This window comes from Cricetulus griseus, chromosome 2 (assembly GCF_003668045.3).
Source record: "Cricetulus griseus strain 17A/GY chromosome 2, alternate assembly CriGri-PICRH-1.0, whole genome shotgun sequence".
Classification (NCBI taxonomy): Eukaryota; Metazoa; Chordata; class Mammalia; order Rodentia; family Cricetidae; genus Cricetulus; species Cricetulus griseus.
Window position 1 is genome coordinate 240,268,007 of NC_048595.1, and position 144,179 is coordinate 240,412,185.

General features: G+C 36.7%; 1 pseudogene; it reads right to left on the reverse strand.

The window, feature by feature from the left end:
- Nucleotides 1-18,718: 18,718 nt before the first annotated feature.
- LOC107977335 lies at nt 18,719-81,566 on the reverse strand (annotated as a pseudogene).
- Nucleotides 81,567-144,179: the final 62,613 nt, after the last annotated feature.

Below are 144,179 nucleotides of genomic sequence, written 5' to 3' on the forward strand. Positions count from 1 at the left end.
TTTAAGATATGTGTGTATTAGACTGACTTACATATAATTTTTCTTTTCTCCCCATTTACTAGCTAGGGAAAAGAGAAGCAATGAACATGGACAAGCAAATATGTGGAGAGTTGGATACGCAGTTCTATGGGCACATGCTAAGGATTCATTTAGCTTGATTATAAGATAGGTTTACTTTTAGATTGAGAAACATTATCCATACTAATTGCCAGAATGACTAGACTAGTTTTCACTCCTTCCAAGTAGCGGTGTGTTCCCTCATCTCTGTAGCCCCTCAATGATTATTTCCATTGCTTTGTTGATCTTTGCCATTCTGATTGGGATAACATGAAGTATCCAAATTGTTTTTATTTGTATTTTTATACTGACCAAGATGATGCACATGTTTGAGTTTTTTCTTAGAATTTTTTTCTTGAGAATTCTCATTTTATTTCATCAACACATTTTTGAAGGGTCATTGTTTATGAGACCCTGTTTTCTGAGTTCACTCTCTTGGTTATATTCACTCTTTCCTTAGCCTGAAATATTATTTCCTGTATTTTATTTCAGTTTTGTTTGTTGGGTATAAATTTCTATACTCTTTATATTATGTGATATTTTTCTTTTATCTTCAACTAGAGTACTAAGTCTTGCTAGTTATTTTTGTCTGGTTTGGTTATTGTAGTCTTTTAAGACTTAAGATCCATTGTTCTAAACTCTTATATTTCGTTGTTTTTATTAAGAAATCAGCTGTTATCCTGATAGATTTTCCGTTATACATAACTCATATTTTGTCCTGTTGAAGTTTCCTATACATTTCTTACCTCTGTATACCTAGTGATTAAACTATGATATGCTGTGGGAATTTTTTATCCTGGCCTTGTCTTTTTGGTGTTCTGTAGACTTCCTGCATCCACAGATGTTAAGTCTTTCAGCAAAATGGAGAAATTTTCCTTTATGATATTTTTAAAGATTCTGCTCCATTGACCTGGAATTCTTCTCCTTCATCTATTCCTAGAATTCAAAGGTTTGGATATGTCATGAGATCCTAGATTTCCTGTATGTTCCTTTCCTATGATTTTTCTTTCAAGTTTTATACTATTTGCCTGTTTCATCTAGTTCTTCTAAGCTATTTTTGGGGCCTTTTGCTTGTTTTGTTCTATTTGTAAGGTTTCCTGTGAATTTTGTTATTGTATTATTGAGTATTTCAACTTCCTTCTTTATTGAGTCACTTTTAATGTCTCTAAATCTTTATTGAATTCCATATTAAATTCAAAATCTGGATTGTTTTTCCCATTCCTATCACCCTTATATCTGTTTTTTTTTTGGCATCAATCACATATTTATTCTCTTTAAAGTCTTGCCTTTGTTAAATTTCATTGAGCTATTTCTTTGTCTTCTTTAATTTTTTGCTGATGGAAGCCCTTACCTGTTGGGAGGAGAGGATGAGGAGTGGGCTGGAGGGATGTAAGGAGGGGCAGGAGGAGGGATGGAAAGGAGGAATTTGGTTGGAATGTAAAATTAATTTTAAGAATTAATTTGCTAAAAAATTAATTCTTTGAAATTTACATTATTTAAATCTGTGTGTAAAGAGTCATATAAATATTTCTAATTTGTAAATATTTATAAAGGACTCTAGGCCTTGGTGAGTTGTTAGAGATACTGCCTTGATTTTTCTTATTATTTGTTTTTACTGCTGCTATATAGACATGTGTTTTTCATGTCTCATATAGACACAGAATTATGAGGAAGAAGAAAAGATGTGAAGGTTTTTTTTGCCTAGAGTTTTAAGAATGGTTTAGGTAATATGAGGCCTGGTGAACCGAGGAAGCTGTGCTGGTAGGGTACTTGGTATGTATTCTGTTCCATGGCAGGAGTATGGGAAAATGTTGATGTTAAAGAGTATATATATATATATACTCTCTTTTAATATATATATATATATGGAATATGTTTTATTGAAGTATATCTAGAATTACATTCATTATACTGAATGATCATTATCACAATCTTATAAAATAAGGTGCTAAATATTTGTTTTCATGATTGTATAAAACATTTCTTATTTTTATTTTATCATTTCACTATTATTTCTGTGCAACCTTTAACAAATTTACTTACATTTGCAATCTGAAAGTTAAACATGTATTTTTACATTAATTTACTATCTACTGTGCAAAATTAGTAATAATTGATAACCAATTTTATAGTGTGTTAAACTGCTCATATAAATTATGCAACATTGGGTGTGGCTCATGAGTTTTATTGAAGCTGTTTGATTAACATTTATTTTCTATCAAGATATCATCTATCAACTTATCTAACATCTATCATCTAATCACTTATTTATTTATTTATTTATTTAATATTGTCTATGGGCTTTTTGTCTGCATGTATGTATGTATAACATGCATGTAGTTGCCATGGAGGTGAGAAAAGGGTATCATATCACCTGGGACTGGAGTTGCAGACAGTTGGGGCTTATAGTGCTGCAGAGGAGAACCTTACATGGGTTCCCTGGAAGAGTAACCCATACTTTTTACTGCTAAATCAACAGTCCAGGCTCTAAATATATGGACAAAGTGAAAGTATTTCACTCTCTAGAAGCTTCAAATGTTCACATTTCCTAAACATTTTGTTGAAGTTGATTTCTGGTAGAAAGAAGTAGAGGATTTTACTGTGGTTGATTTTCTAAGTATATTTTCCTGCTGCAGTGCTGCTCAATCCCACAAATTGGCAAAATGCAGCCTTGTCAATTGCCACTATTATGTCTGTATTTCCTTTGAACTATGTTTTCAGTTTTGAAAACATAGTTCAAAGTTTCAGTGCTTTAGTTATTTTTCTCTAGTGCATATTCTATTATTACACAAAAATTTAGTATCTTCCTCCTTGGTCATCTATCATATTTCTTTGTCTACATGCACGTAATTTTTTTTTGTCAAATTACCAACTCAACACAAGCTTGGGTCATCTACCAAGAACTTATTTTTTTGTAATTTATGTTTTATTTAAATTAGAAACAAGCTTATTTACGTGTGAATCTCAGTTCCCTCTCCCTCTAATCCTCCCCTGCCCCATTGATTTCCCTACCCAAACCCTTTCTGATCCAGAGGAAGGGTGATGCCTTCCATGGGGGAGGTCTTCCAAGTATGTCATATAATATGAAGCAGTCCCTAGACCCTCCCCTGTGTGTCTAGGCTGAGAGAGAATCCCTCTAAGTGGAGAGGGCTCCGAAAGTTCATTTGAGTACATAAATACTGATCCACTACCAGTGACTTCCATAGATTGTCCATATCCAAACTGACTTCATAGGAACAGTCCTATGCTGGTTTTACAGGTATCAGTCTGGGGTCCATGAGCAATGCCTTGTTCAGGTCAGCTGTTTCTGTGGATTTCACCAGTATGCTATTGACCCATTTGCTCATCACTTCTCTGTCTCTGCAACTGGATTCCAGAGGTCAGGTCAGGGTTTACCTGTGGATGTCTATGTCTGCTTCCATCAGCTACTGGGTGAAGGCACTAGGATGGTATATAAGGTATATCAATCTCATTATCAGAGAAGGGTATTTAAGGTCACCTCTCCATTATTGCTTAGATTGTTACTTGGGGTCAAACTTGTAGATCTCTGGACAATTCTTTAGTTTCAGAATACTCTGTAAACCTAAATGACTCCCTCTAGGATGGTATCCCTTTTCTTGTTCTCCTCCATTTCTCCCCTAACTAGATCTTCCTGCTCTCTCATATACTCCTCTCCCCTTACCTTCTCCCCTTCTCTTTCTTTTAACTCCCTCTACCCTCCCTCCACGATCCCCATTAGCTTAGGCGATGTTGTCCCTTCCCCCTTCTCCAGGGAACTATGTGTGACTCTGAGGGTTCTCCTTGTTTCCTAGGTTTTTTGTCAGTGTAGATTGTAGGCTGGCAATCCTCTGTTCCATGTCTAAAATCCATGTATGAGTGAGTACATACCATTTTTGTCTTTTGCAACTGGGTTACCTCACTCAGGATGGCTTCTTCTAGTTCCATCCATTTGCCTGTGAATTTCAAGATTCCATTGTTTTTTTGTGTTTGTTTGTTTGTTTTTCCCAGATGAGTAGTATTCTATCATGTAAATGTACCAAAATTCTGCCCTCCATTCTTCAGTTGAGGGGCATTTAGGTTGCTTCCAGTGCCTGTGTATTACAAATAATGCTGCTATAAACATGGTTGAACAGATATCCTTGTTGTATGAATGTTCATCTTTTGGGTATATGCTTAAGAATGGAATTGCTGCATATTGTGGAATATTGAATCACATTTTTCTGAGGAACTGCCACACTGATTTACAAAGTGGCTGTACTAGTTGGCACTCCCACTAGCAGTGAAGAAGTTATCCCCTCTTTCCACATCCTCTCCAGCATAAACTGTCATTGGTGTTTGTGACTTTAGCCATTCTGTCAGGTGTAAGATGATATCTCAGCATTCTTTTGATTGGCAATTCTCTGATGGCTAAGGATGTTGAACACTTTCTTATGTGTCTTTCAGCCATTTTAGATTCCTCTATTGAGAATTGAATATTTAGTTCTGTATCCTCACTTTTCAGTTGTAATAATTGGTGTTTTGAAGAATAGCATGAGTTCTTTGTGTATTTTGGAAATCAGCCCTCTGTCAGATGTGGGCTTGGTGAATATACTTTCCTCTGTCTGTGGGCTGCCATTTTTGTCTTCTTGCCAGTGTCATTCATTTGCCTTACAGAAGCTTCTCAGTTTCAGGAGGTCCCATTTACTAATTGTCAATCTCAGTGTCTGTAATGTTCAGGAAGTGATCTTCTGTACCAATTCATTCAACGGTACCACCTACCTTCTCTTCTAAGAGATTCAATGTGGCTGGATTAGTCTTTGATCCATTTGGACTTCAGTTTTATGCATGGTGATAGATATGGATCTATCTGCAGTCTTCTAAATGCCAGCATCAAGTTATGCCAACACAATTTGTTGAAGATATTTTCTTTTTTCCATTGTATAATTTTAGCTTCTTTGTCAAAAATCAGTTGTGGATAAAATTTTTATCTATCTTCTTGATTTTTTTTGAAGAACCAACTCTTCATTATATTGATTCTTTGTATTGTTTTCATAGTTTCTACTTTATTGATTTCAGGCCTCAATTTGATTATTTCCTGGCACATACTCCTGCAAGGTGCATTGGCTTCATTGTGTTCTAGAACTTTCAGTTGTGCTGTTAATCCTCTAATGTGACTATTCATGTGGGCACTTAGTGCTATGAATTTCCTCTTTGCACTGCTTTCAAAGTGTCCCATAAGTTTGGGTATGTTGTGACCTAATTCTCATTGACTTCTAGGAAATCATTAATTATTTTTTTATTTCTTCCTCTAACAAGGGATTGTGAAATTAGATATTATTCAATTTCCATGAGTTTCTGGGTTTTCTGCAATTTGTGTTGTTGAATTCTAACTTAAAACCATTATGGTCTGATAAGATACAGGGGTTTATTCCCTATTTTGTACCTGTTCAGGTTTGCTATGCTGCTGAGTATGTGGTCAACTTTAGAGAAGGTTCCATGTGGCGCTGAGAAGAATGTACATCTTTTGTGTTTGGATGGAATGTACTATAGATGTCTGTTAAACTCAATTGTGCCATAGCTTCTTTTAGTTCCTTTGTTTCTTTGTTAAGTTTCTGTCTGGTATTTCTGTCTAGTGTTGAGATTGGAGTGTTGAAGTCTCCCACTATAAGTGTTTGAGGTTTTATGTGTGATTTGAGTTTTAGTAATGTTTCTTTTACAAACATGGATGCCTTTGTCTTTGAGGCATAGATGTTCAGAATTGAGACTTCATCTTGATGGATTTTTCCTGTGATGAGTAGGAAATGACTTTCTTCATCTCTTTTGATTTATTTTAGTTTAAAGTTGAATTTATTAGATATTAGGATTGCAACCCATGCTTGTTTCTGGGTCCATTTGATTTGAAAATATTTTTTCAACCCTTTACTCTGAGGTACCTACTTTATTTGAAGTTGAGGTGTGTTTCTTGTATGCAACAGAAGGATGGATTCTGTCTTCATATCCATTCTACTAGCCTGTTTCTTTTTATAGCTGAGTTAAGACCATTGCTATTGAGGGATATTAATGATCATTGATTGTTAATTCTTGTTTGTTTTGTATTTGGTGGTGGTCTTGAAATTGTGTGTGAATTTCCACACCATTTTTCTTTTGGCTGTTGGTGAAGGGGGATTATCTATTTCCTATGATTTTCTGGTTGTAGTTAACTAACCTGGGTTGGAGTATTCCTTCCAGAATTTTCTATAAGGCTGGATTAGTGGTTATGTATTGTTTAAATATGGTTTTGTCATGGATTATCTTGTTTTCTCCATCTATATTGACTGCAAGTTTTTCTGGGTATAGTAGTTTGGGCTGGCATCACTGGTCTCTTGTTATAGGTAGAATATCTATCCAGGACCTTCTGGCTTTCAGAGTTTCCATGGAAAAGTCAGATGTAATTCTGATTGGTTTGCCCTTATATATTACTTGACCTTTTTCTTTGCTGCTCTTAATATTCTTTCTTTATTCTGTATGTTTGGTGTTTTGTTTATTATGTTTCCATGATACGTTTTTTGTGGTCTACTCTATTTGCCAAGACTGTATCTTAACTAGAAAATGCCTCCATCAGAGTGAAATTAGCAAGTCCTATATCATTTGCTTGATTACTGATTGATTCAGGAGGATCCATAGTCCTGTGGGCAGTACTGTTTCTGAACAAGTAGTTCTGGGATATATCAGAATGCTGTTGGAACATGAGCCTTCAAAATCACAAACACTCTTCTTTCATGACTTCTTCAGGTTCTGATTGCAAGTTCCCAGACTGAGATGCTGCTCTGGCTTCATTCTGTGATCAGCTCTAACCTGTAAAATGTAAGAGACCCTCTCCTGTTCAAGGTACTTAGTCATGGTCTTTATCACAGAAATAAAATTTAACTAAACCAATAAATTCCACCATTTATTCTGATAGGGAGATTAGCCTTATGCTGGTCTACACTCTGTACACATCTCTATTATACTCATTGTGACAAATTTAGAAGAATTTTAGGGTAAACTACTACTTCACAATATAGTGAAAATTCCTGGAAAGAAGTGAATGAATTGTTATCATATACCGTTCTTCTTCTACTACTGCTGTTCAGTCAAAGTAAGCCAAGAATTTAGATTGTAAGGCCTGAATATCCCTCACCCCCATGAACTAAAATGGAAGTCTGAAGAATACATAAACATAGAAAACCAAAATGCTAAAAGCAGAGTCCACCCCTGGAGACATATCAGCAACTCTATGTCAGTTTCCTTGCTGCACAGTATGAAAACATACATAGATGCCAATGCATATATCTGAAACCAGAGTTACATATTGTATTGTCTGTTAAGGGTTGGATTCCCAAGGTAACTGATATGAAAAATAATAGAAATATGACATAAAGGGATAATATTTGCCAATGTTTCCAAAAAACAAGTGAAAAGGAAACAAAGCTCTATATCCTATGTCTGAAGCATGAGTGATACTTGGCAACTCTATAGGCAACAAACATCAAGACTTCTACACCAGCATTGCAAAGACAATACAGCCTAAATCTTGTATGTCTTTTATGTTTGCATAATTATTCAAAGTGTACCACCCTCTGGGTCATTGATTTTCAATAAGTTTCCTTTCATGACAGTTGGCATATGTTGTCCCTGTGACACAAGTGATTTTCACTTCACAAATCCATTTCAAAAATTCACTCAACTCTTTAATCTTACAGCATAATTTATGGAAATAGAATTTGGATTCATATAAATATAAACCTTTAAAAGCACGTAACATTTATATTTTACCTATAATTTTAAAAAGCATAATAGAGCAGAATTTTTTGTACTTACTAAACAATGTCAAAAAGATTATTAAATGTTTTAAAAGCAAAACTGCAATTGCAATACTCATAACAAAAAGTACCAGAAAATAAAAATCCCAAAACACCTTTCTACCTCAGTGCCACATTTTCAATTGTCTAAAAACATTGGGAAATCATTCCACTGTGGCAATGTCATTGACAGTACAGAGAAGGTAGTACTGACAATTGATTGTCATGCTACAGTGTGTTCTTTCGTTAGCTACAAAACACATAAAATCAACACAGGACATAATATTCAATGAGTGCATGCTATAGTTTCTTGGAATCTATACCCACATGTTAGTATTAATTATACATATACATAAATAAATTCCCATACTCTACTGAAATAGGCTCTACATTCACTGAAGAAACTGTTTAAGAGAGTTAAATGTTTCCTCTTTTAAATTAAGATCCACTTGTACACTTGGGACTATGGAATTGCCATCTCAACATTCATCAGGAAGAACTTTGAGAACAAGAGAAGTGTGTGTGTGTGTGTGTGTGTGTGTGTGTGTGTGTGTGTTGTTGTTGTTGTTGTTGTTGTTGTTGTTGTTGTTATTGTTGTTGGTTGATCTTGTTGTTTTTGAGACACTATATGTTCAAGGCTGGCACCACATCCATTAAATTGCCTGAACAATAATATGAGGATGATGGGAAGCTTACAAAACTTACTTCAGTACTCTGTTCTACCAAGAAAGGCCATAGTTTTCTGGATGAAAATATATAAAATCTTGGAGAATCTTCTGATATCATACATTCAGAGGACATTTCCTGAGATAATGAAGAAGGTATTGAAACAATATTTTCAGCATGTATTCATTGTGTATAGTGATGAGTTCCATAAAGAACATTTATTTCAAATATATCACATGCTCCACAATGTTCACTTTTCACACAATTCTTTTCCTTCCTCCTTCCCTATTCTGGATCCTATCTACCCTCCTTTCTTCCCTCAGTCTCTTTTCTGTTATTATACCCTACTGCTTTTTCATATCCATATTTATTATCTGAATCCAAAAGTGGGGAAAGACATGAAATATATTTTCTTTCAGGGTATCACATTTTTGTTTTCTTAATATGATCTTCAATAGTTGCATCCAATTTCCTATTAAGAAATAATTTATTAAAGTTTTGTAGTTTTGTTGTTGTTAAGACATGATCTCATGCTGTAGCCTGGCTGGCTGAAGTTCACTACATCAGAAAACCTGGCCAAAAACTTACTGAAATCTGTCTCTCCTTCCCAAATGCCAGAATTAAATACAGATAAAGTTCCACTGTGTGTATACATCAGTTTTTTAAATCCATTAATCTCTTAATGAACACCTAACTAGATTTCCTGACTTGCATCACATGAATAGTATAGCTATAACCATATATGTGTATCCTTGTGATGTATGTCCCTCAAGTACATATTCAAAAATGTATAGTTAGATCATATAATCAAAGTACATTTAATTTTTGAAGAATCTATAAACGTTACATTTCCAACATTAACATATTGGTTATATGGTTCTATGGTGGTTTGGTTATATGGTTCTGTGGAATATGGTTCTATGGTTATAAGGGTTCTATGGTGGTTTGAATAAGAATGACCCCCATAGGTTCATTTATTTGATGGTTTTGTCTTCAGGGATTGACAATATTGGAAAAGGATTAGGAGGATTGGACTTGTTACAGGAAGCGTGTCACGGGGAGAAGATTTTGACATTTCAAAAGCCCATGCTATGCTAAGACTGTCTCTCTTCCTTTCCCTCCTACCTCTCTCTCCTCTCCTCTCATGTCTCTCTGTTTGTCTATCAGGATGTAGCTCACAGCTTATGTCTGGTGCTATGATCCCTGTTTTAATGATAGTCGATTAAGCATCTGAAACTGTAAGAAAGCTCCCAGTTAAATGCTTTTTTCCTTAAAAGTTGCCTTGGCCATTATGTCACTCACAGCAATAAAACAGTGACTAAGGCAGGTGATAATTTACCTACATCTTTGTCACTTTTTCCCCATTTGTATCTCTGTGTGTGTGTGTTTGTGTGTGTGTGTGTGTGTGTGTGTGTGTGTGTGTGTGCATTACTATGTTGTTCTGTGAGTCACCTTGAACTTAATTTCAGAAAGCATATTTAATAACTCTTCTACCTTATTTTTGAACCATCATTTTTCTTTCTTATTATTAACATTAGCTTAATTTTATCTTCAATTTTCTTGTACTTTTGACAAGTGATTATGTCTTTTTTAACATTTTATTATTTTTAACTACTCATATTTACATATGCATTCCCCATTCCCTAGACCCCTTCTCCTCCCATGTTCTCCACCCAACCCACCCGGGACTCCTCTCCAGGGATAGTGAGGCACTCTACCAAGGACATTCAAAGTCTGTCATATTATTTGAGGAAGGCCTAAACCATTCTTGCTGGGCTGCAATAGTATTTTTTCATAGGGAATCGGCTCCCAAAGTCCATTTGTGCTCTAAGTATAAAGACTGGCTCTGTTGTCAGAGGAGCCATATACTGTCTTGGGCTCCAAGCTGATACCCACATTCAGAGGGTTTTATTTGATCCAATGCTGTTTCCCCAGCTTTATGACTAGGGTCACCATTCTATCAGTAGGTCAGGTCCACTCCTTCTGCAGGTCTCTCCATCCTGGTCTTGGCTCCTTTGCTCAACCCTCCTCCCTCTCCACAATTGAATTCCAGTAGTATGATTCAGTGCTTAGCTATGGGTGTCTGTTTTTGCTTTGAACTGCAACTGAATGAAGAATATCCTTCCTCTTCCTGCCCCCAGGCTACAATTTGGTCAGGGGTATTGTCTCCATCCCCTTCTTCAAGGGACTATGCAATCTTCTCTTGGGGTCCTCCTTCTTTCCTAGCTCCTCTGGCAGTGTGGAATGTAGACTAGTGATCCTGTGTCCTGTGTCTAAAAATAAAAAATGAGTAAATACATATCATGTTTATCTTTTTGTGATTGGGTTACCTCACTGAGGATGGTTTCTTATAGTTCCATCCATTTGACTGTGAATTTTAAGATTCCACTGTTTTTTGTTTTGTTTTGTTTTTGCTGAGCAGTACTCTATTGTGTAAATATACCACATTTTCTCTATCCATTCTGCAGTTGAGGGGCATCTAGTTTGTTTCTGGGTTCTGGCTATTACAAATAACGCTGCTATGAACATAGTTGAACGTACGTCCTTATTGTATGAGTGTGCATTCTTTAGGTATATGCCCAAGGGATTGCTGGATCTTGAGGTAGATTGATTCCTTTCCTGAGAAACTGCCATACTGATTTTCAATGTGGCTGTATAAGTTTCTACTCCCACCAGCAATGGAGGAGAGTTATTCTTTCTCCACATCCTCTCCAGCATAGATTGGCACTGGTGTTATTGATTTTAGCCATTCTGACTAAAATCCAGAATGGTATCCCAGAGTGGTTTTGAGTTGCATTTCCCTGATGACTAAGGATGTTGAGCACTTTCTCAAGTGTCTTTCAGCCATTTTGGATTCTTCTTTTGAGAATTCTCCATTTAGTTCTGCACTGCATCTTTTAATTGCATTGTTTGGTGTTTTGCTGGCTAGCTTCTTGAGTTCTTTGTATATTTTGGAAATCAGCAGTCTATCAGATGTGGGTTTGGTGAATATCTTTTCCCATTCTGTGGGCTAGTGTTTTGTCTTGCTGACTGTGTCCTTTGTGTTACAGAAGCTTGTCAGTTTCAGGAAGTCCCATTAATTAATTGTAGACCTCAATGTTTGAGCTAATGGAATTATGTTCAGAAAGTAGTCTCCTGTACCAATTTGTTCAAGGGTGCCACCTACCTTATTTTCTAGGAGGTTCAGTGTGGCTGAATTTATGTTGAGGTCTTTGATCCATTTAGATTTAAGTTTAGAGCACAGCGATAGATAAGGATCAATCTGCAAACTTCTACAAGTCTGAATCCAGTTATGCCAGCACCATTTGTTGAAGGTGCTTTCTTTTTTCCATTGAATAAATTTAGCTTCTTTGTCAAAAATTATGTGTTCATAGGTGTGTAAGTTAATATCAGGGTTTTCAATTCAATTCCATTTGTCAATCTGTCTATTTTGGGGCCAATACTAAGCTGTTTTCAAGACTATGGCTCTATAATAGAGCTTGAAGTCAGGGATGGTTGATGCCTCCAGATGTTCTTTTATTGTACAGGGTTGTTTAGGCTATCCTATGTTTTTTGTTTTTCCATATGAATTTGAGCACTGTGCTTTCAAGATCTGTGAAGAATTGTGTTTGGATTTTGATGGGAATTCCATTGAATCTGTAGATTGCTTTTAGCAAGATTGACATTTTTACTCTTTTGATCCAATGTATCCAAGAGCATGGGAGATCTTTCCATTTTCTGGTATCTTCTTTAATGTCTTTCTTTAAAGACTCAAAGTTCTTACTGAACATGTCTTTCATACATTCCATGTATATGATTTTGGTATTATTCTGGATCTACGGTGCTGTGGTTTAACCTGCTTGGACACTCCTTCATGGAGGGGTGAGAAGATGCAACACAAATGACTCAGCCACTGGGAGTCAGTGAGTAGCAGAGCATGTTGCAGACTCCTGTGTTAAGGAAGTTAGATCTGCCTTTATTCCCCTCCCAAGGTAACATTGACCCAGAGGTAGCTGACTCTGCTGCATTGTTCTTTCCACATTGGTGTCTCTGGTCAGGTGTCTCATATTCAGCAGTCTCTGGGCATAAAGGCAGGCTTGGCTCATAGAGGAAGTGCTTGCCTCCCATGCTCATACAGGTTGGCAAGCACACTTGTGGCTTGATTAGGCTGACAGCAGTTTCTCCCGCACTATAGTAGTCTTTTAGGAAGTCTTTCCGTACCTGTGTCTTCATTATTTCTCCCGTGTGTCGATCTAGGTTTTCATGTCTTCATCAAAAACTTTGATGAAGCTTTACTATCTTTAATGTACCCATAAAATTTTTTCAACACAATGTGTTGAGAAGAAAGGGTCTTGTCTCTGTTGTAATCTCTATTGTAACTAATTTGGCTAAAGATATTTGGGTCTATTTCTTAGCTTTCTTAGCTTTTGGTTCTGTTTCATTCGCTATATGTTTACTTCATACCAGTACCTTAATTTTTCAATGCATTTTGGTTATACAGAGGAAATCAGGTAGCATATGTCTCCTACATAACTTTTCTTTGTAAAATGCTTTTGTGTTTTCTTGGTTTTGGTAATTTGAGACAATTTTGTGAGTTGTTTTTAATTCTGTGGAAAATGTAATTCACATTTTGATAAGAATTTCATTAAATCTAAAGATTTCTTTGGACATTATGACATTTTGATGATATTGATTCTTGTACATGTTTTGGCTTTCATTGCTTCATATTTATCATACATTTGATATGAAATTTGCTTAAATTAACTTGTAATTTTGTTAGGTATTGAAATGGGACGTGAACTCTTTCTTTTGAGGCTAATGTTGCAGTGCATACATTAATTTTTTTCATGGTTATTTTGTGTACTGCAAATATGCTGAATTGATTATTTGTTACGGCAAGTATTAGTGGAGTCTCAAATTTATTTACAAAGCAATGCATCTACAAACTTTGTAAACCTAACTTTTTCTTTTCAGATTTTGTTATTTTGGCTGTGCCTCTCTGTTCAGACCAGGACACAGTAGACTCTGGTAAATAGAACTTTCAATTTCAAAGATCATCTTCTTGATTCAGTTCTTTAAGGAACACATTCAATTTTACCCTGTGACCCTTACATTAAAAATATCTGATATATATATATATATATATATATATATATATATATAATGGTGTTGTTAAACATATTTTGAAGTTTGTGGAAGCTTTTAAAATATTTTTCTATATCTCTTGAAAATACCATGCATTTCCTTTTTCTCCATTGTGTTAATGTGATCTCTCATGGTTATCTTATAGGGCTGTATAATCTCTGCAATGTTGGATTAACCCAACAAGGTTATCTCTCAGATAACATCCTTACTTGGCAGTTGTATTTCATTTGTTTGTGTATTGTTGACAACATTTGCACAGAGATTGATCAGGCATGGAGACCTTATTATTTAATATATGCTAGTATGTTTGCATAATCATATTAAGAATGCATTCATCCAATTAGTTTAGCATGATCACATTTTATTTATTTGCTGAATGTTTAAGAATTAATATTCATACTTATTTAAATATTGAGTAGAGTCCAAAAGCCATTCATCATCAGGTCCTCTATGTGAGAGCTGGTTTTCTACAACAGATTTAATATTTTTACATTTTTGTTCATTTATTGAAATTATGTCTCACTTCATATTCCAATGTAAAGAGATCCAATTCATCTAGAAATTTAATGTTTACAAACTGTTTTCCATTTTGTTTGGTTCTCATTTTTAGAAGAATTTTAATGTATTGTGTTTTCTGATGCTAATTATCATGGCTACTGTTTTACTCATGATTTCACTGGTATAAGACCTGAGTAGTGTTCCCATAAAATTTTGTTTAGTTTTGTTTACTCATTAATGGGATAGCTCATTTCCATTGGCATTTTCTGTTGTTTACTAGTCCCTAGTTTATGTCTCTTTTGTTTTTATCAGTTTTTTCTAGATGCTATTAATGGACTGGATACAAGTTTTAATGATCCTTTGACATATAATGTTTTACTAATTTATATTTTAGTTTTTTAAATGCTGCAGATATATTTGTTATACTATTAGCTTTGCATTTTAGAATCAATATAAGTGAAGAAATATGTATTAATATATAACTTTTGTCATGCATAATAAGTGGTTTTACAGTTTAATTTTTGTACATATATAATTTTACTTTGCTCATATTCACACTCTATATCATAGCATATCTCTGTGTCTATTTCTTACTGGGCCTTTCTTTTCTCTTATAATCCTCACTTCTACCTTTCATGTTACATATGTGCACATATATATGTATTCATATATGCATATCTATATGTATGATTTAGAGTCCATATATAAGAAGAAACATACAATATTTACCTATTTGAATATGGCTTATTTTTAAGTCTCACCTACTTCCTTTGAAATGACATGATTCTATTTTTTGAGAGAGAGAGAGAGAGAGAGAGAGAGAGAGAGAGAGAAAGAGAGAGAATGTATGTATGTATGTATGTATAAGTGTATATACATATATAGTATATTAAAATAGCATTAAATGATGTGTTTTGTGTTAACAGGAGTTATAGGATTTTTCTGTACTTGTACTGTGAAAAGATAACGTAAGATACATTTGTATATCATTTATACATTTGTTTACTAAAGAGAAACACTAAAGACTTTATATAGTCAAACTGCTTGCCAAATATAACTACAGAGCTAAAAGTGTCAGTGAATGCTGCTTTCTTTGGCAATTCAAAATAAAGGTTGACAAAGCATTTGGTACAAATTAATCTATCATTTCATGAGTTTTAAAACTTTCATGGATATCCTGCTAGTATAGTACAAGTCTATATTCTCTGGACGCCATTGACACTAGATTCCATTTAAAAGCTTCCAAAAAATATGTTGGTGTCTTGTTTTGACTTTTATAATTTTTGGTGCAATCATTTTGGTGGTCTTTTAAGAAACAGAAATCAGTGATTCTATAATGCCAGAGAATTTGTAGTAGCAAAATATGCATTTTATCATTCTGGTGATAGAGTAACAAAGGTAACAACAAAGATGAGAGCGAAGCATACAATTATTTTGTAAATAAAATATGGAAATTTTTGAGATAAATAGGAAATAGAAAAAAGATAAGTAAGTAGTTATGGAATATATTGGAATGCAAAATATTTCTGTAATGGGAAGTAGATATGGAGACTAGCCACAGAAATCAAGTTGGGTATATAGGCATGCAATTAATTCTCATATAAAAATAAGCTATGTTTTCAAGGTTGTATGATAGGTTCTCTTCTCCACAAGAAAAGATAAGCATACACCAACATATTAAGTTCTGGACAGTTGGCCTGAGCCATACTTACCCTGTGCATGTGAATAAATGTAGTCTCTGTCAAATTCAATATTCTATATCGTCTTTTCCTCCAGACCTGGGACATATAATTTGCAATAATCAGAAGGATATTATTTATACACCTAAGAATAGTTTCATTTATATACCTAACTTAAGTATCTCTGGTCTACAAAATGTACAATCTAACATGTTTCTCCTGTGCTTCTGTGTAATTTTGACTTTTTTTTCTGTGAAGTCAAATCAAGGAGACAAAACCTCATTTGACACAATTGAAATCACAAATAATAGTACATAATGGGGATTTTTTAAAACATATATGCAGGTTAATGTTAATTTTGTAATTGATAGAAGCTGATCACCTGCATGATAAATCCTAGGCTCAGTCATAAAGCAGCATCCAGCCTCTGGGAATGCCTGTGTGATTATGAAGGTTATGGAAACTGAGGCAATAAGACATATCATAAAAGTAAGTCTTCCCTGAGTAGGAGAAGGTGAGCTGAGCACAGCATTAGTTCTTTCTGTTTCCCTCCTGCTGCTGTGGTTTCCCCACCAAGGTAGACCGCACCCTTGAAGTTGCTCCCATAAAGTGACTTTTGTTGCTGTATGTTTATCATAGTAACTGAAAAGTGACTAAGAAAACATCCAAGAGATTTGCTACTTACTAGAACTGCTTTTCAAACTATAGATATTTAAAAGTGACTGATGTGGTATGAACTGATACAAGAAAATACAAGAAAAATAAGTATTTCAGAATAAGATGGAAAATATGTGTATGGACATGTAATTTCAAAATACCATTAAATTTTATCATTTAAAATTATCTCATATTTTTATCAGTTTATCAGTTTCCAAAGGCTTCTTTCTATTGGAGTCCTTTAGTTAAATGGTCACCAAGACTTGACAAAAATATGTTCTGGTGCAAAACACAGTTTGAGCAGCATTAAGTTCAACAATAAGGGTATGGAAAGAGGGCTCAGTGATTAAGTGTTTGTGGTACTTCCAAAGGACTGTGACTGTAGTAGTTCCCAAAAACCAAATTAGGCAGGTTACAACAGTTTGAGAATCCAGCATCAAATTATTTGGCATCCAGTGTGGCCTCTATGGGCATAACACACACACACACACACACACACACGCACACACACACACACACACACACACAGAGAGAGAGAGAGAGAGAGAGAGAGAGAGAGAGAGAGAGAGAGAGAGAGAGGCACAAGGAGAGGGAGAAAGAAAGAAAGAAAGAAATTTCTTAAATTACCAAGCCTTATTGAAAGTTAAACAACAGAGTATCTCCTGAGGTTAAAACATTCATATTCCAAAAGAAGAAATGAAGGGAATAACAGCCATGACCTCTAGTAGTTCATAAAGCAAATCTACAGTGTCATTATTCTAAACACATATTTCTAGGCAGCACAAGATAGATATGAAGCAAATAAAGCTCCAGTTGTAAGTTTGTCTATTTATACCCAGGTAGAAATAAAGGAGTGGTGGATAACAGGAATAGGAGAGTTTGAAATACAAAAGTGGAATTTCTGAGTCTAAGAATATCCTTGAATTTCCTGTTTTATTTCAAATTTAGAATGGTTCCTTACCTAAATTACTGCCTGCTCCATTGTTCAAAGTGAACTTATTTGGTTACTATTATAATGCTGTCTTCTATCAAATATATTCTCTGTTCCCTTTCCAAAGTCTAGACCCTTTTACTTTTCTCAGATGCAAATATTTATGATCATTCACTCAACAGAGTACACCATCTTTATTTTTAACTTGTATTTTGTGGAGAAAGATGACCTGGTATGTGATTAGTGATTGACATTCTTTAATCTAATATTAAAATTTTAGAGCTGGTTGATTTTTGACATCTCCACCCACATTTGTAGAAAAGAGTCTTCAGAATTTTTAAATGATAAGTGAAGTTTAATATCGAAGCAAGGAATTTGAATTTTTGACAGATTTAATGATTTTGACAGTACCTAATTCAGAAGGAGTTTCACAGATCTCTGGGGACCAGAGGAGGGGAAAAGAAAAAGAATATCATCCAGTGATGGGAGGAATACTGGAAATAGAAAACATGACATTTGAGTGACTTTTTAACCCCATCACCATTTGGAACTTTTGAAACCACTGTCATAAAGAGGGGCCCTGTGCAGGAGAGTGTTGTGCAGCCACCTAACAGTTCAGGCAGCTGTATTACATGGAGATAAGCCTACCCTTTGATTCCATGTCCTTCATGGTAGCACATAGAGCATCTGGGCAACAGTCCTTAAGGAAAAAAAATGAAGCAAATACAATGAAAAGAAAAAAACATTGACAGCAAGTTTATTACAAGTAAACATTTCCATATATAAAAAATACACAGTAAGTAGATTTATGCATATAAAAATTCATTGTTTCCTAGAGTCTAGTATCAAAACAAACAACTAGTGTTGTTTTTGTTAAGGAGAATAGTTACTCCAAAATGAAAATTAAACAAAAATAATAGAGTATTAATGGAATAATGATTAACGGTAACCAATAGTCCAGTCATGTTTTCTAAGAGAAGGTCCTATGCTAAAACTTTACATACTTTATCGTGTAGATGCTATTTAGTTGTTTATTTTAAGCATCAAAATGTCAGAGATTTGGGTCACTGGCAGGGTATCTTGTCAATAACTGTTAGAGATTTGAGTTCAGACTCATATGATAACTTTTCATTTAGTTCCTTGGTTTCGTTTTCTTTCTTCTTCTTTTTTGTACTACAAGTCATTTTTACTTAAACCAACAAAAACATTATTAGCCATTCATGATCTGAATTTTGGTATATGAATTAAATAATGGTAGATATTAAAAATCATGAAACATTTGTTTTGTAATAAATAAGGCAGCAGAATTACTCACTATTAGCCTTTTTAAGATAAGCTATTAGGCCTTTTCCCTCTCCCTTCTTCTTAATGCCAGCAAAGATCATTTTTGTTTCAGTGATGTCCTTTTTGGGATTCTCAAATACTTCATCAGGGTCTCCTCTCCCTATATGATGTCTTTGTTCTTGTTGGCATCTCTGTATGAGAATCCAGATGCCTGACATGTCTTCCTCCCAAACAGACCATGGAGATTTGGTCTAGTCTTAGGCTGGCCTCCCTTTTCCACAGTGTGGCACGGGGCACACTTCTGAACAAAAATCTTCTTGCCTTTACCAACATTGCCAATTTTTAATTCACTCCTAGGAGATCAACACCACAATCACTGTGACCCAAAGATAAACATCCAGCTCTCCAGATACTTGGTTTTTAACATTGACACTTTCATATGAACTGCAGTACCCTTTCCTTCCACTAACAAACAAGCTGGAGTATATTTCACAAGGTTGTAACTTGCATATACAGCTTTTATTTTTAAGTTTATTTTTATTTTGGGTGTGTCATTTCTTATATGTATGTACATAGAACTATGTATGTTCTTAGTGCTACCATAAGCCAACAATGTTGTCAGATTAGAAATGGAGTTGCAGATATTTGTGAAAAAATCTTTTTAACAGCAGCAAGTGCTCATAACTGTGGTTATGGCTCTGTGTGGGTGAATTAGGGTGCGTGATGTTCATGTGGTTGGACACATTATATATAGAGGCTATAGCCCAATGTCTATTATGTTCTTTGATTGGCCTCTGTAAATTATTTACTTTGAGAATCAACATTAAACTTCTGAAGAACAAGAACAAAAGAAATGTTCCAGTGACCATTATCTCTCAGGTTGACATGTCCTAGAAACACCCCAAAATTTTTTCAATTCTCATTATTTATCTCTGGAGAGACTAGAGCTCAGTATTCAGGCAGGATCTCTAATTCATAGAGATCCACCTGCTACTGTCTCTTAGATTCTGTGGCTAATGGTTTGTGATAACATGCCTAGATAACTTTAATAATTCATGTAACCTTTGTTTGAGACTGGGTCTCTCAGTGACCTAAAGCTCACCCCTTTTCCTGTGATAGCTGACAAATGAACTTAAGATATCTGTCTCTAATCACTCAGTTCTTCAGTTGCAGAGGCATGCTACCAGATTGACTTTTTCAGTGCAGGCTGGGAATCCAAGCTTAGATGCCTGTATTTGCATAACATTCATTTTACAACTGAGCCTTCTGCCAAGTCTTGTGGCTATGATCCCTTAATTTGGTGAAATTCAGTTGTCTCTAGCAGCCCATCATTTCCTACATTTTATAAGTGGCTGAAATTAAATTCTCTTCTGCATTTTCAATATATATGTGTAAAAGGTTATATATTTCATTGTCAGTACCCTTGCCTGGATGTTTAAAAAACTATCACCAACCCCCCAAAAATGTCTTGTAATTCATGTACATCTAAACCCTACCTTAGTAGCATTTATAGAGACAAAGAAATGTTGAAGATGTATTATAAAAAAGTCATTTTGTATATGAGACAATATAAAAATAATATTAGCCTAATACTTGTGACAAAAACCAATAATTCCATTATCTTGTGAAAATGGAAAAAATTCTTATGTGCAATGACATAAAGTATTTCTCCAATTGAAACATTTCCTCTAGCAGAGGCTCATGAGAATTAAGATATAAGCAAGTTTCTCATGGTTTTAAAATGTGAAAGCTACATAATTCACCTGTGCTGCAGGAAGAGGCTGACTAGCAAGAGATTTCTTACTAGTTAGCACAAAATTTCATCCCTAACCAAAAATCTAGGATTGCAATTATTACCTGATGTGGTAAGGAAAGTCAGTCCCTCGAAAACAGTGACACTAGAAATATCAAACACACTTTATAGCAGGACCCATGCTCAGGCTCAGAAATTGCTGACTAACACAAAATGGACTCCATATTTATGTATAAACTCTCTCTCTCTCTCTCTCTCTCTCTCTCTCTCTCTCTCTCTCTCTCTCTCTCTCTCTCTCCTTTTCTCGTGTGTGTATGTGTGTCTCCTCTCCTTGTCTCATGTATGTGTGTTTGTTTGGTGTGGAGTTTTTTATTGTTTTGATTTTTCTTTGGGGATTTTGTTTATATTCTCAAAGAGAAAAAGAAAGCATGATGTTAGAATAGTTGCAAGGCATCCAGGTAGGGAGAGCAGGGGATGATATAAATATGAAGGAAAAAAGAGGATAACATTCAAAATCAATGAAATATCTACTTGCAATTCTTTGTGTTACATCCAGTTTGTTGATTATTGGAAAAGATCATTCATAACATTAATAAATTAACTAATAGCATGATAAATGGGATCTAAATAACATCTTAAATAATAAAATAAATCATTGACATAAATAAATCTTGTTTCCATTTTGCAGTCTTTCAGCTCTTATTAATGGATGAAATAAGCACTTTTAAATTAGCCATTCAAACAATACTACAGAAAACACCACATATGCTGTCCAAAAGAAAATTATAGTATACAGTATTTAACACAATAGAAATTAATTAGGATAACAATTTGGAAATTTTTCTTAAAATTATATTTATATGTCACTGTAGGTAGAAGGAATAAAAGTACAACTTGTTTAACAATATTTAAAATTTAATAAAAATACTTTTCATTTACATATGTTGATCCATCTTGAAAGTAGATAACACTCTATTGTCAGCTAATCTCAGACTTCTGAATTCAAGTGATGGTCCTGCCTTAGCTTCCCATACATGTGAGAAAATAGGTGTGTGCCACCCTGCCCAGCTTCATTTTATTGTTATTTGAACAAATTTCAAGTTCATCAACTTCTTGTCATAAATAATAGTTTCCTTAGTTCAATTATGATAACTATGACAAAATCGATGACTGAAATAGAAAGGCAAAGGAAATATGTATAGCCTCATGAAATTTCCAAGTTAAGTCTTATACTATATTTTCCTTAGCAGAAGACTGGTAATTGAGTTGAGAAAGATAATGAATTTTGCTGTCCTGAAAAAATTCACAATTTTACAGTGGCTATTGCTGTCTCAGTAAATGAAGGGTGGCACCCTTCACATAAAGTTACTCTACTTATATGACACATTAGATGAAATGTGCTCTCTGCAACACTAAGGATTTTTCATTTGTAATTTCTTCAAAAATACTTTTTTGTGATTGAAGAAAATGGAAAAAAAGTTATTTTAACAATATCATATGTACTGGATAATAAGTTTTAGTAAGTTTACAATATCAATTAAGTCTTCAGTTTCTTTCATTTGGTACAAATTAAAATTAATTATTGATGGCAAAATTTTCTATTTTCCAAATATGTTTTATTTCAAGACACTGTGGAACTGTTAATATGTATATCAAATTGTCTACCGCATATTGTAGTTGCTGGTTTACACAAAAACTCAGTGATTTTGTTTGATTCTTTGTTGTTTTTCATAAATATTTATGTATAATATCATTTTCCTTGTAAACAGGATTTCTCCTGCCCAAAGGGAGTAAAAACAATTTGTGTGTTAATTTTATCTTGCTGGTTTTGTTCAGCTTCAGTGGTTGTTTATATAAAGAAGAGATTAGATAAAGGGGAATACAAGCAGACCCTGGTACTAAGGTAAAGAATTTTAATTAGCCACGATAATTTTACAGCAGTTCAGGTATATTCCACCCCTTGCTTGTAGAACAAACCAGTTGCTAAGTGGTTGCTGTCAGTAGAACACCAATATTTATTTGTTTATATTCTGCTGCCCCCTACAGAATAATCGAGGCATTCTTGAGTTTGCAGTGTCTCGTCAACTTCTAGATGAAGGAACTCATTTGTTCTTGGAACTCTGATATGAAAAATCCTCAGCAGTAATCACTCAACATACCTGACTACCTTATATGAAGATTACTACCCTATATGAAGATTAAAATCTGGAAAAGGGTGAGTCAGTGCTATTAGTTGTGCATCTACTGTTGACCCCACAAGGCTCTAAGGTACAGCTCCAAACTCATAGTCACATAGATAGCCTCAATTAAATTCCGTTGGTCACCAAACAAAATAAATAGAATGTCACAAAGAGATTTGTATAAAAGGTCAAGCAGAGGTGAGTTACGAGAGTAATCAGCGTGCATGTAATAATTGTCCAAGAACACATTTAATTAAGAAAACATAATAATCTTTAAATGGAAATTATTAATAGAAAAGATATTAATGTTTAAAATTTTCAAATTGTAACTTCATTGTATTATTATGGAATATTATAGTATGCCTTCTCTAGTCTTTGATGAAATAATCACGTTTTGTTTTTCTTTGCTTTGTTTTCTTTTCTGAGTACAAGGACAAAAATTGGCAGTAAGAGAGACATACATTCAGTATTCTTTCCAATCTATATTCAGAAAAACTAAAGATTGATCGCTAATTCTTAAAAGATAATTCTTTCCATGAAAATTGTGCTCTTAGTTTATCAAAATTTATTTCTCTAGGCTACTATATGAAGTAATAGAATAATGTCGATTTGTTTTCAAATGAGCAATTTAGGTAAATTAAGGAGAACTAGTTTATAACTCCAAAGTGATAATTCAGTATGTTGTATCTTCCTGTAACACACACACATATAACTTTCATTTTCTTCATATTATCTTTTTGTCAGTTGAACACAGTCATAAAGATAAAAGACGTATTAGCCAGCAGCAGAGTCAGCAGCTACTCACAAATGAAGATCCCCATCATTGAATAACAGCAACTGTTAATGGTGAGTTCTTAAACCACAGTCTTCCTCATTTTCTGAATATTATTGTCACCACAAGTTCTTCTGAAATCCTTTCTTAAAATGATGACACAATAGCACATTTGGAATACCATCTTTTGTTTGTAAAGACATGGATGAGCAAGGCAATTCAGGTAAGAGAGATTGTTACCAAGTCTGGCGGCGACATGAGTTCCACTTCTGAACCCTGTGGCAGAGAAACAATTTATCACAGATGTTCTAAACTTTCACCACATGCACTATGGCATGCCCATACCCTCATCTCATATAAAGTAATAAAGGAATGAGTGGAAGAATGAATGAAAACAAGAGACTTTTATTATGATAAGCGTTTGTCATTTCCCTTTTTACTTAATATATACAAGCAAATTTGAGGTTTTCTTGAACATCTAAAATACTGTATACTACTGAAGGTAGCAGCAAGCCTGTTGATGGCCCCACACCTCATGAATATGGACAGCACTAATGGGACTCAAGGGATCTAGTCATAATAACAAAAAGAAATGAAGACACTAAATCAGGAGGAAGATGGGCTGAGAGGTACCTGGGGGATTTGGAAGGTGATAATTGGAAGTAGGTGTGAGAAAACTATGCTGTACACATGTACAAAATTGATAACAATATGTTATATTTTAAAAGTGTGAGATAGTATACTTTAAGTGTTCTCAAAACAAAAATGATGAATATGTGTGACATAACATCTTAATTGGTTTAATTTAGCCATGCCATTGTGAACATACTGTATTCTGTATCATAATTGTGCATGACTTTATTTATGAGCTACATAAATGAATGGAAAAGAAGAAATTTTAAAGTATTACATTTTAAATTTTATTCATGCTCTTAGAAAAAAGAAGTATGTATTCTACCTAAAAACAAAGTGAGACTTAAATTTGAGACTATAAGAAAAAAAAAGCCTAAAGATGAAAAGTATCTGCCACTTGGATGAGCCACTGACTGCATTTTACACCTCTATCTGGGAAATAGATTTACTTGTTTAGGGACAAACACATCCAAAGTTTCCTTAACTGTGACTTTTTATCTTCTATGTACATCAAGACTGCATGTTTACAGAACCACAAAACATCGTTTTATCTTCTAATGCAGGGTTATCAGTGCTGAAAGCCTGGCAAGAAAATTGGTCCCCTCTATCTTAATTTGAAATGATATTTGCTTTTTAGAAAGAGGAGAAAAGAGTGTAAGAAATGAATCTTACATAAGCCACACTAAAAAAAGGAGAAAGTTTTTAATGAAATATTTCAGTTCTAAGATCTTTATAAGTTAAAATATACTTCATAGTGAATAAAAAATATATTTTGCTAAACTATTACATAATTTCCAATAAATATTTTGTTTTACTAAAATAATTCTATTTGTTTGTAAATGTATGTATTGTTCAAAAAATTATAATCTCAATTATATCAGAAATTTTATCCATAACAATTTATGTTTTTGTTTAATTACAATCTTGGAACAGAATCCTAAATAAAATTATTCATATTTCTAAAAATAAGCTAGCAAAGTCACATCTATATTAAAACTGAACATTGTTTAAAAATGTTTGCGTAAATATTTTATACTACAATTTCACAAAACTAAACATTTATTTGTAAGTAATTCTTACCATTAGCATAACCACAATTCATAAAACAAAAAGAGTCAAAGAAACAGTATTATTTAAGTTTTGTGAAATTAAGAGATATTTTATTTTTATTTTTAATTATGCCCATGCAGTGTAAAAGGGAGTGGGTTATGTGCATGGGTGTGGTGCCTGCAAAGACAAGAAAGGAGCATTGGGTAATATTTAGGTAAGTTATAGGTCATTTTTGCTTCCCAATAATTTTCTGCACGAGTAGTGCACTCTCATGACCACTCATCTATTTCTACACACTGAAATAGTATTTTTGCTTAATTGTTCTATATTGGATCTTTTCCAAGAAAGAGTATAAGCATAGGAGTTAATTCTTAGGTAACAATAAAATATTCATAAGATCATACTTATCAATATAAATAATTATATCATTGAAATCAGTAAAAACTATTTATTCGTTATTGATATATCTTCTTTTCTTTTCCTTTTTTGGAGACAGGATATAGATTTTTATAGGAAGCCACTTTTGTGTTTGAAACTTCCTGGCTTCTATCTCCTATGTGTTTAGAGTACAGGCATGTACCTGTCTGGAACATTGGAAATACAGTGATGAAGTAATTTTTAAATAACTTTACATGACACTTTCATTAAACTCCAAGTGTTTCTTATCCCCCTTAAAACTGTAACTTTCTGTGTGTGGCAACTGTTTGAATTTTATTTCACTGGGTTAAATTTGTCTGCTTATAAATATTATACAAGTACCAATATATATTTTGGGCTTCTTTTGGGTTGATATATTTTGACATTTACATAGGTTATAGCTGTGTGACATGTACACATTATTTTTGACAACTGTATAATTTATGATATTATGTATAATTTATGATTATGTGAATATTATAATGAATGTCTCTGTTGTTCTTTGCATGAACATTGAAAGTATGTCTGTCATTTTTATAAATTTTACAGCAATCATGTACACATCTGTATATACATATATACATATATAATATATATATACATATATATATCTTCGTTTTTTCTTGTGATTGAAAATGCAGCATCAGTTGCTAGACTTATATCATAGCCATGATTTTTTAAAATATTTGTTTTTAAAGTGGATGGTGATGATTATATCAGTTGCTCTACTTGAAAATCTAATTAAGTGTCTTCTAACTAATCCTATGTGTCTAAAATGGGTCTTTTTGTCAGAGGCAGCAGCTGATATTTTTCACTGGTATTTCCAGTGAAGTTTTTTCCCACAAGCATGATTACTAACCTTAAAAACCATTTTGTATGTTTTTTTTTTCCTGCTGTTTGAAATGCTTGCCATTTCAAATACTTTGCTTGTCTTATTGTAATGATTTCTGGAAAACCACTGAGCACTCTTCTTGCATTGTCCTCCTCAGGCACAATGACTATTTTCTTCCACAGCACAGCTTTTCTAATTTAAAATCTTCATGATCAAAAATTTGTAATTTGTGAAGGAAATTATACAAAACTTCAAAGTTGTAACATTAAGTAATTAAATCTTTAAAATACTTCAGATCTCTTAAAGAAATAATTGCCTAATAGTGAAAATAGTCTGTTGTGTTTTCCTAATGTTCATATTTCAGTTCTAACATTAGCTGTATGGTGGGTCACCGTTAGTGTGAAATGTGTGATCTGGAAATTAATGTTGACTTCACTCACACATTGTTTTTCAGTTGTTGCCACACCAACTGAGAAAATATTCTTTTGTCTATCTTGAGTTGTCCTTTTCTCTAGTGACCACTTATGTAAAAATTCTTTCATAAGGTTTTTAATGGTGCCTGTATCTTTTTAATTTTAAAATTAATTTCACAATAACCTTTTCAAGTCTTTAAAAGAGTCCATCCAATTTTCCAATGTGTTATGTTAAATCAGTAAAATAAACGTTTAGAGAGTTCATTTTTAGCAATACACAAAAATAGATTATTTAAATTACTTTAATTTATAAATGATTTTATGCTTTGCAGTTCAAGAATTTTACCTTACTATATTTAGTCTTTGTATTTTAAAAATTCATTTTGAAATTTATTTCCCTCTTTTGTCTTTATTGGCATATGGAAATTGCATGTATAAACCAATCAACTTTCTGACTTTTTTCTCACTATGTGTAAGTATTCTGTATATAAGGGTACTCACCTATGTCAGCATATTTGTGAGTGTGTATGGATCAGAGTTTGTGATGAAAGGTTCCCCTTGATTGTTTGTTACTTTATTGATGAAAGTCTCTTCTTGACCTGGACACTTGCTCTTTGGACTGGCATGGCTAGCCATCTTGCAGGGTTACATGCTATGTCTGTCTGCTGACTGCTGGGATACAGGAAGGTCACATGGTTTTGGGAATTCTTGGAATAAGAGCCTTAGTCCTCATCACGTGTGGCAAGCATTTTATCCACTGTGCTGCATCTCACCCCTGATTTTAAAGCTTCTGCTGCCACAATGAACTATATGAAATTGATCCAATATAAAAGAGAAACAGCTCACACAATGGTGATCTCAGCACTGGGGATCACAAGGCTTTAATTCTAGGATTTGAGAATCAAAGGGTCTCATGAAGAAATTCTTCTCTATGAGGATTCATGAAGCTAGCTGACTCACCCTTTCAGTCTGAGGAGTAAGCTAGTGGCTGGCATTTTTGCTTTTCTGATTTTCAGATTGAAGCTTGAACTCCAATTTCAATATCTTGGTTTTTATTTTTGAGTTACACTTGGTCCCCAGTTGGAGGAAATGTTTGGGTAGGAAGTGTGTCACTGGAGGAGGACGTTGAGGTTTCAAAAGACACATGGTTTTTCCTCTGTTCACTCTTTGCTTCCTAATTGTAGATCAAGATTGTGAGTCCTCAGCTACTGTTCTAGCCTTGGCTGCCTGCTACAATTTTCTGTGCCATGATGGTCATGGACTCACCCTCTAAAACTGTAAGAGTCAAATAAACTCTTCTATACCTTGCTTTGGTTTTGTTTTCATCACAACAATAGAAACATAACTAAAATAATTATATATATAATTAAATAATTTGAAACATGATGATTTAATAGGTTTTTAATATTTAGCATTCACTGTGTTTTTTCCTTTTATTTTGACTAGTGATTGTCTTTTTAAATTTTTTAATTAAGTGGTTGTTTTTGTTCTGATGCTTTGAATGTTTTTTTCATTCTTTTTTAACCTTTCGAGAGGATTATTTATTTATTTATTTGCTTATTTACTTACTTAACATTCCAACTTCCCTCCTCTTTTACCAGTACCTCCCGAAACTTCTCTACTTCCCATTGGCTCCTTTCCCTATTTCACTCTTGCTCCACTTATATTCAGAAAAGTACAGGCTTCAGAAAAAGTTTAACAACATATAGTTTATCGAACTGCAGTAAGACTAAGTACATCCCCTGGTATTAATGCTGGCCAATGTTACCCAGTATGAGAAATAGGGTTCCAAAACCCAGTAATGAAATCCAAGATATCCCCTCCTCCCACTGTTAGGAGTTTCACAAGCAGACCAAACTATACAACTGCAACATATCTGCAGAGGCACTAGGCCAGTTCCATGCAAGGTTCCTGGTTTAGGGTTCGGTATCTATAAGAGTCTATGAGTCAAGATAAGTTGATTCTGTGGGGTTTCTTATGATGTCCTTGACTCCTCTGTTTCCTATTGTTAGGGTTCAAGAATCCTGGAAAAACCCACCACAAAATACTGGTTTTGAGCCAGCAAAAATTTTATTTAGGAAAACTGGTATCAGGGAATTTGCAGTTTGGGCTGTGAACTGCTTCACTGAGGCTGGTGGAGCAGCAGTTTTAAAAGGGAAAACACAAAAAGGCAGTTCCAGATTCCCATGCAATCATAATGTAGTATAGGAGGAAGGCAGTTGGAGACTTTCCATTGTGGTACACTTTTAGCCTGACAGGGAATTGTATGGTTTGGTGACTCAGACTCCATTCTGGGTCACTCATTCCGAAGAAGATTGAACATAGGTGGTTTGGCCTTATTCTAAAATGGGGTTGACACCTGTATAGGTTTGGGAGTTGAAGCCTATTCTCAGAAAATTCTGGGTAAAAGCTCTGAGTATAACAAACTGGAAAAAAGCTAGATTTTCTACTGTGAACTAGGATTCAACACTGCAATCCTTCCCCCCTCTTGTCAGCAGAATTACTGGAGCTCAGCCTCGTGGTTATCTGTAGGTCTCTACGTCTGTTTCCATTTTCGGGATTGAAAACTCGCATGATGGCATTTGGTCTAAGCACAAATCTATGAGTATAGCACAGTATCATTAGACATAATTAAATTCATATTTTTCTCCAGTCCTGTTTGGTTCTTTTCTAGGTCTCTGGACTATGTTACCTATGTGTCCTGGCACTCCAGGTAGTGTCAGGGGTAGGCTCACTCTCATGGTATGGGTCTCAGGCTAAACCAATCATTTTGGCCACGCCCGCAGTCTATGCACCACCTTTACTCCGGCACATCCCATAGGCAGGACAAACTGTAAGTGAAGGGTATTTGGCTGGGTTGGAGTCCCAATCCTTCCATTAGAAGTTGTACCTGGTCACAGGAGGTGGTAATTCCAGCTATATGTACCCTATTGCTATCAGTCTTAGATGAGGTCATCCTTGTAGATTCCTGGGAATTTCCGTTTGGACGAGATGGAAACCTGATCCCAAAATGACCGCCTTTCTTATCATCTTATTTAATAGTCTCTCCCTGCCCTGCCTGATCCCTCATGTCCCAAACACTACACGTAATTAGTCCACCCATGAAATGTCTTCTTTCACCCTTCCCAGGGACATTCCAGTGTCCCACCTTGATCCCTTCTTGTTAGCTAGGATTTCTGGGTCTGTGATTCATAGCATGGTTGTCCATTACAGTTAATGCACTCTTATAAATGAATATATACCATGTTTGTCTTTCCGAGTCTGGGTTACCTTACTTGGGATGATTTTTGTCTAGTTCAATCTATCTGCCAAAGAATTCCATGATGCCTTTTATTTTAATAGTTGAGGATTCCATTGTCTTTATTCGTCCTTCACTTGATGGACATCTGGGTTGTTTTCAGTTTCCGACTATTATGAATAAAGCTGCTATGAACACAGTTGAGCTAGTGTCCCAGAATTATGATTGAGCATTCTTTGGGTATAGCCCCGGAGTGATATAGCTACCTCTTGAAGTAGTTCACATCCCAATTTTCTGAGAAACTTCCATGTTGGTTTCAAGAGTGTCTGGAAAAGTTTGCATTCCCACCAACAATAAAGGAGTGCTCACCTTGCTCCACATACTCCCCAGAATGAGCTGTCATTTGTGTTTTTAATTTTGGCCATTCTAATAGGTAGAAGATGGAATCTCAGAGTCCTTTTGATCTGCATTTCCTGAGTGGCTAAGGATGTTGAACATTTCTTTAAATGTTTCTATGCCTTTTGAAACTCTGCCATTGAGAATTCTCTGTTTATATGTGTTACCTGTTCCCCAATTTTTAAATTGAGTATTTTTTCTCTTTTTTGTGGTTTGCTTTTTGTCTTTGCTTTTGTTTCTTTAATAACTAGTTTATTGAGGTTTTTATGTAATTTTGAAATCAGCATTGTGTCAGATGTGGTGTTGGTGATGATCTTTTCCCATTGTGTAGGCTACCTTTTTTTGTATGGATAGTGGGTTGTTTTTTTTGTTTTTGTTTTTGTTTTTTGCATTACAGAAGCTTTTGGGTTTTCAATAAGTACCACTTACTAATTGTCAATCTTAGTGCCTGATTTAATTTTGGTAAGAGGTTATCTATCAAAAATTCATCCATTTCATTTGGATTTCCAGTTTTGTGGTGTGCAGGGTTTGAAAAATGTCCTAATGATTCTTTGGATTAAATCAGTGTATGTTGTTCTGTCCTCCTTTACATTTCTAGTTTTTTTGATTTGGATACTTTTCTGCCTTTTATATATTTTGAATAAGGATTTGTCTATCCTGTTGATTTTCTCAAAGAACTAACACTTTGCTTCATTGCTTCTTTGTATTGTTCTCTTTGTTTCTGTCTTAGCAATTACAGCACCCCAGTTTGACTATTTACTGCTGTCCATTCCTATTGGGGTTGGTGCCTTTTTTTTTCTAGATCTTTCAGATGTGCTGTTAAGTCACTAGTATGAAATCTCTCCAAATGAAAGCACTTAGTGCTATGAACTTTCTTTCATAGCACCACTTTCCTTTGCTCTATAAGTTTGGGTATTTTATACAATTTTCTTTGAATTCTAGAAAGTTTTCAATAACTTTATGTCTTTCTTGACCCATGGTAATTCAGTTCAGTTTCCATTAGTTTGTAGTTTTTCTGTAGTTTCTATTCTTTGAACCCAGCTTTAATTCAAGATATACTGATAAGATACAGGTGATTATTTCAATAGTTTGTATATTTGTTTAGAATTACTTTGTGACCAAATATATGGTCAATTTTGGAGAAAGTTCCAATGAGTTGCTGAGAAGAAGGTATATTATTTTGTGTTTGGGTGAAATGCTCTGTAGATATCTGTTAGGTTAATTTGAGTCATAACACCTCTTAGTTGAATTATTTCTCTGTTGGTTTTCTGTCTGGACAATCTGTCCATTAGTGAGATTGGGTGTTGAAGTCTCTCACTATTAATGCTTCATTTTGATGTATAATGTAAGCTTTTGTGGTATTTTATTTTACAAATGTGGGTGCCCTTGTATTTGGGACATAGTCATTTAGAATTGAGACATTATCTTGGTGGACTTTCCTTTGATGAGTATGAAATGTACATGTCCATCTCTTTTGATTAATAATAACTTGTAGTTCATTTTGCTCAATATTAACATAGCTACATCAGCTTGTTTTTTAGGTCCTTGTTTGTTTGTTTTGGTGATGTTACTTGTTTGTTGGTTTTATGTTTTTTGTTTTTAAAAATCTTTATGCTACCCTTCACTCAGAGGTAATGACTATCATGACTATCATTGATGTTGAGGTATCTTTCTTGTATGAAGTAGAAGGACAAATAATGTTTTCATGTCCATTCTGTTGGCCTGTTTCTTTTTGGGGTGAGCTGAGGACATTAATTTTGAAGTTAAAATCACCAATGACAAATAAAATAAAATAAAATTACCAATGATGGTTAGTTCTTTTTATATTTCCTTGCTGGTAGTAGAGTGTGTGTTTCCCTTCTTTGGGTTTTGCAGGTGTGAGATTATCTATTGCCTGTATTTTCATGAATGTAGTTAACTTTCTTCATCTGGAGTTTTCCTTCTAGTACATTGTGTAGTGTAGAATGTACTGATCCTGTCTACACAAGCTCTCACCAAACCTCAGACTGTAACCTCTCCTCACTGTGACTGGAGAATGAATGGCTCTCCCTGACTACTTTCTCCTGTCTTTTATACTCCTCTGGTGCTTGGATTAAAGGTGTGAGCTATAATTCTCTTTTAGACTGATTCAATCTTGTATAGATCCGGGTAGCCTTATATTCACCGAGATTCTTCTCCTTCTAAATCCCGAGACCAAGGAGTAACAGCAGGTACTACCACCTCCTAGCTTCTGGTTGCTGGGATTAAAAATGTGTATTACCACTGCCTGATTCCTATAGCTTGAGGTTGACTTTGCTTTTCTGAATGCTTGGGCTAGCTTTAATAAATCATAAAAAAATATATCACTATACTGCTAGGGCTGGATTTGTACATATTTAAATGTGGCAATCACAAAATATCTTGTTTTGTTCATATATGGTGTTTGGAAGTTTTCCCGGATATAATCATCTTGGCAGGAACCTAGGGTGTCTTAGAAACTTCAGAACATCTATCCAGTCTCTTCTGGATTTTAGAGTTTCCAGTGAGAAGTCAGCTATCATTCTGATAGGTCTGCCTTTATATGTTACTAGGCCTTTTCCCCCTGCAGCTTTTAATATTCTTTCTTTCTTCTGTATGTTTAGTGTTTTGATTATTATATAGCCTGGTATATTCTTTTCTGATCTAATCTATTTGGTGTTCTGTAAGATTCTTGTACCTTTATGGGTATGCACTTCTTTACTTTGGAAAATTTTTCGTCTATGATTTTCTTGAATATATTTTCTGGCTCTTTCAGCTGGGATTCTTCTCCTTCTATTGCTATTATTCATAGGTTAATTTAAGATGTAAGAGCTTGTTAGTAAAAAGTATAAGCTATTGTCTGGGAAATTATAATCATATTTATATTCATATATATTATAAATAAATTTATATATTTATAAATTTACATGTATAATTTATAAATTTATATATAATTATATTATAATTATAAATTATAATTAATATTTATATGTTAGTAGGCCTTTTCCCCCTGCAGCTTTTAATATTCTTTCTTCTGTATGTTTAGTGTTTTTATTATTATTATTATTATTATTATTATTATTATTATTGATAATTTGAAATTATAATTATAATTAATATACAATATAATTAATAATAAATAATATAATTATTTATAATTAATATTAAGCTACTGTGTGGCTATTTGGGAGCTGGCTGATGGTCCTGTCAAAAAAAAATTCCACCTACAGAGTTTTTCGTTTTTTCTGTAAGAATCTTATATATCTGTATGGAGTTATTTTTAAGGTTGTTTCCTTGTGATTCAGCTACCTTGGATTGAGTTCTGCTAGAGCCATAATGCCCTGTGTGCTTTGATTATATTTTTACACTGGTATTTGGGCATCTGTTTTGGGGCTGATTATAAGTCTAGGACCTGATTTCTGAGTTTGTCTTTGTTGGATGGGCTTGTTGTTCCTTGGTTTCTCTTTCCTTTTGGTCTTCCAGTCTTTGTGGTTTAAATTTCCAGTGGCTGATGGGACTTCTGATCATGCAGCAAGTCTCTGTCCAAACTGGGAGCTGGCATTCTGCTTGTTAATTTGGCATTTGATACATCAATGAGTTCTCTGTCCTTCTGAGTTGTGAGGAGTGTTTTTTTGACTGCTGTGTTCTGCATCTGTACTGTCTGGTACTGTCTGGTATGCTGTCCCAGAGCTGTTTGAATCTACTCCTCAGATTGGTGCAGTGAGCACCTGAGCAGTCGGAGATGGAGGCAGAGCACACCAGTAGCAGTACTGCTGATGAAGTGGGAGGGGGAATTTGTTATTTTCAATTTCATGTCGTTGAGCTTTTGATCTATTCTTTTAAAATATACATGGTTAAAATTTCATCCTCCCTGGTGAGCAGAAAGGGGTTGGGATAGAGGGTTGGTGGGGGGCATGGGAGGAGGCAAGGAAGAGGGAATTGAGATTGACATGAAAAAGAAGCTTGTTTCTAATTTAAATAAAAAATTTATTATCTAGCCAGAAAATGTATGATGTGTATTCTGCCATTTTTGTCATATTGCAATTTATTAAAATTGATTGCTAACCCTAACCTTAACCCTATCCATAACCCTAACCCTAACCCTAACCCTAACATTAACCCTAACCCTAAAAGCTGTTGCTACTATTGATGCATAACATACTGCCATTATTGATATACATATATATATGTATGTATGTCAATATATCAGTTGAAGTTTTGGAAACTTTAGCTGTGCTGTCAACTTTGGAAAAAAGTATCCCAGTTTACTGTGTTCACTTGGCATTGTACAAAAATTAATAGCCATATTGTTCTAGAAATGTTGAAGTTAATTTTTTTCCATTTGTACAGGGGTAATGCACTGTGTTAAATAAAAAAAATTGATTGATGTTTTTTCATCTATGGGATTATTTTTACATGTTCAAAACTATGTTGCCATTTTTATTACTTTTCAAACATTGTAAAATTATTTGGTAAGATAAACTTATCTCATCTTATAATGGGAGTCTGGTAGCTAGCAAGAACTGACCCTTCTGTGGACTCTGGCATTATTTCAGGTCTGGAGTGGAGCTTCACATTTTGTGCACACTCTGGTGTACATATTACTTTTCCATTTCTGCACTGGAGGTTTCTGGTGGGCCATACCAACTCTCCCTAATCTTTGCATCCTGTCCCTGCTTATACCTTTGGTTTCAGGGTATTTCCATATAGATAGCTCTGCAGGGGTCTTCCATTCAGCATATTACATGGACAATCCCAGTCTGACAGTCAGACATTGACTCTAAGCTTGAGGTCACAGACATTGTCAATTCTTGTGAGATCCATATATTTTTCTCTAAGGGGTGTGTTCCTAATAAAAGGCCAAAAGAATTTATGACTCATCTTCTACCTTTCCTTTCACACAGGAATATAGAGCAAGCTGTTTTTCGGTGCTTTGGATGTATACTGGTAGAAGACAGAGTGCCCAGTATAGCTCCATTTTCATAAGTCAAGGTGGAAGTCTCGCTTGTTTATTAAATGTAGTGAAATAATAAAACATGACACTATTACATCAAATAAAAGGCATTTAGTGAGTGTAAATCAGTGGTTATAATTGGGGCATAGCCAATCTTGAAAAAGCAGAAGTTTAATCATAAACAGCAATTAACTTAATTTGCCTTTATAATAAGATGGCTTTTATGTCTAATGTGGAGGTAGGGTGATTCTTCAGTGCTTGTTTACACTGCAGAATAATGATTACAATCGAAATAACACTTTAAAAATTAGGGGTATTATTTAAATATCTAACTGAATTCTAATAGCCTTCTGTTTCAACTTTGAGCATTAAGCTTTAATATTTGTGATATAAAGGTGAAGGGACCAGCTCCCCATTTCGGCAGCCATAATAACCTAATGCATGCTTGCTAGAACTTGCCTTGGTCACTAGGAGGTCACATGCCTGCCTCTTGGCAAGGAACCAATCAGAAGTTAGCTGGTGGTGCTATGCTTTATGGCTCTGGGTGTGCTTTATGGAAAAGTGCACAGCAATGACATGCAGAGCATAGCAACTGCCCTGGGAGGGCCTATGGACCATTAACAACCAGTTGGCCAATCAACACAGGGCAAGTCCTCCAAGCCTGGAGGCACACTAATCCTGATCCTGTGCATACCCCTAGACACTCCCCTTATGCTCCCCTATAAGACCTCAGTCCTGTGGCTTTTCAGAGTCTTTCCCCAGCCATTAGCCATGGTGGGTGTATGAAATGCTTGAGCTAACATGGGGTTAGCTAGTTAAACAACTGTAATAAAGCCTCGTGCAGTTTGCATCAAGTTTTAGCCTCTGTCTGATGATTGGGGTTTCTGCGGTCCTGGGCCAAGATCCTGGGGACCTGGGTCTCCATGGGTGTTTCATTTGGGGAATCGTCCTGGATTTGTGACCACCCCTCACCTGAGTGGAGTCGATCTTGGAGGTAAGCAGGTACCCTATTCTGTCTCGTCTACTATCTGCCTGCTCTATTCTGTAAAAGCTCTTTCGGTTTTTGGGTTGCAGTTGTCCTGGCAGTAATGAGACTGCCTGGACTGTGATTGGCAAATGTGCCCAGAGGATCAATGACTGCTGCCCCCCCAGGGGGGGGGAGGACACCCCACAGGAGGATTGGAGGCCCAAGGATGCTTGGAACCTCCTCAGTTAGCGGCAATTGTAGCCGCCTGGCTCTTCATCGACCTGGTGCCATTGCCTTATTAGCAGCCATGGACAGATTGGGTTAGCATCTGTTCTTTTCTGTCTATTTTGTCTCTGTGTGCTTTTATCGTGGCTGGTTTTCAGTTCAGGATCCACCACGACATCCCCTTTCATTGAGTATCGTGGCACCACACAAGGAAACTTTCTTTTTTTCTGTCTTTGTTTCTTTACGGTTTCTGTGAAGCCTAGAGGATTGAAACTGGCTGTGTGACTAGACAGTTAAACAGGATTTTATCTGATATGTTGCAATCCATACCCTGCCTTCCTGCTTTTCGGTGCTGGCTTGGCAGATCCAGAACTGTATGATTCTGTGTCAGTTTTGTGTTTTCATGTTTGCTGTTTTTGTTAAATGTGTAAATGTAAAGGTTCTAAGTTGGGTACACTATCGAAATCTATAAGGGAACCCAGGGGTGTTGCCTAATATTTAAGGAGAGACTTGGTTGCGGACCAAATTGGTCCCCATGAGGCTAACCATGTGAAATTCTGAATAGGACCCTAGTCTGTGTTACTGTGCTGTCTGTCCAAGTTTCACATTTGTGCTGTGTGTTTGTTCAGGCTGGCATTGTAAGATCCCCAGAAAGCTTAGGCCTCCAGGGTCTCAGCCCAGGACTTCGGTCACCCCAATCACAGGGCAGATTCAAAAGCTTGATGCAAACAGCATGAGGTTTTATTGTTTAACAACCTAACCCCATGTTAGCTCGGGTCTTTCATCCAGCCACCATGGAGGATGGCTACAAAAGACAGCTTCAACCAGCTGCATAGAGATCTTGTAGGGCAGGGTAAGGGGAGTGTCTAGGGGTACACACAGGCTCAGGATTGGTGTGCCTCCAGGCTTGGAGGGCTTGCCCTGTGTTGATTGGCCAATTGGTTGTTAAGGCCCATAGGTCCTCCCAGGGTGGGTGCTATGCTCTGCTGTGCATTTGTCTGTAAAGCACACCCAGAGCCGTAAATCATAGCACCACCAGCTAACTTCTGATTGGTTCCTTGCCACGAGGCAGGCATCTGACTTTCTAATGACTAGGACAAGGTCATGGCAAGCACATGTTACTGACATGGGTGCCAAAATGGGGACCTGGTCCCTTCAGCATCTCTCCGTCCTACTGCCCATGCACATGGCATGCTTGGGTCATGGGTGTTTTCTTGCTGCCTTGAGCACATGGCATGCGGGGCAGGAGTTCCTCTGCCATGTGCCATGGGTTAGGGTATGCTGATGCGGCAGCGGGTTCCCTGTCTCTGAGCACATGGTGAGGTTACTGTGCTGAACTCCAACCACTGCTGTGGCCATCCTGCTTCAGGTCCTAGCATGCGGCAGGAGCTATCCTGCGCTGAGCACGTGGCTTTTAGGCCACCATTTTCCCAGCCTTCTCTGTGTTCCATCTATGTGGTGTGCAGAATGTTGGAACAAGGAAACCTCAGGGGTCTCTTCCCCACTCCTGCATTGGTAGAGGGTCTGGGATTACCAGCAGCACCCCTCCCCCAGGTCTATTCCCTGAGCACATGGAGCTGGGGCAGGTGAACCATCTGGCCTGATCCGGACAGTCTAAATAAACAGCCTTAAAGTTATTAAAAACTACAAGAAGGACTTTGGTAAGAGTTTTTATGTAGACTGAGAAATGAGAGAAAATATAGGAGACTAAAGTAATAAAGAGGGAAAGGGAAAGAGAAATTTGTCCAAATAAGAATGTCTCAGGGAATCAGAGAAACGAACTGAAGGTATATAGAAAGTTATAGAGGGTCAAAGAAAGTCATAGAAGGTCAGAGGAAAGTTGTCAAAGGTCAGAGGAAAGGTTGTCAAAAGTCAGAGAAAAATGTAAAATATTTGCTATGGTTTCTCATGTCTACAAATAGTAAATTTTAAAAATTGGTAATATAAGCTAAAATTTTAACCATGTTAAGTTAATTCTGTTTAAAACGTTCTGTTAATTTCTCAAGTAAATTATGTATGCTTGTTTTAACTTGTTCTGTTTCACTGGGCAGTAGTGGCACACACCTTTAATCCCAGCACTCGGGAGGGAGAGCAGGCAGATCTCTGTGAGTTCGAGACCAGCCTGGTCTGCAAGAGCTAGTTCCAGAACAGCCTCCAAAGCCACAGAGAAACGCTGTCTCGAAAAACAAAAAACAAAAAACAAAAAACAAAAAACAAAAAAAAAAAACAAAACATAACAAAAAACAAAAACAAAACAAAACAAAAAAACAAAATAACAAAAAAAAACCAAATAACATGTTCTGTTTCCTCGCATTAACTAAGTTCTGTTACAAGCATACAGCTAAAACAAATGGTCGAGATTACCACCATTTTGCAGTCAGTCACATGGCAAGCTGGTCACATGGCTGGCTGTTAGCCATTTTGCTGAAGCTGAAAAAAGATACTTGGACCACCATCATGAAGAAAGTCAACCACATGGAAATTAGGAGGTACCATCTTATAAAAAAGTTTTTCAATTAAGAGTTAAAATGTTAATGCTTCTATATATTACAGAAAGACATCAATGTTTGTGCTTCTAAAATATTTTTGTTAATGTTTCAATTCAGAATCATTTTTTAAGCAACACCTGACAATGTAAAATTCTTGTTTAAGAAAAGCTGCAACCTATTATAAGATGTTAAAAATACATATTAATACAGTTTATGTTTTCAGAAGTTAAGCTTAAGCAAGCAACTAAAATGTGTACATGTAGCTACTATAAAGAATATAAGGTAACTCTATGCAGTTTTAAATTCAACTGTGCTAAGTTTCAAATATTTTACTAAGTTAAAACCTGTTACAGTCAGAGTAAAAATTAATTACAGAAACAAGGCTTTACCTAGCCACCTATGTCCTTAAGGCAAGTAACTAAAACAGACAGACAGACCTCTAATGCTTCAGAAAATTGCAGAATATGGCATTTAAAATGTCATTTTAAAAGTTTATAATATCAGACAGACTGCCAGATCCTGACTGTGACCCAAAGTTTCCAAAGAAGATTATGAGGCACCCCAGTTCCTGCACTTGGATGATGATGAAGCTGACCAGTGATGCAATACCTGCTGTCTGCCAGGACTTGGCCAAGACTGTGGACAAAACTGCTAGACACTGGAAAATTGATTGCACCTGCTTTGCCTAGACAAAACAACGTCAGTCTTTTCCATGTCTCTCTTCCACAGAGAGAAAAAACCTCTCACCTTATAGGCCTGGCAAAGATCGCTCTTCTTTGATACTTCTGCCCCCAATGCTAATGGAGTGACTTGGGTATGACTAACTCTATATTTAATGGCTCCTGTCACTTTTTAATAGATTCAGAAACTGTATAAAATTTACCCTTCTCAGATCTCTGAAAGTATTAATGGTTGTCAGCTTGGCAGCATCAGGCAGTCAGATCCACAAGACTATATAGTCAGCGTATTAGCTGATAAAGTAGTGACTACCTACTGTTCAGTTAGTTACAAGCTCAAGGTTTTTAGGATTATTTTGGTTGTCATCTAAGTATAAACTTAAAGGTCTTTTCATCAGGCCAAAGTCACCTCTGTCCAATCCATACCTGTCTCTCTGGACAGAAGAAAAATGTACATGCTTCTAGCCCAAATTTTTGTTAGGACTCAAAGTTATAAACATATTCCTGCTGTTTGAACATATATCCAGATATCTGATTTTTCTGCACTGTGGGCTTCAGTAAATAAATTTTAAATTCTGTTCCCAGTTTAAACGTGTATTACACAGGTTTCTGCTTCTGGCAGACACATCTGTGTATCAGTTGCTGACTACAGGCTGTTCCTAAGTAGACTTCAAGCCCTAGACATGCTGTGGATGTGAACCTGTCCAGCTGATGTCTCTTCTACAGAGTCTGCCAACCAGCTGCTTCCCCATTGCCTGTATTCCCTTTTTGCTTTTGACTAGAATTTCAGCCTTCTTGGATCCCCAACTGTATCCCAAAGTCAGCAGGAAGTAGCATGGGAAAGAATATGTCCCCCATTTTCCCTGGTTTAAATGCTAAGATAAAATAAACTCCCTTACATAGGGGATGCCAATATCACTCACTCCCTGATGGGGACACTGGAGAGACAGCAATTCCATGATTGGAATCTCCAAAAAAAGAAAATGTGGGAATGAAGGGACTAGCTCCCCATTTCGGCAGCCATAACAGCCTAGCACGTACTTGCCTGACCTTGCCTTGGTCTCTAGGCAGTCAGATGCCTGCCTCTTGGCAAGGAACCAATTAGAAGTTAGTTGGTGGTGCCATGCTTTATGGCTCTGGGTGTGCTTTATGGACAAGTGCATAGCAATGACATGCAGAACATAGCAACTGCCCTGGGAGGAGCTATGGGCCATTAACAACCAGCTGACCAATCAACACAGAGCAAGTCTTCCAAGCCTGGAGGCACACCAATCCTGAGCCTTGCCTACCCCTATATACTCCCCTTATGCTCCCCTATAAGATCTCAGTCCCATGGCTTCTCAGAGTCTTTCTCCAGTCATCAGCCATGGTGGGTGGATGAAAGGCCCGAGCTGACATGGAGTTAACTTGTTAAACAACTGCAATAAAGCCACATGCTGTTTGCATCAAGTTTTCACCTCTGCCTGGTGATTGGGGTTGCTGTGGTTCTGGGCCAAGATCCTGGGTGCCTGAGCCCCCTGGGGTCTTTCATTGGGAGCTAAGTTTCAGCCATCATTTATATTCAAAGGTATTATGACAGGCTAAGCATTGGTGGCAAATACCTTTAATCCCAGCACTCAGGAGGCAAAGGAAGGCAGATATCAATAAGTTTGAAGCAGCCTGGTCTACAGAACAAGTTCTAGGCCAGGCTCCAAAGCAATATAGAGAAACCCTGTCTTAAAAATACAAAGAAACATTCAAACAAATGAAACTATGACACTCACACATGCTCAACAATGAGATGCCAGACTGAGTATTTCCGTTATGTTGGTCTTGAAAATGATATCCTATCTTCCACATTGTGGGAACCATACCAGTAACAAACTTTTTTTTCAGATTGTATCAAAATCTTTCAATTTAGAACTTATTTTTAACTTCAAGAAATAGTGTCCTTGTTCTTTCGTATACCGTTACCAAATCTTGGGTCTTAACTAGGATTCACCTTCTACAACTTTCTTATTAATTCTTCTTTTGTCATCTTGTTTGTATATTGATTTTTGAAGAGTAACAAATTAATTAACAGGCAGAAAACACAATAATAAGTATGTGATGAAACTGCACTGATAAATTAATATATAAAAACTAACTAGGTAAGATGAATTAAAAGTTGTAATGGCTGGATGAGTAACTTGGTGAGTAACTTGGTATAGAATGTGAATGACAAGCAATTTGGATATGGTAGATTTTAAAAATAAATAAAAGAGAATAATAATTGAGACTGATTTATAAAAAATATGCAGTTATTAGATGGAAAATATAAAGTAAATGTTATTCTTTTTTGAATAATCTTGTGAGTACTAGTGAGTACTGTTTGATTCTCTTTATTATGGTATTAATCTTGGGGCTTAATTTCAGCATTTAAATATGTATTTAATGTGTAAATGAACTATCATGCAAAATGGACTTAATTTGTCTATTTGTTCTACAGCTTAATGCCATTCTTAGCCACTTTTAATTAAGAACATGAAATGACTCATTAACATTCAGCTCTCAAAATAAATGGCTAATTACACTGTGTTGACAAAAGTAACTTACTTCACACATTTCTAACAAGTCTTTTCAAAAGAGTCAAATATGGAATAAAGTATGCTTCAAAAAACTAATAAAGTATACTTCAAAAAACCTAATACATTTAGCAAATGAACATAACATGCCACTATATTTCAGAGTTCCAGATATACTGATCAGTCAGAAGTACACACTGTTCCCAACCCTTGGGGTTAAATGGTTCTAAAGAGTTGGTTTTCCATTTGTGCAACAGTAACTCACTCCTGTTTATCAGTATGCAAAGTGTCCAAATCACCTTTATTTTTAATACACTATTATGAGTCAAGCACTTCATACAATCTGCACTTTACATTTCAATTCTTTATATAAAAATGACCAACGAAAGCACTTACAGGTGGCCTTCAAATTACATAAAAAGTTAAAAGTGGAGGCAGCAATATCATTGAAAATGTTACGTATTTCATATTCATGGCTTATCCATGGACAAACCAAACCAAACCAAACAAAAAACAATTAAAATAAACATGACTTTCTGAGAATGTTGAGTAACTTGGAATTATTAAAATATTAAAAAATAATTTGCTTACATTATTATTGAACCTTCCATCATTTTTAACATTCTACAGCCTACTTTTACTCAAATTATCTGCATACCCTTCCTATGTTAGAAATCTGTTTGTAGGATCTCATCAGATGTTTCTTCATTCAGAAATAAAACACAAAAGCTGACACAAAATTGAGGAATGTGATTAGAAGCATACAGGGCACTAACAAAAATATAACACTAAATACGTGTACATCAATGACAATTTGGATGGAAATGAATTACTTGATGAATTTGACTACAGTCTGCAAAGTACAGCAGATTTTCTAGATGCAGAACCTATGTAGGAGTGATCTTAGTATTTCTCATTGAAATTCTAAATTCTCTTCTATACTAACTAAATAGCTGATTTAAAAAAAAAAACTTACTTAAACACAAACTCAAATAATAGCTTCAACCTTGTAGTCCATCATAATGTTTGACTTTTTAAATCAATTGTTTGGATGTTTTTATGTGAGGAAAGATGTCCACTTTCAGAATATATTATTAGAAATGGTAATTTCTGAATACTTTTAGAATTAAATTCTCTAAAATTGCTCATGCTGAATGACAATTCTCCCAAAATTCTATTTAAACAGTAAGTGATAACAGCAGAACTTCAGTAGCAGAAAGAGGTCTCATGAAATCTAATACTAAAGTGGGAGCAGATACTGTGAAAGTCAGTATTTCTGAGATTCTAGAATGAACTGAAGCTAACAATAGGTGTTGGCTGTTGAAAATGAATTAAACTTGTAAAATGGGGATTTTACAATTTAAACCTGGCCAACTTTTATTTCATTTTCCATGCTTGTGGTGGCTTCAAAGGACAGAAGCCTTGCAGGTAATCAAGGAAACTTGCTGGATTTACAACCTTTAAATTATTCCTGACCTGGAGTAGTGTCACCCTGAAAATATAATTCACAGTCTTATGGCCAATATTCACGATGCAGTTAATTCACTGAGTGTTGTACAGGTAAATGGGTAAAATGTCTCTCTCCAGAGGATTTTTCAAAAATCATCAGTGTACTTGTTTCTCACGATAGCCATTCGGTTGTGAAATTGAGTCATTCCAATAAAGATTTGGAAGAGTGGGAGAAAGGGGCATGGAGAATTCCGAATGATCCCTGAGAGTCTGAATGGCTTAAGAAATGTGGAGACTTGCAAGACTGTCTAAGGGCACTGATCTTTCATTGCAGGATGTGAGTCTCATGAGCAGAAAGTAAATGCTAGTCCAGACTTTTAATGCCCTAAATCCAGACAGCATAATCCACTGGAGAGAGAGCAGGCAAGGGTCTTAGACAATGAAGGCATCTAAGAAACTCTGACAATCACCATTAGAGAAGAAACTGGATAAACTTTCATGACTGTACCCTAACAAAATATAAATGCATAATGTGCAGAATCAGTAGAAAAAGCACATTGTCAAGCAAAGCTAACCTGAGGGGTAACAGATGCAAAGTCAGAAGTTAGATTCCAGAACTAGACATGAACAGACATTTTAACTCTAATGTTTCTTAACTTTTCACTAAGCCATAAGACCCTTGGGAACCACAATTTTATCATTCATATCTAAAGGAATAAAATAAATATACTATGAAAGAAAATAATTGCGAGGATGGTAGTATGTCCACCAAGGTAAAAACAGTTAAATTTTCCTCAACTGATGTTCCTCAAAATAAATATCTATGATATATTCTCAGTTGTTGCTGAAAAGAAAGTACAGCTTTATTCCTCACATGGGTCTCTAACCACTACAGAAAGTTAACAAAAGTTCAAGGGGAAGTTATCATAAGGACTATTAGTGCTTGATGAACCAGAAGGGGACACAAGTGTGATTAAATCAGATGGACAAACTTAATTTTTTCCAACTAGTGTCTACAGATATTTTCAATGATAATAAAAATAAAGCATAATCAATTCCAAAGTTGAAGAAATAGATGCATAAGAATGACAGAAGAACTGTTAGAGCAACAGGATAAGAGAGTTTGCTGTGAGATGGTGTCTTCTATATTTAACTGTGAAGCTAGGCATATGAAATCTCAAAATATGTTTAAAATCTCTAAAATGACCAAAACAATGACAATACTAGAAGACATGCTAGGATGGAGGTCAAAATTCTCATGAAATTCCACCCCATGTGAAGAGCCACAATTGTGACTTCTGAAAGGGGGAGAATAAGTCTTCCCATGGCTGATCCCCCTAGCTTCTTATCCAATACCAAATTTTCAGCCCTTACAGCATGCACATACAACCATGCTAAATGGACTCATCAGAATGTGAGTGTGTGTGTGTGTGTGTGTGTGTGTGTGTGTGTGTGAGAGAGAGAGAGAGAGAGAGAGAGAGAGAGAGAGAAACAATAATGATTAAAAAATGTACCATAAATTTGAGAGGAAGCATCATGGGGGGTTAAAAGAAGGAAAGAAGGGAGAAATGATATAAATACAGAAAATACATATAATATATAAAATATATAAAAGAATTTTTAGGTGAATCAGGACATATCTGTCTTGTTTTTTCAGGGTAATACTGTTTTGAGTTTATGAACATGAGAAAAATATCTTATACATGATTCTTTTTAATACACATAATGACCTACTTCAAAATGCAAAGAATTGAATATATGCACTAGCAACAATAAAATTAGAAACACATGAATGACACATAAGAGCAACAGAAGTGGGAAGGAAGGGATAACCATCACACCATATGTGAACTAACAAGGTCTATGAAGAAGGCTAAATGAAAAAAAAAACAATGATAGGAAACAAAACAAGTGTAGAAATACAGATGTAAATCAACATGATATTTACAAAAATATTTTTATTGTCAAATACCAAGTGAAATACATTGCACCTGTTGTTTTGATTTCCTGTGATAAACACTCTATCAGACTTCTAAAGGGAAAGAGTTCCAGTTATAATTGAGGAGGGACCTCACAGAGACATACTCAGGGTTTAGAAAAAAATGGGATCTTATTTGCAGCACTCAAAGGGCTTAAATACTGGAAAATAACTGTACCATAATAGCCCAATGGAAGGACAATAAATAGAATATTCAGAGAATGACACCAAAGGTACAGCTCAGTAACATACGACATGGTTAGTCTAGGCACACCCACACAGGAACATACACACAGGCACACACACACACACACACACACACACACACACACACACACACACACACACACGTTTGTACTCTAAGACCAGTTTTGACAAAAGCTTTGCCAGGGACTTATCATTTTGTATTTCTAATATTACTACATAAAATTTGAATATCACTTACATTTTTATAGCAAGCACATTTTAAACACTAAATTAATAAAAATTTATTCACATTTCCATTTTACTTGCATTTTAAAATCATTATATTGTTATATTTTTGGTTGTGAACTTAGCATTTATTGGTTGAGCCATATTTCCAGCCCGGCATATCATACACTTGATATTCTACAGTACACAATGATTTACCCATTCAGTCTTCCTGGTCTGCTCTTGTTCACACATTTTCTTAGATGTTGATGATTTTGACAAATTTGAGAAATAATGAAATGGTAAGTATATTTGAATTTATTTGTAGAGAAATGCCCATTTTTTCCAAGTTCACTGAAGCACATGTAATTTTGGAAGCAGAACAAGGACATGAGAATTTTCAACTTATCATTTCAGAAGTGCCCACAATACTGACTTGGCAATTGGCAAATTTACTACTTGCTAAGTTTATCAATTCTAAAATTACACTTTTGTTTTTTTTCCTTTTCATACTTGAAACTACTGTTAAAAGCCATAGTATATAACTAGACAGAATGACCAAGTAGGAAGTTCTGTTCCCCTTTTGCTGAGGTTAAACTACAAAAATAGCATTTTGTTTCTCTGAAATACAGGAATGTATTCCACTGTCTTATCCTATTTATCAGCTATATGATAACTTTGTTTTCCCATAGAATAACTTTTATTTTAAATATGTCACCTCTAGTTTGTGGGAAACTCATTATTCTCTTCTGTAGCTCATCTCTTTTAACAATATTTATAGAGGACTGGCACTGAGTACACAATAATTTTTTTAATTTTCCATTTTGATTACATGCTGTGACTTACACATATGGGAAAATGGAAATAAATGGAGAAAACCTATCATAACAACCAAAGTACATGAATAAGATTCTGTATGACATTGTTAGTTATCATTTTTTAAAGTGTAACAAATGTTTATTTCATGTCTGAATGGGTGGTCAGACACACCTCCTGTAGATGTTTTACTCGGTACTTTCAGATAGTCATAATTCCAATTCTCTGATATATTTACTCCAAAATACATAGAATGGTTTTCAGAAAGCTATTTCAGCATATACTTATGATATGTGACCTGAAATAAATTTTATTTAAATGAATATTATGACAGGTAATCTGTTGTAGAATATTAGTTTAAGATGTGTTACATTCATTTAGGCTATGAAATATTTGTTTAATGATGCAAATATGTGTTGCATTCTTTCATGTTGCATTTGTTGAATTCTATAAATTTGTGTTGTTACTTTGCCAATGTAAAACACCCAATTGGTCTAATAAAGAGATGAATGGCTAATACCTTGGCAGGAGAAAAAAAGACACAGGGCTGGCAGGCAGAGAGAATAAATACTAAGAGCAATCTAGGGAAAAGGGGAGGAGTGAGAAAAGAAGGAGTGGAGGATGTCAGGGGCCAGCCACCCAGCCCCACAGCTAGCCATGGAGTAAGAAGGAAAAAAGATATATAGAATAAAGAAAGGTAAAAGACCCAGAAGCAAAATGGAGTTAAAGAGAAATGGAATAATTTAAGATATAAAAGCTGGCTAGGAACAAGCCAAGTAAGGCCAGTCATTTATAAGAAAGAATAAGTCTCTGTGTATTTACTTGGTAACTGGGTAGGAAGCCCCCAAAGAGTAATGAAAAAAATCTGCAGTAATGAATTAACATCTATTTGAGTGTACTTGAAACTTTTACATAAAAATAAGACCATAATACTGAATCTTATATTCTTACTTCTTTTTGAAAGGAAATAAGAAAAACTTTCATTAGGTTTTAATTAGGTTTTAGTGTAGGAATAAATGTATAGTGTTTAGTGCTTAGTGTATAAAATAAGTGAGATGCCCTTTCAATAAAACATGCCTGAAAGTCATGAAATACATATTTATGTAGAGTGGAAAGACAGTAAGTTCTTGTAATTATACTGGGCTGTTTCAGAATCACAGCTAATAATGTTAAATTACAAAAGTGTCACCATACACAGAAAACTTAAAGCAGAACCATAAAATAAACTGACAACAGTTTATACATATCCACAATTAATGACTTCTTTCCCAGGTACCTCAAGTATCTCCTGAGCAATGGTAAGCAAACCTTATTCCAAGAAATTTATGTAATTTCCTATAAATAAATGGGTTTAGCTTAATCATCTTAAGCCTTTCATTAATGGCATCTTCTTCCCAGTAAGTTTCTCATAATTCTGACTTGATGAGCATGTATCTCCCCAACTGTGCCACCACACCAACCTCACAAAACACGTTACTCTAAGGACCTAGTACTTGAAAATTCAGGGTAAAGTATGTTCTATGGAAGTTCATTCTCTGCTTCTCTAGTGAGTGTTACTGAACCTTTGTGCTACATTCACTTTCCTCCAGAAAACCCTTTCTTTAACTTTGGGTCCAGAATATAAAGTAATATAAATTAACAAATTTGAAGTGAAATTTGATCCCCAAAATTTTATTGATTCTTCTGCGATAGGCTAAAATATATGATATTTGACATGCTGCCCTCATGATGTTTGAGAGCACATCAAACAAGAGACAGCAATGTGTTCTGTGCTGTCCACCTAAGCATTCCTTTTGAAAGGTGCCTTTTGTGGAAGGACAAAGTAGAGATATAAAGAAAGGAAAAGTTGGGTAAGCTATCCTTATTTCTGTCCAGATGGCTATAATGTTAGTGATCTTGTATCCATAAATATATTAGAAAATAGATATGAACATGGCATCAAATAATGTGAATCCTGTTGTGAACTGGGTGGGAACAAAACACAGCATTACAGGGAGTCATTGATCCACGGAAGCAGTGTCCCCCATTCCTTAATGTTGAGATCATCATTTTAGACCCTGTGGTTTAACTTTCAGTGAAGATTATGTGTAATGTGCAAAAAGCAAGAACAGGAGATAGCTGTGAGGAGGGACAAGATTAACAGAACTAGGAAGTCACTGCTCAAATAGAATAATTAGAACAGATTATAAAATAAATGGAGAAATATGTTTTCTAAGTTATCATACGAGATACAACTTCTGGGACTTTCAAGATATCTCAGTGAGTAAAGGAGATTTCTGCTCAGGCCTAGTGACCTGAACTTGACCTCAGGAATGCACAGAGAAAAGAATCAACTCCAGAAAAAATTGTCCTCTGAACTCCACACTGTTACGGTGTCACTTGTGCACACACACAACACCCACACACACCCACACACACACACACACACACACACACACACACACACAGAGAGAGAGAGAGAGAGAGAGAGAGAGAGAGAGAGAGAGAGAGAGATACCATCATATACACTAAAAGTAATTAATTAAATAAACTTTTTAAAAATGTATATTCTATCACCTCTATATTGTTAAATGCCACCAGGCTCTCCTTAGATTTTTATATATTTACTTAAATGTTTAAATGAACTTATGTATTTCCTCTGAGAGATGATGCTGAATATAGATTATGATTTATGTATCTATATCCCTCTGAGAAGAATATTTCAGTTTACATTTTGTTATAGTTTTTAATTGATGTTTTATAGTATGCTTTAAGATATTGTTTCCACATGTAGTCCAGTCTTCTGAGCCTTCAATCTCAGCTTCCTGAGTGCTGGGATCACAGATATGTACCATCATACCATGGTTTAGTGCTTTTCCATATTGATGTTATTTTCGTTTTGTTTTGTTTGAGATCATCCTTGGCAGCCCAGAATGGCTCACAATTGCCACATAGTCAAAGATAACCCTAACCCTGATCCTCTTGTCTCCACCTCCCAAGTTCCAGGAACACAGGTCTGCACCACCATACTAGGCTTCAAACTTTATCTTTAATGGTTTCTTTTTGCTTGTCTGATAATCTATTTTTTATGTCATTTTATTTATTTATGTGTAAAAGTGCCATTGAATGTGTGCTGAAGTCAGAGAGTCAACATTGTGAAGTCAAATCTGTCTAAGAGATGAAAGACAGGTCACCAAGTTTGTCAACAAATGCATTCATAGACTGAACCATCTCAGCAACTTTAGCCTGCATCATTATCGGCATCTATCCTTTGCATTGATTTGGTCTCAGATGAAGTGTAGTCTATTATGTAACTGTATTTTTTAGGACAGATATTGTAGAAAATACCACTGTTTAAACTAGACTGTTTAAAACATTCCAATTATTGATTTTTCTTGCCTTTTACACCTTTCACAAACCAAATGTAAATTGAATCCAAATTTTTTAAATAAAAAACTGTAGTCCAGGATCATGAAGTATGACTATTTCTGATGGTTTATCAAATCACTCAAGGGAAAAATCAAATAGGATGAAAATCTGTATCCAATAATTCGGTGTTGCCATTCAAATACTTTATTGGATTTTGATATTGTTAGCTAACAGCTGTTTGTGTTGACATTTTATTACATTTTTATGTGACTGTGACATGACAGGAATCGCTTTTCAGTTCATTTTTAAAATCAAAGGTCATATGAAAAATACAGAAATGATGTCTCTACAAAACATTAACATATTACTAAATAAAGTCTGTTTCTTTTCAATAATGATACTCTATAATTTTGTCATATTGAATACCTAAACTACATAAATGATAACTTCTACTTTTGGGGTGAATATGTTCATAGGAAGTATTTTATGCAATAAATAACAATATAGATATATATCAATATGTGTCAAGATAAATTACATCACAAATATCTATTCATATATGGGTACTCATAGTCCCCAGGTCCCAGGAAAGCTCATGTTGAGAACCATATGTGGAGGCAGCAATAATTATTCATGGTACTAGGTTCAAATATATGTTAAATATAATTTATTTTAGGGAGAAGTCACTTACACAAGAAGAATATGGCTGCTTCAGGCTCCTGCTCTAAGGATATGCACAGGATGCTCCTTGTGACACAACGAGACGCAAGAGAGAGCCACCTGCCCAGGCCCAGATCTAAACTCACTCCCCATCATGTCCTCACCTATGACCATGCCCAAACAGGCTTGATCAGTACTACAGGTCTGAGCAGGGTGAATATCTCACTACACATTTTAAGTAATGTATATATAAATATTTACTTTCACAAAAGAGTTTACATACAGTTTTCCTACAAGATATGAATATTTAGACATGTTACTATCTTCCTGGAAACTATTGATGATTAAAAATGTAGTTTATACTTTTGCTAATATTTACATTCTAATTTCCACCAAAATAACCATGCTTATAAGGAGGAAAACGGATTGGCAATGCACTGTGTAAAGGATGCTAACAACAAAAGTTAAAATAAAGCATTTAAAAATATATTTGAAATATAATTGACCTAGTTTTGTTTCTGTGTTGTGGTAAATAATCAAAACTAACTTGAGGGTGAAAGGATTTATTTGGCTTATAGTTTATAGTCCATCATAAAGGGAAGTCAAGGCAGGAACATGAAGGCAGGAACTGAAGCAGAGCCTAGAGACAAATGTTGCTTTCTGGCCTGCTTCCCTGCCGAATTCAGACACCTTCTTATCCAATTAAACATCAGTTCAGGGTTGGGACTGTATACAATGTATGGGACTTTCCAATACTAGTTGGACATCAAGAAAATGTCCTAAAGATATGCCCACATGTCAGTGACCATTCTTCAGTTAGGGTTTCCTCTTCCCAGGTAACTTTAACTTTTGTCAAATTGACAAAACAAACACACAAATTAATGCTATAAAGTTACTGGGGGGGTGATCAAGCTAATTTTTCTGATATTAAAATTCCTCAAGTTATTGCTCCTAGTATACTTTAGTTTTAGGTTTGTATGCTTTATTATATGGATCTTTCTTCCCATTATTACTCATACTTTCTAATCATATTTTAACATGCAGAATAAAATGATGTTCTTTTGGGAAGGGATATTGAACTATCAGTATCAAATTTTTCATGAGTATCAAGGAGCATTGTTCGTGTGTTCTGGTTTCAGTGCTCACCCACACAGACTGACAAAGAGATACAGGGATTTTAAAAAACAAACACACAAAAATCTATATTCAATGCAGTCAAATTGGGCTTATAAAAATCACTGCAGTAAGTTTAAACACTAACTTAACTGTTTCTCAAATACAGTAATTTAGGAACCAGTATTTATTTGACTTAGAGATCAGTGTGACTGGTTAAAGAAGGGATAGTTGTGTTTAGGATCCATCAAATTCCATTTAATTTTTTCAGAATTGTTAAGGTGAGAGTCATGGAAAGGAAAATCACTAAGGTAAGATATGGTGTGCATATGTGTAATCCCAATACCAAAGTCTGAGGCAGGCAGGTAGTAATTTCAAGGGCAGCCTGGGGCTAAATTGAAAGAAATAAAGATAATGGAATCAAAGCTATGAGCACTACTCAGGTAGTAGATGAAGCAAAATTTCCCCAAGGTAACTGATTGCCAATTGAGCATATTTTTTCCAAGATAAATATGGTGGTTAAAATTTCTCAAATAGAACTGTTAATTACTGTCTTGTCCATTCAACTTTTAACAAGATAAAAACCACAATTAAAATCTGATCTACCCTGGCATAAGAAGGGACTTTGGGAGCCCATACCACAAGGAGAGATGCTCTCTCAGCCTGGACACATGGGGTAGGGCCTAGGCCCTGCCCAGTATGATATCAAAGAATTTGGGGGAACCCATGGATGGCCTTACCCTCCCTGGGGAGCAGAGGGGAGATGAGGTAGGAGTTGAGGGGAGGGGAGGGCGAGGGAGAAGAGATTGACATGTGAAGCAAGCTTGTTTCTAATTTGAACTAATAAAAAATAATCTCTTGGAAAAAAATAAAATAAATCTTCTGATCTATTTGGTCACTTTCTTAATCCCAGCAATTTTGTAGAAGGAGCTGTGCATGTTCCCAGATCTCAGAATTTCACCCAATGACATCAGTTTAAAGAAAGCTGCTCCCTTCTAGGTACATAAGTCTAGTAAAATAAGTGTGTAAGGTATAATAAAGTGGTTGGTAGTAAGAATGCTGTATATAATCTATTTACTAGTTATATGCATGATCATAAAATCTCAGCCTTTAAAATGATAACATTATCTATCCTAAATTCAGTCTTTTGGTGACTATTGCCTTTCCAATCTTCAATTCGATGTATTTTTTCCCTTTACTATCCAGAACTATTTCTTTGTGAGCTCATAAAAGGGTAAAAGCCATAATAATTACACCTGCTCGTCAGCCGCTAGCTGAACAGAAACATGTCTTGCCTTTTCCTTTTGGCTGTATAGAAAGATTAAATGCACCGCATTTCTGTTGCACACCTCTGTCTAATTGTCTGTCTTCCATCTTTATATTACTTAATGTTTTTGTGGTGTAAAAATTGGCACACAAAAGCTCCTTCAGTAAATTACGTCCATAAAAATCTTTTGATGTATTTATTTAAATAATATGCAGTTTTATTTTTGGTTTTTGGTTTGGGTTTTTTTTTTTCTTTTGGGGGAGGGAATATTTGGCTTCTTTTTACATGATATCTGTCCATCTTTACCTTCAAGCACACACATTTTTAAGTTTTTCCACATGCAAACCTTTTGTCCCTTTCTGGCTGTTCGTCAAATGACTAACTCCACAGAATGCAATGCTACTGAAGCTGATTTCAAGGTCAGCAATGCCTTCGTGTTGAAAATAGCAATCTGCATTGTGATGGTCAGAGATATCAGAGATTAATTTTATCTTGACAGGTAAATACAACTATTACCTGAATGTTATCTATACGATTATGGGATACTCAGATGAAGGATCGGTATCTCCTCCATTTCCTGTGATCTCAACTAAAGCTGTAGTTGTGCTTCAGAAGAAAAATTACCACAGACAGTGTAAGAGAGCCATCACCTTTCAGTGGCAAGAATAGCAAAAGGGGAAAGTTATGATGCCAATCTACTATCCTCAGGGGCTGGTAAACAGTCCAGCCGCAACAGCAAAGGGCAAGTCTCAGGACTTGCTCTTCTGTCTCCCCTGGAGTGATTAGATGGTAATCAAAGAGTTTGTGGAAGCTTTCTTAGAAGCAGCTTGTGGTGGTTTCAGTGAGAATGGTCCTGAGTTTTTGGAACTATTTGGGAAGGATTAGGAGATGTGGCCTGTGTGAGATTCAAACACCCATGCCATTCCCAGATAGCTTTTGTCTCTGTCCCCTGTTTGTGGTTCAGATGTCATAACTCAGCTACTGCTCAAGTAACATGCCACCCTGCCAGTTGCATGCTTGTTGCCATGACAGTCATGTACTCTACTATACTCTGAACCCTGAGCTCCAGGTTAAATGCTTAATTTCATAAATTGCCTTGGTCATGATACATTGTCACAGTAGTAGGAAAGAATCTTAGACACTGTCTTTACCCACCATTCAGTCTCTTCAATTAAATCCCTTTAATAGGGCAAACTGTGTAACAGTGTAAATACTTTACAAGCTGAGAGGCTTACCAGGAAAAAAGAAACTGTAGCTAGGACAACCACCTGGGAAGGAATAGGGATGAAGTGTGTGCCTGGAAGCATTGAGAACTTACCCAGAGATAAGTTTTTATTTTTCCCAGAGCACTGTGTTTACTTTTATCGGGTAAATTTGCTATCTCAAAGTCAAATGCAAGCACTTTGTTTCTTACTCATTGGGATTCTCAACATCTATTTTAACCCTAAAATTATTTTAAACTTGCCTTTTGTTTTCCAAGAGCAATGTTATACACTTGTGGTTTTAAACATGTTTCTCTGACCCTTCATTTGTGAATTACATTTATTTTAGTGGAGGATTTTCCAGATTGTTACATGGCATCATTTCCCATGTTATTTAATTACATGATTATTATAATGAAATAATTAGTTATTTTCCATAATTAGAAAAGGTTCCATTGGGGTCTATTTTTCTACATATTAGGAACTGAAAAAGCATAGCTATATCCTAAGTATCCTCAAAGAGTCTCCACTTTATAAGAAACCAGAAAACAAGGAATCTTCCCACAAGCAAGGTATAATGTTCAATGGTAGATAGAAAACTCAAATTCACAGTTGGTTTTTATCTATGTGATAAAGTTTTTAGGGCCTTTTGCTAAATTGTATTCTATGGTTTATGATGGGCACATACGTTTTGGCGTGATTTCTCTTGTCCTTCCTCTTAGTATCCTACCCTTAGCATGTAAAGTGAAACCATTTATGGCTACAAATTTTCCATCAACTATTAACACAACCAAGTGTAAAGTTCCTCAAATAAACGATAAAATAAAAGTAACTTTAATTTTATTTGAAAAATCCATATATTCAAGCAAAAACTTTAAGCCAATATGCACAGAAATACAGAACAGGCATTCTGGTATAAATTATGAATAAGTACTTCATTTACCTAAATTTTCTTCTAACCTAATTTTAGTATTTTTAACATTTTACATATTTTATTTCATTTTAGGACACTTTTTTCTATTATTTTATTTAAATTAAAAAAGCCTGCTTCACTTATCAATCCCAGTTCCCTCTCCCCTCCTCCCCTGCCCCCCACTAACTCCCTATCCCACCCTCTTTCTGCTCACCAAGGAGGGCGGGGCCTTCCATGGTGGATCGAAAGTCTGTCATATCATTTGGAGCAGGGCCTAGACCTTCCTTGTGTCCTTCTATGTGGAATGGTTTCCCAGAGTCCATTCGTATACTAGGGATAAATGCTGATCTACTTCCCCATAGATTGCCCCCTCACTGGCACCCACATTCATGGGGTCTGGATCAGCCCTATGCTGGTTTCCCAGCTATCAGTCTGAGGACCATGAGTTCCCCCTTGTTCACGTCAGCTGTTTCTGTGGGTTTCACCAGGTTGGTCATGACCCTTTTTCTCATATCATTCCTCCTTCTCTGCAACTGTTTTATATTCACATAAATTTAGATAAAGGGCATAATTATTTCCCATGTATCTCGTGGTTCCCCTGAAGCCTTCCCAATTATCAACATGCCAAATCCAAATAGACACTCATTACTGTTTAATGAAACTACTTTAACACACCATTATCACTCAATGTCCATAGCTGCCCTTTGGGTTTACTTTTGGTAGTGTACATTCTCTGAGATGAACAAATTTACAATATCATGCACCTGTTATTCTAGCAACATGCACAGTGGCTTTGTCATCCAGAAATGCTACCAGGATTGTTTGCCTTTCTTGTAGTGTGAGGATATGGAACATGAGAAAGATTGGCTTGAGACCTTGGTAGAAGCTTTTTAAGAGTAGGCAGCTTGGGAGTTTAGAAATGTAGGCAGAGTGGTCTTTAAGTATGAGAGATCAGTGAGCAATGTGCAACAAGGGAAGAAGGGGTGGCATCCCATAGAGTAGGGTTGGAATAGAGAAAAAGGAAGAGGGAAAAAGAGTTTGTGGATGTTTGAGGAAAGGAAGACAAGAGATACAGGAGGGTAAAACCTTGAAAGGAACAAGTAAAGGGAGAATTCTGGAATTCTGGAAGGCAGGAGGACTGGTTTTACATTATGACAGTGGGTGAGGGAGAGGGGTTATCAAACAGAGAAGGAAGGACATCTCCTACCACTTTTCATATATGTCAAGTTACTTTTTATTACAGCTTAAGCTTTTATATTTTCAGACCTTACAAAAACTTTACACCTTAAATTATTTCTCGGACCTGTAAATGACTTTTTCAAGCTCATATATCTTTAGACATTAACATATTTTCTTGGACCATCATAACTTGTATCATTTTCTTTCCCTGACCTATGTAACTCACTTGTCTGTTTGTTACAACCTTTAGAAACATTAACTCTTGGGGATGAAGAGCTGGCTCAGTATTTAAGAATACTAGCTGGTCTTCCAGAGGTCCTGAGTTCAATTCCCAGTAACCACATGATGGATTACAACCATTTGTAATAAGATCTGGTGCCTTCTTCTGGTTTGAAGGCATACATGCACTCAGAAAACTGTATACATAATAAATAAATAAATCTTTAAAAAAAAAGAAACATTAAATCTTCATTAGTGTGAAGCCAGTTATCAAGGCCAACTATACATACAAAATAGACTAACCAACGTTCTCAAAGATCTATGAAGGATAAATTTGAATTGGAAGTATAATTTAAATGCTTTTTATCAATTAAATGGCAGAGACTTACTTTGAGAGTCATTGGAGAGTTTCTTGCGTCACTGAACATCAGTAGTTTGTCTTCAGATATTAAACAGAACCAAGGGCCCTAGGCTGGTAAGACTCAGGTCTGAATTCTTCCTGTAGAGGAAGAACTTTGGAAAATTGACCTTATTTTGATGAAGCAGGCACAGCAGTCAATCCAAAAGTGAACACAGTTTGTGAGGATTCCTGGGAGGCAGTGAGGCATTGGACAGTTTTGCCCAGTGGTTAGTATTACCACAGTACAAGTGGAGGAGTCAGTGCATTGTTCCATCTGTCTTCTTTGGAGACCTTGAATTTTTCTGTTGGGAAGGAGGATCTCTGTTTATTTTGGCAAGCTTTTGCTGAGTACTTTAAATGCCATATTCATCATGTCTCTGAAGAGATTGAGAACTATTATCTCTTACGTGAACTTGGACTAGACAAATTTTGTTGCTAGTTATTTGTTTCAATGATTTAACTTTGATATCATAGAGGAAGCCAAATAAAACTTATTTTTAACCAATTATGACTATAAGCATAGTTATGAACCTATTAAGAATATACTTATTTATGAGGTATCTGATAACTTGTATGTTTTAATTGTGTTTAACAGTTTATAGTAAGTTAATGCAGCCTTTATAGGATTAGGACTTATAGCTTTATCCCTGTTAAGCTTGAACTGAAGACTTAAATGGAGATCATTTAGCAAGGAAATAAACCATAGACCATAAATTTAATAAACTTTTGTTGTTAGATAATATACAGATTATCACAGTTTTTGTATGACTGAAGGCAGAGTCAGGACAGGAAAGGGTTAATGTAGGAACATGGCAGAGGCCAGCTCCTTGACAAAGGAAAGTGTTATCACAAAGCTGTAAATTGTATTAATATACTTGGTTATGAGCACTGGAGATTTTGGCTTTAGGAGGGGGAGGGAGGAGATACTGGAGGAGCACAGCTAGAGAAGGCAGCAGGAGGACCTCAGGGGAGGAATGACTGGTTGTTAAACCATGTTAGAAAGACTGGTGTGCTCATAACATCAGCATTGACTTCTTCCTGCTAGGCCATTCTGGACTGGTGTGGGAGTAAGTGGAGGTATGCAGGCAGCCGGGCAGAGAGAAGAAAGTGGGCCACAGTAATGTCACTGGAGCTCAGAAGGGCTGGAAGGAAGAAGAGGTCTTCAGAGCCTGTGGGCAGCTGGGATTGTAGTAGATACTGAATTTCAGTTCTGAGGGAAGTGACATTAGATGCTATGAGGTCAGGAGGGCTCTGCAGCATCTAAGGATGGACTGAGTGAAGGAAGTGGGAGCCAAAAACATAGAAGCTAATCTTTCTGGCCTTGGTAAAATATAGGTGGATGGAAAACTGCAGAGGATGCTAGAGCGAGGAGACTATTTGGAAAGATGCTAAAGACAAGAATGAGGGGCTTTCACTGGCTGGGTCAAAGTGACAGTTCCAGTTTCCAAAGCAGAAGGGTCATGAGGAGGGGCTGAGAACTTGAGAGCAATGAGAATGTTGGATGCTGATCAGGAGGCATTTTGGGAGGGCTTGGAATGGATAAAGGAAGAAAGCCTGTGTGCAATAGTGAGTGAGCTTAGATTTGATGGCTGAGAATTGTAGGCATCTCATTCTGGAGGATACATTTCAAAAGTGAGATCATAGGAATGCAGGGGATGGAATCCATCATCGTTGGTGCTAGTGGTCCAAAGTCAAGATACCAGGAATTCCTATGAATCTGAAAGGGTGATAGAGGTCTCTGGGAGGAAGTGAATTGATACTCAGGCTCCATGAGCAAGAGAAAGATGCCAGTGGGTTCTAGGATGAATCTGGGACATGTTAATAGAGTTTTTTCAGAGGAGGAAAGGGAACCAGATTCTTCCAGAGCAACCTTCAATAGTTAAAGGGAGAAGGCCCCTACCAAACCAGACTGCACACTATGTGCATACCTAGCAACCATACAGTGGGAGTCCACCATAACCAGTGAAGGACATGGTGAGGTGCAGTCTCCCCAGTCCCACAAAACATCGTGGGGGCACCTGACACTCAACAACTGTCACCAGGGCACTATTTAGGACAACAAGGGTGGGGGACTTACCAATCAGCCAGTGTTGGAAGTGATGGAATTGGGCACCAGAAGGACTGGAATGTGTGAAAAGGGATTGGGGGATTGCTGGCCCATCAAAGTCATGACACTAATGAATGGAAAATTATCATCTCAGTACCCCCAAGAAGCAAGTTCTCAATGCAAAGGAGATTTATTTGCCTCAGAGAGACAGAAAGCAGGAATGCAGGATAAAGAAGGGACATAGAAGGAGAAGGGGAAGGGAAAAGGGGAGCGTAGGAAGGGGTATTTGTCCTGGAGAACAAAGGACTGCTTCTGGTTAGAAGGGAGACATGCACAGCCCATAGGTTAATGGCTGGTTATAAAGATAACATGGGAAACCCTTTGTGGGGATGAGGTGTATAATTTTAATTGAACATGTTAACTAGGTGAATGAAAATAGGCTTATGGTTGCTGGACTTCAATGCTTCAGTAGCTGGAGCTTGGTAGTCAGCCTCAGGAGGAGGAAGTGAACAATTAAGAGAATAGACCTTGGGAGACAGCTTCAGAGATGTGATCTAATGGTTTTAAGCAAAGCAGAGGGAATTAGGGAGAAGGGCAAGACCTGACATAACCATGTTTGCCAGGCCCAGCCTGGCTAGAATCCCTTCAGATACTCCACTGTTAACTATCTTCAACAGAAACTCTACAGTGTACAAAACCAGCTGCCAGAGGTTTTACTTTCCTGTTAAAAGTGATTAGATAAAGCATATGAACTTCATTTGGAATATGATAAGGAAATTGAAAATAATGAAATGAACTATTTTATATATTCTAATGGGTTTTAACATTTTCTCTTAATGAAAGATCTTAACTGTAAGACAACTTGATCCAATGCTATTAGAGCTCATTCTTACTCATTAACAGGCAGTGTAAGTGGCTCTCATGGCAGCATCCTTAGAAAGAGGAGGTAACCTGCAGTAGGCTTCCTTCTTCATCTTATTCCAGATACTATGAGCATTCCTAAATGACATTTACACACACTCGCTCATCTGATGACAGGCTTCTGTATTCAGCTTGGTTGGTAAATAGTTCAATCTATAGAAAAGAAATGAAGCCAACTGCATAATTTATTAGAACTCTAGAAATAACCAGTGTTGTCACAGCTGCATTTATATTCACTATCGTTTCAAAATTTTCATGACTACTTCAAGGTAAAGTAGTATTTTACATAAATACTCAGTTTTAAAGAAGATTTCAGACTACATAGTTTTTAATTGCAAAACATTATCTTGCCTTCTCCATAGCTGCATCATTGCTGCAAAATCATTACAGAGAATCACTGTGTGTATTTTTCAGTAAACACAAATTTGTTTTCTGGGTGTATGATGACTAATATTTCACATACCAGAAGCTTCAGATAAAACAGGAGTATTCTTCTAGGGTGTGCAAAAAGAAAAGCTTCTATAACATTCTTTGTGTAAAATCATTTCATTTCCCAAAAGCAAATTCAGCAATGACCTTACCAACTGTAGATTTAACTTGACATTCTATTTTCAGACATTTATCTATTTAAGTATTCACATGTGTGCATAATATATCTAATATTACCTTTTGAGGGGGTCCCTGCAGGTGTCATTCAAGGAAGTAAACCTCAAAAAAGATATAAGAATGAAAATATGTGCACATTGACTTTGTCAACCTAGATGATACTTCTGGGAGTCTAATGCCAGGTCGTTCATTGTCAATATATTTAAAACATAGTGCATCTAGAGAAAAGGTTTCCTAGCAACAATCAGTCCCAACAGTCCAATTCCAGGTGCACAATAAATCTTCAGGTGTGACTACATAGAGACTCTTTTACAAAGTTCTTTTACAAAGAACTCACAAAGGTGAGTTTTAATTTCGTCTCTGAGCATAGAGGTCAGCAGAACACAAACAACTTGTGATATCTACTCTAAGGATGGGTAACAGTCTAGGAAGGAAAATGGAATAATCATCCTCGTGAATTAGGATGAAGTCTGTCACTACATCCAAAGAAGGGTGAGGTCTGTCTCCCCGGCACAAATAGCAAAATGACTTCCAGGTTGCTAAGAAACTCTGCGCTCACCTGTCTGGATGGAATGCAGGTATTTGATTGTATCTACTCCCTTGAGGACACACCTGAGTGAGTAACATTCCTGGTTCTCTTAGTGTCTCATTTTGAGATCAAGGGTCTCTTTCCCACCAACAACCTTTGGAGGTTTTTGTAGTGAAAATTACTTTTCTGGTCTTGCACACATTAAAGACAGTGCTATGGATATGAGAAAAGAATTATTAGTAAACTAAATTGTATAGAATTAGATACAATAATACTTAGAAACAACTCAGCATTTCCTTACAGCAGAAGAAATCTAACTAGAACAGAAATGTAATAGATCCTGACTTTTTCAACTTTCTATTGCATTGGTAGCTATTATGGTAAACCAAATGAGATACATAACCACTCAATAAATGAATGATAATAGCTATATCAAATAAATAAATACAATGGTCTTCTGAAACACTTTTTAATAGAAAATCAAACATTAATTGTTTTTTTTTTCTTCTTCTCAAGTAGTTAATAAAATAAGCTGACACCAAAATGCAGCCCCAGACAAAACTTTCTCTTAGGACTTTTTTAGGAATTGCAGAGTAATACATTACAAATAGCAGGAAGGATTGTATACTGGCCAAAAGTGTCCTGGGGACTGGAACTCTGACTATGATGGACAAGTAGTGGAACAGCTGGTCAGAAGCTTTCTCGATCTGACCCTTACAGGTGGATGTGATATAGAAGTCCCTGAGCAAGGTGAACCGGCATGAATTCTAACAACAGGGATAGCAGTCAGGCTTTCCCATGTCACTGTCTCGTAGGCCCTTCCTGCTTCCTGCATGAGGAACCTAATTAGGAGTCACCTGGCAAAATACAAATGTATTTGGGGGTTTGAACTACCATCTTAGAAGAAATGTAAGATTGTTATTAAGTTTAATATACATTTTAAAAAAGTCACAGGAGGCTGAGCCACATTATTTCAAATATTGCAGGAAGTCCAGCCAAAGAATGTGGCAGATAAAGTTCACAGTTAGTGGCATGGCTTAAGTAAAACTGACAGGAACAGATGATGAGATGGACTTGCCATTAGCAAGAAAACATTTTTTATCATTGTGAAATGAACAAGAATTGTTAGATGGTAAACTCTGGCCCTAGAAAGCAAGGATATTGCAGAGTACTAAATGTGGGCTCCCCATATTGTTCTCACACATTGTCACAGACTCATTGATCCTACACTGATACACTGGTACAATGTGCTCAAAAGAGTATATTAAACATAACATATTTTTCTCAATTATTTTAATTTGCAGGTTGTTATATAATTACATTATATCTCCCTTCCATTTTTCTCTCTCCAAATCCTCCCACATACTTCTCATAGCTCTCTTTCAAATCCATGGCCCCTTTTCTCTAACTTGCAATGTGTGTGTCTGTATATGTGGACATACATATATATTCATATATATAAAAGGTTCAGTCATGCCATTTGAATATATATATATATATAATATATATATATATATAGATTGTAGGGGAAGCTGTAGCCACGCCTTCTTAGGGGCTGGCTACAGGTGTGCCTGACCAGGCTTGTGAGGGCATGGTCAGAGTGACGTAGTGGGACTGCGTTTCGGTTTCGGTTTCTCTTTGCTTCTTGCGGTACAGACTGCGACCACTGGCTGGCTGGTTCGCTCTGTAAGTAAGGCTTTTCCCTATTAAATACCCTTATATTTCTACCTGACTCCGTATTGGTAATTTCCCACTGTATCTGGTGTCAGAAGTGGGATATTGGAAACCTACACCCCATTTGGGACAGGCTGTGGGTTCCATCGGGCCTGCGGCCTAGGCCTGGAAAGCGCCCTCTCTCCACAGGCGTTCCCGGCTAGCAGCCGACCCGCTGCTGCTGAGCTGCTCAGAACCATCCACCCAGCTCGGAGACAGTTTCTAGCTGCCGAGAGGTGGGTAAGCCTCTGCTGACCCTGGCCGCTGCTGCGGGAAAGCCGCAGCCGCAAAGCCGTATGCTCTCTAAGATAAGTGCAGGCGCTTTTGTGACCTCTCTCCACCGCTGACCGACTGCTGCCAAATGCCTCAGAATAACTGAAGGCCTCTGCTACCTGCTGGTCAAATATATTTACTGCATCTGGAGTAGAAATCAGGTAAAATTATGGCGGAATATTTATCATTTGCTAAAATTGGTAATGTTTTTGCTTATTACGTGAATTCACTGTTTGAGGAGGATGCTAATTTGCCAATTACTGGCCTATATGCTGTAATGGCAGTTAGCTTGCTGGTACAAATAGTATTACTAGCCAGAGGACTCAGGAACAGGGACAGAAATAACCTCACCACCTGCTTGCAGGAAATAACAGCTTTATGCAATGAGGTTTTGGAAAACAGATTAGGTCAGACCACAATTGTGCAGCAAGTGGAACAGAAATTGGATGATAAGCTTGGCTCTGTGTCCAATACACTAAAGACAGAGCTGTCTGATGAGATGCAGTGTATTTATGATAAGATAAACACAGAGAGATCCTCCATGTCTGAGGCCTTAGAGGCTAGGCTGTCAGAAGACCATGACCAGCTAAAGAATATCTGTAGCCAGCTAGAAACTCAGATAGGCAATGTTACTCATCAACTAGATGCAACGGTGCAAAATACCCAGCATAGGGTTGAAGAATTGGACAATGCCATTCAATCAGTTATTGAAGCATCCAAGGTAGCAGATCAGAAATTTGAGTCTAGATTTGAATGTTTGGAAGATAATTTACAGTACAGGGCTGACAGATTACATAGGTCCATACGGTCGATTGCTGAGGACTAAAAATCAGCAAATCATGACCTGGAATCTAGACTCCAATACCTAGAAGGCAGTTTCCATGCCATCCAGATGCTGCCTAAGGATGATACTATTAAAGACCTAGAAAAACATGTAGATGAGCAGTTAGAGCAATTTACAGATTCACTAACATGCTTGAAATCTTTTATGATTAAGGAGATTGAAACTTTTCAAAAGGATATCATTGCTAGGCTTAAAGATCATTGGGATGCCTCAGAAGCAGAATCACTCCAATCCCAGGCACCTACTCCACCCAGGTATCGTGACTATTCTTCTAAGGTTGTTACTCGTACACCATTAGTGTACCCAGCTACCATGGTAGAAAAGCCAGCTTCTAAGAAACACCCTCATGGACAAATGGCTTATGAATGGCAACCTATACAGCTGAAGGATCTTAAGAATATTAAAGAATCAGTTGTCTCATATGGTCTCCATAGCCCATACATAAAACAGCTATTACATTCATGGGCAACCTTTAACAGGGTGACACCCACAGATTGGGAACGATTGGTAGCAGCTGTACTTGAGAATTCATGCCAAATCCAGTGGAAGGCAGTGGTAAGGGAAGAGGCAAATCTCCTTGAGCGTCAGGGCATAAAGGAAGGTTTTGAAGCCCCTCTAGATAAGCTTCTTGGTCAGGGTATTTATGCTGACCCACAGGTTCAGGCTGAATATGATGACGATATACTGTCTCTATGCAGGAAAGCAGCATTAAATGCCTGGGATAAGGTTCGTGAGCCAGGAGAACGCCTAGAAGCTTATACCAGAATAGAACAGGGACCTACAGAACAGTTCCAGGACTTCTTACAAAGGTTAACTAGGGCAGTAGAATTACAGGTAACAGATCCAGAAACAAGACAATCAATTATATATACAATAGCTTATGAAAATGCAAACCCTATATGCAAAAGAATACTTTTGCCTTTAAAGATCAGATCAGCTCCGCTAGAAGAATGGGTTTTGTATGCAGCCAACATTGACTATAATGTGCAAGATACTGGAGCTTGGGTAGGAGAAGCCATCTCCAAAGGTTTAAAATGGCAACAGAAAATTAAAAGTTCTAGAGGTGAGGATGTAAGGGCTTGGTAAGGAGAAGCACCTTACAGAGGTCAACATAGGTACCAAGAGGCTAGAGGTTACTACTACTATGAACCAGAACCTTGGGGAGGAAGAACCTTCCCCTGGAGACCATGAAGGCTCCAGGAACCTAGATGTTTCAACTGTGGTAAAATGGGACATACTAAGAGAAATTGTAGACAAATGAATTCTAACAATGCCTCATATGGAAGGCCACTGCCTTCTGGATTGTGTAGAAGATGTGGTAAGGACAGACACTGGACCAATGAATGTAGATCGACCAGGGACATACAAGGAAACCCCTTAAGGTCGGGAAACCCCGAAGGGGACCTCAAGAAGGCACCCACATCGAGAAAGGTCAGGTCATTCCCAATAGCAGTGGAAGACAATCTCTCACAGGAACAATAGATAGTTCTTTGCCTATTGTGAAAAAAGATATTGCTCTAGATGGTAGTTTGAATAGTGATGAAGAATCAAGTGTGAATGGACAAAATGAGAAACGCATATTTTGGCAAGCTTCTATTAATGATAAAAGGCCTCAGTTAAAAGTTAAAATTAATAATAAAGTTATTTCTGGCTTAGTGGACACTGGGGCAGATGTAACTATTATTACTCAAAAGTCTTGGCCTCAGAAATGGCCTCTTAGAGAGGCAAATGTACAATTTTTAGGAATTGGAACTCTATCTAGAGTTCGACAGAGTGTTAACTCAGTGGTCTGCATTGGACCGGAAGGACAGAAAGGGATACTGAAACCATACGTGGCAGATATAGCTATAAATCTCTGGGGTCGTGATCTCTTACAGCAATGGAATACTCAGATTAATATTCCTCCAGTGTCAGATACAAATTATGTACAATCTTTAGATAGTAGAAAAGATCTGGTAAGACGCTATGGAAAACGGTTACCAACCATCCATGCTGTACAGAAACTAGGTACAAATGATGGACCTTCAGAGGAGCCAAAGGCCCTGCCATTGAAGTGGCTTACAGATGAACCAGTTTGGGTAGGACAATGGCCTATGACCTCTGAGAAGCTAGAGGCTTTAGAAAAGTTAGTACAGGAACAGCTAGATGCTGGACATATAGAGGAATCTACCAGTCCTTGGAATTCTCCTGTATTTGTCATCAAAAAGAAGTCAGGTAAGTGGAGAATGCTGACAGACCTGAGAGCTATAAATAAGGTAATTCAAATAATGGGCTCTCTGCAACCTGGAATGCCATTACCTTCCTTAATATCTAAAGGATGGCCTATCATAGTCATTGATCTAAAAGACTTTTTTCACAATACTGTTACAGGAAAATGATAGAGAAAAATTTGCATTTACTGTACCAACTCTAAATAATTCACAGCTAGTTAGGAGATATCAGTGGAGGGTTTTGCCACAAGGAATGCTAAATAGCCCTACTTTGTGTCAACACTTTGTACAGCAACCTTTGGGAATAATTCGTAAGAAATTTTCACAATCTCTTGTTTATCATTACATGGATGATATTCTTTTATCAGATTCTAATAAGGAAACTTTGGAACGTATGTTTGAAATGGTGAAGGAAGTTCTGCCTCGTTGGGGATTACAGATTGCCCCAGAAAAGATACAAAGAGGAAATTCTATTAACTATTTAGGTTACAAGATAGACTTACAGAGAATCAGACCTCAAAAGGTACAAATTAGGAGAGATCGGTATCAAACTCTTAATTCTCTTCAGAAATTATTAGGGGAAATTTCTCAATTACAGACAATTATTGGTGTAGAAGGACATGACTTAAAGCATTTAAAAATGGCCCTTAAAGGTGATAAGGACCTAAACAGTCCTAGAATATTATCTGATGAGGCAGAAAAAGAGTTACAATGGGTAGAAAACAGAATATTGAATGCACATGTAGATCGGATAAACCTTAATTTAGACTGTATTCTGGTTATCTTGCCATCCAGAGAATACCCTTCTGGAATTCTGATGCAAAAGGAGTACACCATATTGGAATGGATATTTCTGCCACATAAACAGAATAAAAAGTTAAAGACATATATAGAAAAGATTTCTGATTTGATTTTAAAGGGTAAATTAAGACTTCTCAGCTGACTGGAAAAGATCCAGCAGAAATTATAGTACCTTTAACTAATGAAGAAATTTCTTCCTTATGGAAAGATAATGAATATTGGCAAATAGCTCTTACTGACTTTTTGGGAACAATTAGCAACAACTATCCCAAAACTGACAGAATTAAATTCATAAAAAAGACAGTCTGGATTCTTCCACGTATTGTAAGACAAACTCCCATTTCTGGAGTTCTTACCTTCTACACTGATGCCAACAAATCAGGTAAGGCAGGTTATAAAGCAGGTGAGGTAAGTAAAGTAGTTCAAAGTCCATATACATCTGTACAGAAGGCAGAATTATATGCAATTCTCATGGTACTTAAGGATTTTACAGAACCTCTTAATATAGTTACTGATTCCCAATATGCAGAGAGAGTCGTGTTACACATTGAGACTGCAGAATTTGTTCCTGATAATACAGAATTAACTTCTCTGTTTTTACAATTACAGAAAAACTATCAGAAACAGAAGTAATCCTATGTATATTACACATATCAGATACCATATGGGTCTGCCTGGCCCACTAGCACAAGACAATGATGAGATTGATCGCTTATTAATTGGAAGTATGCTAGAAGCCTCCGAATTTCATAAGAAACATCATGTAAATAGCAAAGGTTTGAAAAAGGACTTCTCCATCACTTGGCAACAAGCCAAGGAGATAGTGAAAAACTGTCCTACTTGTTCCTTTTATAATCAAACTCCATTGCCAGCAGGTTGTAATCCTAAGGGCATTCTGAGAAATGAAGTTTGGGAGATGCATGTCTTTCACTTTGCAGAGTTTGGAAATTTGAAATATGTGTATCATACTATAGACACATTCTCAGGGTTCCAATGGGCTACCGCTTTTAACTCTGAAAATGCTGATTCTGTTATTACACACCTGCTAGAGGTGATGGCAGTTATGGGTATACCTGCACAAATAAAAACTGACAATGCTCCAGCATATGTCTCTACAAAATTGGAACAATTTTTCAAATATAACATACAGCATGTTACTGGTATACCACACAATCCTACAGGACAAGCAGTGGTTGAGAGATCTAATAGAACACTTAAGGAGATGGTCAACAAACAGGCTTGGAAGACTAAACTCCCCAAACATAGGTGGCATAATGCTTTATTAACACTAAACTTTCTTAATGCCAATGAAACAGGACAATCAGCTGCAGAAAGACACTGGACTATGGAAAAAACTGCTGAACTCAATCAGCCAGTATACTTCAAAGATGTACTAACCTCTGAATGGAAACTAGGACATGTGTTACATAGGGGTAGGGGTTTTGATTGGTTTCTACAGGAGAAGAAAAAGTTTGGATACCATCAAAATTGATCAAGATTTGAGTGGAAAAGGAAAAACCTCTTGATGAGGAGAAATGACAGGTATTCTACTAAGATATATCTTATAAACTAAATAGAAACCCACCAAAGAAAAGGGAAGTGTTTTGCTTTTATCTTCACAGGAAAACTTATCTGCAGAAGGCAAAGGATACTCCATGGGTAGATACTTAAGAAGAAAAGGTAGCTATAATCATCAAACAAAAGGAACATGCCATATGGTAAACTTTACAGCTGTCTCTCAGAGAACTCTTATTTCTTTTTATTTCCTAGTCCCTATTCAATTAAACCAATGCTGGATTTAGAGGTGGATTTGGCTTTCCTCCTCTAAAATCCAAGCACGTTATTTAACTAAACTTTAGAGTTTCTGTATTGTATCAAGAAGCCAATTGATGTAATACAGAATAAAAGAAGAATTTGGGGACTGTCTTTGTCTTTTCTTGGATCTTTTTCTCAAGGTGTACACCCTTTCATAATTGTTATGCTCTCATGGTTGCATTCCCCAGCATGTGTACATACACAAGCAAACATTTCTCTGCTAACTGTTTATGTTTGAGTCCCACACAGCCAATGAAGACCTGCTGACAGCAATCCCTGGACACCCTGGAAAGAAAATGGGCCACACCTCCTCGACTGCACTGGATCCAACTTGCTCCATTTCAACTGACACTCCTGCCAGAGGTTCGGGTACTGACTTCAATCAAGTTGAGGATTTCAAGCGAGATCTTCAATCAAGCGAATCCCATCTAACATGGACTGGATACTAACATTTTCTTTCTACAGGACCCCACAAGGATGCCATCATCTCATTTTAGCAGGAAGAAACTTGGAGAATGCTACGTCCCTTTTCCCCATTGTTGTCATTTAGGATAGTGTATATACCTAGTTAGGGATAGCTTCCTATTGTTTATGGTTGGGATAGGAAAGAGGTGTTCAGGCTTGGAAACCTCTTTCAGATGACTTTAGGATTTAGTTTGATAGTTAGGATGTGACATAAGCAGATTGTTGTATCTTCTTATATTTCATCTTTATGATTATTAATTTTGGATACTTCACACCGTTCAGTTTTAATCCTCTTTTAGACTAAAAGGGGAATTGTAGGGGAACCTGTAGCCACGCCTGCTTAGGTGCTGGATCCATGTCTGCCGGACCTTTCCTGCGAGGGTGTGGTGATGTAGAGTAAGAGTTTGAGTTGGCTGAGTTTCGCTTTCAGTTTTCACCCATTTCGGCTTGTATACAGACTGATGCCACACTGGCTAGCTAGGTCACTCTGTAAGTAAGGCTTTTCCCTATTAAATACCCTTATATTTCTACTTGGCTCGGTATTGGTAATTTCCCACTTTAAATGTTGATTTAGAATACATTGAGAACAACCACCTGATGCAATGCCAATGTAGTTTGTTTTGATTTTTGTTCCCTGATGGCTAAGGAAGTTGAACATTTCTTTATGTACTTATCTGCCACTATGAATTTCCTCTATTGAGAATTTTCTGTTTATATCTGTACCTCATTTTTAATTTGATTATTTTTTTTTTAGTATCTAAATTCTTGGGTTCTTTGTATATTTTAGATGTTAGTTCATTGTCTGACTTAGAGTTTGTAAAATCTTTCCCCATTCTGTAGGCTGCTAGGCATAATAGAAATAGTGATGTCCAATGTCTCACAGAAACTTTTCAGTTCCATGAGGTCCCATTAATATTTATTGATCTCAGTACCTTTACTGTTGGTGTGCTGTTTGTTTATAGCTTCTGTGTGTGGATGTGATCCCTTATAAGGAAGAGAAGGGTTCTCTCTCACTCTGACTATAATGTAGCAGAACAGCCTTCATAGCTCCTCCCTGTGAAGAGTGTGGATTATGGAAATAGAAACTTCAGTCCCCCCTTACATGTTCTGTAGATGTTGAGTAATGGATAACTATGGTGCCCCACCCATACCTAACCAAAGAAAGGGTCATCAGGAAGAAAATTGTAGTACCTTTCTATACATATATCTCAAGATAAGCATCACTGGATGCAGTAGCAATTTCATTGAGGGCTACACACCAAGCATAGTGGATTCCCTGAAATTTGAGTGAATGAAATTTCATCGTGTTCCTCAGGTACATGATTGCCTCTTGCCTTTTGGGGCAGCCATGTGACAAAGTACCATGGAGCTGAATTTCAGGGAGCTCTCTCTCAAAGAGAATCCTCATGAAAGTAGCACCATTTTTCAACCATGCTGGTCTTCTCTAGGTTCTCACAGACTAGCCATTTTTGAGGCTCACATCTCTTTAGCATTTATTGGATTCTTTAATATTGAATAGGTGTAATTTAATTTGGAAAGTAGAGCTGAAAGGTTCAGGCATTATGCTGGCCTGCCCCTGTTACCTGGTGGAATCCACTCAGGCAATACCCTGGTCAGCCCAAGGTTCCATGGGAAAGAAGTCTGCACGAAGGTGCAGAGGACCCCTTTAAAAGATAGGCCCCTGCCCCTTTACTCTCTCTCTCTCTCTCTCTCTCTCTCTCTCTCTCTCTCTCTCCCTCTCTCTCCCCCTGTTTCTCTCTCTCTCTCTGTCTCCTGTCTCCTGTCTCTCTGTTTCCCCGCTCTGTCTCTCTATGGTGACTGGCCTTGGCGGTCAGCCATTACCCTGTTCCTCTTCTTAGTCTACCCATTCTACCGGCCCTTATAATAAACTTATAGTCAATATGTCTGTCTCAGCATTTCTCTTTTCTTCTTTTTAAACAAAACAATAACATTTTGGCGCCCGGACATGGAAAGGCTCTGCCCTTTATACCTTCTCCACGACCCGCTGGCGGGCGCATGTTAGGCAAGGGCAACCTTACAACCCACTTCCATCTCTGCTTTTCCTGGTAGTCCCTCCTGCCTGCAGCAGCCTGAGATGCCGGAACTCAACTTGCCCCTTTTCCAACTAAGGATCTCACTGATCTGCCTATTCGCTACAATCTGGTAAGAAACCCAAACCATTCCCATGGGGCAGACACAGCACTGTTCACTCTGGGTCCATTTTTCGGTTTCGGGCCGGATGCTCTCAGACAGGGCAATCTGTAAATTTTTCGGCCTTGCCCACGGGAAATACATTTTTACGGGATCTTTCGGTTACTGGCAGCGAGTAGGTAAATGAGCAGAGTTCTGCCTCCCAGTGGGAACTTTCTTTCACCTGAGAATGTCCCTCATTGTTCTGTTTGTTCTTTCTCTGTCTTTTCTTCTTGGTTGGCAATGTCTGCTTGAGATGCTCTGAGAGTTTTGTTTGTTTGCTGGTTTTCATTTTTCCGCATGAATGAGGTTTGAAACTTTTCTGGCAATTGAGAATGTGCTTAAGGGGGTCACCATCAACCACGTGGGCTACCCTGGGGTCCGCCATCTTGGTCATAACCAGGTGACCTAGCTTAGGCCTGCCCACTCAGTTCAGTGACTTGCACAGGCAAGCACTGCCACCTGACATCTTGCTTTTTATTTCTTCTTTCACTTGTTGGGTACATTTCCTAAAGGTCAGGCATGGGATCTGCTCCAGGAGCGGTGCTTTTTTGCTTTTCTCAGTTCAGACTGCTGGGTCCTTTTTCGGTTTCGGGACAGCTGTGTCCCCTTCGGGGCCAGGCCCCTGGCAACTCCCACGGGCAGATGTGCATCCGTAGAGGAGCTTTTTGCCGGTTTTCAACTTGCCTCACCCATGGGAACTGCATAGAGGGACCTTTCTGGTTTCATCCAACAAGCAGGTAAACAGACAAAAGCGGCTTACGGTTGCTGCCGTTTTGGTCATGTGACCTACCTGTAGGTATGCCCAGCTCCAGTGTCCTTTGCCAGCAAACCTGTCTGTCAGGCAGATATTTTTGCTTTTTATTTTACTTTTGTCTTTTTCTTCTTATTTTATTTTTTGTCTTTTTCTTCTTTCACTGGCTCTGTTGTTCATGGCTTGTTTACTGAATACTGTGCCTTTCCAGGGCCCTCTGTTTAAGTCTACCCTGTCTCTTTAAATCTCCTGTCTGTTTGCTACAATGTACGGATCAGAGATTACATTCTGACTCCCCCTTTACTGTTATCCAGTCCTGCTTGTCTCTGTACCTGTAATTTAATTTTATAATTATCTAGCTCTATATACAATTTAAATTAAACTATACTAAGTCTCATATTTCTAAATTGCTATATATCTTTAAATGATGGTAAACATTTAAGGTCATAAAGGTATAATTTAACTATACTTAAAATATAAGCTAAGTCTATACAACTTAAATTTAACTCATATATCTTTAAATGATGATAAAAGTTTAAAATCATAAAGGTCTATTTCAAATTAACAAAAAATTTATACCACTCAGTCTATCCTATAAGCCGTTTACAAAGGTACAGTTTTTATTACAAAAAGGGATTTTTCTCTAAAGACAAACTTAACTACTAAGATCCTAAGCAGACAGCCCTCAAATGCACAGAGATCTAGAGAATATGGCATTTAAAATGTTTTATTAAAAAGCTTTTTATAACAGAGAGATAGGCCACCTGCTGGCCCCACCCCATTTCCTCCGAGAAGACTGATGGGCACTGAAGAAACTTCATCTCGAGTCAGTGACAACACTGGTCACTGAGCAACCCTGCCCTTCACCTCAACTGGTACAAAGTATTCCAGACCATGGACAAGAGGACAATGGAATCGACTTTCCCAGTGTTGCCTGGGCCAACGGTAGGCGAGTCTTCCCAAAGTTTCTAATCCACAGGTCACAAGTTATCAGCAAGAAGGCAGGTGTCCTGCAGCCCGCTACTATGGATGGAGGACCTTGGGGATGGCTGTCCATGCAGCCTGCTGGCAAGTCTCTGTTATTCTTTAATCATTGATTCAGGTAAAATCTTATCCTTCTCAAGAACTCTGATGCTTTTGACAACTGATAGTCTTGCCAGCTTAAAGCAAAACAGATTACAGTAACAGGTATTTTAGGGTTTATCTATGTAAAGATAGGAAAGTCTAAGATGTATGAAGGTCTGAGAATGTAGTTACGAAGGCCTGAGGATATAAAGGCTTAAATGGTGAAAAAAATGAGTTGAGACATTAAAAAGAATAAAATATGTTCCTGATTTCTCTATTTCTCATGCTACTGTTCATAGTAAAGTTCAGCAATACCACTATAGGATCATAACTACAAGGTCAAGATTAAGATGCTTTTCATTGTCCTAAAAAAATCTGTCTGTTTAGTATCTTAGCAGTTAAGTTTGCCTTTAGTTAGAGAAAAATCCCTTCTCCCTCTCTCCCTCTCTCCCTCTCTCCCTCTCTCCCTCTCTCCCTCTCTCCCTCTCTCCCTCTCTCCTCTTTCTCCCTCTCTCTTCTTCTCTCTCTCCCTCTCTCCCTCTCTCTCTCTTTCTCCCTCTCTCTCTCTCCCTCTCTCTCTCCCTCTCTCTCCCTCTCTCTCTCTCTCTCCCTCTCTCTCCGTCTCTCCCTCTCCCCACTCTCTCTCTCTCCCCCTGTCTCTCTCTCTCTCTCTCTCTCTCTCTCTCTCTCTCTCTCTGTGTGTGTGTGCTCTCCCATCTCTCTGTTTCCCCGCTCTCTCTCTCTATGGCGACCGGCCATGGCGATCAGCCATTCCCCTGTTCCTCTTCTTAGCCTCCCCATTCTGTCGGGCCTTATAATAAACTTATAGTCTTATGTCTGTCTCAGAAATTTCTCTTTTCTTCTTTTTAAACAAAACAATAACAAGAGCTTTATTTCTGATATTTGAAATTGGCATCTTTTGTTTTCATATTTCAGGGACATCACATGTATAAATCATATTGAAAGAAATTGAATAATAATTTCCTGGGCAACTCAGAATGGTTCTTTATCATTGTGGTACCTGAATTCTGGGGGGGAAAACACCTGCATCTGATAACATCAGTCAAAGCATTTGTTAGGGGTAAATGTTGTAAGTCAGAACTTATTTGAGTAGTTACTCAACAAGGAAAGGATAATTTTAAAGACAGTTAAACTTAACCCCTAAAGCCACAATTTTCAATTAACATGGCTTATTTGGAGGAAAGCAAATTATTCCACATGAGTCATTATCTTCACTTCAGTAAGACTTTTCCTGCATTGAATCCAATCAAGTCTCTAATAATTGCTACATGAAATATAAAATTGGAGAAGGATTAACTTGTTAGGTTTTTGCTAGTATTTTCTATGATAAGCCTTTTTCTTATTATATTTAAATTGGTTTGCTTTTCTTAAGGAATGTTAGCATGCTGAGAGCCCAATTATGAAATCATAAACAGCCATGGTGACATTTACTAGATGTTCATACACTATAAAATTTTCCTGATTCACTCTTGGAATGGAAGGATAATAGTGTAAATTCAGAATAAATTAATCTATATAGGACAGAATACAACAAAAATATTATTTCTTATGGTACATATCATGGTGATTTAGTATCCTGCCTTTTATTAAAAAATACTGAAAAAAAGTGAATACTCAAAAATTTTCTATTCATTTTGGGATCTATCAATATATCATATAAAGACAAAAAGCAAACATAACTAAAATAAAATATTCAAACCAAATAATACAAGTAATTTCACATTACTTTAATTTTAAAAATAAACAAACATGTATTATATAACTTTGTAAATGTTTCAAGAACACCAAGAAGTTGCTTTCTGTCTAAGTATTTATTTAGACCATGATGAAATTTTAATTCATGAACTCTAAATACTAGTTAGAGGATATATTATACATGTATTTTGCACCAACAGTTCAAGAACATTCGAAATGTAAAATAGTAGTTATTACATATATATCTTTTAACTGACTACCTTAAAACCTTGACTCTCCCCTAAAATACTTTCTCATTGTCCCTGACCGATGTCTTCAGGACTGTGGACAGAGCCAGCAGTAGAGTCCTGGTCTGATTCTGAGCGGAGGTATGTGGACTAGGGAAGTTTAATTACCCAACGATGCTAATGATGAGACAGGAAACACCATATCATCTCAGGAGGGCTCCCAGCTGACTCTGAGCAGCCACAGTTTATTGAGAAGTCCATTTAAATAGTCCTCCAAGGGCAGGGACAACATCAGGAAGCATTTATCATAATGCATATCACTAACATCAAGTGATTCTGTTACCTAAACAACTCTTGGTCACATAGGCAGAGTCTTCAGCCCTTGTATGGGCCTACTCAAGGCTTAAGCTACAGAGATGCAAATTAGGAGGCATATCACCTTAGGCCATGGTAAACAGTAACAGCCTAGTGTTAATTAACAATACAATGGTGACCCGGAGCTTCCTGGCACCACCACTGTTTATGTCAGCCAGGGCCAGGATCCCAGAATATTCCATAACAGGGATATTCGGTCCCCCACATTTCATCTTGAATTTTTTGAAGAAACTTAAAAATATATATACTTGTGTGAAATACTTAAACTCAGGCAAAATGGAAATGACCCACAAATTTAACTGACTTTGTAAAAGTCAGTCAACATTATCAAGAAAAAGATTCCCATAATCAGCAGGGAAAAAAATAAAATAAAATAAAAAACCTTTGGGGTAACATGAGAAATTGCTTTTCAGTAGTTAAAAAATAAAGAATGAATGTGGTGTGGAAATGCTAGAGAAATACTGTGCTTGATTTATTTTAAAGAAACAAGTCATTTTTAGCTTTTACTTTTAAATTCTGAAATTAAAATTCCATGATAAAATATACTGCTAAAACCAATATTATGGTAAAGTAAATCTTAATAATTATGAAGAAGGAATTTTAGGAATCTACTATTTCTGTAATAAATCTGAGGTAAGGACAGTTTTCATTGTGAAGTATAACAAATAAGAGTGATGTCTGATATGTGTTTCTGAAAATAAATGCATCAACTAAGGGAAAAGATTATCAGATGGCTAACCCATATCCAATGAATCTGAGACGATCAGACAATAGTGAGAAAAGACCACATAAACCATACTGTCTTGTTATTAATCTATTAGAAAGAAAGTTCACATATTTGTGCGCCAAAGTATTAAGCAATAATATTTATCTAGAAAGTTTTATAAAGTTAATGTGTTCTGCTACCATTTATGTCAACAGACATTGTCCAATCACTGAACATTATACAAATTCAGTATGATTAATTATTAGTTTAGTTTAGGTTCATTTGGATTAATAGAGTATATTTTCTACTGAGATTTCACAATTCAAATATAATTTCTTGAGAGGCAAAGCTGAAAGTCTGCTTTATTCTTTCCCCAAAATAAAGAGACATGACCCACTACCAAGAAATTATTGCTTATTGGCCTGGAGGAGTGGCTTTTTGGACTACTTCTGTGAACTTTCCACATGTGTCCTTTCTAGCCATTTACCAGAAAGTTTGGAAAATTTGGCCTCTATGGCTTGGTGAAAGTAATTATTAGAAAAAATATATTGTATATATGTATCTCACATCTAGTACAAACACAGAGAGGGACAAACATTCAATAAGTTTTGTTACCTTTGAGAAACCTAATAGAATGAGAATTTGAGAGGAAAATGTCAAATGAAAAGATTATTTTGATCGAGTAAGTAATGTTGTAGAAATCATCACAGAACACTACCACTGGGCACCCCAACACTTGCAATGATCTTCTGTTGGTTTTACAAATGAATGAAATAAATAACTTTAATCCCTAGAGCCCATAGTATCAAGAATCAATTATGAATCACCTCTCACTTCCAGTTCTCTTCCCTTTTCTCCTTTAAATAATTTAAATCAGGTTAGGGATAATGACATTGTTTATAACATAAATTTCCAGAATTTTCATTGAAGTAAATTAATGAAAAATAGTCTGAGAGTTAATTTAATTCAATTATGTTATCATTGTTTATTGTCTTATTAAAGTAGCTTTGAAAAGTGACACTTTTCAAAATATTTTTTTTTCCTGTAGAATCAGAGTGCTATCTAAGGTTTAAAGAGTTTCTTGTGCAGTACTTTCAAAAGTAGTGAGTGAGCACCATTTTACACTAACTTTTTGAAGTACGGAGCCTCAACTAGCACAACTAATCTATCCCTGCTTGGAGTCCTTGCTTGCTCCCAAATATAGCCTGAGAATCTATATATCTTCCTGTCTCTATTTCATCCCTACCAACCAGTCCACTTTGCCTCTACTCACTCCCCTGACCGATAAACTTGATTCATTCTGAGCATCAGTATCTACTAGCACCATCTATTCCCCCAAAGGCCTTGCTTGCTCCTATCTCCAGGCAGGCAACCAAGGCTGTCCAACAACTTCTTTCCAACCACTAATGAAAGACCTCAGAAGAGGAACTTTCGTAGAAGGAGACCGGCACCCAGGAATCAGCGATACCACAAACTTTGGATGCAAAAGCAAGACGCTTTATTAGTAGCGCTGGTACCCGGGGTCTTAGCTTTTGTTAGGCTAAGCCCCGAGCCCCAGAAGGGGAGTCCTTTTCTAGGGGAAAAAGGCACCATAATAGTCAGGCGAAACGGCCTTTATCTTTTGCCGCATCCAGATGGCTGACCTTGGGACGGAGTGATCCGGCGGGGGGGGGGGCCGCGGGCCGGGGGCGGGCCGGGGTGAAGGCTTGGGAGGCCCCGGCAGCTCCGCGGCCCCCGTGTCCTTGGCCTTGGAGGCGGCTCCCCGCTCGCAGCTCCTGGACAAGCAGCACCGCTGCTCTCCCAGCTCAAGTTCCCCTTCCAGGCGCCGCCTGCGCTGCACTCTCCAGCCCCTGGCCGAACCCTGGCCCTGCCCTGCTCAGTCCCCGCCGCGCTGCCCTCGGTCAACTGCTCCTCCCGCCTGCTCCAGAGAGAACACCCAGCACCGGCACAGGCGGGGAAGACAGAGGAGCAGGGGGCATGCAGAAGCATTCCGAGCGGGTCTTTCATTCCCCCATTTCTCTTGTAACTGAATGGAATCTTTCATTCAGAGGTCTCTGGTTAGGTCTTTCTCTAAGCTTGGCCATGCTGTCTCTAACTATTCCTGTATGGTCTGCATAAAAGCAGCATTCTTCCTTGAGGGCCGCACATAGCCCTCCTTTCTGTAAAAATAATAAATCTAACCCTCTTCTGTTCTGCAGGACTACCTCAGAGAGTGATGTTAAGGATTTCTCAAGTGCACTGACTGACTCTTCTAGGACCTGATATCTGTGTGCATGGCTTGTTGTAGAAGCTTAAAATGATTAATTCCCTGTAAGGCAATGGTTCCGGTCCCTATGCCGGCTGCTATGCCCCCCACTGTTATCCCTCCTAATAATAGGGCCACGGTAAAGGATATTGGCTCCCTCTTATATCGGGTTGATTTCCCTAATACGCTGTAAACATATTCAGGTTGGTGATAGTTTTTACTTTGAGTCTAATTTTAAAGATGGCCCCCCTGATCTGGTCCCGACAGGTACCAGCGAAGGCCCCAAGCATATCCCTTCTGTCATTTTGTTGCTTTCTTACCCTCATCCGTAAAGGAAATAAGGAGAGGCATAGAGGTGGTACCGGTGGAGCCCTTTTGCCATTCTCTGGTTACCTGAATCTTGTCCCATGAGGATGAAGGCTTCCAGTGAGCATCCCCTGTCGTTTCGCATCCCCATGCAAGGGAGTTCCTTTTGACTTAGCATTTTAACCAGGGACAATGGACGGCAAAATTCTTTTCCAAACTGCTTCCTGCTGACTTTGGGACGAAGTTAGGGACCCCAGAAGGTTGAAATGCTAGTCAAAAGCAAAAAGGAATTTAGGCAATGGGGAATCCATCAGGGGCTTCTGGTTAGCAGACACTGTTGCAGAGATAGGGGGTGTCCACATTAGCTAGACTGGTTCACATCCACAGCAAGTCCAGGGCTCGCAGTCTACTTGGAACAGCCAGTAGTCTGCAACTGATACTCAGATGTCTGTCAGAAGCAGAAACCTGTTTAAGACATATTTAAACTAGGAACAGAGGTTAAAACTTATTTATTAAAGCCCACAGTGCGGAAAAAGCAGATATCTGGATATCTGTTCAAACAGCAAGAACATATTTATAACTTTGAGTCCTAGCAAAAACTACAGATTTGGGCTATAAGCATGTACATTTTTCTTCTGTCCAGAGAGCCAGGTATGGATTGGACAGGGGTGCCTTTGGCCTAATGAAAAGCACTTTAAGTTTGTACTTAGATGACAACCAAAATAAACTTAAAAACCTTGAGCTTGTGCCTGAACAGTAGATAGTCATTATTTTATCAGCTAACATACTGACTAGTCTATAGTGGATCTGACTGTCTGATGCTGTCAAGCTGACAACCAGTAATATTTCAGAGATCTGAGAAGGGTATATTTTATCCGAATCTACTAAAAAGTGACAGAAGCCAGTTAGAAGCAAGTCCATATACAGTTAGCCAAACCCAAGTTTCTCCATTATCGTTGGAGGCAGCTGTCTCAAAGAACAACAATCTTCGCCAGGCCTATATTGTGAGAGGTTTTATTTTCTCTCTGTGGAAGAGGGACATGGAAAAGACTGACCTTGTTTTGTCTAGGCAAAGGGGTACAATCAATTTTCCAGTGTCCAGCAGCTTTGTCCACAGTCTGGGCCAGGTTCTGGCAGGTGGCAGGTTTCATATCTGAGCATCTGCTCATTGGTCCAGGTGCAGGAACTGAGGTGCCTGTAATCTTCGGGTCATTGTCAGGATCTGGCTGTCTGTCTGACATTATAAACTTTAAAGATAACAATTTAAATGCCATATTCTGAAGATCTCTGAAGCATTAGAGGTCTGTTTGTCTGTTTTAATTACTTGCCTTAAGCACACATTAAGTATACAGGTGGCTAGGTAAGGTCTTATTTCTGTAAATAATTTTTAGTCTGACTGTAACTGGTTTTAACTTAGTAAGATGTTTGAAACAGCACAGCTGAACTTAAAACTGCATAGAGCTACCTTATATTCCTTAAACAGTAGCTTAATTTCTTTCTTAGGCAGGGTTTTTCTGTGACTTTGGAGCCTGTCCTGGAATTTGATCTGCCGGACCAGGCAGGCCTTAAACTCATAAAGATCTATCTGCCTCTTATTCCCGAGTGGTGGGATTAAAGGCATGTGTCACCAATGTTCTAAACTTTAAGGCGTGTGCTACCTATACCCTGAGCTTAAAGGTGTGTGTTACCAACATCCTAAATTTATTTCTAAAATATAAACTGTAATATCTTATAATAGATCAGCATCTTTCATAAAACAAAAACTTTACATTGTCAGGCTTTGCTCAAAAATAATTCTAAATTGAAGCTCTTTAAGTACAAACATTAATAAAAACAAACATTAAAAAAACTGGTTTTTTTTTAAAAAGAAATTTAAATTCCCTTAAGGTCTTTCTGTAATATATAGAAGCATTAACATTTTAAATCTTAACTGAAAAACTTGTTTCTAAGATGGTATCTCTAATTTCCATGCGGTCATCTTTAGTCAAGATGGCGGTTTAAGTATTCTTTTTTTAATTTTAGCAAAATGGCGACCAGTCAAGTCATGTGAACATTTTGCCATGAGCTGGCTACCGGGAAACAGAACATTTTAAAACAAGTATATATAATTTACTTGAGAAATAAACAGGACCTTTTAAAACAGAATTAGCTTAATATGGTTAAACATGAGAAACCATAGCATAGTTTATATTTTTCTCTGATTTATAACAACCCTTTTTTTTCTGACCTTTTACAACTTGCTTTAACCCTCTATTACTTTCTGTAACAATCTTCTCTGCTATGACTTGCTTTAACCCTCTATAACCTTTTAGTTCATTTCTCTGACTCTCTTAGACATTTTTTAGACAAGTTTTCTTTTTTTTTTCTTTCCCTCTTTATTATTTAAGTTTCTTATATATTTTTTTTCTTCTCAGTCAACATAAAAATTTTATTAAAGTCTTTTTACAGTTCTTAATAACTTTAAGGCCGTTTAGATGTCCTGGCGGGGGCTCCTCAGTCAATTCTCCCGGGGGGAGTACCTCAGGTGTCTTCTCTTTTACCTGAAATATAGTTTGGGGGTTAAAGGTATCATCCCGCGGCCAGCCCATGTCAAAGGCTGGCCATTCTGAGGAACAAAGAGTAATCCATTTGCGTTTATGCACATCAACTACAAAACAAAGACCAAACAACACAGAACAGGCTTTCGCAGCGCGGTTTCGACAGAGTCGAAAGTAAGAATTGAGAGGGGGGTCGAAGAAGGGGGCCCTCCTTCTTCGTCCCCAGTAAAGATTGCAAATCCCTCAAGCCGAGGGCCTTCTCCAAAGAGACTGGGAAGATGTCCAGTCATAAATCTCAGCTCAAAACCAAAAGTACAAAGGTGAGCCCATTAAGGCCTCAATCGCTACCAGGACGTCTCCTGGAGCCGCGGTCAGGAGTCCGAACCCGTCAGTTCCTCCCCGGAGCCACCAAATACAATTGTACGCAGCTGGGTACTACACAAACGCAGGCACAGTTCATAAGACGGATTCAGACAGACAGACAAGACACAAGACAGTGGATCCGCACAAGGCTTACCTCCCAGACGTGGGTCGGTGGTCCCTGGGTGGGTCTCGATCCCGGACCGAGCCCCCAAATGAAAGACCTCAGAAGAGGTACTTTCGTAGAAGGAGACCCGCACCCAGGAATCAGCGAAACCACAAACTTTGGATGCAAAAGCAAGACGCTTTATTAGTAGCGCTGGTACCCGGGGTCTTAGCTTTTGTTAGGCTAAGCCCCGAGCTCCGGAAGGGGAGTCCTTTTCTACGGGAAAAAGGCACCGTAATAGTCAGGTGAAACGGCCTTTATCTTTTGCCACATCCAGATGGCTGACCTTGGGACGGAGCGATCCGGCGGGGGGGGGCGCGAGCCCTGCCGGGGTGAAGGCTTGGGAGGCCCCGGCAGCTCCGCGGCCCCCGTGTCCTTGGCCTTGGAGGCGGCTCCCCGCTCGCAGCTCCTGGACAAGCAGCATCGCTGCTCTCCCAGCTCAAGTTCCCCTTCCAGGCGCCGCCTGCGCTGCACTCTCCAGCCCCTGGCCGAACCCTGGCCCTGCCCTGCTCAGTCCCCGCCGCGCTGCCCTCGGTCAACTGCTCCTCCCGCCTGCTCCAGAGAGAACACCCAGCACCGGCACAGGCGGGGAAGACAGAGGAGCAGGGGGCATGTAGAAGCATTCCGAGCGGGTCTTTCACTAACACAAGTGCTACCATTAAAAGTTCACATAATATGTCCCTTAACCAGGATGCAGACACATGAGTCTCCCCTCCACACATCATTCTCAATCCAACATCTAGTACCTATCCCTTGCTGGACAGCCCCAGGAAGTACACCTAATATCCAGGCTTAGACAGTGACACATGTATTGTGAACATGTGACTTCATCCTATCCATGCCACATCCAACCTACAGGCCCAACTTGGCAATCATATCCTATAATCTTTCTAAGCCTGATATGTCCATATAACACACAGAACAAATTATATGAAAGATCAATACAGTATCCTACCTCTGCCAAAATAAAACACCAGTCCCATACAATATTTTCTTATGAGAATTACCTGGATCAACCCCAAAATACAGAATTTAAATTAACCATCAAAAACTTCATAAAGCAATTTAAAGAAGACACAATGAACAACTCAACGAATGATGCACAAATTAACACAAGCATAAGATTGAAGGAATGGCAAAGATACTCCAGGATTTGAAAATACAATTCAATAAAAATATAGAAATTTTGAAAAGAACTCAAGCTGGAATAACATGGAACTGAAAAACTCAATAACACTACTAGAAAACTCCAAGGAAAGCTTTATGAGCAAAATGTACCAAATAGAAAATGGAATATTAGGACTGAAAGTTAAAGTAAAATATTTAGACAATATAAGTAAACAAATATTGAATATACTTAGAAACACACACGTGGATATTCATGACTATGGGACACCATAAATGAACCATATCTTATAATTGCAGAAATAGATAAGAAAGAAAAACCCAAATAAATGGAAAAGATCATTCTTGCAAAAAGATCATTGAATTACTCCTCCACAAACTAAGAAAAGACATATAAATACAGATATAAGACCACAAAACACTAGATGACAAGTCCAGAAAAGAAATAAACACCACAGAATGTCATAGTTAAATATTAAATACACAAACAAAGTGTATCAAAAGCTTTTAGAGAAAACACACAAGTCAGACATGTAAAACACATCTGAATAACTGCTGAATTCTCAGTGAAAATGTATAAAGTCAGAAGAGCGTGGAGAAAGACACCCTAACGGCTCATGATTACCAGTGCAAAATGATCTGCCACAGTTGAAGGGGAAAGAAAACTTCCCATGATTTAAGAAAGCTAAATGAACTTATATCCAGAAGATCAACAGTAAATAAAATACAAAAGCTAGTGTATCAGACTGAAGAGAGGAATCTTCATAGCCCAGAAATTGTAGAAAGAAAACAAATGAAACTATAATTAGCAAAACACAAAGTCTGACTGAGAACAAAAACAACAAAGCCAACAAAATGATTTTAATCAACACAAACCTTCCAATAACACCTTTACATATTTTTATGGCCTTGATACTGGACACAAGGAATGAAGATCGAAGGGGTTGGTACCAGGTTGGAGAAACCCACAGAAACAGCTGGCCTGAACAAGGGGGAACACATTGACCCCAGATGCTGTCTGTGAGGACAGCACAGAACTGATTCAGACCCCTGAACATGGATGTCAATGAAGAGGCCTCTGCACTCTAGGAGGCCAATGGTATTGGATTAGTATTTTTCCCTAGTGTAAGAAGAGACTCTGAGAGCCCATCCCATGTGAAGGGATGCACTCTTGCCCTGAACATATGGGGAAGAGCCTAGGCTCAGCCCAGGATGATGTGGTAGACTTTGCAGAGCCTCCATTGAGGGCCCTACCCTGTCAGGGGAGTGGAGGGTGGATGGGGTGGGTGGTAGGTAGTGGTGGGTTAGGAGGGATGAGGGTGAGGGTAGGGAGAGGGAGAAAGGATTGGCACATGAAACAAGCTTGTTCCTATTTTGAACTAATGAAAATAAAATAAATAAAATAAAATAAAGAACCAAAAATCTATGTATTGTATCCAAGAAACTCATCTTTGAAGCTGGGACACACCTTAAAGTAAAAGGATGGGGAAAATGTACACAACTATGACCAAGAAGGAAGCATACATTGTGATCCAAATAAATGACAAAAATACACTTCAAAATAAAAAAATAAAAAGGGATAAAAAACTCTTCTAATTAAATTATTTAGCCCAAAAGACATTGCAGTCTGAAATATACATGCACCACATTCTGGTGTTACTAAATTCATAGAAAGAATACTACTAGAAAGAGAGACACAGATTAACATCAACCTATTAGTAGTAGATAATTTTAATACTTCAATTATTTCCAATAGAATACAGGTGGCAAGAATAAACAAACACCATAATTAAATGAAATCTTATAATAATTGAACACAATGGTTATCTATATGATATATTATAAAATAAATCTTAAGAAACTTAGAACACTTGATATAAATCCATGTATCTTCTATTACACATCTCTAGTAAGTTGAAAAAATAATGGAGATTAAACAATTTATTACTGAATGATGAATGGGTCAAAGATGATATAAAAATATTCCTGGAAGAAACTGAAAATAAAAACAAAACTACAGAACATCTGGGGTAAATTAAAGCCAGTCCTACAAAGGACCTTTAGATTCCTAAATGTCTACATTAAAAACACAGAAAGAGAACAAATACAACTCAAGAATTTGGAAAAACAAGGACAAGTCAAATTCAAAAACAGCAAGTGTCAAGAAATGAAAAAATCAGAGCAAAAATTAATGAAGTAGAAACAAAGAAAAATTATAAAAATCAAGTAATAAAAGAAAGTGTTCTTTGAGTATATAAGCAAACCAGACAAAACCTCTGTCTAACTAATCAAAAAAAGAGAGTACCAAGATAACAGGATTGGAAATGAGAACAGAATAATTACTACGGATCCAGTGAAATTCAGAATATTGTAAGGAATATTTAAAAACTGGCACACCATTAAGTTGAGAATAATTTTTAAAAAAGAATAACTTTCTAAGCTTAGCCAAACCACTACAGTTTTATCAAGAAGAAACCAACAACCTAAGCAGAGAGATGACAAACAAGATTTATATAGCAATAAAAAGCATCTGACTAAAATGAATCCCAGATAAAGCTGAATTCAAGCTTTCTGAGAAGTTCTGTAGCAAATAAGATGAAAAATAGAAAGAGAAGGAGTACTTCAAACTACTTCTACTGTCATACCCAAACCAGATAACAACACACAACAATAAAAAAAAAAGATAACTACATCCATATATTCCTCATGAGCGTATATTCAAAAGTATCCAATGGAATGCTTATATACTAAATACAGTTCATATCAAAAACCTGTTCCCAGAGATGCAGGGAGGCTTCATCCTACATAGGTCATGGGTAGTAATAAATTACATAACTGTACTTGAAGACAAAAATCCCAGAGTTATCTAAATAAATATAGAAAAGACCTTTCACTAAATGTAATATAGCTTCATGATAAAGGTCCTAAAGAGTAGGACAGGAGCGAACATACTTAAACAAAATAAAGGTCATATACAGCAAACGCACAGCCAACAAAAACATAAAGGCAGAAAGGCTTGAAGTAAAGCAACGCAATTAAAATCAAGAATGAGATAGTGTTGTCCACTAATCCTGCACTTTCTCTACAGTCAAAGCACTAACTGGAGCAATAAGGCAATAGATGAAACTTAAGAAAAACAAAGAGAAAAAGAAATCTAATTACTTTTATTTACAGATATTATCATATTATAAATTATATATAACATATAATAATTTATAACATTCATTATATATATATGTATATATATATATATATATATCCATAATATATATATATATATATATATATATATATATATATATCCAAAAATGTCAATGTCACCAGAAAACTTCTACAAATTTCTACAAATGATCAACAATTTCAACAAACTGGCAGGAAAGAGTATCATTTTGGAAAATTTAATATTGTTTCTATACACCACCTAAAAATTCTGAGATAGAGTGAGATAGAGATATCATAGACATGCCTCAAATACATTCAATAAAATTCCAATAAAAATTTCCATCTCATTCTTCATAGGAGAAAAAATACCTTTGTAAAGGAACCTGTAGCCATGCCTGCTTAGGGGCTGGCTACAAGTCTGACTAACCATGCCTGCGAGGGCATGGTCAGAGTGATGTAGAGTAAGAGTTTCAGGTGGCTGGGTTTTGCTTTTAGTTTCAGCTTTTTGGCTTGCTGTATTGGCTGCTGTCATGCAGGCTGTCTAGGTCGCTCTGTAAGTAAGGCTTTTCCCTATTAAATACCCTGATATTTCTACCTGGTTCCGTATTGGTAATTTCCCACTATATACCTTTCCAAGAATTCAAATAGAAGCACAAGATATCCTGCATTCCTAAAGCTATGTATGCTATGATAAAGCATCCTTACAGTGCAGAGCAAACTAACAAACCACAACAAAGGGCTGGATTATCACTCAAAATTTTAAGAACTATTACAGAGCCATACTAATAAAAGAAGTCTGTTACTAGTGCAAAAGCAGACTGTAGATGAATGAAACAACAACAAAATAACCTAAACATGGGTACATTTAAATAGAGATAGCCATGTGACATTTGACTAAATTTCAAAAACATATAGTAGAGAAATACAGTGTGATAATTTGAATGTAATTAGTCCCCACAATCTAATAGGGAATGGCACTATTAAGATGTGTGGCTTTGTTCATGTGGGTATGGCCTTGTTGGAGGAGTGTGTCACTATTGGTGTGAGCTTTGACATTCCACAAGCTCAGGATACTGCCAAGGATGTCACTTAAATTCTTGTTGCCACCGAGTCAAGACATAGGACTCTCAGCACCAGTACCACATTGGCCTGCAGGAAATAATATTCCCCACTTGGTGATGATGAACTGAACTTCTGAAACAGTAAGCAAGTCCCTCTTCCCATTAAATGTTTCCTTATCAGGGTTGTCATGTCATGGTGACTCTTCACAGCAATAAAAATCCGAACTAATACACACAGAACCTTCAACAAGTTGTGTGGGAAACCGTAGCTCTGCATATGTGGAAAAATGAAGTCAGAACCATGTCTATTAAATTGTACATAAATAAGAAGTCAATGTGAAACCTAAATTTGTTGAAAATACTAGAAGGAAACAGAGGCAACACATTTCAAGATCTACTTGTATGTAGGAAATGCCTTTCAGTATATGAATATATCTGGCTCAATAATTAAGGCAAATTGACAAATGCAACCTCATAAAGTCAAAAAACTTATGCACAGCTATAGAAACAATCAACTGGGTGAAGAGGAACCCCACAGAATGAAGAAAACCTTAGCAGTTGTCTATTGACAGCTTCAAAGCTTAATATCCAGATTATATAAAGATCTCAAAAAACAAACAAATAAGCAAAAACAGAAGAACAAAAGTCCATTAAAAATTAGGCTATAGGTCTGAACAGAGTTAAGAGAAATAGACTAAAGGACTTAGAAACATTTCAGTGTTCATTGCCCATACTAATTTTGAAAATGCAAATCAAAACAATCTTGCAACCTTACCCTAATCAGAATAGTTCTGTACAACAAGACAAGGATAGACTGGCTGTACAGAAGAGGGAATGCTTATTCACTGATGATGAAATCAGAAATTTGTCCAGCCACTATATAAATCAGTGGGAGAAACCTCAGAAAAATAAATCTAACACATGATACAGCTATTCCACTCCTTGGAATATGCCTAGACAACCCAGCATCCTATTCTACATGACCTGCCATGTTTAATGCCATTATAAACAGTTGATGGGAAATGAAAACAACACAAATATCTTTCAACTGATGAATGTAAAATGAAAATGTGAAACAAATTCAGTATAGAATACTAGCCAGCTTCAAATAAATATGGAATCATGAAATTTACAGGTAAATTGATGAAACTAGAAAACATTCTATTTAGGTAACATCATGGTACAGGTGACAGAGATATATGTAAGAGCCAAAGAAACAGGAAATCTTTTATAATTCTCTTAGAATTGATAGACAAGTTTGCCCATGATAATTAAACGATATGACTGCCTAAACTATACCTAAACTAGTATGCACATGCTAATGAAGAAGGGGAAATCCTTTCATTTCCAAACTGCTAAGCTAAATCAGGCTGAAAGCAGGACAAATGACCATCCCATGGATGAGCCTCCCATTTGGTGAACAATTACTGATTGGTAAGCCCTTACATTATACACATATAAGAATCACTGGGCAGACTGGGAAAAACACATACATACATATATGTGATCTATGGATTTATACAACATGACAAAAAATAGGTCATGAATTTGAGTTGGAAAAGGGGAGACATAGGAGAGTAAAATCGTAGAAGTGTTCACCAATTCAAATGCAGTAATTGTTCCAGCAATAAAGTTAAGCAAAAATTTAAATTGACAGTTACAAAATCTACTGATGAGAATGTGAAAAGACTAAGAATATCAATCAGAACTAGTTATGATATACAAGCATGTTGAAAAATCATAAATAGAGCTAGCCTTTCCCCCATCTGGATCCCCAGCTAAAAGAACCTACTCTCTAGGTCCTAATTGCCTTGGGCACATCTCCAAACCTAACCCCATACAGCAAGGTGCCAGAGACATGAGGGCAGCCTCCCCATTCCCCAAACCAACCCCAAGGCATCTCTTGGAGCCTTGGGCCTCTTTTAATTGGGAGAGCCCCAGAACTGTATCAACATCCAGCAGAAGCACAGAACAGCCCACACTTGTAGAAAGAGTAACTACCTAAGCCATAGGCCCCACTAACACCATTTGGAGGAAGTGATGGGTAGGCTACAGTATAAGAATACATTCAACAACATAGAGAGCAATATGGTATCACCAGAAACTAGGGGTTCTGTACCACTGAAATCTGAACATCTGAATGCAGAGGAAGCAAAAGACAAATGACCTTAAAATGACTTTGTGAAGATGATAGAGGCCCTTAAAGAGGAAATAAAAACTCCTTTAAAGAAAAGGAAGAAAAGTCAACCCCGCAAAATGGAAGAAATCAAGAAACCCCTTAAAGAAAGCAAGGAAAATCAAGAAAAGACAATCAAATAGGTAATGGAAGCAGTTCAAACAGTTCAAGACTTGAAAACTGAAATAGAAGCAATAAGGAAAACACAAACTGAGGGAATGCTGCAACTGGAAGTCTGGATAAACTGTCAGGAACTTCAGATGCAAGTATAATCAATGTAATAAAGGAGATGGATGAAAGAATTTCTGGTGTTGAAGATAGAATAGAGGAAATAGATTCATCAATCAAAACCAGTGTTAAATCAAAAAATTCCTAGCACAAAATATGCAGGAAATTTGGGACACCATGAAAAGACCAAACATAAGAATAATAGGGATAGAAGAAGGTGAAGAAGTCCAGGAAATATATACAACAAAATCACAGAAGAAAACTTTCCCAACATAAAGGACGTGACCATGAAAGTACTAGAAGCTTACATAACACCAAATAGAATGGACCAAAAAAAGTCCCCTTGCCTCATAATAATCAAAACATTAAACATATAGAATAAAGAAAGAATTTTAAGAGCTGCAAAGGAAAAAGACCAAGTAACATAAAAAGGTAGACCTATCATAGTTACACCTGACTTTTCAATGGAAACTATGAAAAACAGAAGGTCCTGAATACATGTTCTACAGACACTAAGAGACAACAGATACCAGCCCAGACTACTTTATCCAGCAAAGCTTTCAATCACCATAGATTTCTTCTTTTCAGAAGAACTTCCATGACAAAACCAGATTTAAACAATAAAAAATCCACAAATCCATTCCTACAGAAAATATTAGAAGGACCACTCCAAACCAAATAAGTTAGTTACACCCACTAAAGCATAGGCAACAGATAATCCCACACTAGAAAAAACCCCAAAATGTAAACAATATACACAATACCAACAACAACAGCAAAACCAAAAATAACAGAAATTAACAATTGCTGGTCATTAATATCTCTTAATAACAATTGTCTCAATTCACCTATAAAAAGACAAAGGATAACAGAATTCATATGAAGACAGAATACATCATTCTGCTACATAGAGGAAAACTACCTCAACTTCAGTGGCAAGCACTACATCAGAGTAAAGTGTTGGGAAAAGTTTTTCCAATCAAATGTATCTAAGAATCAAATTGCTGCAGCTATCCTAATAACTTGAAAATATCTTCAAACTAAAATTAATCAAAAGTAGTGAGTAGGACATTTCATATTCACCACAGGAAAAATACTTCAAAATGAAGTCTCAATTGTGACCATCTATCGCCCAAATACAATGCCATCCACATTTGTAATAAACATTAATAAAGCTTAATCACACATCAATCCCCACAGAATAGTGGTGGGAAGCTTCTACATCCTATGCTCACCACTGGACAGGACTACCAGACAGAAACTTAACAGAGAAATGAAGGCAATGACAGAGGTTATGAATCAATTCACTTTAACAGACATCTGTAGAATATTCCACTCAAACACATAAGAGTATACCTTTTGGTCAGCACTTTATACAACCTCCTCTAAAATTGACCAAATACTCAGTAACAAAGCAAACCTCAGCAGTTACAAAAATAATTGGAATAACTGCCTATATCTTATCAGATCACCATGGCTTAAAGTAAGAATTCAACAATACAAATTGCAGAAAGCCTACAAACTCATGGAAACAACTTAGATGCCCATGAAATGAAGAATGGATAAAACAAAAGTTGTATATATACAAAACAGAGTACTAATCAGTGGTAACAAAATGATGACCTCCTGAAATTCTCAGGCAAATGGATTGAACTAGAAGAAACCATCCTGAGTGAAGTAACCCAGGCGCAGAAAGACAAACAGGGCATGTACTTACTCATAAGTGGGTATTCGACCTAAAGCAAATGATATCCAGCCTACAATCAACAGCCTCAGAGAAGCTACGAAACAAGGAACCACGCCCCAGGAAGGGGATGAAGACAAGATCTCCTAAGTCAATTACGAGTGTGGTAGGGGAAGATGGAGGGTCATAAGAGAGTGGGGAGAGGAGAAGTGAAGGAGAAATGAACATGAGGGATGGAGAAGGTCAAGTTGGGGGAAGGACAATCAGGGAAAGCAAGAAAATCGGTACCTTCATAGAAAGAGCCATTATGGGTAAATGAGAAAACTTACACTTGGGAAATTCCTAGGATGACCCAATCTAAGAATCTAAGAATCTAAGCAATAGCAATAGCAGAGAGGGTACCTTAACTGCCCTTTCCCTCTAATCAGATTGAAGTCTGCCTTAACTGCCATCTTAAAGCCTTCATCCATTAACTCAATGAAAAAGATGCAGAGATCCATAGGTGAGCACTAGACTGAACTGGTGGAGTCCAGATTTAGAGAGGGAGCATTGATACTATAAGGAAAGTGGTTAAGACCATGTTGGGCAAACCTACAGAAAGAGCTGACCTGAGCAAGTAAGAGCTCACTGACTCCAGACTGATAGCCAGGGAATCTACAAGAGACCAAAATAGGCCCCCTGGATGTAAGTCAGAGTTGGGGGGCTTAGACAGTTTATGGGGCCACTAACGGTGAACCAGTATTTATTCTTTGTTGATGAACTGGATTGTTGGAGCCTATTACCTATGGAGGGATACTATCTCAGCCTAAATACAGGAGGGAGGGCCTTGGTTCTGCTACAAATGATGTAGCAGACTTTGGTGATTCCCCATGGAAGGCCACACCCTCTTTGAGGAGTGGATCAGGATGTGGTAGGAAGATGGCCGGGGGAGTGGATGGGAGGGAGAAGGAACTGGGGTTGCTATGTAGGATAATGTTGCTTTAAAAATAAAAATAAAATAGAATCCCCCCAAAAAAATAAACAGAAATTTTATAGTTGTTAAAAATGGTATGTATATTGCAACTGGTCTTTCCACACTAGGTCTTACTAAATTTATGAATCCCATGTTTACACAAAGTTGTAAGCTACATCTGACAACATTCAGAAGAACATCATTTGCAATAATCAAAGCTAAAACAATGGGAATACCCCTCACCAAATGAACAGATGTGATCCATTTGTGTAGTAGAATATACTTTTTAGAAGTAGAAAAAAACACATCAAAACAATAAATGTTATGAATTTAAAACAAAGTGTAATTAGTAAAGAAACCATTAAAATGTATTCTATAGTGACCACAGATGTATATATCTGTATTCCCAGTACTTAGGAGGTTGAGGCAGTATTATCATATGAAGTTCATAGCCAGAAGGAACTAGGTATCTAAACATTTTTTTAAGAGAGTTAAGTAGAGAAAGAAAGCAATTTAAAATATATGGGTTTATATTATGTTAGTATTGATTAAATTTAAGTCTTCAATTTAATTTCTTTTTTTGTGATTAGGATTTAATTAATTTATATATTTATTATTTTTTTATTTTTATATATTTGAATTACAAACAAGATTGAATTACATGACAATCTCAGTTCCCTTCTCCCTCACTTCCTCCCCTGCCACAACTAAAATCCTACCTATCATATGGCCTTTCATCCAATCTATACCTGACTCAACCTTTCTGCTCCCTCATGACCTCTGCATCCTTCCTTTTCTTCCCTTCTCACTCTCATAGCTTCCTCCCCCCTCTTCCCATGTTCTCAATTTGCTCAGGGGATGGTGACCTTTTTCCCTTCTCCAGGGGACAAAGTTTGTCTCTTTTAAGGTTCTCCTTGTCTGGCAGTGTGGATTGTAGGATGGTAATCCCTTACTCTATGTCTAAATTCCACATATGAGTGAGTACATATCATGCTTGTCTTTTTGTGATTGGGTTACCTTTCTCAGAATGGTTTCTTCTAGTTCAATTGATTTTCCTGCAAATTTCAAGATTCCATTGTTTTTTTTTTTTTTCTACTGAGTAGTACTCCATTTTGTAAAGGTACCACATTTTCTCCATCCATTTTTGGTTGAGGGGCATCTAGACTGCTTCCAGTTTCTGGCTATTACAAATAATGCTGCTATGACCATCATTGATCAGATGTCTTCGTTGTATGAATGTGCTTCTTTTGGGTAGACTCATTTCCATTTTCTTGAGGAGTCACCATACTGATTTCCAAAGTGGCTGTACAAGTTGGCGCTCCCACCAGCAATGGAGGAGTATTCCTCTTTCTCCATATCCTCTTCAGCATAAACTGTCACTGGTGTTTTTGATTTTAGACATTCTGACAGGAGAAAGATGGTTTCTCAGTGTTACAACAAATCTTTCCACCAAAAGCCACCTGAGCCCCACCGCCACATGTGAGCTTTTCACCAGCCAACTGCCCGAGTTAGTCCCAAATAAATGCACAGAAACTTGTATTAGGTTCGAAGCTGCTTCACCAATGATTCCTCATCTGTTAGCTCAGTCTTAATCATCATAAATCTATATATTTTATAAGACTTATCTTACTGGAAACCTTATTGGCGTCTCTCCATGCTGGTGGCTCACATCCTGCTGCTGGAGGAAGAACGGGATAAAAGGGGCCACTTCCTGTTCCTCGCTTAGATATGAGTCTCCTTTCTATGTCACTTCCTGCCTGGATCACCACTTATCAACTACATTTCCCAGAATCCTCTTTGACTCCTAGTACTGTCTAACTTGCTGTCTCATTGGCCAAACAGTATTTTATTTAACAATCAACAAGTTAAATATACACAGTACATTCCCCATCATCTCAGAGTGTTTTGATTTGCATTTCCCTGATGGCTAAGGTTGTTTAAAACTTTCTTATGTGTCTTTCAGCCATTTTAGATTCCTCTATCGAGAATTGTCTATTTAGTTCTGTACCCCATTTTTTAATTGGATTGTTTGGTGTTTTGGAGACTAGCTTCTGGAGTTCTTTGTATATTTTAGAGATCAACCCTCTGTCAGATGTGGGCTTAGTGAATATCTTTTCCCAGTCTGTGAGTTGCTCTTTTGTCTTGCTGACTGTGTCCTTTGCCTTACAGAAGCTTCTCAGTTTCAGGAGGTCCCATTTATTAATTGTTGATCTCAGTGTCTCTGCTACTGGTGTTATGTTCAGGAAGTGGTGTCCTGTACCAATTAATTGAAGGGTATTTTCCACTTTATCTTCTAATAGGTTCAGTGTGGCTGGGTTTATGTTGAGGTCTTTGATCCACTTTGACAAATTTTGTGCAGGGTGAAAGGCTGGGGTCTATCTGTAGTCTTCTACATGTTTGCATCCAGTTATGCCAGCACCATTTGTTGAAGATGTTCTCTTTGTTCAAGCATATATATTTGGATTGTTTGTCAAAAATCAGGTGTTCGTAGGTATGTGGGTTAATATCAGGGTTTTCAACTCTATTCCATTGGTCTACCTGTCTATTTTTGTGATAAGACCAAGCTGTTTTAAGGACTACAGCTCTATAATAGAGCTTGAAGTCTTTTATGGTGATGCCTCCAGATGTTCCTCTATTGTACAGAGTTGTTTTGGCTATACTGGTTCTTTTGTTTCTCCATATAAAGTTGAGACTTGTTCTTTCAAGGTCAGTGAAAAACTGTGTTGGGATTGTGATGGGGATTGCATTGAATCTGTAGATTGCTTTTGGCAAGATTGTCATTTTGACTATGTTGATCCTGGCTATCCAAGAGTATGGGAGATCTTTCCATTTTCTGGTAACTTCTTTAATTTCTTTATTTAGAGACTCAAAATTCTTATGGTACAGGTCTTTCACTTTTTTGGTTAGTGTTACTCCAAGGTATTTTATGTTATTTGTGGCGATTGTAAAGGGTGATGTTTCTCTGATTTCTTTCTCCACCAATATGTCATCCATATATAGTAGGGCTACAGATTTTTTTGAGTTAATCTTGTATCCTGCCACTTTGCTGTAGGTGTTTATCAGCTGGTGGAGTTCCTGGTAGAGTTTTTCAGGTCACTTATGTAGACTAGCATATCAGAAGCAAATAGTGAGAGTTTGACTTCTTCCTTTCTGATTTGTATTCTCTTGATCTCCATTTGTTGTCTTATTGCTCTAGCTAGAACTTCAAGGACAATATTGAAGAGGTATGGAGAGAGTGAACAGCCTTGTCTTGTTCCTGATTTTAGAGTATTTAGTTATTATTTATTTCTTTAAGGGATTTGCTCATGTTCTCTATCATTTTTCTGAAGATGCTTTTAAGGTCATTTGATTCTGGTTCATCTACATCGGGATGTTCAGGTCTTGTTGGTGTATGGTTCCTAGTCTCTGGTGGTGTCATATTGAGTTTTCTGTTGTTGAATGTGCTTTTACCTTGTCCTTTTCTCATCCGTTCTTCTGCTGTGTGTAGCATGAGTTTCTTGCTCTCCTAGTGGGTATTGGTCCAAGTTTCTCTTCTGGAAGATGCAAACAGATCCAATACTCTAATGTCGGTCCTCTTCTCATGGATGGAGGTGTTACTGTTACCTTGACATTAGCAGTGTTCGGGCATGCCGGATCCTGCTGGGCTGGCAGTTGGAGGCAGGACTGCCTCTGAGTGCTTGGTGTGTCAGATCCTGCCGCCGAACTCAGTCTAGTGCATAGGTCGCTTGTGTCTGATGACTCTCTTCATCTTAATTTCTTATACCTCAGTTATAATTCAATGAAATATAACTATTCAAAGATATAATTACCTAAAGTATATATTCACAGAAAACCTGTTGTTTAGAAGTGCTCAAAAACAATTTTAAAAATAGCAGAGAAGTGATGAGCAAAGGGGTCAAGAGCAGGCTCATGAAACCCACAGAAACAGCTGACCTGAACTAGGGGGAGCTCTTGGTTCCCAGACTGATAGCTGAGGAACCATTATGAGACTGATTTTGACCCCATGAATGTGGGTGTTTGTGAGGAGGCCTTAGAAATCTATGAGGCCTCTTGTAGTAGATCAGTACTTATCCCTAGCATAGGATGGGCTTTGTGAGCCCATTCCACATAGAGGGATATTCCCTGAGCCTAGACACATGAGGGTGGGCCTAGGGCTTATCCCAAAGGATATGACAGACTCTGGAGACCCCCTATGGAAGGCCTCAAACTCCGTGGGGAGCAGAAACTGTGGGTGTTAGTGGAGGGCAGGGGAGAGTGAACTGGGATTGACATGTAAAACAATCTTGTTTCTAATTTGAACAAAACATGGAGAAAAAATGAATACATGTTTAAAAGTGTAAAATCTTAAAGTTACAGATCCTCTATAATTTATTATTAAATCTGACAATGTGTCACTTCTAAAATTGTGTAAAAAGATAAATATTTAACATTAATTATTTTTAAGTAAAGCATGTAAGATCTTGATTCAAATCATTTCAATGTCTTGTTATATTTTAATTAAAATATTAAAATACCTTCTAATTAGCAAACTGAGATTTTGAGTGCCACAAGGTGAATTAACCATATTTCTGGTTACTATGATGAGATACCATTACCAAAGCAATTTATAGTAGAAAGTGTTTGTTTTAGATTTTAATTCATTAAGGTGAGTTGATAATGGCAGGGATGAAATAGTCAGAATGGCAGGGGACCAAAGCAGAAAAATGTTTATCACAATTTCCATGCAGACACAGGAAACAGAGAGAATGAATAGCACCAAGGCAGTGCTGTATATCCCCAAAGCTTGTCCCCTTCAGTACACTTGCTCCAATAAGGCTACACCCCTTAAGGTTCTGTAGCCTTTCAAATAAATATCATCAGTCAAGGACCAGTGTTTAAATATGTGAGCCTGTAGGAACACTTCACATTCAAACTACTACACTAATTCCATATGAAGATGTGATACAATCTGGAATTAAAATTTTATCACTCATTCCTATAAAACACATAGTGTAATACAATATGGAGTGGATATTACATGGGTTAAAATAATATAATTGAAGCTGTGGTTTAGTTGCTAGAAAACAAAATAATTTTTGAAGAACAGGATACTACAACTGTGCTTGTAATTCTGAGGTAGAGAACTGGCATGCATGAGATCTAGGCTGAATTCTCAGGACCTGAGGAAAAATAAAATAGAATGAAAAATTACTTGATACAAGCCACAACTAAGGATTCTTGAAGAAAGAGTTGAGTGGATGGCATAATAAAATTCATGAAAACAGAAATAGTTATTATATTTTTAGGAAAAGAACTGTATAAAATAAAATGTGCATATTGAATATGAGACTTGTGGACTAGAAAATGAAATTACTGAATGACTGACAATGATCAAATCCTTACCTTGAACTTCCATCATCTCAGTCTGAGGCACATTTCGAATACTATCTCTGAGCTGGTCAGAGATGCTCTGTTGTTAATAACATCCATGCTACTGAGTCACAGAGTTCGAGAACTCATCATCATTAACCTCGTCCACCTGCCCAAATCCCTCCCCTTTACCTGTGTTCTACTTTTAACAGAAAGAGATCAGCTTTCTTATTTTGTAGCAGCCTGAGATACTGCAACATCTGGCTTTCCACCTATGGTTTATTTCATTTAACAAAATGACTTCTGAAAGCCATTCACACTACCAGAGATGACTGGATTTCATATATGTATCATATAATTATTTATGTGTGTGTATGCATGTATGAATGAAATCATGTTTTTATACATTTTCCTATTGACATTTAGACTAATTACATTATGATGAAGTATTAGTGAGTGCAAATTGGTTTTTGACACATTAATTTCTTTTCCATATGCACTTAGTATGGAATTACTAGACTTTACATTAGTTCTGTGAGAGGCTGACCAAGTGGCCTCTCCCAGTGAATGCCAGAATTGAAGCAAGAAACCAGGGGACTCTAGGGAACCAAAGCACTTGAGTGTGTTGTGCATGACAAGGTTCTTTTTATTATTACATCTCCTTTGATAACAGCTACAGGTATACAATTCAGCCTAAAACTTGCTTTTTTAGCAGCATGTTCAATGTTACATATAGCATAATCATGTTATTTGTATTCAGAAAAATATTTGAGGTATGGAATATCATTTGGCCTATATAGTCTCTATATATTGAGGAGGGTCACAGGCATTCCTGTGTTTTTCCTCACATTTGTTGGCATTCCAAGTTTCTTTCTTGAGAAATATCAGCATCAAAGTTCCCATGCCCATGTCACAAATGCTATATGTTCTCACATAAGCTTAATTATAATCCAACAATTTTACTTCTAACTTTTCAAGAAACCTCCATAATAACTATTCCAATTCATGAATTCTTTTTCTTTGCATATTCTTCTCTCCCAGAAAATTTTGGTTCTATCCGATTGGTAGAATAATAGGTAGAAATTGAACAACATATTATTAAAATCCTAAATTACTTGCTCATTTTCACAAAACATTTTTAATTCTCAGAAAAGAAAATAATTTGCATACTTTCCTAAAATAATGACAGTAAGGTTGAAATTTAAGAAAACCTTATTAGAATATTAAATATATCAAGTCTATGGAGTTCTGTGGATTATAACTTTTAAGTAAACTACAAATGATGTTAACTTTTTATTATTATAAATAATGGTGTTATTATAGCTCTACAAAATGCTAATTATTTCAAATTTTTCACAATTTAATTTTTAATGCTACTTAGTTTTCTGGGAAATAAATATATTATATAAATGCCTTCAAAACCAGATTAATAAAGTCATCAATGTCTGACTTGAAAAATTATTGAATCTTACAACTAATTTAAACACAAACATTTTTGACATTCCTGTTTTTAAAATATTGGTAACCAAAATCTTAATAATTGCTGCTGTATATATGATTTCTAGAGACATGCATCCTATAAGCCACGACCAACTGCAATTCAGTGTTTGTTAAGCAATCATCAAAATAGACCACTGACCTCTCAATAATAATTTTGCCTGGGCAGAAATGAGAAAAATAATTAGAAAGTGAGCTTATGTTTTTAAACATTATCTTCATCATCATTTCAAACATCATGAGTAAATTCAAAGGTGTCTCTACATTCTCAAGTATTAATACTTCAGCCTTAATTTCTCTTATATTTACTGGCTGTGGATTGTATCTAGTTGGCCTTTAGAGTAAATGTCATTTGATAGTAAGTGACATGTAAATATGCCCAAAGCCAAGGTAACTCCTAGAGGCATTCTAGTTTGTAATTGCATCATCATCATTAATGCTTAACTCACTAATGATTACTAAGCTTCTCTAAAATGAGTTACTTAATTGTTAATTATTATTAGAATAAAGGACACATTAGTAAATCATATATGGGCATGTGGATCCTATATTATTTTTTATAAAACCCTTTTGCCTGTGTGGTATCACATCCCTTCAGTTCCAGCAATTAGGGGGTAGAGATCTCTCCCAGTTGTTGGACAGCCTAGTCTATCTGGAAAGACTAGCAGGGATGACATAGTGAGACCCTATCTCAATTATAAAAATAAGTTAAACAAGATTTTTTTATTATGTGCATGTGTTTATCTGTGGAGGTATATGTGTGTACCTTCATGACTTGCCATAAGGAATAGAAACTCTACAACTAGACTTACAAGGGGTTGCAAGCTACCCAACGAAGGTTCTGGGAATGTACATATATCCTCTGTAGAAACAATGTCACTCTTAACTGCAGAGCCATCTTTGCAGTCCCAGGGTTTTGTGTCTTTACAGGTTGCTAGAGTTATTGATTTGGCTTCTCAGGTATTTCTCAGTTTTGTATTTTCAGAATTCAAGTCTGAAGTTCACTTAAGCTGGAAGGCTTTTAGATACTAAAGTCCAAAATTTATAGCATATTTTCTTCTGTGCTCAAGAGCACTTTCTAGTGCATCAGGCTTTTAATATTTTCTTTAAAATTGTGATTTCTCTTAAAAGTTTCAGAAAAGTCTTAGCTATAAATTCCAGTTACTTTTAGACATAACTATATAATTTGTAAGCAATTTAATTTAGCACAAGGAGCAATGACAGTCTGTGTTTCTTGGAACTTAAAATATGTTTCATTTAGAACAACAAGGCTCTAAATCTGAGTCTGTTCAATTAGTGCTAATGTGACATAATGACAAAATTAGTCCAAAGAAAGTTTAGGAACAAATTACACTGGAAAAAAGTTTCATATGGAAGAATACTAATTTCTTTGTATGCTTTTACAATAGATGCAAGCAAATGAATACTCTCTATAAATACTGTGAAACTCGCTTGTGTGTTACATAGTGTGGAATATAATCTTCATTGCTAGCAATGAGACCTTATTTTTCTTTACATCTGACCATTGCTTTGTAACAATACATAATCACATTAAAAACATTTGGCTTTCAGTTTTTAAAAAGGCAATAAATGGGATGCAATCCAAATTTAGAGAAATATCAATATGTTTTATAAAAATTTATTAACAAGGATAATAAATTTATTAATAGTGTCCAAATTTACCATATTAAATAAACAATTTTTAAAGGGTATATCATTTGATTTTTAATTTTTACTCAGCAATGTGGAGTGTCTTGTGCCTCTAAACCGTAACATCACTACAAATATTTTCATATTTGTGATTGTTTGAAACAGAAATCTCCTCAGTAGACTTGGGTATTTTAAAAATTGGTCCCCAGTTGGTGACATAGCTTGGGGGGATAGTGTAGCATTGATAGGGGAGATTTCTCGTTTCAAACCATTACAAATATGAAACTTTTAAGATCTTCAAATATATCAAATAGTTGGAAAAGTATAGCAGTATACCTATACTAACAAAGAACCAGACTCCAGTGGAGTAAGTCAAATAAACATCAAATAGTCTTCATCCACAAATTTAATTTTGACACAAGTCAATTTGTGATAATGATACAAAGAACTCAAAATGCTGATTAGAAATCAGCAACAAAATACAAGTTCAAATATACTGTGGAAAAAATGTATTTTGATTTAATATTTTAGCTACTTGTTTCTCATAACACTAAGGACTAATTAAGGAGTAGAGGTGATGTTTACCTGATGCCATTTTCTATTTTGAAAAATCTACCTAAGATACCAAGTTATGATTAATCATCATTTCTTACAAGTTCTTCTGGGTTGGGAAGGTTTGATGGCTTTACTTCGATGGTGAACTTGAAAGTTCAATGGACTAATTATTTGTGCACTAGTTGGCATTTATTCATGTTTACTTCTTAAGTAGACTGGAGGTGTGTGCTTTGAAGAGACCACAGAGAAGCAGAGCCATACGTTACACATATCAAGTGCACAAACTATGAACCATGCCACCACTTCACAAGAATGTCATTATTTCTTCTCATAGAATTAATCTAGTTACTCCTGTGGATAACATCCATAAACAGCACCCCTTGGAAGGAAGGGCTACTTGCTTTGCTCTGCTCTGGTCTGGGAGTTCCATAAGATGGCAAAACTTACTGAACATATCTGGGTTCCCCTGCATTTATATATAATTTTTCTCCTCTATATTTACATGTGTCCCCATAGTATGTAAGTGTTCATATGTTTAAACATGAAACAGTATGCTTAGTGATCACTAAACTGAATGACTAAAGCCACATGTTATCCTCCTGTTTTGATTATCAAAAAATACTGCTGTAAACATGTGTTGACATGCTAAACTGTATGAGATCATTAATTTGTTAAACAATTAAGTAATAATCTAGAGAAGCAATATACTAGTATTATATACAAGGAAATTACTTACTGACCATATATTGTCAAATAACATCATAAGTTTTTCTAGGGGGAATTTTAAGTGGAAGGATTTTCACCTTGGGAAGTTTGGCCACCTTTAATATACTTGGAATGAGAATTGATGGACAGTGGTGTTAGAACAGGGAAGGACAAGGGGCATTATGCTGAAGCAGTTCCCAGGAAAGTGGTAAGATTCTGGACCAAGAATTTTGTCCACATTAGTAGTCTCTTGTAGGAAAAAAGTACAGGCAAAAAATTTTGTTATATAATAATGAACCTAATGGTTAGTGTTTATAAATAGTGTGCTCAGCTCACACAGGTGGTGGAGAAAAGCAGATCTGCAATAACCTTTGTTCCATCTACTAATACAATACACTGCTTTCTGCAACATAGCTTCAAGGAAGACACATCATGAGTGACTTTTCAAACGTCCCCTGCATCTCTTGACTGTGTACATCTATGAAAAAATATGAAAGATAGTTAAGGACAAATCAATGTAGAATCACTGATAAGTCCCATTTTTATTTATGCTAATAGTTAATAATATTTTTTTATTATATTGACAATTTTTATGTTTATCACTCAAATTAAAGGACCATTTCCTGGACTACTGTATTTTTAAAAACTTAATATTTCCTCATGAGTCATAATAGATACTTAAATAATACCAAATCCTTATCTTCCATTGGAGCATGGTCAGATATGGGCCTCTCCTGTGGATGTGCTGTCACAGAAAATACTTGTGCAGTCATCAAGGAAGTGTCAGGATTTGTGATTGACTTTTAAAGTTTGCTAACCTTTTCAGTACAATTGCCATTATTTAAAGACCTAATTTATAACATTAGCTTGAAGCAAGTGGTTTAAATTCTTCAGGCAAATGCTGTCTTATTTACTGAGTTAAATTCCCCCAGTGATATTCTAGACAAAGAGGATGAGAAAATAATCGGGTGAACAATGCCTTTTCATCATAAGTTATTTAAAGGTCCAGCTCAAGACATGATGGTGAATCATTTACAGTAAATCAGCGAGTGCCTTCTCACCCTATAGAAAACAAGTAGGATTATGGTAATATTTTTGGAGATGAAAAGGAATATGATAAAAATAATAAAAAGGGAGATAAACTTTAAGGAGAAAGGAAAGAAAGTGTCTACAGTATCCTTTAATAACAGCATGACTCGGAATAGAGAATGAAGTTTCTCCTTTCCCTCTAGTTTAATCTCCCTACTTAAAGTTCACTGTGGTTCCCATGAATAATGCATGTGTGCTGACATTCTTGGCGAGGACAGATAACACAAGACATACTTTAATGAGCTTTAAGCAGGCAGTACTATTACCTCTGTATAAGAATGGTCAAGCAGAGTTCATGAAACTTAGCAATTATTATGCTTTTGGAAATAGCAACACTTAGACTGAATATAACTATCTTTTGCCATTATGAGAAAGATATTCTTTGGAGGAAAGATTTTTGTGTTTTACATATGACCAGGGTTCTTAACCTAAGGATGCATACATCTGGCAGGCAAACCTATCTCTTTTGTAGAAATTTTCTCTCAATAAAATTAATAATTAACAACATGGGGTAGTCTGACATTAAAGACTAAGAAAGTGGCACAGTAGCACTTCATGGTGCTATTTCAAGGGTGCTCTCTGCCTCTTGTGTGTGAAGCAGTATATGACTTCCAGCTGTCCCTACTGGCATGCCTTCAGTCTGCCATTGTAGCCTCTGACCTTTGCCACTGTGACCCCAAGTAATCATTTTCTTTTACAAGTGTTACATTAGTACAATAGAAAAGTTACTAGTAAACTCCATAAGCATGTTTATAATTTGTAATTATCTTACTAACACTAATAAGGAAAGGAAAGATTTTATATTAGGAGGCACAGCATACTTCCAGAACCGAAAATTTATTCTAAAAGTTTATAGATATTATATTGCTAACTTTTACAAAAATAGAACAGTAATTGTACTATGAAAATGTGGATGACTAAAAAAGAATGAGTACTGCACACAAGGTAGCCTTGACTGACAGAGCTAATCCAGGATCTGCAGAGATGACTTGCAAAAGCACTTAGATGGCAGCTTCACACAATACTGAAGAGAAAAGGCACTACCACCCATGTGTGGAGCTTGTACTTAGTAATCCTGGGGATGCTTAGAACACATGTGCATATATGTTGACCATAAGTATAGCTTTTCAAATTGTTTGATGCTTTTAAAAACATTTACACACCATTTTCCAAATGTGAATATTTATTCACATTAATAATAAGAAACTGACTTCTTTAAGGGTAGAAATAAATTTTTAAAAGGAACATATATTATTAAGAGAGAAACAGGTTCGTGAATTTAACACCAGTAACACAGACACTGAGATCTACAATTAATACATGGGGCCTGCTGAAAATGAGTGGTTCTGTAAGACACAGTCAACAAGAAAAAAGGGCAGCCCACAGAATGGAAAAAGTTATTCACCAACCCGACAACTGACAGAGAGCTGATTTCCAAAATATACAAATAACTAAAGAAGCCAGTAGCCAAAACACCAAATAATCCAATTAAAACATGGGGTTCAGAACTAAATAGAGCATTCTCAATAGAGGAATCTAAAATGGGTGAAAGACACATCAAAACGTGTTCAACATCCTTACCCATCAGGGTAATACAACTCAAAACAACTCTGAAATACCATCTTATTCCTATCAGAATGGCTAAAATCAAAAACACCAATGACAGTTTATGTTGTAGAGGATGTGAAGAAAAGGGATCCCTTCTCCACTGCTGGTGAGAATGCAAACGCATACAGCCACTTTGGAAATCAATATGCAGATCCTCAGGAAAATGGGAATCAGTCTACCACAAGATCCAGCAATTCCAGTCTTAGGCATATACCCAAAAGATGCACATTCATACAACAAGGCATCTGTTCAACTATGTTCATAGCAGCACATTATTTGTAATAGCCAGAACCTGGAAGCAACCTAGATGCCCCTCAACTGAAAATGGATAGAGAAAATGTGTTACATTTACACAATGGAGTACTACTCAGCAGAAAAAAAAAATGGGATCTAAAAATTTTCAGACAAATGGATGAAACTAGAAGAAACCATCATAAGTGAGGTAACCCAGTCACAAAAAGCAACCATAGTATGTACTCACTCATATATGGATTTTAGACATAGAGCACTGGATTAGCATACTACAATCCACACCACCAGAGAAGCTAGGAAACAAGGAGGACTCTAAGAGAGACATACAAGGAACCCCTGAGAAGGGGAAAGGGACAAGATCTCCTGAGCAAATTGGGAGCATGGGAGCATGGGGGAATGGAGGGGGAGTTAAGATAAAGAGAAGGGGAGTAGTGAGGGGGAGAAGGACATGAGGGGGCAGGAAGATCAATAAAGTCAGGGGAAGATTAGACGACGAGAGCAAGAAAAGAGAGACCGCAATAGAGGGAGCCAGTATAGGGATAAAGAAAAATCTGGCACTGGGGAAATGTCCAGAGATCTACAAGGAAATCCCAAATTAACAATCTAAACAATAGTGGAGAGGCTACCTTAAATTCCTTTCCCTGATAACGAGATTGATGACTATCTTATTTGTCATCCTAGAGCCTTCATCCAGTAGCTGATGGAAGCAGAAGCAGACACCCACAGCTAAATACTGAGCTGAACTCCTGGAATCCAGTTGCAGAGAGGGAGGAGTGATGAGCAAAGGGGTCAAGACCAGTCTGGAGAAACCCACAGAAGCAGGAGTCCTGAGCTAGTGGGAGCTCATCGACCCTACACTGATAGCTGGGAAACCAGCATAGGACTTATCCAGACCCCCTAAATGTGGGTGTCAGGATGCCTGCAAAATCTGTGGGGCCTCTCGTAGTGGATCAGTAGTTATCCCTAGTATACAAATGGACTTTGGGAGCCCATTTCTGGTAGAGGGATACTCTTTCAGCCTAGACACGGGAGAGGGCCTAGGCCCTGCTCCAAATAATGTGACAGACTTTGAAGATCCCCATGGAAGTTTTCACCCTCCCTGGTCGAGCAGAAAGGGTATGGTATAGGGGGCTAGTGGGGGGCAGGGGAGAGAGAGGGAACTTGGATTGACATGTAAAACAAGCTTTAAATTAAAAAAGGAAAAATATAATTAAATAAAAGAGAGAAGCAGGTGAACACTGCACTCTGTGAAGAGATGTGAGCAGCATAAAGAAAGGAGAGGGTAACAGAGGCTGCACGGTGGTAGAGCATGGGAGGACAAACCTAGACTTGCTGACTGAATATAGGTAACAGCAAAACACAAGTGAGAAGCTATATGCCAGGCAGCATCAGGAGATGGAAACAAAAACTTTATATGATAAGTTGTGACCTGTTAAATTCTATAATAAAATGTGAGGGTAAGAGGAAACTAAATTAGAAAGAAAAAAAAGAACAAAATCAGTGTTTAAACATTTTATGAAAACAATTTTACCTTGTCAATTCCATTGAAGAAATATGTGTATTGAATATGCAAATTATTTTAAATTGTAACCGCCACAAAACTATATATCTTGCAAAAATTAAAGAAAATAGAATCAAAGGCACAAGGGCACTTGAGGATGACAGCCACAGCTCAGCAACATGCTTTTTAGCTCAGTCAGGTAGAAATCAACCAGCAGCAGCACCATCATGGTGGGTGAGTATAGGGTGGGGAATTGGAGAAAGAAGGAGGGCAAATAGCTCATGTTCTGGGGAAAGAGGCAGATCTTAGGGAGCAAGGGCAGTGAAGAAGGGACCAACATGGATATCCTGTTGGATACCCAGGTCTACAGTGTGCCCCAGTATTTCCTGCTGACAAGGACCTGTTGTGGGACACAGCACAGTGGTCTGTTTTTTATTACCTTCAAGGACAATGTGAATATCCATAGTCTGGGGCACCAACTGTGACCATAATAGTGTCAGAATATGTCCCATACTGGCCATGCAAATCTTGGAAGCCTGCACTGCTACCCAGAACCATGGTGATGTACAGGACTGGAATGCTGCCAAAGGCCTGGGTCCCCAGCCCTGCTGTCCATGGGCTCTGTGTTGATGTCTATGGCTCCTGTTGCCACTGAGGACCACGGAGGCCCATATCCTGGGCTGACACCTCAGTCCATGTTGGTATTTGATGGTCAAGCTGCCTCTGGGACCATGTAGATCTAGCTGGCCTGTGTTATGACCTGGGGTCATGATGTCATCCATACCCTAACTGCAACTGAGGATCATCTCTGGTCCATATCCCTACCACAGACAGAGTCTGTGTTGATGTCCTTGACTCCTCTTAATTTAGAAGGATGAATGGATGACAGGGGTCTGGGCTGCTACCTGAGGACAAGTTAGCATTCAAATTGTGGTAGTTTGAATGTAATTGGCCCCATAATCTCATGGGGAGTGACACTGTTAAGAGGTATAGCTTGGTTGGAGTGGGTATGGCATTGTTGGAGGAAGTGTGACATTGTAGGAACAGGCTTTAAGTTTCCCTATGCTCAGGATACCACCCAGTTTGTCAGTAGACTTCCTGTTGCCTTCACAGAAATAAGCATCCTAAGACAGGGACAATGCTGCCACTGGGGCCATTCTGATCTGGGCTACCTTATATGCCAGTTAGGGCCAAAATGACATCTGGATCTGGGCTGCTGTCAAGGACCATGTCTGTGTCCATGCTCCTTCAACAACCAGAGTCTGTGTTGGTGTTGATGGTCCATGTAGCCACCAAAGTCCATATCAGTTGTGTGGAATCTGGGCTTCCTCCTCTGGCCATGTTAGTGTCCAATATCTGTACCACTGCTGGTTCCATACAGTCCTTATCGACAAGTGCTACCACCCAGGGCCATGGCATTATATGGATGCAAACAGTGGTCAGAGCCATGTCTGGGTCCATGGCCCTGCTGCAGCCAGTTTTAGCATTGATGTCCGGGTCTCCTGTTGCCTTCATGGTCAAGCAGATGCCCAGAATCTGGGTCATCACCTGGGGCCATGATAGTGTTCAAGAGTCATGCTGCTGCTGGGTCCAGGCAGATCTAAGTGACCTGCACTGCCAACAGTATCCATGGTGACTTCTGGGATGCTGCAAAGACCAGGTCTGGGTTCATGATACAAGTACAGCTGGGGTCTGTGTTGGTGGCCCATGTTGACATCAAGGACCACACAGAAGTTCTAGAGCTATGTTTGTGTCCAAGGACTGTTCTAGGCTGGGCCCATACAAATCTGAGTGGCCTACACTGCTACATTGGGGACCATGGTGCCATTCAGGCCTGGATTGAAGCCAAAGGCCATGTCTGAGACCATGGCCTTGCTGCAGTCTCAATCTTTGTTGACGTCTGTGGATCCTGTTACCACTGAAGACAGGGGGTAAGTCTACACAGAGTTGGCCCTAACCCTCCATGGCTGCAAAGCTAGGGAGAACTGGCCCTGTCCCTCACCAGCTGCAGCACTTGGAAGAACAGGCCCTACCTTTCCTGAGCAACACAGTAAAGGTTTCCCTGCTGGGAGTATAGGTGAGCTGGCCCTGAAGGTGGGAGAGCGAACCATACTGTCACATGGTGGTGTGGGTAAGGGAGAGATACCCCCATTACACCTCCATCTTTACCACCTAATGCAGGTAGCAAAAAGTGGTTCTAGGGACACCAGAATGGAAGAGCTGACCCTAAACTTCACCAGCTGTAGCACTCAGGAGAGCAGGTCCTGCACCTCAACCCAATAGTGTCATAGAGTGGACCCTGTTGGTAGGAATGCAAGTTAGCAGGTGCTGAGGGCATAGGAACAAGACAGCTGATCCACCATAATCTGCAGCAATTGTGGCCCTGTGGTATAGGTGCAAGTGAGTGAAGCCCAAGGAGAAAGAGAGAGAGAGAGAGAGAGAGAGAGAGAGAGAGAGAGAGAGAGAGAGAAGAGAGAGAAAGAGAGAGAGGCAGAGAGAGAGGCACCACTGGATAGCTCACCTGGGTAGGGATGACAAGAGAAAGCTAGTGGTCTGAGTTACCCAGCTACCACTTAGGTGCATGTTAGTGAGCCCACTCAAGATTCACCTCATCTGTGAACTGCAGGAGCATATGAAGGGACCAGAGCCACAGATCCAAATCTTCAGGATCTCCATGACATTGGGTAACAACAGGATATCTGAAAGTTATCCCATTGAAGGCCAATTATTGATAGTGCAGCAGAAGGCAGAGCCCTCAAACCAGATGAATGACTCAGAAATGAACACTTACAAGTTAAGATGTATGGACTAAAGTGTATACTGTGTGATTCACTGGACCACTCTACAGCTTCTACACTAAGAATTTCTGTTTGTTTTTCTGGTTCTTAGTTGTTCTATGTTTTGTGGGGGAGGTTGCAAGGACAGAGGGTACGTGGGAGGAGACAGAGAGATGAATGGGATCAGGAGACATAATGTGAAATCAATGAAGAGTCAATAAAAAAAGTTTAAAAAAAGAAAGAAAATGGAATCATACCATTTCCTCCACTAAAGGAAACTGGAGTTAAATGAAATTATAATTTTCTTTACACACTGCCATTCTTTTTCAAGTTTTGTTATTTATTCTTTATAATAGTTATTTTTAAAATCAATTCTCATTCAGGAAAATATTTACTGAATCCTAGAAGTTGGAATGTAACGACCAAAAGAAATGTTCACTTATTTGAATGCTGAATATATTAAACATAGTGCTCTGTATGTAAGCTCATGAAAATCAAACAGTACTATGGTCCCTAATGAAACAATGAGATTGTCAATATACCAACTGTCTGTAATAGAAACAACTGTCAATGCAGTGCTGCTGTGCTTTTTAACTCATGAATCTTCTATGCCAACAGAAGGTATTTTCATTTATATTGCTTATTTCATACACTGTAATTACTTGAAGAAAATATTTGTATCATTTGTTTTTAAAGGTATCCATTTAATAAAATTAATATTTAAAAATATTGAATAAGAATATTGAAAATAATAATATTGAAAAATTTGCCAGTGTTAATTATAACTTACAATATACTTTGTTCCACATAGTCAAGCTTAAATATGTTGACTTCATATTTATATATGAATTATATACTTCATAATAGAGTATCTCTAACTCATTTCTGAATATCCCAATATTTTAGTTCCCAGTAGAACATGGTTATATTTTACATGAAATTATTATTACAATGTAAAGTATCCATGAAAATGTCCTTTCCTGTCTCTTTCTTACTATGGCCACAACTACTTGATATTTTGTTCACCATTGAAGCACAACTGGAATTATTGACAAAAATCCAACACATCAACTTCAGCAAATTTTTATTGATTATTTTAGTCTTTACATTCATGCTCCCAACCAATGTATTGATTCATTGTATTATAAAATATGTCTTTAAAATTTAATTATAATAATGCAGAGAAATTAAGAGCCTTAAATTTGAACAACATTGCTAGAAACAGTTCAATAATATATCAAAACAAATCAAGTTAATATAATTTACTTTATTTCAATAGTTCAGTAGGCATAAGGCCTCTCTCATTTATACAAAAGAACATTTTTTAAGTTTCCAGACTGTAATTGACATAATATTTAATAACTTATATGCTATCTGTTGGACAGACCCTCTGAAAGTGAGCCACCTCAATGTGTAATGTTCTTCTGTGTACATGTTTGTCTTATTTGTTGATGAATAAAACACTGGTTGGCATACACTTCAAGTTTCAGGACAGACAAGCTTAGGAAATAAAAAACAGAAAGCTGATGAAGTTGTAATTGAATGAGGGGCCCATGTTCCAGTACTGGGGAGCAGCAGAAATTGTCAGCTTTGGCCATGTGGTTCTGGTTTTAGAGTTAATGACAGAAGAAATTAGTTATGGAATAAAGCCACTGAGCCCCCGCATGTAGAGAGGCCATTGGGTGAACCTGTGAAGTTGAATCCTGAATTGCCTTGGAGAACCCAAGTTGTTGGAGATTCTAGAGCCCTGGCATACCTGTAAAGAGAAGCTGTTGACAGGTAGTAAAACCATCCCAAGAGAAAGAAGTGTGTTGTAGTCAACAAAGATGAACAAAATGTTAGATCTGAAAAGTATTTTGACACCAGACTTGAAGATGTAGTATTTGCAGTTTGCACAGTTGGGTTTTGGTCTTGTTTTTGTACAGTATTCCCTCACTATACTCCTTTCCCTATGTTTTGGAATGGTAATGTATATCTTGTGTCATTATATGTTAGAAGTATATGATCTGTTTTTGATTTTATAGGGGATTACAGTTAAGAGAGTACATAAATCTCGGAAGAGACTTTTAACTTTGGATTTTAAAATTATTGGGACTGTGATAGACTATGGGGACCTTTGATGTTGGACTAAATGGATTTTTTCCATTATGATATTACTACATAGTTATGGGGGCCATGTAGCCAAATGTGGTAGTTTGAATGTAATTGATCTCCATAATCTCCTAGTGAGTGGGATGATTAGGAGGTCAGCATATCAAATTGGTAAATACCATAAATTTATGATTTATTGAAGAATTACTAACATTATTTTAGAAATAAAATTAAGGAGGCATGGCTTATTTAATGCAACACTTACTAAAAACATAAATGCAAATCTAAGTTACATGTTCAATATAACTCATTTAGAACATTTACATTTTAAAGGGATTTTTATTTTCATCTCCTTGTTATTATTAATATATTTAATCATAGTGACAATGCCTTTGTGAAATCTATCCTGATCTTTCAGAATTAGTTTGAATGAAAACAATTAAATGAAATTTTGAAGACTCAAAATGTTGTAAACATCATTATAAACAAGATATCATGCTCAGGGAAAGAAAAATAAGGAAACCCTTGGGAATCAGCATCCTTACACACATATACAGGCTTTGCTTTTACAGTAGCACATGGTAACCTTGAACATAATGACCTGCTAACTTTAAGTTCTGGGGTTGCAGCTGTGTGATTGCATACTTTTTCTGCTGATTTCAGTTGATCATATACCATCAGCCCAGTCTCAAACCTAAATCACCACAAACAAATCTCTATCAACTCAGATAGTGTAGCTTGCAAGATCTAGCGAGGAATTCCCAGTCTACATAAAATATTCTCTTTGCATCATTTTATTATCTGTTCCAGATGCTTTTTAAAAGTTCTGTGGAATAATTTGCCAGTATGTTATTTCTCTACAAAATCTAGTATTATCACGTGCACGCCTTGATCCATTAATCTGCTCAGATGTAGTTTCTGGCCAATCTTTTATTGGTTCATTAATAAATACATGTGCAAATGTCATATTTTTCAACTAATGCAGGATCTCTGCTTTCAGAGATAACTTTTTGTGAAAATACTGTTCCAAAATGTCTTTACTACTTTTTGGCTTTCCTAAACAAGTTTAAAACTATACTATGTAAACTTTGAGCATAATCATCTTAAAAAATATCCAGTTTTTAGTTGGAATTGAATGAATAGTTATCTTAATTACAAGCATGCATTTCTACACACACTATTCTTTTTCACCATATCTAAGAACGTATTTTCTTCATCACTCATCTCCCAGACACAAACGTTCATTTCAAACAAGGTTTTGACGACTCTTCAGCAGCAGTGTGTACAGCAAACCATTCCTAAGAGATAAAATGAGCTTTCAAGGTTTAGGCCATAAATTTCCACTCAACTTTCCCATTAATTTTAATGTTATATTGGATAATATTGATTTGTGTTTTTTCTCATTTTATTTTCTTAACTCAATATTCAGACAAGGATTTGTGGATCAGTCCTACCACATTGTGGTCTGGAGGTTCAAGTAGAATCTCCCCATACTTCATGATTCAGGTACTTGCTATAGAGCCTGTTTTCTCAGCCCCAGAAACATTCTGTCATAATGGACAAACCCTAAAGTTCATTGGATTCAAGAGTAGAGAAGAGACCTATCAGTCTTGAAGATTTTGCTGCAAAGTAACTCTCTATGCTACTTGTGTTGTTTACAGTAAGTATTGCTGTAATCACTTTACTTTCATTTTAGAGTACTCTAAACAGGAGGATATTCCATTTATAGTTTCTGAACTTTCACAGTGAATTAGTTCTCAAGAATTGCTCCTAAGTCACTGAAGTATAATAATCAATCTTCCAACAGAATAAACTAGATTGACAGCTAAAAATCACTCAATAATGACAGGAAGTATAAAATATTCCTGGGGCTGAGACTAAATATGGTCACCTGAAAAATATGTTTTAAAAATGTTGATACTGAAGTGATTTAGTGCAAGATTTTTTGGACACCCTCATAAAATGTTAATTAGTAAGATCAATTTTATTGAGAAAAATGCTTAAACAATTAAACATATCAATCTTTACATATAAGCATATTAAACTTTTCAACGTTTGTCAAAATATGTCAAAGTGAATATAATGTAATCATGTCTCTTTTTAGGATGGTGCAAGCACAGTTGCATTTTATAAGCTGTAGAACTGCTTTATTTTTGAGTGTTTTCATTTTCCTAAGGAAAGAATAATCTAGCATGAATGCAACCCAAAATGTTCCTTGAATTAGGCTGTATGCAGACATGGATAACTTATTTGTCATTCTTTTATATATAGGAATTTTATGTCTTGAAATAATTTGTTTAATCGGTACTCAGATTCTTACTATCACGGTACAGAATGATACAAATATGTAGAATTTTTTTTACTCCTCTAATTGCTTGCCTAAAGCAGGGAGAGTCAGGACAAAGCATAAAACAGGTTAAATCTTATTAAGAGCCTGATTTATGGGGCCCTGCTGCAGCTGGGCTCTGAGTTGTTGTCCACAGCTCCTGTTGCCACTGAGGGCTGTGCAGAGGCCTGCAGTTTGGGCCAACACCTGAGGCCATGTTGATCTTAGAGGGTCAAGCTGCCACCATACTGACCTTGGTGGTCTATACTGCCACCTGGGGTATTGGTGTTACCCAGTCTCAAACTGCAAAAATATGCCATGTCTGCGTCTGTGGCCCTACCACAACCAGGGTCTGCCAATGTCAGTGGCTCCTGCTACCATCAAAGGCTGAGTGGATACTAGGGTTCTAGGCTGACACCTAGGGACGTGTTGGTGTTTCCATGTCATGCCACAACTTGGGCCATGCTGAGAATGAATTCTGAAATAAAATAGTTAACATTTTAACCCCCCCCCAAAAAAAAAGCCTTCCGTATCCTGACTTTTGGATTCTTCACAAAGCATTGCAATTATAAAGACTGAAGTTTTCATATATATGGATTTCTTTTTGAACTTTTCTATTTATATAGTGTATTTGAACATATTGTGTTTGTAGACAATGAGGCAGTGCCATTAAGTAAAATTATGCTTACCAGAATGAAAAGTAACCATTGATTTCAATTTTTTGGGTATAATTTATTTTTTGTTCTTATTTATATCTGTGCACCGTGTGCGTGCGTGTGTGTGTGTGTGTGTGTGTGTGTGTGTGTGTGTGTGTGTGTGTGTAGTGCATGGAAAGGCCAGAAAGGGTCCAGAAGCACATGAACCTGGAGTTGTGCACTGTTGTGAGCTATCATATATGTGCTAGAAATTGCACATGGATCCAGAGAAGAGCATTCAGTGCTCTTAACCACTGAGTCATCTCTCCAGCCCTGTCTCTGGTTCAAATAATAAGTAGCAAAGCTGTTTCCAAGAGTGAAAAAATAAAGTTGATGATGTTGTTTTCCATAAATAATCACCAAGCCATTTCCATACCTATTTATTTATTTACTCATTTACTACACATTTATTAATCTTGAATTTCTCCAACAATCTCCAAATGATTTAATTTTTATTTTTATTTTTTTGTGGATACAGGGTTTTTTTGTGTGTAGACCAGGATGTCCTGGAACTATCTCTGTAGACAAGGCTGGACTTGAACTCACAGAGATCTGCTTGACTCTGCCTCACAAATTCTGGGATTAAAGTTATGCACCCCACTGCCTGGCCACATTTAATTCTTAAGGACGGAGTCATTTTACAAAACCAAAGGCTATGTCAACAAGCAAATTCCAGAAATGAAGGGAGAAGCTCAGGGGAACTCAGTAGCTAGCTGCTAAATACATTCTCCATAGTAATAGCTGTTGTGCTTTAGGAGACCATCACCAGGTATTGGCATTGATTTGGTTCAACTACAGGGCCATGGAAGACTGAGTAGATCTGGCCAGAGATTCATTTGTAGTGCAAAAATAAGGATTAGTAAGCTCTCACTGGGTGATATGCCATTTTTGTCTGTCTGCCCATATGTCTTTCTCTGTTTCTATATTTGTCTCTGTTTCTGTATGTCTGTCTGTCTTTGTCTCTCCTCTGTCTGCCTCTGTGTTTGTCTGTCTTTCTGTCTTTCTCACTCTGTGTGTATGTTTGTGTTGTGTGTGTTGGAGGTTGAATCCATAACCTTAGACATAGAAAATTCTTCGCAAATTTTCTGATTTTGCATATCAATTCAAAAAGTATTTTATACATTCTTTGCCATGTATAAAGCCAAGCTGTCTACAAATACAAGAAACAACTTTCTTTCCAATTTACATGCCTTTCATACTTTCTCTTTCCTATATGATTTGGTTGACGTCACATATCATGTTAGATTTGTATGCAAGTGGGGATACATATGTTGGCTTGTTACAGGCTTTCAAAGCCTTCAAGGAAACACAACTAGAATTTACTTCTTATGCTTAATAGGAATTTTGTCGTAGCACTTCAAAGAATGCCCTTTCCATGACTAAAACTGTTAATAACTTTTATTCTAAAGCCATGTTGAATTGGATATTTTTAACATGATTATCATTTTGAATTTATGAATATATATAATTGGAACTGTCATTATTTCCATCAGATGGATTCCATTTGATCATGGTTATATGAAGGTTTTGATTGTCTGAATTTGTGTATGTTGTGGACAGTTATTTTTGTACTTTTATTACTTGCTTGGTGGGTCCAGGTAATGCTGACCTCATAAGGACTGGCAGAATTTCTTCTTTCCAAATTTATTGGTGTGTGTATGGGGGAATTAATTTAATTTTCTCTAGGGGAGTCATAATGGGAAAAGAAAGTTTCTTTAGGGTAAGCTGAATGTTGTTCACCATAAGATAGCAGATAGAAAACAAACTTTATTGCATCTTTACATATAGTCTCTCTTTTTACCCTAGAGTATTTTTGTATACACATGATGTTCATTCATTGTTTTTATGGGATTCCTGGGTGTGGAATTTACTGGGTCTATGTGTGTATAACTAGGCTTTTGTTGGTTTGCTGTGTATTGCTTATGTACTGTTTTGGTTTTTGTGTGAGCGCGTGAACTCCCTTCCCTTGGGCCCTTTTTCTTTTGCTCATTTGTTTTGTCCTTTTCTGATGTGTTAGTTTTTGTTTCATCTTACTATATTCTACTTTATCATTAAAAGCCTTTAGACGCCTCTTTGTTTTCTAATGAGAGACAGAATGCAGATATATCCTGGCTGGTGGTCCTGGGTTCTATAAGAAGGGAAGCTGAGTAAACCATGTGAAGTAAGCCAGTACTCATCAGCCCTCAATGGCCTCTTCACCAGCTCCTGCCTCCAGGTTCTGGCCTTGTGTGAATTCCTGTCCTGACTTCCTTGGATGATGAACAAAGATATGGAAGTATAAGCAAACCAAATGCTTTCATGCCCACCTTGGTAATTTGGTCATGGTGTTTCATTGCAACAACAATAACCCCTGACTTAGATAGGGACTTTGGATTAGGAAAGCATTTGTGTGCAGTAATGGGGTTTAATATAATAACTTAGTAGGAGACTGCAAGACATGGCTAAGGGCAATGTGGACTATAGAAAACCAGCTCCAGAAGTTTCAAAGAGAAACCAGACCAGCAACTGGGCTATAGACCATTTTTTATGATATTTTAGCAGAAACTGTAGCTAATTTTGCCCTTTTCTTATGAATTCGCCAAGGTTAAATTGAGTTTTGTGCTAATTTTATTAGCAGAAGTACTTTGAAAGAACCTACTGTTAACTGTTTACATTGATATTAGTGATTACTATTATGACATTCTAAAATAAAAAAGAGCAAGTGATGCAAAAAGAAATGCAAATGAACACTTTGAGTAGAAAAAGAGCACCAGAAAGTGTAATGTTACAGCCATGTCTTGTTTTCAGTAGAGAAGAAATTTAAAGAAAAACATGATGCTAACAGGAATAAATGGAAAGGTGTTTCCAATGCTAAATACTGCCACACCAATCAAGCAGCCTGCAAGAGGACAAGAGGTCTGGAGGGTTTCCTGATCCTAAAAAACATAAACATGCTAAAGCCTGTGCAAATGTAGTTGCAGGAGTGGGGCCAGTTCAAGCCCCGGCAGGCAGCAGATTTTGGAAGTTTCCCCAGTTAGTTCTGGCTTTATCAAGAAGTACACAGGAGTTAGGTGGCGGTGAAATCTTCCTCTATAGTTAAGGAAAACATCTGAAGTCAAACAGGAGGTAGAGAAGTCCCTACATGGAGTTCTAGAGAGGATATTGTTTGAAGCTGTTAAGGTGATCTTTAGAATTCATTGGTGACTCCACAATATTGGACATGGGAGAGCCATGGGATGCCAGCCTAGAAGAGCTGCAAACAGGAAGTAGAACCAGCCAAAGGAAGAGAAGTATATTGCGGCCAGCAAAGTTTTAAATAGCCCTTTGACATGAGACATGGAATTACTAGTTTTTGAGTTTGCCCTTGTAGGTTTCTATCTTGCTTTGGTCCAATATCTCCTTACTATGCCTCCATTTGTCACTTTAGGAATGGTATTGTATATACTGTGCTATTGTGTATGGGAAATATATAATTTCATTTTTGATTTTGAGTCTTAGAAGAGTTTTGGACTTTTAAACAACTGAAGGCCTATGAGGACTTTTCAAGTTTGATTAAATGCATTTTGCACTGTGATGTGTTTACAAACCCATGTGGCCAGGGAGCAGAATGTAGAAATTTGAAAGACAATACTCTCCATAGGAGCATCTGGTTGAATGTTTGGTTAGTAGTCGGCAGACTGTTTAGGAAGAGTTAGCAAGTGTGGTCTTGTTGGTTGAGGTATGTCACGGAAAATGAGCTAGGAAGTTTCCAAAGCATAAGCCAGTATTAGTTTTTCACTCTTGGCCTATTAATTGGGGATCAATTGGAAAGTCTCAGCTACTGCTCCAGTGCCTTGCCTGCCTGGCTGCTGCCATGCTCCCCACATGACTCAGGGAATCAAACTCTGATCTGCTCAGCAGTCTAAAATTAAATGCTTTTTTATATAAGTTAATTTGGTTATGGTGTCTCTTCACAATAATAGCGGATCACCTAAGGCAGTTGGCATAGAAACAATATGAAGTTGGGTTGAGAGAATCAGGGAGGGACTGGGGGAAGGGACACATAATAAGTATATTGTATGAAAAAAATAATAAAAATCTAGTACAAGAAAGTGACTCAGGCTTGCATTCTCAGTGCTCAGGAGACTTAGGCAAGACAGTTGGTGTGAATTCAAGCCTAGCCTGGGTTATGTTGTCATATTACTAGTTCCAGTTTGTCTAGAGAAAGATGCCATATCTCAATGGGCAAAAATATCGGGGCTCGTAGATCATGTTAACTCAAGGATCTTCACAGATAAGTGACCATAAACTTGGCACAGTAAAGAAACCAAAATCGCCACTCTGTGAATGAACAGGAAAATGTTTACTTCAAACTGTCAAGGTTGTCTCCTGGGAAAGCAAGGAGAATTGACAGAGGAAAGATTTCCAGGATTAAATGGGAATAGGGGGAAGTAGGTTTGTGAGGTGTGAGCTGGAGTAGGGGCTCCTGAGCAGGGACTAAGGGAGCCTAGATGCTAGTATTGACCTTGACAAATAAGGAAACACCACAGTCATATGTTAATGGCAGAGACACTTGTCACTTTTGGCAGATAAGTAGAAAGACCCCCACTTTCTTCAAGCCCCTGGGGAAACTGTGGATTTGTCTAAATGAGACCCTGGAAAAGAAATTCCTTGAGGGCCTATGTTTCAGGATAATGTGTCATGCAGAGATAATTTGGTGTCTGAGCAAATGAGTCACAATATTTACTATTTTAATTGAAAATTTCTTAAGACATTTGAGAAATTTCATTTATATACAACACATTGTTTTTTAGTTTCTAACAATACTGGTAATTACAATGCTTTTGAATGGGTATTTTATTTTTGGAATTATTTGGATACAATTTTAGGAGAATTGGTATAATTTAGTTTTAATTCCTCAACCTTGTACATCTCTATTAATAATCTACACTAGTATGAACTCCCAATCATCTCCATTTCCCAACTTTTTGTTGCTGTTGATCTGTTTTGTTAAATTCTTCTCTCTCATTTATTGATATTTGTTTTGTTTTGGAGACAGGGTTTCAGTTCTAGTCCAGACAGGCTAAAATAAGCAGTGATCAATCTGCCTCAAGCTGCTATGTGAATTATAGAAATGTGTTCTCAATCAGGCTCCCTGAATAAGTTTTAAAATAATAATTAATAATTGTCATGAAATTACCTTTTATAAGATGCATTTTTTTGAAAAATAAATTTTCATTGACAATTTATTACCTGTATGCAGCTAGCAAATTTCAAAAAGATGAAAATCAAGGAAAAATTTACTATTAATACTGTTCATGAAATCAGTGCCAATAATCTAGCCTACATTGATTATGCAAACAACATTTCTGGATTTACTCATAATGATGTTGTAAGACCCCTGGAAGCTCAGGCCTCCAGAATATTTTCCCAGGACTGCTGCCACCCCAACCATCATGAGGAGGCAGAAACTTGATGCAAACAGCAAGAGGTTTTAATGAAAGGTAGAGGTTTATACAAAGGGGCTCTCTCAGCATGCATGCTAGAGAGCAGCCCTGTCCCCCAGGCACAGACATTTTGAAAGACAAAAACCATAAGCTTAGGGAGGGGCCTTGACTCTGTCTGTTGAACCCATGAGTCATGGGTTCCTAGGAGGCCCTTTGTCTTGAGGGGAGGCCTGAGAATTAGATAGCCTCCTGACCCCACCAGTTGTAAAGCCTGCAAACCTCAGGATGTGCTAACTAATGGTAGCTATCTCTTTTTTTCACAGGGACACTTAATTGTTAATGATTGACACATTGGCCAGTGGGGCAATCTGTTTCCTTCATGAGCCCCTTGGGGAGGGTGGCCATCTGGGAATTCTTGGTACCCAGTTATCTTATGACCTTGTAAGGGAGTAATTGCTGGTGGTTGGTAAATTCCAGGCACTAAGTCATAGTAGTAGCCTTGGTCAGTTTCTGGGCTATATTTCTTTGCTATTTTTTAAGTCTTTCAATGTGATATTTACTTTTCATGTATTTTTTAACTTCTATTTCTCTGTCTCTTTGTGTATGTATCTACCTCATCTGTCTTTCTGTCTCTTTCTCTGTCCCTGTCTTTGTCATTACCTGGGATCAAAGTCAAGTGCTATGAATATGCTCTGTCATAGACCTAAATTCCAGCTCTGCCATGGCTATTTACATGGTCTCTCACAAGTGTGAAGTTACATGCTAACCTCTGCCCATTGCCACACTGATAAACGACATAATTTTTCCTGTTGTTGTCTTCCCATAACAGGCCCTTGTCCCAGCTCTAAGCTCCATCACCCCACTTGTTTGCTTCATGTTTACCTTTGCCTTTTCTCATTGCTGAGGTAAAGAATTAGACCACATGTTGCTCTTGAGGATTGGGCTTCTGTAGCACAGGAAAATGTATTTAAATTTTAACCACACTACACATTGGATTTGTATTATATATAATGTTTTCCAGGGCTATTCCATCATATAAATGTACTCCACTCTATTTAGTGTTGAATGGCATTTTGTTTTGATGGAGAACATCAATACCTGTTTGTGGAGATTTGAAAAAGAATGGCCCCATAGACTCAAGTTTGAATGCTTGGCCCATAGGGACTGGCACTATTAGGAGTTGTGGCCTCGATGGAGGAAGTGTGTTACTGTGGAGATAGGCTTTGAGGTCTTATACATTCAAATTAGGCCTAGTGAGACTGTCTCCTGCTGCTGCCTGCAGATCAAGATGTAGAACTCTTTGCTCCTTCTCTCTTAACTCCATTCTGCCCCTTTCTGGACATGTTTTCTACTTTCCCTTTCCTACTTGAGTCACTCTGCACTCACCTTGAACTCCAGGATTAATAAACATTTCTGTGAAAAGAGATTAACTACCCTTATCCACTGTGCCCTAAGCAATAGCAAGCTTTACCAGACATATCCCTATGCAATGAGGACAATTAACTATGATGGTGAAGCTAAATCCTAGAGAAGAAATGATTACTGCCCAGATTTCCCCCCTCAAGGAAAGGCTTCTCCAATCCCCTTTACAAAACCCCAACTAAGGTAATGATAACCCTGGTCACACCTTTACTAGGAATGCCTTATAAGCAAACCTCTGCTCCTCCCTACAATTTTTTTCTCCTTTTATGTTAGTAACACAAACACAAAGTTTGCATAACTGGATCCAAGTTAGCTGTTCTCCATGTACTTTGATTAAATCTCGTTTTTTTCCTAAAATGTGTCCTTAGTTGGAATAGAGAGAAAGATAGTCTGATCTCCTCATTTGGAAGTCCTTCAGGTGAGGGTTTAACTCTAAAACTATGGTTACATCTACAATCCAATTTAGTGCTATAGCTGTGGTGAATGTTTATGTTTGTGCTTGAATTTTGATATATCATTTTTTTACTTGTCTTTTCTTTTGCTGTACACTCTATGATGGATTACTGTGAGACTTTTGGAATTTCAAATAGCAAAGATGAAGCTCAGTAGTTGTGATCATCTCTTTGTTATATCATTGGCTTTGCTAGTATTTCTTTGGAGACTTATGAAACTATATTCATGATAGATATTACTCTCTTATTACTCTCTTTTTTTCTGGTAGTGATAATCTTTATTTATTTATTTATTTATTTAGGTTTTTTTTTTTTTTGAGACAGGGTTTCTCTGTGGCTTTGGAGGCTGTCTTGGAACTAGCTCCTGTAGACCAGGCTGGTCTTGAACTCACAGATATCTTCGTGCCTCTGCATCCCGAGGGCTGGGATTAAAGGAATGTGCCACCATCGCCCCATGTGATAGTCATAAAATGGCTTTGATTGTGGAATCTGATAATATTGTCCGCACAAAAATCTTTCAGAATTATTTTCCTATTATTCTGCACACAGAAGATAACTTCAGAACATTTCTGTATTAAATATTTGTTAGAATTCACCACAGAATTCTAGGACTAGTGTTCTCTGTGATGGAAGAGTATTATATCTTAAGGAGATTTGTTTAATACATTTGTCTGGTAAGAATGTATACTTCTTCTGGTATGATTTGTAGAATTGTACTTTTCAGGAATCTGCACAAGTCATATAATTCAGATTTACATGTAGTAGTACTTTGTTGTCAGGACTGCCAGCCAAGAAATAGTGATATGGAGACTTATTAATTATAAAAGTTTGGCTTTAGCTTAGGCTTCTTCCTAACTAAATCTTACAGCTTAGATTAAAGCATATTTTTAAATCTATGATCTTCCACAAGGCTCTTTAGCTTATCTCCACACTGCCCATCTGTTTCCTTTGTGTAGGACTGATGACTCCTTTCTTCTTCCCAGAGTTCTCTGTGTCTGAAAGTCCCATGTATCCTTTCCTGCCATTCAGCTCCTTATTAAAACAATCAGAGGGCATCTTAGGCAGAGATACATCTTTATAGTGTACAGAAATATTTTGCAAGATGTACAAGTGCAGACTTCTTTGAGGTGCCTTCACTATCTTCTCACAGCATGTCTAGAGCAATGCCCTAGTGTCATTTTAGGTACTAACAAATTGAATTACTCTCTCCCCTCTCTCTCTCTTCTCTAAGGCATTGCCAAGTTTATTCATTTTTAATAAAACAGATTTGGATAATTTAATAACCATACTTTAATACCAAATTTGTTAATTGATTATTTTCAAGTGCTTAGTAAATGCTTTATTTATTAGCTGATTACTGTATTTGTTAAATATTTCCAGGTTCCATTTCTCACTCCTCATATAACTTAATCTCACTCTTAATATAGATTTAAAATATCTCACTATCCATTCTTCACAGGAACCAACATCCTTACTGTAAACTGCAAAGTAAAAGTGTCTGAGTTAAGCTCTGAGCTAAAGACTTTGCTCAGACATTGCCCAATCAGAGATGCTGTACCAAAAAAAAAATTGTATAGGTTTTGAAGCACTTGAAGGATAACAGAAGATAAATCTACATAAATTCATATATCTTGCTCCTATCCACCATCAGGGAGTCTAGGGTTCAATTTTGCCAGTTTCTATGAGCGACTGTAAGCAGAGAAATGGCAAATAACACTCTAAAGCTTTGCAGCCTTTGGTTTTGTTTTCCTTGTTTGAGTGAGTATTGCTTTGTGCTTTTTAGACCAGGAGATCTTGATCTCACTCCTGAAAGCTGAGCATTTAGGTGTGTGTCATCATGCTTCTTTGATGTCCAGCTTTCTTGATAACAAGTAGGTTTACTATTGAGGTTTTGGAGTTGCTTATTCTTCTGGATGTTAACTATTTATCAAATATATACTCTACATTTTTGCAATTGTTTAAGTTCCTTTATCTCTCTATAAATTGCTTCCTTTAATAAAAAGAGGTTTTTTGCTGGGTGTTGGTGGCACATTCCTTTAACCCCAGCACTTGGGAGGCAGAGGCAGGCGGATCTCTGTGAGTTTGAGACCAGCCTGGTCTCCAGAGCAAGTGCTAGGATAGGCTCCAAAACTTACACAGAGAAATGCTGTCTCAAAAACCATATATATATATATATATAATCAAAAGAGGTTTTTCATTTTATGGACTCTTAACAGCAAGCCTTATACACAGAAACAAGAAATGAAAAAAAAAAAACAAGTCCACAAATTAGCAGTGTATATGGATTCATGAAAAGGCAATCCAATCATAAAAGGGATGAAATTGCTATTTGCAACAAATTGGATAGACCTGCAGATTGTCATTTTGAACTAAATATTTCAAGCTCAAAATAACAAGTACTATACAGTCACATTTATGCAAAAGCTGAGAAAATTGATGTCATAGAAATTTAAAGAATGACAGGGAGAGGTTGGAGACAGTTTGGGGAGAAAAGATAGACTGACCAATGTGTAGTAAGTTGTAGTTTAAAAGGCAGAAGCTTTTGGCTGCTATTGCACAGTCGGGTGATTTTGGATAAATTTCCATGTTCAACATAAGGGATTTTAAATATTTTCTGTATGATAAATGATAAATATTTGAAGAGTTTAACCTGTTGTAATACTATGCGATGTACACACGAAGTAATACAATGTATTTCCCCAACATTCTATCATTTTTTCAATTATTTTGTCTGTCGGTTAACAGTACATTTAAATAAAATCTTAATCTGAAAAGAATTCTATTCTAGAAAACATTTTATCCACTGCATTCCCAGGGCATACAAATTTATGACAAACCTTCAGATGAATAAAATATTTTTATTAAAGCATGTTTAAATGTACTACACTTTGAAATATATATAGCTTTATGTGATTATATGCATTTGCAATATAAAATAAGCTCTGAAGTCAATGACATTAAATTTACAGTATTATTTTAATGTGAAAAATGACACCATCCTATATAATCTACTCATTATTCTTGGTAACCCTGCCGTAAGTTTTGAATCTCCCTGCTTTTCTCTTTGTGTGAATTACTGTGATGCTTTTGGACCAGCTGCGGGCTATCAATTCCCATTTTGCTGCTGTGCCACTTTCAGCATAAATGCAAATGCAGGTCCTGTGTAGCATGCTCGTGTATTTCTGTAAGGTGTATTATAATTGAGCAGTGATGTGCTTACATATTCTCTTATCATAAAGTAAAGGCCTGAAACTAGATCATCACTTCACTAAACTCCTAATGATTGAGCACTGGTGAAATATGTGTTCTTCTGTTCAAATTCTTGGCATAATTGTGAATATAACTTATAGGCCTTTTTTGTTTGTCTTAAGTTTCGAATACTGACAACAGTTTAAATTTTCTACCAATCTAGCACTGTAACTAGTGTCTGCTTTACTTCCAATGACTGGAAAATTTTCAGACATCATTCTCAATAAAGACAATTCAATTACTGGATGCACCCTATTTTATTTCAAGAATTTCCAAGAGTATCTGATATTTCAACAGATCACAACATCATCTACATTTCATTGCCAGTGTCTCCTCACTTAAGTATTTTGTAGTAATACATATATATTATTCAGAGGCAGACAATGCTAAGGTGAATTGGTAGCCAGCTTAATAATTGAGAAATAGATGGCATTAATTAGATATTTAAGATTAGTATAGTACATGAAGAAATACATATGAAAATTCTGTTTTTCTATTACTTAAGTATCTCATCTTAACTATATCTCCCTTAGAATTTACTTTTCTCTATAGTTGGTAAACTCCAGTGTAATAATTCCTTAGTCCTGCACTCTGTACTTTAATAGACTTAAACTATTTGATATAATAAATGATAAAAGATGGTACCGATATCATATGTACATACAGACATACATATATTTTCTTCTGAGATCTAAAACTCAATCCAAAGGAAAAAATGTGCTAGAACAATTCAACAAAACCTGAAATTTATGAGGTAAAAATCATGGAAAATTTTAGCAACATTAATTAAAGGGATAAATAGATATAATATTCAAAAACACCAAAAGAATCAGAAGTAATAGAGTGGTAGCAAAAAGTAAAAGGGTTGAAGAGTTGCAGTGACATTCACACATCAAAGACTTAAAGACTTGAAGAAATTTCAAGAAAAACAAGAATTTATGAAACTAAAGAAAGAAAAATGTAGGTAATCATCCAAATAAGAACTTGCTCTGCTTTGCTAAAAACTTTGCATCGGTGTGTGGAAATTGGAATTCCTGTAGAAGCCAGGAAACTAGAAAGGGACCACTTTTGTTTACAAAGATCTTAATAGATAAGGATAGCAGAACAGGGTGATATGAAGGGGGGAGGAGGGTTGACAAGAAGGTACTAAGTGGAGTGAGGATGAGAGTGTAGAGTTGAGGAGGAATTCAGGGAGGGATACATAACAATAACATGAAGGACAGTAGAAAGAAATATGGAAATGTACTCTTTTATAGATTTCATATGTGCCCACCACACATGCATTCTCCTTAACACATATAAACAGATATGAATGAGTTTAGTTGTAATTAATCTACACAGGGGACAGAAGTATTTATTCCCTGAAGCTGCATGATGTCAAGTAAAACTTTCAGTGTTTTTTGAGTTGTTGGTCATGGTGGATCCATAGACCCACAAAATAGTGCAGGCTATTTCTGTCACTATTTTTTTTGCCAACCATAACTTAATTGTAAGATACTACTGCAGGAAACACTATACTGCATATATTTTAATAATGGGATATGAAAAAATAAAGCTGATGTTGACAAAGGAGTTTTCTCCCTTTTGGAAAGTTTCATAACACTGGAAGTTGCTAGATAGTTTGCTGGCAGAGAAAAGTAATAGAGTCTTAGTCAACTATGACTTAGAGCTACAATAATGAACAGACTGACAAGATACACCCATGTTTGTAATCATACCACAAGTATTGGAGTAACCAACTACTTTCTCATTGTGTAAGGCTGCTCTGCAGATTGGAATTCATGCCTAGTATTTAAGCTTAGCCAGGAACCAATGGATGCAGCTCTCCTAGGCCCCAATGAGAGGAGTTATGACTGTTATATTGCTAAATTGACATAGTACCAAGTTGTCCTCTAATATATGTCTATTCTTGCAGATTAGGTCAGCACTCTCTCTTCATCAGAAGGAATTATTTGCAGTGGACATTTGTCAGTACAGAAATGCATAACTCTTCAAAATGCAGAAGTCTGTGGAGTCCTCAGTCATAAACAGGACATCTGTGTCACATTCTTCTTCTCCTGAGGCTCAGGGCATCTGAAACATGAGGTGGAGAGACTTTAGGACCAGAATTCAGGAACGACTGGGTTGAAACCACATCTTCTGAACCCAATGGGACTAATGCACAGATAACCCTTACATGTCTTAATAACTTTAAAGACCATTTCCACTGTGAAAATTGGTATGTTCATTATCTTTATTCCAATTCTGGTATAAAAAGTTATATTATGTCAAAAGTTATTTAAATGTACACTTAAAGCTTTCAATATTTATGTATCAATTAACCCAAAAAGTATCCAAAGGAAAACTGCATCAATAAGCATTTCTATCAAAACCATGCAGTGTTATAGGATGGTTCAAGGAATTAAGTTGCTCAAAATATAAAATCACAATGTGAAGACAAGGACCAGTTATTACAGTCATATATTTACACATTTCAGACTGAAATGTAAACTGGCACAATAATGAATAGGTATTATTATCCCTTTCAAAATGTATCAAATATTGAAAAGAATCCTAACACTCATCAATATTAAATAGGAAAGGAAGTCATACATGCTTACAAAATAGAACAATAAGAAGTTACAAATTAAGGCAACCTTATGATGAAGTTCAGAAACATGTGTGAATCCTGCATACCAAATTGTACATAAACTTTGCCCATGGTAAAGCTATTCCCTTCCTAGATTTTCCGTGAGTGGGGACTTATTCTAGGGACCCTACAACATAAAAGCATGTGGTATTATTCCCTGTCCAATTTATTGTGCAAATTCCAAAGACTTACGTAATTTCAAACCTTAATAAACTCAACATCTAATATCATTTCTTTATTTCATGTAAATTATACTCCAGAAGAAAAGAAATATAAAGAAAACCTCATATGTGATTTCACATTAAATTCTCATTAATTTTTGAAGGGGAGTAAGAATTTCCCTACTGCAGCAGGCATACAAGCAGAGATATTTTGGGCTCCTTCCCATTTTCTCTGAGGTTCACCCAAGTGCTGAGAAGTGGAAAAGTCATTCTTAGAGCCCTTTGTGTATCTCCTCTATGACAGTTGTACTCAACAGTTACTTTTCGTGTCATACCAGGTTTTGGAAATCTCTGTGAAGTAAAGACCTGTTTCCTAACTAGGCCACAAAAGTATTTCTTCCCTCTAAGCCTGCCAGCTCTTCGAGGCCCTTAAAAGATAATTGAGAATATCGTCTCCAGTAACATCCTGAACAAATAATCCAGTCTGGCAACTCCTTGGATAATAGAGCCTAAAGGCAGCTGTTTATTTTCTTCCTTGGCAGCTATCTCTTCCCCAATTGTACACACTTGTGATGACATACACAAACACACACACAGTCACAGGTAGATGCATCCCCCAAGAATCCATTTGTGTGAATGTTCTAAGCATTCTCTATGAAATTCACACTTTCTATGAGAGCTTCATTGTGAAATACATTCTATAGTATGTTGGGTTTTCACTGATAGTTTGTTAAAAGATGACTGAGGATGCAGGTATTTAAGAAAAAAATTTAAATTACTTTCATTTCTTGTATGTCTGTATGTGTCACAGTGCAGGTGCCTGAGGAGTTCACAAGTGAAAGGCAGAGGACCACGTGTAGTGCAGGAGTCTGTTCTCTCCTTCCACTAGGTCTTCAGGCTTGGTAGCATCCTCCCTTACCCATGGAACCATCTCACCGGCCCAGTGTGAGGCTTTAGTTAAAACTTTCCATGTGTTGACTGAGAACTAGATTATAGCTGGAATCTGGCTCTCTTGTTCACAGAAGCTTTTCTTCATCTACAGTCACAGGAAGTTCCCAGTGGGTGATGTGGCATAGGGAATACTACCTTATCCTTTATATTTAGCCTAAAACTCTTCTGCCTACAACAAGATTTTCTAACTTTGCCTGGAAATTATAGACAGAATCTCAAAATGTCAGTGAGTGACTTGTCTTTACCTTTGCTTTAGCTGTCATATCTATCCCAGAAATGGAGCTCTGCCTGCTCAAAGATAAGAAGCTAGAAGGTGGAATCAGCCTCTTCCTTTGTTGCTTTCATGTATCCTTATTTATCCACAATATTTATCTCTTTTCAAAGTCACTTTAAGTTCCTTTTCACTGTTTATACTGTCTCACTTCTTGTGAAATTTTCAATACTAAATATTGAAAACTAAAATATCCCTCACAGACAGACAGACATGTCACAGGACCATAATCTCAACAGTTAGAGAATTATGCCTTGCATCTCCAGCTTATTATGCCTCTTTCATCCTGTCTTTGTGGTGGCATATTAGTTTAATATGTGCTTTATTTGTTCATGTTGTGGAATATTGGTTTAATGATGCAAGCATGTGTTGAATTCATTCATGTTGCAGTCGTTTAACTCTGTGAAGCTATGTGTTACATTGCCTGTTTAAAACACCTGGTCAGTCTAATAAAGAGCTGAATGGCCAATAGCTAGGCAGGAGAGAGAAATAGGCAGGGCTGGTAGGCAGATACAATAAATAAAGGAAGAGCTAGAAGCAAGAAAAGGAGAAGGATAAGAGGAGGCCGGGAGCCAGACATTGAGCCACACAGCCAGCCATGGAGGACAAAGGAATAAAAAGATATACAGATATACAGAATAAAGGTAAAAAACCCAGAAGCAAAACATAGTGAAAGAAACAGGATAATTCAAGTTATAAAAGCTGGCTAGAAAAAAATCAAGATAATGTGGGGTGTTCATAAGTATGAATAAGTCTCCACGTATTTATTTGGGACCTGGGCGGTGGGCCTCCAGAGATTAAAAATAACTACACCTCTTTCTCATCCCCTCCTTCACTTCCCCCCTCTTTCCCTCCCTCTTTATTTCTCCCTCTATCTCTTGGTCCTATGTCTCTTCCTTTTTCCTCTCTCTTACTTTCCTTCTCTCTCTCTCTTCAGAAGTAGGAACTAAACTCCAATGCATTTATAATATATGACACCACATGCTGAGAAAGGACATGAAAATGCTCTCTGCTGTTGTAATGATACACTAGGTGCAGCACTTTTAATGACCATACCCTCTGTATGTCAATTGAATATCCCAAATTGTGTGGTCTGTGTGCTCCTTACATGATATACTAGCCATAATTAAAATATACTAATTATTTTTCACTACATTCTCATTTAATTCAGGCTCCCATTTGCCTTTACTGGTGGGTTAAATTTTAGGATGGATTAAATAAACTACTAAACAGCATTTCACATAGAGTTCTGCCATTTATAAGATAGTTGCATTTTTTATATACAAAATAAGCAGAGAACTTTATATAAATCTGTCCCCCAGAAAAAAGTTTCTATTTTAATGAAAAACTTCCATGACTAAATTCTGAGTTTGGCTTGTGACATAGGCAAGCATCTCATTTTGCACATTAACCATAAGACTGATAGCTGAACAGATGGACCTAGTAGCCCACTGGGTGTCCTATCTGCTGTGTACAATTCTCTGAAGGGTGGAAGAATAAAAATGCTTCAGGGATGGCGGCATTGAAGCTGTCTGCAGCCACATCAACAACACCATTTCATCCCTTTAGAGGTTAATCCTGGCAACTCCTACTGCACATTCTTATGACCTCAGCGCATATGTAAATGTTCTTAGCATCTTCTTTGCAACTACCCAAGTGTAAGGCAAAGACTGTAAGCATAACCTAAATGTCACATGAGTGCATGCCAGCTTTTTTTTAAATAGTTTCAAATGTCTGCTTAGAAGGTTGACTTTGAATGACTTAATTATCTTAATTATTGATTTGAATCTTTTAAATATCACAGCAATCAGCAATAAGAAACTGAGACTACTTACAGCTCCTAATCTATTCACCTGTTATTAAGCTGTTGATTAGGCAAAATGAGTTGTCAGCAGAAACATGCTGAACTTTTGTCAAACCCAGAACTCACAGCCTGCCAACTCCATTGACATTAATTCTGTCTTGCTAATGCCAGGGTCAGCCTTCAGTTTGGAAATCCAAATTGCTCATACTAAAAGTGAAAAACATCTTCAGGAGCAATATTCTTATGTTACAGAATGCACAAAAGTGGTTTATGTCATTTGACTTAGTATTTAAGATACTTCCATAGTTTTCTATCACCTCTATAATTATTTACTGTCTTTTATTACTTATAATTAAATGAATGATGACTAAAACATGCTTGCAAATATATTATTTTGTTGTATTTTTATATAATCGTGTGTCTATTAGAGATCAAGCATGTTTTAAAACGATGCAATTATAGTCTTTCAGGAAGTAAGTCAAAATAGAACAGGTCATGTGTACTAGGGTCAAGTAGACCTTTGTTGTACATCAGATAATGGAGTTTCCACAAGTTATATTTTATTACAGAACTACCTGTCAATATTTATTATCCTTGAGAAATTTCAAACAGAACTCAAAAGATAAACAGACTTGTAGGTAATCAACGAATGGGATAACATTTTCTTGTTATAGTTTCAGTGAAATAGAGATTAAGGAAATTAATTCTTTTGAGAAATAAAATCTAAAATTTTAACGCAAAAAATAAAAACCCAGAGATTGACATTGGAGTTCAAGCTGATGGTAAGATAATTAAAGTAACCAGCCACCAGTTTTTACCTCTGTCTCAGACTGCCAGGGGTGATCCTGGCTCCAAGAATCCTCAGAGTGCAATGCTCTCTCCATAAATCCTCAGAGACAATAGCTATCCTTGTCTGGAAATGGAATCTCCACATGAGAGCCTGTGCTTCTTCCTTTTATACTTCCCTAGTGCTGGGAGTAAGGGTGTGTGATCCCAAGTGCTGAGATCACCTTTGTGTGAGCTGTTTCCCTTTTGGACTGGATCATTTTCATATAGATTAACATAGCTTTGAACTAACAGAGATCCATCTTCCTGTCTTCTGAATCGTAGTTCTCCTAGTTCTATGGCTAGCTAGCATGGCTTCTGGGATTAAAGGAGTGTATCGCCACTGCCTGACCTCTGTGGCTTGTGACTAGCTTTGCATTGTGAACCCTCAGGCAAGTTTTCTTAAATCATAAGTATTATATCACCACATAAAAATGTATTGCAAACAATGGGAGAGAGAGATAATGGAACATTTGAACTTTCCACAGACTTTCTTTAACTAAAAGAACATTAGCAGTGAGAAGTACAGGAAGCAGTGAGCAGTGACCATGCAAGCTCCTTTTTCAAAAGAAGGAAGTTTCAGAGACATTTTAAGTCTTCTTACACAGTGTCTTTATCGACAAAGAAGCATTTTCAAGAATCCCAGCAGTCATCTTATATGATATGAAATCTCTGAGTATATGTTCATGTGTGCCAGTGCTCCTGAGTCCATGTTCATGTGTGTCAGTATTTCTGAGTCCATCCTCATGTGTGCCAGTGCTTCTGGGTCCATGCTCACATGTCCCAGTGCTTCATACTTACTCTGGCTTCCCATGTTGATGTCTTCTAATACTGAGAGCAACAATTATTACACACAGTATTGTAAGTATTGTTTTTTGACCAAATTCTATATTTTTGTTTCTCAGTATGTTTTTCAAAATATTAGTAGTGAAGCTACCTCTATTGAGTTTGTAGAGAGATTCACTTCAGTGGGGAAAAGCACTAGCTGTGCAAGCATAAGGACCTGTGTAGAATAAAAAAAAAAAGTGTGGCCCTATAAACTGTTAACGCTTGAGTGCTCACTGGTGGGGACAAGAGAATTGCTGGGTCTTTCTGGCTGCCAACATAATCTATAGTTGAGTGAAAGACTGTCTTAAAGAATAAGAAGAGGATGTTACAGCAAAAGACCCAAATTCCTCCTCTGATCTTTTCATTTATTCACAGTTATATATACCTACATATATATGAGCATATATGCCACACAACACACACACACACACACACACAGAGAGAGAGAGAGAGAGAGAGAGAGAGAGAGAGAGAGAGAGAGAGAGAGACAGAGAGAGAGAGAGAGAGAGAGAGAGAGAGAGACAGAGAGACAGAGAGACAGAGAGACAGAGACAGGAGAGAAAATTATATCTAATAATAAGGGTATTGATATTGTCTGATATAGGTAAATCAGTAACATTCTCTTTTAACAGTGATGACCTACTCATTTTTTGTTGTTTTTGTTGTTGTTGTTGAGATTACGAATAAAGCCTAGGGATCTTGCATCCACATTTCTTGTTGTTCATATGGAGACTATTTTGTAGAAAGCAATCACTGGTTTTGGTTATTTTGAACCATGTTACTTCAAGTCAACAAAGCTTGTACATTTATTCAGCTACAACCTTTCCATAGTCTGACAAATAAACCAAATATTCTTCCTACTGGGACGTGACAAATATATTCCTTGTAGATGTTACCTTTGGCTCTGAAGATGTCTTCTTCATGAGGGCATATTTACTATCTCATAGTTACACAGTGTGTGTGTGTTTGTGTGTGTGTGTGTGTGTGTGTGTGTGTGTACATGTATATGCATATGGGTGTTTCTGTGTGTAGGTGTACATTTTTGCTTCTCCAAGACAAGGACAATTTACGGAGTTGCTCTAAATGGCCATGAGATCAACACTGATGATATACTACTATTTGTTTTCTAATGTATATAAAATGGTGGTTTCTACAGAACACATAGCACATTTGCTATTACTTGTAAATTAATAAATTGACAAGTCAGAATATTTACTTCAAATAAAATATCATACATTATATAAATGAAGAGGTAAAATGAATGCATATCATTCTTTATTGTTAGATATGCTATTTTAAATCTCCAATATAATGACAATTTTTCTTTTAGTTTTAAATATATTGTGTTCTTAAAACTTGCATGAGTTCTAATATACTTTCATAGTACTTTTAAATCACTTTCATGCAAGTTTTGAAATGTTTGTTTTACTTTCTAAAAGAATCAGCACTAATATGATATTTAATGTTCACTCATAAATCATGACATTAAATGGTTCTGTGAGCAAAAAGCTGAGAGTAGTGGCCTGGGGGACACTGGGATCGCCTTGCCTTGTTTTACAGTGATATCACAGAAGATTATCATGAAGCATTCTAGTTCATAGGAACCAACTAGAAAATACAAGACAACTCAAACATTTCCCTAATGCAGCTATTCTCATCATACAGGCCTCAGTTACTCTAGGTGCTGACATACTAATTTATGCAGAGACCATCAGAGAGATGTTGAACCACTTACATGGCACATCTTTCTCTACTTTTGAAATTCGATAAATCCTTAAATGCTTCTAAATTGCTAGTCTGTGACAATTAAGAATGTCATGCTGAAGTGGTGCAACCTTGGATATGAAATATGGACTTGATTAAGAAAAATAGCAAGTGAGTCCTCAGGATAATGATAGCAAGATCAAATAAAAGCCACACATCAGAAATTGATGTGTACCTGACCTGAAAAGAAAATCTGTCAAGTGCATACAAAATCTTTACAATGGTGCTGCTGTTACTGCCATTCAGTGACTCTTGTCATTACTGTTTTGCTGAGTAGCATTATAAACAGAACTTCCTCATGCTGTAGTCTGTTTTGCTATCTCTTTACCAGAGACCTTGCCTTTTGTCTCACTTACCCAAGCCAGTGTTTTCACTGTGATTCTCAGAACTCCTGCTATTACCTTTTACTGCACCATCACATAAAGATAGTTTTAATGATTCTAACAAGGGATTCAATATTACATAAGGACACCAATTATAGCAGAATGAATGGCTTTGCTAAATCCTTTTGAGAGTCTCCATATCCTCCAGGACATGTTGACATAATGCCTTCTAATTGCAGTCTATTGCCTGTTCATGCTCCTGATCCCAGTATCTTGTCCTGGATCCATTCCTACAGTTTCATAACATGTTCTAGAAATATCTGTCATTAAACTATGTGTCCTTCCCTCCTGCCTCTTTTCTCCCATATGGTAACAAGCTGAGAGCAGTATATTTTCTTAATGTATTCCAAAGCACATTATTATTGACACAGGTATGGAATAGCAGTTAAGCATAGACCATCAGCATGGCAATGTACCGTAGCTAATAAGGTAAAAGGAGATATTCATTTATAGCACTTCCTATAATATGGCTGTGTGTTTATATCTATATTTGATAAACTTTCTCTGTTTCTCTTTAAGTCTCCTTGTCCTTCTCTGTTGTTCTCTCTCTCTGTCTCTGTCTCTGTCTCTGTCTCTCTCTCTCTCTCCCTTCCTATACTTATTGTGCTCTATTCTCTAGCTCTCCTGATGCCTCCACTACTCTTTTTTCCCTGCCTCTCAATCCTTATACCAGAAATAAAAACCTTCTTGGCTCAAATTTGGATATGCAAATGATATCTGGAGCATTCTAAATTTTATATCATCACAATAATTTTAAATTTGATGATTTAAAATTAACTTATAAGAATTCATAATTCACTTAAATTTGTAGTTTTCTAATTCTGAAGTATCCATATGGGCAAGGTTCCAGCTTTTATTTGCTAAAGGATGTGTCCCAGGTTTAAGGTACCATAGAGCCATGGAACTTGAGCAGATGGTACTTTGAAATTAATATGAATTTTAAAGGCCGAATACTGTGTGCATAATGGCATTTGCTTTCCCTGTTATTAGATATTGAATTTTACTCATGTACTGCTTTAAAAAATTGCTCTACATTCTGTCACCTTCGACCTTACAGGAGATTAGGAAATTGGGAAGTTATTGAGTGAGGAGATCCAACAAAATTACAATTACAGGACTCTCTGAATGCTGCATGTAATTGAATTTATCCACAAGCCAAAAAATCAATGCAGTCATCCAGAAACATACCAAATGTGACATTCAGTTTTTTATGCTTTATCAAACCTAATTGATGCTGGAGGAAATAAATGAGAGAAGTAGGCAATCATATATTATGAGTCTCTAAGGATGTATCAAATAGCCATTCATAGTGCTGAGGGTAATTCATACTTCTGAATGCCTATTGATGGCAGCAATTCATGAAATTCTTTTCCCCTCTTACGTTCCAGGTCTAACAATTTCTCCCCGTATTCCTGTGATGAGTGATAGCAAGAAGAAATCTATTTAGTGGATAGATATTGTCAAGGTACTTTCTAAAGTACCTATGTAGAGACTAAAGTATCAAAGGCATCACTGCTAGTTGAGCAACAGATCCAGGACTGTAGTAGAATGCTGTCACTTAAAATGTGCAATCTAAGAGGGTCTGATATCTTTCTCAACTCTTCTTTATTGTTGCTGTTGTTACAATTCATTGCTAATTCAAACCATGCCAATATTCTCTCTCTCTTTACACAGATGTCTACATATTAAGACACCCCTGCAGGTCCAGATCTGACAAACACCCCAGGGCCCAGTTTCCTCCACTCTATGAGGTGAATGCAAGGTTTTTTTGTTTCTTTTTGTCTTTCTATCAACTTCAGACACCTATTTTAGAATTACCATACTGCAATGTTAGTTTTTAATCCATAAAACCACAAATAGTGACTTCCAAAATATATTGTCAGTAAATACACCATGGTGTGACTGTAGTGACTATATTTAGAAATGGCATCTCTGGCCCTTTTTATTTGAGATGTGAACACATGTGATCTACCTTAGTCTACTGAGTAACTTGGAAATAACAGAAATATATTTATCATCATTTTGGAATATGAAAAAAACAAAGAGATACAACATAGATTCAAGCATTTGATGAAGGAATGTTTTCTGTTTTATAGATGACACTCCATGGCTATCAACACTTGTCAGTAATGGGCAAGGCAGAACTCCTAAGCATCTTTTAGTAAGGATGCTAATCTCACTCACTCATTAAGTCTCTGCCCTTATGACCTTCATCACTTTCCAAGGCACTTAGGTACTTGTGTATCATGTCATCAGACTGGTGATTATGTTTCAACATGTAAAGTTTAGGAAACACAAATAATCGACTAAAACCAGCACTACACGTAGGATCCTTCCCAAGTGAAAAGATGAAGAACAAAACAATGAATTTATTTTCCCCACTTGGCAAAAGAAAAGGCTGTGTGAGGACACAGCCAGATGCAGAAGTCTGAGGCAAGAAAGTCCATCCAGAAACTAAATCTATTGACACCTTGATCATATGCTTCCATTATTCAGTATTGTGGAAAGAAAAAACAAACAAACAAAAAATCAACCTAATGTTTATATTCTGAAGCCATGGTATTTTGTAAAGGTCATTTTAGATCCAGTCAACATGACAATCAATACTAACTATGGGACATGCTATGTCACATCCTCCATGTAGACACAAACATCTTACAGCACCAATCTTTGATGTTTTTATTATTGTTAACATCTTGGTACTGAGCCGAGTCTACTTTTCATTATATACTGAGTAACTACTATGATGGGGAATATCCTTCTGTATATATGTTTCTCTTATTGGTTGATGAATGAAACACTGATTGGCCAGTAGCCAGGCAAGAAGTATAGGTAGGGCTATCAGACACAGAGAAGGCTGGGGAAAGGAGGCAGACAGAGGCCACCAGGAAGAGACACCTTTCTGCCACAGAACTACCATGCCAGATTACAGGTCAGCCACAGACTCTGGAAATGCATAGATTAATATAAATGGGTTACTAATTAAGACACAGCTAGCCATTAGGAAGCCCTAGCCATCATCGAACAGTTTATAAATTAAGTCTTTGTGTGTTTATTTGGGGCTAATCAACAATGGGACCAGGTGGAACAGAAATCTCCATCAACATGACTTAAGTAATTATCCATCCATTAAAATTAATTTAGTAATCTCATTGATATTTGTGTCTGAATGGAATGGTTGTGTCTGAATGGTTCACTATTTGAAATGTTCTCTCTCTTTTACTAATATTTTTATAAAATTATTCAATTTTATGGTAGTGAGGTTTAAACCTATTTAGGCAAAGGCTTTTTTTCCACTGAACTACATTTCCAATCTCTGTCCCCTTTAAAAATAAAATTTTGAGGGCCAGGTGTTGGTGGCACATGCCTTTAATCCCAGCACTTGGGAGGTAGAGACAGGCAGATCTCTGTGAGTTTGAGGCCAGCCTGGTCTACAGAGCAAGTTCCAGGACAGTCTCCAAAGCAATAGAGAGAAACCTGTCTCGAAAACCCTACCAAATAAATAAATAAATAAATAAATAAATAAATAAATAAATAAATAAAAAATTTGAGTTCATACTGCAGCTTAACTTCCTAGGGTAGCTTTGTACAAACTATAAAGTTCATGCTGGCCTTGAACTCATGATCTTCTGTCTTAGCTTCTTTAGTATCTGGAATATAACACCATTCCATCATTCTTAGTTTTATTTTTTACTTTATTATGTATAATTTTAAATTATTACTTCCTGATATATATTGTTATTAAAATTACATTTGTCAAAACTCTGTATTCATATATTTAAGGCATATGTTTTACTTTTAAAAGGAATAAGACCAACAAATGCTGTGCATTCATAAACTGGATGTGCTAATCCGAATTAAAATTAACTGAGCATGTTTTGTGAGCTTGAATTCTATAAACAGCAAATTTTGACATCAAAAGAGCAAACAACATTGACACAAAAATGGGGAAATGATTTTATTCTTCATGTAAATGTCATGTTTGGATTATGAGACAATTTGAGGCAGTCATTTATTTACCCACACTTAAAAGAGAAGACGAAAGCTGGGTGGTGGTGGTGTATGCCTTTAAATCCATCACTCTGGACACAGCAGCATGTGGATCTTTGTGAGTTCCATACCAGCCTGTTCTACAGAGCTAGTTCCAAGACATCCTCCAAAGCCAGAGAGAAACCCTGTCTCGAAACCCCCATCCCCCCAAAAAATAAAAGGGGCGGGAGAAGGCCAAACTAGTGTTGAAGTCACTGAAGGTACAAGAGGATATTTAGAATGAATGTGTTTCCTAGTTTGGTAACAGAAGTACATGGTTATTCTAATGTACATGTCAGTAGTCTCTACAGCTTTCCTGATGGAATTTCTAAACAAGATACATCTTTGGTGCTATAATTAAGTCATTTTTGTGACAGTATTTGTGTGGTCATCTGTATGTCAAATGAATACCACTAACCAGAACTCTTCCAGACCACTTCCTAGCTGGAATCAATGCCTTATAATTTATCAAACTTAACATCATTGACATTTAAAGGGCTTAGACTGTATCTCTTCTCCTCCTTGTCTTCTTCCTAATAGGCTATCTGTTCCATCTGTGTATTTTAACCAAATACTGGGTAGTACTGATTTATTTTATTTCCTTTCATTTTCCTTTACCAAATACTCATGCAGAAAACTTAATATGAAATATGTGTCTATTTAAATCCACCAGTTTTCTTGGTCATGGCCATTACTGACAACCACAGCAATTTTATCTAGCAGGAATTCATGCACTTAGCAGCCTAAATGGACTTCCTATATTTGCCTCTTAGCACCTGTTTTAAATAAAATGGAGCCCATAATTTCTTCCTGTGTATAAAATAGATATGCTTAGTGCTAGAATTAAAACTGTTCAATGGACTCTAGTGAGTGATAGTATAGTATTGAGAAAGCTCGCAATGATTTCTTTGTCAAATATCTGGTTCCTGGATACCCTGTATCCCTCATGTAATCTCTAACCATTATATATACCCATTCATTGGCTATCCTTCCACCATAAATATCATCTCAGGATCACTTCTGCAATTACCTTTTTTCTATTTATGAAACCAATAATGATAACATTAACATTGGCGAGCTGCTTCTCCAGTGAGTCCCAGTGTCCCTGACATCCCATGTTATGGTTTTTTAAAGCACTCATTGTGTCATTGATCTAATGGCTCCTTTTTATGGGCAGAATATGACAAAAGTGATGTGCTAACCCCAACATGATTAGCTGTCACTGACACTTTCCTTGCCTTTAGCTTGTACATTATCTATTATTCCCAGATGTTATTTCTTAGTCAAAGGAAATAAGTGTTGCATTCTTTTCATCTTCTGGAATGGCTTTAATAACTATTTCCAGGGAATGTCTATCTAAGAAGCAATTCTTTATTCTTCCATCTAGGAATTTCAAACGCCCTTCAAGATTCTTGCCTATAAACTAATTTCATTACCTGCTTCTGTTTAGTTCTTCTAATTTTTGTTCTGATTTGAGATTGACTCAAATTACGCAGCTGTTAACATACAATATATTTTATACAGAAAAAAGTTGTAAAATATAGTAAAGGTAGAAACCCATTAATGAATGATTATGAATAATTGCTGATTTTCTTATAGTCAGCTCCAATAAAGGAAAATGATAAGGAGGTGGAGAAGGAGGATCGGGAGGTGGGAAGATCAGAATGAAACACTTAAAATTATATGCGACTGTATCCTGATGACTTAGACAGCCTCCTGGAACACTGCAACAGCTATGACATCAAACCTCAGTGTTACTGACTATAAATTTCCATATCTACAAGTGATATGGACAAATATACCCATGTATACCCTTATTAAATACAACGTGCATCCACTCAGTTGCAACTAAGAGAATGCTGGACAAATGAATGTTTAAACTAAGGACACTAACTATTTTCCTGAACTCAAATGCAGAAATAAGCAACCAGAACACTTAACAAGAAATGAATTCAGCAAACTGCACGGCACTTTTCTGCTTTCATAAGTTATCATTTCCAATTATGGCCTTTTGCTCTTATAGTATATGAAGGCTTTAGGCATCACAAATTTTCAATAAAAAATGTCCTGAAAAATTAGCCATAAGGATTCCCAAGTGCATTACCATGGCATATTTTATTGACATGCAGCTTTATTTTGCCGAAGCCATTAGGCCTGGTCTTTCCCTCTTTCCTTTGATAGACTTTTGTTAAAAGGTAAAACTGAAGACAATGTGTGGCTTAGATGGCATGTGTGGGAACTTGGGTTCCATTCTTTGTAAAATTATTAATAAAGATCATCATCAGAATAAATTGAGCTTCAGTGAGCATAGGTGATAGGGAAATCTCTTTTCTGACACATAAAATTAGGAGTCAGTTCCTTAAATCACAGGTGGGAGAGAGATTGCTTCACTGTTGCAGATTAGGGAGAATTACTACAGCAGATCACATGTTTCAAATGGTTAATGAGAGAAAAGGGAGGAGAAAAAAACTGTAGATTAAAAAAAAGTAACTGTTGTAGAAGAATTTATTGTAGAATAGTTATTTATGTGCAATTCTTTCATAAAATTGTGTATATTCTACTTCCAATGTTAGTGACCTATACATACTATTCACCTGACGTTGATGGAGCTTAAGAATAGAAAAGTCCTAACATATCTTACAACAAAAGGAACATATTCAAGATATTTAATGCGTGTGATTAGTACACCCCTCCCATTAGAATCAAGAAGAAACAGAGAGGATTCAGTCTCCCACGCATAAATCTCAGGGGAAAGGGAAAATCAGCTTCCAGCCAGAGACCACAAGAAAAATCAGGCCCATTTCATTGGGGGGGGGTTAATAATTATCAGAAAATTTGTGGTTCAGATTTTAATTTATTATTTTATATGTTCCTTTTGTTATATTTAGTTACAGTTTTTACAAGAATCATAATAAAATTGGTCTCTAATATTTCCTATTAAATCAGTGATTCCAAATCCATTTATATGCCAACTATCCATTTTTCATAAATTTCTTATAAACCATCGAAGACCTCTTGAATTTTGTCACTAGGAATATTGCATAACTTTTAAAGATATGAGAACTTTACATAATAGCTAGGTATGTGTTATGATAACTAATATTTACTTTTCGGTCTGATAAAAATATTGTCTTCAATATTTTGGTAATATATTCTTCATTTGAATTCTATACTATAATATCTCTAATAACCTTTCTTTATTATATTATCTGTAAGTGCCCCATTTGTACCATATTCCCCATTGTTTCAAAGGTGAAGAATTTACTTATTTTACATCCCTGTGGTATTTAAATTTTCTTAAGAAATAAGTGGTAAATTATAAAAAGACAAATGGAGGAACAAAAATAATAACACAAAAGGAGATTTTCTTAATTTGTTTAAAATTTTCTTTGTTTACCATGGAAACATTAAAAATCTGATGTCAGAAAGTGAGACACAAGCAGTTACAATATGTGTTGAAAACTGTAAAGCATTGTGTATATAAGAATTATCATTACTATTTTCAGGTGATGACTGTCGAATGTTTAATGTTCTCAGTTCAAGTTTCAGATTAAATATTAATATAAGAATTTTTAACCCATATTCATATAGTTAAGAGTTTTGGTTTAATTTTGAAAATCCCTCTAGGTAATATTCAGCTCTTCCACTGATATTATTAAGCAAAATGTGACAGAACTGAAGCATGTTGAAATAGATTCCTTCTAGGCCTTTTCCTTCAGTTCCAACTCAACCCACTGGTAATTATTTTATTCTTAGCCATTTTACTAATTCCTACATAACTTATATGCTAATAGCTTATCATGTTAGTTCTCACTAGAATTTTATAAATTTTTCCATCACAAAAGCAAAGGTGATTAGATTGTTATAATTGGCTTTGGGGCATATAACACAAATACAATATTGAAAAATATAATTATAATCAGTAAAATGTATTTTACTATATTTGGTGAGGTAGTAACCATAATTAGAAGCAATGAATCATAGACCAATATAGCAGTATATTTCAATGTAATTTTGTCTTCCATACAATTTTTAAATTAATCCATTAGATTTGTACATTTCTAAAATAAAATAATCTAGAAGTCCTGATTTCAAGTTCATTTCTCCTTTATCTCAAGAAAAAATATCTATTCAGGGTGTTTAGCTAAAGATGGAATGGCCAAACACTACTTAAGTTTTAAAATATAATGTATTGCTCCCAAATATCATTTAAGGTAGAATCGATTTGCTAATTGTAAACCTGACATATATGCATATTATAAAACACTGTTAGCACACATGTGAATTTTATAAGTATACACTTATGCAATTTTTTTAAATTCTCTATACATTGATTTGTTTTAAGAACAGGCTTTCTTTTTACTTTCTTATATTTGCAGTGAACAAAGAAATGTCCCATAGTGGGAAAGATTTGTGTTTCCTAGTTTTATTTGTAAGACTAATTTTCCATGGACACCGAATAGTAGGAAATTCATTTTGTCCCTACTACAAGCTATAGTCCTGCATGTAAGGGGCACGGGATGTATTCCAAAGAACAATAGTGGAAAGATAAATTTTGTATAATTTTCTTCTAATGGCTTTGTTCATTTCTTACTATTATAAATTGCTGTACTTTAAATCAATGAAAAAGGAGAATACAATATGTAAAAATCCCAAAGCTCACTTTCAAAGCATGTATCAAGCTTTTGAATAATTTCACCTCTGTACTTTTCATTTATTGTTATTCTGTAGAAGGAATAAAAATAATTCAACATAAGAGAATATAATAGCTATCATAAAATTTTAAAAGAATAGAAAGATTATAAAAAAATACAGAAAGGGACCATTTAAAGAAATAATGAACACTAATTACTAAAAAATTTTCCACCCAAGAAACTAGGCAGGCATCAAATAGTATCTACTGAATTCAAAACAGTAATGGTGGGAATTAAAAGAGAAAAAAATGTCATGTAAGAGATTTTTGCTGTAAATGAAGATGTTTTGTAAATAAAGATAACAAAACACTTATTGAAATTAAGGCTAGTTACTGATAAATAACAATGGCATTTCAAAAACAATTCAATGATTAGTGCATTTGAAACATGATTTTAAAAAGTCTAAAGATATATGAAATGATTTTGGGAACTTTTTGAATTCTATATTCAGAGAATAATTCCACTTGATAAAACACCATTTCAAAAGAGGTGCCTTAGAGAGTATTTTTCTAGTCTTTCATAAGAATCTTATATAAAACTTATAGTATAAAAATTGGTTATACATTAATTTTGTCTTTTCTTTCAAAAAGTTCCAAATTGTTTTAATAAAATGTAAGAGCAGTATTTCATAAAATACACATACTTGTTGAGAGGCGATTGAGGTGCTGTGATGGGAAAAATCAGGATATTAATATCTTCTCCATTATTTATTAGAATAGAGTTGTAAGAGAGGAAAATTTGTAGCTTCAATACAAATGCCTGCTGATGCTTT